The following is a 144,179-nucleotide window of genomic DNA, read 5'->3' as shown; positions in this document are numbered from 1 at the left end:
GGAAAAGATTGTCAAATTCTTTTTGCAAGTTTATGTAACTTAAGTAAAACCTTTAATAAATAAGCTAGCTTGGTAAAGTGATGTTAGAAATGTCTTAAGAATTTCAAGTGTACATTTAGTTGGCATATATTAATCAAGAAACTTTATACTTATCCTTACCAAATACTATAAGGTGTCAAAATTTGGCATAGAGATTACAAAACTATAAACCCAGCCCAAGACAGAATGATCTTTGCTTATGTAATTTTTAATAAATAAGACATTGATATTGGTTTAATGAAAATAGTAACATCTTGAATTTAGTAAGATTATGAAAACTTCTAATTTTGTGGCTTAGGTGGTCTAGTCCACAGACAGTAACGTTTGTTTTGGAAAAATACTGTTACAGTCTTTGTTTCAAAGCTAAACTATAAACTGAGTTTTTCCCCAAATTAGTTCAGCCTATGCCTAGGAATGAACAAGGACAGCTTGGAAGTTAGAAGCAAGATGGAGACAGTTCAGTCTTAGTTATAATTTTGCAATGGCAGTTCCATAACTTTAAATGATAACTATTGCAGTTTTCATGAGTAATCTAGGTAAACAATTAAAATAATTAGGTAAATGTAATGGGATAAATACTTGTAGACAAACTCATCCAAATTTTGAATCTAATGTTAAATTAAATTAAATAATGAATATTTCATTATTTGGGAATTTTCCAGTAAAATTCTGTTGTAGGAAAATCTTCTTTCTTAAAAAAAAAGTATGTCCTTTTTAAAAATATGAACAATTTTTTTTCTAATTCAAAGTTTATTTAAAGACCATGTACAAAGCAAGGTAAAAGGAACCAGAAAATAAGACAGATGTAAAGAAAGTCTTATAAATAAAGAGTTTTTTTTTTTTAATAAGAAAGCTTAAAGAGAAATAAGTTTATATGAGAAAAAGTATTGTATGGTACATTTAGTCCTAGAATAAAATGACTGGTTGTTTCTGATAGAGGGATGTTCCAGACAAACAAGAAAGTCCAAGCATGTCATGAACAGTTGGTGTAAGTCACAATAAGAGGATTTCTAAAAGGAAAAATGCTTTTGTATGATCAAGTTGTCTATAATGAAAGAAAAATTATAATGTTTTTCTAGAGATTGGGATCAATGTAAAAAACACTTATACATTGGTTTTCTAAGGTATTAATTTACTCTTAATAAATTATAAGAGGTTTTAATTATTTTAACCCAAAGTTCAACTTTTATTGCATCTCACTGTTTCTGGGTTTCTCCTCCCTCTTAAAGAGTGCTAAATAGTAATGCTCTCCTTCAACTCATTTTCAGCTCATATAAGTTTTTTTCCTCAAATTCTGTTTGTTGTAGCCTGAGGCCAAAATTGTTTTGTAAAAGGTCTAAAGGAAATGTTTTCTTCCAACATAATATTCTGTGCAGTGCAGACAGTCTTTTCTTTTTCCTTTTGTTAACTAGCCTAACAGATTTTATGGTTTATAAAAACAATTGCTATGCCATTAATATTAAGTTTTGACCCACTTAGGAGAAAAGCTGAGATGATTTTTTTAACTTAAGGTTATTACATCCATGTATCATTCTGTGTGTTCTTTTAAAGTACTTGTGACATTGAGTTACAGGGCTTTGACTCCTGGGTCTAAAAATGACACCAAGTCCTGCTAAGTCTTAAACACTGACAGCAACTAAAACCTCTTCTTCAGGCCGAGTAGAAGATGCCAATCAAAATAAACTGCATTCCTGAAATATAGGGCCACAAATTAAAGTTATTCAACTCCTCAAGGCCCAGGGATTATTGCAAAAGAGGTGGGCATGTGAGATTGTAAGGGTCGATTTAGTTTCTCTATAAATTAATCATTATCACCAAAGGCACACTGATGCAAGATCAGCATATGGGTCCCTGTGTCAGATTAACAAAGTTTTCTTGAGGCAGTAAGCAACTTCTTAATAAAGGATATAAAGTTTATAAAAGGCTTATAGAAGTTATATTGTAACTGCCCAATGGGTTCACCTTGCCCACTGCCTAGACAGAGCCGAATTGCAACAGAGGAAGAGTATTTCATGCAGAGCCAGCTGTGTGGGAGACTGAAGTTTTATAATTACTTAAGTCAGTCTCTCCAAGCATTTGGAGAGCAGAATTTTTAAGGGTAATTTGGTGAATAGGGGGGAGGCCAATAAGTTAAAAATGCTAATTGGTTGGGTTGGAAATAAAATCATGGAAAGTTGAAGCTGTCCTCTTGCACTGAGTCAGTTACTGGGTGGGGGCCCTAAGACCAGATTCACTAGTTTATCAATCTGTGTGATGCCAACTGATCCATCAAGTGCAGAGTCTGCAAAATATCTCAAGCTCTGCTCTTAGGAGGAGTTTAGGAAGGGTCAGAATCTTGTAGCCTCCAGCTCCATGGCTCCTAAACCATAATTTCTAATCTTGTGGCTAATTTGTTAGTCCCACAAAGGCAGTCTATTCTCTAGGCCAAAAGGAGGTTCATTTTGGGAAAGGACTGTTATCATCTTTCTTTTAAACTAGAAAGTATGAACTAAGTTCTTCCCAAAGTTATCTCAGCCTATGCCCAGGAAGGAACAAAGACAGTTTAAAGGTTAGAAGCAAGATGGAGTCAGTTAGGTTAGATCTCTTTCACTGTGTCAGTCATAATTTTGCAAAGGTAGTTTCAATATCTTATGATCAAGATTAAAATTTTATAGATTGTTTATAAAATTTTGAAAGACAAATTTAATTGGCTTTACACTGTCTTTATTGGAGTTTATTGTATGGAAAATTAAGTCTTCTCTCAAAGAATGAAGGTTTTTGCCCTTTTTAAAAAAATTCTTGAGTTATGACTTTGGTCAAATGAATAACTTATTTTATAATGACCTGTGATATCAAGTATTTTAAACCTTTGATATTTGATAAACTTTCAAAAATCAAATTAGAAATTATGTCTTTTTCTGATCTAGTGAATCCTTTAAGATATTAGTTTCCCTAAATTCAAAAAATGACATAATTTGGCATAAAATTATACAGTAAGCATTGTCAAATATGAAATGGTGTTTGCTTTTCTTTGGGTTGTATTTGTATAAAGATATTATTGATATGTGTTCCAAAATCATGGGAAACACCTATAATCCTGATATGACTTAGTGTACATCATCAGTAATAATTATAACTGTTATGTTAAATTATTGTGTACCACAGAGGTAACAAATTTTCTGATTAGTTTTGTCTTTGACTATGGCTGCCCCAAAATATTTTGTCGTCCATGGACAATTCATGCCTTGTTTGGTCCTCCTTAGAAGGTAGTTTCATAATCAGTTATAAAACTCTAATAGGTGCTTTAAAATACAGATTTCTGATAACTTTGAGAGGGAAAACTTTCAGGCTCATGGGGAGCTGAAATGTTCATGAATATTAAGCAGAACAGGAATTTACTATAGAGACTGAACTAACAGAAAACTGAAGTATCTTTTTATATTTTTGCTTCAAATGTTACTGACTCTGGTTTTTTTTTGTTTATTTGTTTGTTTGTTTTTCAGAGTCAAGGAAACTTTTATTTTGAGCTATTGAAAGGTTTCAACAATTTAGTATACTCCTATGAAGAAAATTTGGAGCATATTTATGTCTCTTTACCTGATTTCTCCAGAATTTGAATTTGGAAACTATTTGAGAGTATTCTTAACTTACAGCAATATGGTTATTTGCATAAGTGCGATAAAAATCTGTTATAATTTGTAACAAGACACAATGGGAGAAACTGGTTATTTTACCAAGGCTTTCACTGGAATGCTGTGCTTTCCTTTAAGAAATGAAACTTAACTTATGGAGCCAATAAAAGCCCATTGGGAAAACTGGCCTTATACCTTGTCTACACAGCCCACGTACAGGGTTCCTGACCTGGGGTAAGTAAAGAATATCACTTTCCGAGAGGCTCAGGAGCCCCAAGTTTATATTGGGATCTTAAGGGGAGAGGATCACCCAACTCATGGGTATTTGATGATACAAATCCATGGCTGGGTTCAGCTTTAAAAGAGGCTTATCTGAGATTCCTTCTATGGGACAAAGTTTCATCAAAGCCAATTTAAAAGCCTATGTAAAAAATAATTATTCTTGCTTCACTGTATATAAATAATCAGGACAAGTATAATAAAGCAAACCAGTCCTACCATAACTTGTCTTTAGTAAAAATGCAAAACTGGAGAGAGAAAAAATATGTTTCAAAAACTATAGTACACCTGTTGTTAGATTCTAGTCTTGTCTAATGTTTTTCAATTTTTATTATTTTTCAGTTTGGATCAAATTCTAATTTTTGTTGAGTACAATTCTTAAAAATTATGTTTTCAATTATTTTCCTCATTTTCTTCCCCCATTTTTCCTTATTGAGAACTTATTCCTAACTGAGAACTTAGCTGTGCTTTCATAAAGCCTTGAAAACTGATGCTAGACAAATTAAACTTCAGAAGAAAATAACAGCAACCTACTTACATACATAAGCCACTTTCATACCTGCCTACTGACATATGAACTTCAGAATAATGTGGGCTATATCAGTTTTCCAGTATTGTTCTCTTTTGTTTTTGTTGTTTTTCTCCATTCCTTCCCCTATTTTCTCTTCATAGGATGTGAGACTTCACAACCTGTTAAAAATTAGCTTTCCTAATAACTCTGGACATATCCATCTAGGAATGAACCTTCTTAGCTATGAGAGATTAGATGAAGCCTGAGGCCAGAGACTCATTTTCTTCTAAAATGCTTTCTCCAAAATATTTTTTAAAAGAAAAGGAGAAAAATGTGAAAGAAAATAAATATTGGGGCCCCAAAATCACTAAGCTAGAGGGCGAAGTCAAGCTGGGAACTGCTTAAGACAAACTTGCTTCCCATTCCCTTCAAAGTCACCCCTCCTCTCACTGAGATAAATGCATACCTATTTGCCTCCTTTGGAGAGGCTAATCAGACACTCAAAAGAATGCAACTACTTGTCTCTTATCTACCTATCACCTGGAAGCACCCTCCCCACTTTGAGTCGTTCCACCTTTGCTTTGAGTTGTCTCGCCTTTCCAGACTGAACCAATGTTCATCTTACATATGTTGATTGATGTCTCATGTCGTCCTCAAATGTATAAGACAAAACTGTGCTTTGACCACCTTGGACACATGTTATCAGGATATCCTGAGGCTGTGTCACAGGGGTGTATCTTTGACATTGTCAAAATAAACTTTCTAAATTAACTGAGACCTGTCTCAGATATTTGGGGTTTATACTAACTAAATGGAGGTGTTTACCCATGGTGATGAATCATCTGTTTTTTTTTTTTTTTTAAATTTATTTATTATTATTATACTTTAAGTTGTAGGGTACATGTGCACAACGTGCAGGTTTGTTACATATGTATACTTGTGCCATGTTGGTGTGCTGCACCCATCAACTGGTCATTTACATCAGGCATAACTCCCAATGCAATCCCTCCCCCCTCCCCCCTCCCCATGATAGGCCCCGGTGTGTGATGTTCCCCTTCCCGAGTCCAAGTGATCTCATTGTTCAGTTCCCACCTATGAGTGAGAACATGCGGTGTTTGGTTTTCTGTTCTTGTGATAGTTTGCTAAGAATGATGGTTTCCAGCTGCATCCATGTCCCTACAAAGGACACAAACTCATCCTTTTTGATGGCTGCATAGTATTCCATGGTGTATATGTGCCACATTTTCTTAATCCAATCTGTCACTGATGGACATTTGGGTTGATTCCAAGTTTTTGCTATTGTGAATAGTGCTGCAATAAACATACGTGTGCATGTGTCTTTATAGCAGCATAATTTATAATCCTTTGGGTATATACCCAGTAATGGGATGGCTGGGTCATATGGTACATCTAGTTCTAGATCCTTGAGGAATCGCCATACTGTTTTCCATAATGGTTGAACTAGTTTACAATCCCACCAACAGTGTAAAAGTGTTCCTATTTCTCCACATCCTCTCCAGCACCTGTTGTTTCCTGACTTTTTAATGATCGCCATTCTAACTGGTGTGAGATGGTATCTCATTGTGGTTTTGATTTGCATTTCTCTGATGGCCAGTGATGATGAGCATTTTTTCATGTGTCTGTTGGCTGTATGAATGTCTTCTTTTGAGAAATGTCTGTTCATATCCTTTGCCCACTTTTTGATGGGGTTGTTTGTTTTTTTCTTGTAAATTTATTTGAGTTCTTTGTAGATTCTTATACACCAGTAACAGACAAACAGAGAGCCAAATCAGGAATGAACTTCCATTCACAATTGCTTCAAAGAGAATAAAATACCTAGGAATCCAACTTACAAGGGATGTAAAGGACCTCTTCAAGGAGAACTACAAACCACTGCTCAGTGAAATAAAAGGGGACACAAACAAATGGAAGAACATACCATGCTCATGGATAGGAAGAATCAATATCGTGAAAATGGCCATACTGCACAAGGTAATTTATAGATTCAATGCCATCCCCATCAAGCTACCAATGAGCTTCTTCACAGAATTGGAAAAAACTGCTTTAAAGTTCATATGGAACCAAAAAAGAGCCCGCATCTCCAAGACAATCCTAAGTCAAAAGAACAAAGCTGGAGGCATCACGCTACCTGACTTCAAACTATACTACAAGGCTACAGTAACCAAAACAGCATGGTACTGGTACCAAAACAGAGATATAGACCAATGGAACAGAACAGAGTCCTCAGAAATAATACCACACATCTACAGCCATCTCATCTTTGACAAACCTGAGAGAAACAAGAAATGGGGGAAGGATTCCCTATTTAATAAATGGTGCTGGGAAAATTGGCTAGCCATAAGTAGAAAGCTGAAACTGGATCCTTTCCTTACTCCTTATACGAAAATTAATTCAAGATGGATTAGAGACTTAAATGTTAGACCTAATACCATAAAAATCCTAGAGGAAAACCTAGGTAGTACCATTCAGGACATAGGCATGGGCAAAGACTTCATGTCTAAAACACAAAAAGCAACGGCAGCAAAAGCCAAAATTGACAAATGGGATCTCATTAAACTAAAGAGCTTCTGCACAGCAAAAGAAACTACCATCAGAGTGAACAGGCAACCTACAGAATGGGAGAAAATTTTTGCAATCTACTCATCTGACAAGGGGCTAATAATCATCTGTTTTTGTTTTGTTTTGTTTTGTTTTGTTTTGTTTCTGGGACTGTGGAGTTTCTTGAATGTCAGGCTTTAGGTGCTAAAACTGAGAAATTCCTGGGGAAATTGGCATGGTTTTGTCCCTAGGTCCACAAGCTAGGAACTATCTTTGGCAGAAGTGTGAAACTAACATGGCCAGTTCTCTGGTCTCCTGCTAGCACATCTCATTGACCAAACCAAACTGGGAACTGAGAGCAAGTGTTTTCTAATATGTAAGACATACAGATTAGCCTTCATGAACAGAGAATAGGTGGAGAATGGATTAGGAGGGGTAAAGTAATATATATCAGCATTGTATTCACCTAATATTGGTTACTATTCAAAGAGTGACTGTCTAAAAGAGTATCTATTTGAATTTCTTTTCTTAAATTTGAATCTATCACATCATATTGGGTTTAATTAATGTCTTTTACATTTTTAACCCCAAACATGCTCCCCTTCTTTGATTTTTATTTTATTCTTTATGGTAATCACTTGTTAAACAATCAAGCTCAATTCTATTGTAAGACATCTCATAATCTATATTCATTTGCTTCTCCATAATTTTGTTACACTTGATCTTCCACTCCTTTATTTTTCTATAATTAAGTAATTACCTATTAAGGCTTGATTCAATCTAGGTTAAATTTTATGGGCAAAAATACATCATAGGTGGTGGTTTACATTTCATATTGTTTCATATCAAGAGACAAATAATGCCTGGTTTTAACTTACTGATCTCAAGAATGTTCAGTGGATTGAGATAATATCATTATGATTCCTCTGTTACAATTTTTTAAAATAAATTGTTAATCTATTGGTTTCGTTCATTTATGAATGTTAACTGAATCAATTATTTTATTAGGGATTGCAAAACTTTTTAAAAAAAATCTGGCATTTATTTTACATGTGTTAGCTCTATGTCTACCGAAAGAAAGTATTTTAGTCATAAACTAGGGCTTTTTTGATAAACTGAAAGGCAGTCCATACAGTTAAGTCAGGATGAATTCTTAATGTTTAAAATTGTCTATCTAGAGAATAAGATATTGGATCCCTACCTCTAATGGCAACTGATTCTATTTTTTTCATTTTTCTTTTTTGAGCATTGTTATAATTATGGTTTTAAATACATTCAATAGATTTTTTTTACTATAAATAGTTTTAAAACATACTAAGGTACACACTTTAACTTCAGTGAGTTTAGCTGACTTAGATATTATAGAGGGTCCATCATGTTCTATATCATAAGGGAAAAACATACATCCTGGTTTGTCCTGAAATTCCAGTTCATTTTTGTTTTCCTTTCCTAATTATCAGTACCACCCTCTTTCTTTCTTGTGTCCTGATTTGTGTAATAAATTATGTGCTTGCTTTATATTATGGATGTCACTACATTAACTCTATATCTTAAGGTTCTCCAATAGGACTCCAGATATAGTTTACATGAACTAAACAAACCTTGAAAGATATTAGCTGAAGAGATGGAGGTAGAAAGACCATAACTATGTTCCCAGATAGGTTCTTTGTGACCCTTTCAGCCTCTAAGCTCTTAAACTTTTTGGGGACTACAAAGATGATAGATTCATCCATCAGACATGGAAGAGATGTGTTGATCTTATTTCTATGATACTTTCTGTTAGAAGTGTTGTATTTCTCACATTCCCAGTTACTCATTAAATTCAGTTCATTTTTTTTTTTCTCTAATGTTAGCCTAATGGTCAGTGTGTGCCTGTAGAAAGTAAATTCAATAGCCTCAGTGCCTAACAAGGGTAAAAATAGGCAGTGTTCCTTCCTATAAATTACAGGGCAATTTAATACTTCATCTCCAGAAAGGAAGAAAGTTTAGAACTGGTAAATTGCAACCTATATAATGTTTAAGTTAAGGAGTATGTAACTTCAATGTTGGTTACTAAGAACTGATTTTTTAAAAAATACATTGTTTAGAATTTTTAAAATTATCTAGGGATCTTGAATTACATTTATAAAGGTTTACAACATATAATGATTGCAATAGATACAGGGAGAGGTTGTTTTAAGGGCTATACAAGACAGTATCTCAGTTTTCTCTCACTTTTGCTCTCCTTTAATAAAAATTTCTTTAACTCCAATGTCCATCCTCATAAATTGAACATCATGGAAGGCCCACTTTCCAGTGTCATGAGAAGGGACCCACAATCATGAAATGAGCAAAGAAGGCCAGCTGATCTTTAGAGGTCCTACAATTCGTATTCCCATAATTGGCATCTTTTTTGAAGAAAGTCAAGGAAAGAAAAGTACATATTAATTATTTAATGCATTTAACACTTAACTATTGAGAATTCACTCTTCACTAAGCATTGTTATTTGTACTAGATATTCAGTGGTGAATATGACAGCATGCATAGACCTTCTACTTTAATAAAAGGAGACAGAGAGTAAGTAAAAAAAAAATAAATGAAAAAGAAAATGAGACTTCTGTTGCTGACTAAAATGGGGCAAGTTACTGTAGTCTATTTCCTTAATTGATTACAACCAAAAATTATGGACAGAATACAAAAAGAAAATTCCTGGAAATATCAAAATGTAAACACTAGCAGGTAAAAATATTTTACTTAAGTTTTCCCCCTTGTTTATCTCCTGGGTTTGACCAAATTGTGAACCCTATCCAAGAACTTCACTTTGAGTGCAGAAACCAAAACCTCTGATAGAAACCATTTCCTTCTAGTCAGTGGACTGATAAAAGAAAACCCTGTAAGGCAGAGATTGTATGAAGAATACATGCATTGTTTCATTTTTATTTTTATTTTTTTCTATGTATTCTCCCTTGGTCTTTCCCTGAGGAAAGTGCCAGAGAAGAGGCTGCACAGGTTAAGTGGTATTAGAAAGACTAGACACCTAAAATCCTGAGAGAGAACCTGTGCCTTTATCTAATGCAACCTGGGAAAAAAAATAAAAAAAATAAAAAAATAAAAAAAATAAAAAAAAAAGCCCCTCTGATCTGAAGAGTGTTGGGAGTATCTTGAAGGAGACAGAAATAAATGTTTTCCAAATTCTGTATATGAATCAACACATATTGAGGCTCATCCGCAAGCAATACATATATAAAAGAGAACAAACAAAAATTATAATGATAAAAACTCCAAGAATTAAACTGCAATACACAATGTCATGCAAAATACAAACTAATCACTGAGAAGCTCATGTGAAGGATGGACCTGATGAGGGTTGCAAAACTTTGAAAACTGAAGAGACATTGGTTCCATTGCCCATATAAAATGTGAAGCAACATACAGTCTGAACAGTACCAGGTTTATTGCTTCCTAAAACAAACAAAAATAGAAAACCCCACAATACTCTCTAGACAATTTTAACAAGGCAAGGAATCTCACAACAAGGTCCAGAATACAGTCCCACACTATGTAACATATAAATAACTAAGAAAATATGTCCCATTCTCAATGGAAAAGAAAATAAAAAATGTAAATGCTAAGCTGATCCAGATGATGGTATTATAAAATAAAGCATTTAAAGCAGCTATTACGCCGAGCGTAGTGGCTCACGCCTATAATCCCAGCACTTTGGGAGGTCGAGGTGGGCGGATGACCTGTCAAGAGTTCCAAACCAGCCTGGCCAACATGGTGAAACCCCATCTCTACTAAAAATACAAAAATTAGCCGGGTGTGGTGGCACATGCCTGTAATCCCAGCTACTAGAGAGGCTGAGGCAGGAGAATTGCTTCAACCCGGGAGATGGAGGTTACACTTAGCCGAGATTGCAACGCTGCACTCCAGCCTGGGTAACAGAGCGAGACTCCGTTTAAAAAAATAATAATAATAAGTAAAAATAAAAGCAGCCACTATAACCATGCCCAATGAAGTAAAGGTGAACATTCCTGTAATGAATGGAAAACAGTTCTTGGCAGAGGATATAAACTGAAAAAACAAAAATTTCACAGCTGAAAACAGAACTGTGACATAACTAAAAATGTATTACTTGTCAGTGTGCTGATAAAATTATTTTATGATAAATTCCATTTTCAAAACACTTAGTGTTTGTGGAAGAACACTATATTAATATAGCCAGCAACTCATTGAAGATAAGCAGTGAGGAGAAAATACAAATGAAATACAATGCTGAATTAAGAGAATTGCTGCAGATTAGACTTCAGTTTGGGACAGATAAACTTGCAATGACATTTTAGGCATTGACTAGAGATGTCAAACCTGAAGCTTTGTGTAGACGTATTGTATTCTTGGTTTCTTGGATGACAATATAAAAGCAAGGGTCATTGGTATATAGTGATATTTAGAGTCCTTGGATTTTAGGAAATCACATAGCATGAAAATACAGATAGGTTTTGGTACATTAACAAGATGGCAGAATAGATCTTTCCAGCACTTGTTTCCCCACAGAAACATCAATTTAAACAACTATCCATGTGTAAAAATATCTTCATAAGAGCCAAGGAAAACAGGTGAGAGATTATAATAACTGGGTGTAGCACAGAAATAAGAAAAGACACATAGAAAATAGTAGGAAGGAAAGTGTTACATTACTCACCTTACTTCTCTGAATCATCACATCATAAAGAGAGATATTCCCTTCCTGGGGTAAGGGAAAGAAAAGGAGCATGAGACGTTGCCTTGGATCTCAACATCAGCTCCATTCCAGTAAAATCTAGTACTGAGAAGGCCCCAATGGCCCCAAGTTTCAGGCAAGTACCTATGGACTGAGGCTTCATCAGTAGGCTGGATTCCATAACTTCAGGCTCCAGGCTTGCCTGACAGACATGGTCTCTGGGCCTGCTCCACTGCCAGGCTGTACCCAGTGGTGCTGGGTCACTCCCAGGAACAGTCCAGAATGCACAGATTCTGACTCTATGCTCATCTTTATACTGCCTCCAGGACCAGGGCAGCCTTTTTGGCTCTGGACTATAGATCACCTCCAGCACCAGGATGGCTCACATGGCCCCAGGCTTCAGACTCACGTAATTATTTAGGCCAGCTTCTCTAACTGTAGTCATCAGGCCAGCACACTTTGACTTAGCCTCCAGGCTGGCCCCTGTACATAGACTCCAGACCCACCCAGTACCAGGTCACCCCTGTGACCTCAGACTCCACGCCCAACACAGGTTTCAGACAAGATCAGAGACAGACGGGTCCACACAGCCCTGGGCTTCAGGACTGCACAAGTGCCAAGTCAGTGTCTCTGGACTAATGCAACAGACTGGAATCCATGAACACCGTCTCCAGACCTCCCCAATACCAGGCCTATCCTTGCAGTCCCATAATCGAGGCTAGCCCCTGCAGCCCCATACTTAAGCAGACCTAAGGTTTAGGCCTGGTTAAGCAGACCCAAGGTTCAAGGTCATCTTCATAGACCCCAGCACTGGGCCACTCCTCAGACACCTAGGCTCCACAATTGCCCCTGTGGAACCAGGTTTCAGGTCAACCTTTACAGAGCTAGTTTTCAGGATAGCACAACACACCCAGCTTCTGGGCTTGCTTCTGTGGGCCTAAGCTCTAGGCTAATTCACAAAGCACCAAGCTCCAGGCTAGCCCACATGGTACCAGGTGCGAAGCTAGCACTATTGATATCAGGCTTCAGACTCGCTCTTACAGACATGGGTCCAACACCTGCCCCAGTGCCAGAGTAGCCTCAGGCTCCAGTTAAGTTCCAAGAGATCCAGACACCAATGGACCAAAGTTCCAACAGGTCCAGACAAGGTCCAGCAGACCCAGGGTTCAGGCCTACTGCAGTAGACCCAAGTCCCAGGCTGGCTCTCAAAAACTGAGGCTCTAGGTCCACCCCTGTAGACTCAGGCTTCAGGCCACCCCTTTGGACCCAGGACACAGGCCCACTCTCATAAAGAGACTCTATGCCAACCCCCAGTGCTATGCTAGTTCCCGTGAACACAGGCTCCTGGTCCACCCCAGCAACTGGCCAGCCACTGCAGACTGAAAGGCAAAGCCCATTCCCATGGACCAAATAAAAATGTCTACCCAAGTGAATCCAGGCTCCAGGCTGAATCCCATAGACTCAAGCATCAGGCTGCCTACCTGCTAACCAAGGCACCATGCCAGCCTGCCCAAAATCCAAAGTAGCAAGCCCACCTGTAAACCATGCCAGATAGGCTTCTCAGATCTCTGGATTGGCTGACTGGTAAAGGGCTTTCCCAAACAAAGCCAATCTGCAAATACTGGAATAAATCCCTACATCTTTCAGTGTGCAAATACCCTTATATTGCCATAAGGATCAAGGACAATTAGGGAAGCACAACATCACAAAAGGAACAAAATAAAGTACCAGTAACTGACCCTAAAGAAATGCAGATGTATTAAATGCCTGACAAAATGTTGAAAATATTTGTTTTACAGAAACTCAAAAAACTTTAAGAAAATATATAGAAAAAATAATACAATCAAGAAAACAATAATATAACACAATAAGAAACTTTTAACAGATAAATTAAAATTGTAGTCAGACCTTCATATTCATGGGTTCCACATCCATGACTTTAACCAACTGTGGAACAAAATATTTAAAAAAAGAGATGGTTGCATCTGTACCGAACATTTACAGACTTTTTCCTTGTCAATATTTCATAAATAATACAGTATAATAACTTTTTACCTATCATTTACATTTTATTAACTATTATATGTAATCTAGAGATGATTTAAAGTATATGGGAAGATGTGCATAGATTATATGCAAATACTATGCCCTTTCATGTAAGAGATTTGAACATCCACAGAATTTGCTGCACTCCAAAAGAACTGCTTGAGTTTAGTTCTAATTTATATAAGCAGAAATCTGGAGAACAAGCATGGGAATGAATATTGAGTTTGTGGGATAGTGGTGGAGGGAACATAAAGTTGGCTCAGGCTGAATTTAATGATTTTGGCCCACTAAGCAGAAGTTCTCCATTTAATGTCACAGTATGGGGAGATAAGATAAAAAAGGTTCTAATAGTTTATTTGCGTAGTTAGCTGCAATATGGATCAAAAGATGGCCCACTATGAGTGAGCTGGAAATGCCTGATATCTCTTGGTTTAAGATAGAGGAAGGAATCCAAAGGCTTAGGGAGATTGATATGGTGTAATGGATTAGTCACTTTAGACCTACTCATCTCAGCTAGGAATGTCCAGAAGACACATCCTTTACCAATGTTTTGCAAAATAAATATGTGAGGGCAGAACCTGCATCCTTGAAGAGCTCTGTGATTGATCCTCTCTGTATGCCAGATTTTACAGTGGGAACCACAATCACTCAACTACAAAATTTAAATGTGATGGGAATAATTGGATCCCAAGGTGGCAGAGGACAAGTGGTGGCACTCAACTGTCAAATGCAAGGTGGGCATAATTACCTTAATGGACAACAGTGGCAAAGCAACAATCAGAATAATCTGAGTCCTGTAGAGTTCTGGCATTGGCTAATTAATCATGGTGTTCCTGGAAATGAAATTGATAGGAAGCCTACTTCATTCTTACTTAATTTATATAAGCAGAAAACTTCCAGGTCAAGTGGAAACAAAACGAATTTGAATTACAAAAACAGAGAATCATGGCCCCTCAATCAATGTTCAGTCTTGAATGAGTTTACAGACCCAAAACCCCTTGAATGAAGGGGAGGCCAGGTCCCTTTGAGGAAGGACCCACTATACTACCAACAATTTGTGCTGTTAATCTTTCTCTCATCCTTCCTGAAAGAGACCTCTGGCCTTTTACCAGGGTAACTATACATTGAGGAATGGGAAATGATCAGACATTTTCGGGACTACTGAACATTGGCTTTTGGCTAATATTGATTTCATGGGACCCAAAATGTCACTGTGGTCCTCCAGTTGAAGTAAGGTCTTATGGAGTTCAGGTAATTAATAAAATTTTAGCTCAAGTCTGACTTATAGTGGGTCCAGTATGTCCCCAGACTTATCCTATGATCATTTCTCCAGTGCCACAATGCATAGTTGGCAAAGACATACTTAGCTACTGGCAGAATCCCGGTATTGGCTCCCTGACTGGTAGGGTGAGGTCTATTATGGTGGGAAAGACCAAATGGAAGTCATTAGAGCTGCCTCTATGTAGAAAAAAATAGTATTTCAAAAAAATCCCAAGCATTAAAAAATTAAAAATAAATTACTTAGCCATTTATTTAACCAAGGAAGTGAAAGACGCATATACAGAAAACTAAAAAACTGAGATTAATGCCACCATTAAGGACTTGAAGATGCAGGGATGGTGATTCCCACCACATCCTCATTCAACTTTCCCTTTGACCTGTGGAGAAGACAGATGGTGATTGGAGTATGACAGTGGATTATTGTAAACTTGACCAAGTGGTGACTCCAATTACAACTGCTGTACTAGATGTGGTTTCGCTGCTTGAGCAAATTAACACATTTCTTGGTACCTGATATGCAGTCATTGATTTGGCAAATGTCTTTCTCCATTTTTGTCCATAAGGCGCACCAGAAGCAATTTGCCTTCAGCTGGCAAGGTCAGTAATACACCTTTACTGCTGTACCTCAGAGGTATATCAACTCTCTCTGGCTTTGGGTCATGATCTTGTTCGGAGAGACCTTGATCAATTTTCCCTTCCATAATATATTACACTGTTCCATTACATTGACGAATTATCCTGATTGGATCCAGTGAGCAACAAGTAGCAAACACACTGGACTTACTGGTAAGACATTTGCGTGCCAGAGAATGGAAAATAAATCCGACTAAAATTCAAGGACCCTGTACCTCAGTAAAATTTCCAGGGGACTGGTGGTACAGAGCCTGATGAGATATTCCATCTAAGGTGAAGATAAGTTGCTGCGTTTTGCCCCTCATACAACCAAGAAAGGGACACAAGGCCTAGTGGGCCTATTTGAATTTTGGAGGCAACACATTCCTCATTTGGGTATGTTACTCGAGCCCATTTAATGAGTGACATAAGGCTCTCAGTTTTGAGTGGGGTCCAGAACAGGAGAAGGCTCTGCAACAGGTCCAGGCTGCTGTGCAAGTTGCTCTGCAACTTGCACCATATGACTCAGCAGATCCAATGGTGTTTGAGGTGTCAATGGCAGATAGAGATGCTGTCTGGAGCCTCTGGCAGGTCCCCATAGGTGAATCACAGCAGAGCCCTCTAGGATTTTGGAGCAAAGCCCTGCCATCTTCTGCAGATAACTACTCTTCTTTTGAAAGACAACTCTTGGGCTGTTACTGGGCTTTGGTAGGAAATGAATGTTTGACTATGGGTCATCAAGTCACTATGCAACCTAAACTGCCAATCATGAACTGGGTGCTTTCTGACCCATACAGCCATAAAGTGGGTCATGCACAGCAGCATGCCATCATCAAATGGAAGTGGTATATAGGTGATTGGGCTCCAGCAGGTCCTGAAGGCACAAGTTACATGAGAAAGTGGCTCAAATGCCCATGGTCTCCACTCCTGTTACCCTGCCTTTTCTCCCCTAGCCTATCCTGCACCGATGGACTCATTGGGAGTTCCCTATGATCAATTACCAGAGGAAGAGAAGACTAGGGCCTGGTTTACAGATGGCTCTCCACGATACGCAGGCACCACTTAAAAGTGGACTACTGTAGCACTACAGCCACTTTCCAGGACATCCCTGAAGGACAGTGGCAGAGGGAAATCTCCCCAGTGGGCAGAACTTCAAGCAGTGAGCCTCCTGTGCATTTTGCTTGGAAGGAGAAAAGGTCAGATGTGCGACAATATACCGATCACACATCTGTAGCTTATAGTTTGGCTGTAAAGTCAGGGACTTGGAAGAAGCATCACTGGAAAATTGGTGACAAAGGAATTTGGGGAAGAGGTATGCAGATGGACCTCTCTGAGTGGTAAAAAAACTGTGAACTGCTTGAGTGAGTGCTCACCAAAGGTTGAACTCAACAGAGGAGGATTTTAATAATCAAGTGGAAAGGATGACTCATTCTGTGGACACAGCTCAGGCTCTTCCTCCATTCACTCTTGTCGTTGCCCAATGGACTCATGAACAAAGTGGCCATAGTTGAAGGGATGGATGTTACACATGGGCTCTGCAACATGGACTTCCACTCGCTAAGGCTGACCTGGCTACGGCCACTGTTGGATGCCCAATTTGCCAGCAGCAGAGACCAACACTGAGACCTCGATATGGCACCATTCCTTAGGGTGATCAGCCAGCTGCTTGGTGGCAGATTGATTATATTGGACCTTTTCCATCATGGAAAGGGAAGGGGGTTGTCCTAACTGGAATAGATACTTACTCCAGATATGGGTTTGCCTATCCTGCATGCAGTGCTTCTTCCAAGACTACCATCCATGGATTCACAGAATTACTTATCCACTGTCATGGTATTCCACATAGCATTGTTTCTGACCAAGTCACTCACTTTATGGCTAAATAAATGAAGCAGTAAGCTCATGCTCATGCTCATGGATTTCACAGGTTTTACCATGTTCCCCATCATCCTAAAGCAGCTGGATTGATAGAATGGTGGAATGGATTTTTAAGTCACTATTACAATGCCAAGAAATTGACAATACTTTGCAGGACTGGTGAAAAGTTCTCCAGAAGGCTGTGTATGCTCTGAATCAGCTTCCAATATATGGTACTGTTCCTCCCATAGACAGGATTTACAGGTCCAGGAATCAAGGAGTGGAAGTGGAAGTGACATGACTCACCATATCCTCTAGTGACCTACTAACTAAAATTTTGCTTCCTGTTCTCATGACATTACGTTCTGCTGGCCGAGAGGTGTTAGTTTCAGAAGGAGTAACACTGCTAGCAGGATACATGACAACGATTCCATTAAACTAGAAGTTAAGATTGCCACCTGGACACTTTGGGTTCCTCCTAAGTCAATAGGCTAAGAAGGGAGTTACAGTATTGGCTGGGGTGATTGACCCAGAAGATTAAGATAAAGTCATTCTACTACTTCACAATGGAGGTAACAGAAGAATATGCATGGAATACAGGAGATTCCTTAGGTCATCTGTTAGTATTATTATGCCATGTGATTAAGGTCAATGGGAAACTATAAAAGCCCAATCCAGGCAGGACTACAAGTGGCCCAGAAACTTCGGAAATGAAGGTTTGGGTCAACCTACCAGGTAAAAAAGAATGATCTGCTGAGGTGCTTGCTGAAGGCAAAGAGAATACAGAATGGGTAGTAGAAGGTATCATCAAACTATCTTTGACCATGAGACCAGTTGAAGAAGTGAGAAATATAATTGTCATGAGTATTTCCTCTTTATTTTGTTAGTAACAAGTTTGCACATGTATACACTTGTACTAAGAAAATATCTTCATTTTATTCTTTAAAAAAAAAGAATTCAAGAAAACAATTCCATTTCCAAAGACTAAAAAAAATTAATAATAAATTACTTATCAATATATTTAACCAAGGAAGTGAAAGACCCATATACTGAAAACTATGAAACACTGATGAAAGAAAATGAAGAACACACAACTAAATTGAGAGAAATCCTATGTTAATGGATTGAAAGAATTAATATTGTCAAAATGCCATTACTACCCACAGAAATCTATGGATTCAATGCAATTCCTATCAAAATTCTAATGACATTTTTTTCCCCAAATAGAAAAGAATTTTAAAATTTGTATGGAACCACAAAAAACCTTGTATAGTCAATACAACCTTGAGCAAAAATAGTAAAGCTGAAGATATTACACTACCTGACTTCAAAATATACTATACAATGATAGGAATTGAACCAGCATCATATTGGCACTAAAACAGACACATAGATCAATGGAACAAAATCGAAAATCCAAAAATAAATCCATATAATTAAGGTTTATTGATTTTCAACTAAAGTTGCAAGAACATGGGATAGGGAAATGTTAGTCTCTTAAATAAATGGTATTGGGAAAGCTGGATATTTACATAAAGAAGAATAAACTTACGGTCTTATATCAAACTATATACAAAAATCAAATATAATAGATTAAAGACTTAAATATAAGACCTGAAAATGTAAAGCTACTAGAAGAAAACTTAGAGAAGAAGGCTCATGCATTGGTCTGGACAATAATTTCTTTGACCTCACTCCAACAGCACAGGTGACAAAAGCAAAAGTAGACAAATATGATTACAACAAACTAAAAAGACTTCTGAGTATCAAAGGAAACAGAGTAAAGAGACAGCCTATAAAATGAGAAAAAATATTTATAAACTATACATCTGATAAAGGGTTAGTACCTAAGAATTTATGAGAAACTCAACTCGATAGCAAGAAAACAAATTACCCAATTAAAAAAATGAGCAAAGGGCCTGAATAGACATTTCTCAAAATAGGCATACAAGTGGCCAACAGTTGTATTTTTAAAAATGCTCAAACTCTAATTATTGTGTAAATGCAAATTAAAACCACAGTGTGATATCACCTCCCACCTTTTGGAATAGCTATAATGAAAAAGATGAAAAATGCGTGTTGGTGAGAATGTGGAGAAAAGAGAGCCTTTGCTCACTGTTGATGGGAATGTAAATTAGTAGAGCTATTAGGGAAAACAGTACAGAAATTTCTCAAAATTTGAAAATAGAACTACTGTATGGTCCCATAATTCCACTATGGGGTATACTTTCAAAACAAATGAAATCAATATCTTGAAGACATATCTGCCCTACCATGTTCATTGCAGCATTATTCACAATAGTCAAGATATGGAATAAACCTAAGTGCCCATCAACAGATGAACGGATAAAGAAAATATATATACACGATGGAATACTATTTAGTCTTTAAAATGAGGAAACCTTGTCATTTGCAACAACATGGATGAATCTGTAGGACTTAAAATTTATGTTAAAAGAAAGAAGCTATGCACACTTCACAATGTTACTTATATGTGGAATCTAAAAAAGTTAGTCACAGAAGCAGAAAGTATTAGGGTGGTTTTCAGGTGTTGGTGAGTAGAGACTTGGGAAGATATTTGTCAAATAAAACAAAATTTAAGTTAGACAGGAGGAATAAATTCTAAAGATCTACAATACAACATTGTGACTATAGTATATATATATTTTCATATGTGTATATATATTTTCATATGTGTATATATTAATTGTGTATATATATTTTCTGTATCCATTAATCTGTTAATGGACACTTGGGTTTATTCCATATCTTGACTATTGTGAATAATGCTGCAATGAACTTGGGAGTGTAATGAACATGAGAGTGCAACTATAGTTAATAACAACTTATTAGTTTTCCTGAAAATCACTAAAAGAATAGATTTTATATGTTCTTATCACAAAAATAATAGCATGTGAGGTAATCTATATGCTAATTAGCTCTATTTAGCCACTCCACAATGTATGCATAATTCATAACAACAGGTTTTACATGATAAGCATATACAATTTTTATTGGTCAATTTAAAAAATTAACTATATTGTAAAAGTGCAGATGTAAAATTAGTAGACTTTCCAAGAATATGTGTGAGTCACTCAGTCAGAAGAAGCAAGACAAAAAAGAGAAATCTGAAGAGTAGAATCCAGAGAACTAGAAGGAAAACCAAAAGAGCGTGGTGTCATGGAGACCAAATGAATACCGAATTTAAAGAATAATACAGTGATCAACAATTTATTGGATGCTGCTTAGAGATTTAGAAGTTGAGAACAGACAGGTATCCATTTGATTTAATAAAATGGAGGTCATTGTTAACATTTGCAATAACAGATTAAGTAGAGTGGTGATAAGAAAACTCAACTGAAGTGGGATGATGAGACTGGGAGGTGTGGCATATTATTTACTATGTTAAGAAAGTATTGAATGTTATCCAGAGTTTAAGAAAATTTTCTAAGCAAGGAAATGAAGAAGTACTTTGTGGAGAAAATATAGTCAAGGGAGGAATCATACAATACTAGAACTTGATGGACCCAACTGGAAAAACTGAGGTCTAGACAGAGAAAGTAACTAGCTAAATATTGATTGGTGGCAATTAATTTTTTTTTTAAATTTTTTCCCTACTTATATCTTAAAAAGTATTTCAAAAGGTAATGATATGGTTTGGCTGTGTCCCCACTCAAATGTCATCTTGAATTGTACTCCCATAATTCCCACCTGTTGTGGGAGGGGCCTGGTGGGAGATAATTGAATCACAGGGACAGTTTCCCCCATACTGTTCTCATGGTAGTGAATAAGTTTCATGAGATCTGTTTGTTTTATAAGGAGAAACCCCTTTCACTTGGTCCTCATTCTCTCTTGTCTGCTGCCATGTAAGACGTGCCTTTCACCTTCCGCCATGATTTTGAGGCCTCCCCAGCTACACTGTGAGTTCATTAAACCTCTTTTTCTTTATAAATTACCCAGTCTTGGGTATGTCGTTATCAGCAGCATGACAACAGACTAATACAGGTAATGTACTTACTTGTTTATTTTTATGCACATTTAAATAAACACACTTAGAATGTTTAATCCACAGATAGTAGCATTACTATGGATCTGTTTCAAGCACACACTATTAGAGTATGGTGTACAATTCAATGTATATTTACCAACCGCCAGCTATACAAAAGGCACTGTTGGAAATAAAAAATATAATACTCATCTTCTGTCCTCAAAGTGTATAGACTCTAGTATGATATAGATGAATAAGATATACATAAATAACTTTACTAAAAAAGGCAAGTTAATCCAATATCATGTTTCTTGCTATCTTTTATGACATTTATTTCATATGTGTGTGCTTTCTGCCATAGTGAGTTGACTGTCTCTTTTAACAAACTGTAAGTTCCTGGAGGGCAAGAGCTGTCTTGCTATCTCTGTGCCTTTCCTTTCACTCACCCTCAGTACTCAGGACATATCTGTACATAATGATAACACATTCTTATTTATTGAGTTTTATTGATGAATTAATATTATAATGAACAATGAAAGTGTGTTGATGGTCAGAATATTATAGTGTTCTTCCAGAAACACTTTTCTGGATGAAAATAAAATTTACAGTTAAATACTTTCTTAGAATACTAAAATGTAATACATTTTATTCAAGTAAGTAGCAGATCTGTAACTATAATTTAACACTTTTGACTTCAGTATGAATGAGATGTAAAATACAGTTTGAGAATTTCCATCATTTATACATCTACCCGTTACAATTAGTAGACATGTTTAAAAGTCTTTGCATTGATTTACATACCCACTCCATCCTTGTGATGTAGGTGGACAATGTGTTCGCAGTTCCCCTCATTCACTATACGTTTCTCCAATTAAAAATTATGGACATAGGAATGGGCAAAAATTTCATGACAAAGAAACCAAAAGCAATTACAAAAAAGCAAAAATTGAAAAGTTTGCTCTAATTAAACTTAAGAGCCACTGCACAACAAAAAGAAACTATCAACAGAGTAATCAGGAAACCTAAAGAAAATGTGGCACATATACACCATGGAATACTATGCAGCCATAAAAAAAGGATGAGTTTGTGTCCTTTGTAGGGACATGGATGCAGCTGGAAACCATCATTCTTAGCAAACTATCACAAGAACAGAAAACCAAACACCGCATGTTCTCACTCATAGGTGGGAACTGAACAATGAGATCACTTGGACTCGGGAAGGGGAACATCACACACCGGGGCCTATCATGGGGAGGGGGGAGGGGGGAGGGATTGCATTGGGAGTTATACCTTATGTAAATGACGGGTTGATGGGTGCAGCACACCAACATGGCACAAGTATACATATGTAGCAAACCTGCACATTGTGCACATGTACCCTACAACTTGAAGTTTAATAATAATAAATAAATTAAAAAAAAAAAAAAAAGAAAAGAATAGGAGAAAATATCTCAAAGTCTGCAATTGACAGACGTCTAATATCCAGCATCTATAAGGAACTTAAACAAATTTACAAAGAAAAAAACAAAAAATCACATTAAAAAGTGGGCAAAGGACATGAACAGACACTTCTCAAAAGAAGACATACATGTGGCCAACAAACATATGAAAAAAACATCAATATCACTGATCATTACAGAAATGCTAATCAAAACCATAATGAGATGCCATTTCACACCAGTCAGAATGGTTATTATGAAAAAGTCAAGAAATGACAGATGCTGGCAAGGTTGCAGAGAAAAGGAGACACATATACACTGTGGGTGGGAGTGTAAATAAGTTCAATCCTTGTAGAAAGCAGTATGGTGATTCCTTAAAGAGCTAAAAGAACTACAATTTGACCCAGCAATCCCATTACTGGGTATATACCCAGAGAAACAGAAATCATTGTAGCATAAAGACACATGCATGTGAATGTTCATTGCAGCACTATTCATGATGGCAAATACATGGAATCAACCTAAATGCCCATCAATGACAGATTGAATAAAGAAAATGTGATTCACTTACACCATGAAATACTATGCAACTGTAACAAAAAGATCACATCTTTTGCGGGAACATGGATGCAGCTGGAGGCTATTATCTGTAGCAAACTAACACGGTAACAGAAAACCAAATACCACATGTTCTCACTTATAAGTAAGAGCTAAATTATAAGAATGTATGAACACAAAGAAGGAAACAACAGACACTGGGGCCTACTTGAGAGGGGAGGGTGGAAGGAGGGAGAGGAGCAGAAAAGGTAACTATTGAGTACTGGCCTTAATACCTGGGTGATGAAATAATCTGTATAACAAACCCCCATGACACATGTTTACCTATGTAACAAACCCTCACAGGTACCCCCAAACCTAAAATAAAGTTTAAAAATGAATCTCTGTTACTAAGCAGACAGGTTTGAAAGTAGATATATCTGTTGCTTTTCTTAAACAATTTATTGAAAATTTTCACCTGCTTCCAATTAGTAACCTTACTTTTCTCTCATATCTGTTTCCTAAAATACAAGTAGATACATGTCACTTATATTTTCTATTAAGTTGACTGGTTGACATTGTGTATACAAAACCGTCAGTGAATGTACTAATTTTTCCCCTATTTCTTGCCAGTTGAAGTGGTATCATATGAAAATAGCCCACAATTGATCTCTTAATTTAGTGAAAGTCTTTGGTTCAGGAAGAGGTTGGAAATGTATAATCAGGCTCTGTCTTAATCTATGAGACAGAATTTAATCAATTTCCTATATTCTGAGCTAGATATTAAGGAAATTATGAGTATAGAAACAGTTAAAATAAATATCAATAAAATAAATACCATTTAACCATTGTTGAAATAAATTAGTAAAAGGGCAGAAAGAGTGAAGTTATTTGAAAATTTGAGGAAAGTCTTCTCTGTGACTTATAACTGCTCTAAGACAAAATATAATTTTCTAATCCTCTTACACAAGTTTATCTGCAAAACAGCATGCTTACTCATGGTGCTCTCAGATAAGTGAAATTAAAGACATATGTTAGGAAGTGGGCAGGGAAATGGATTTGGAATCATAACAATTCTGTCTCAAGATGGAATTTGATGAAGAGCTATTTACATAAGTGCTTCCTGGTGCTTATAAGAGTTGTTAGTTGAGGAGGAGTGGGAAGGTAAGGACAAACTCCTAGGGCTTCTTAGCTAGAAAATTGCCTGGAGGAGGCCCACTAAGGGACTGGGACTGGAGGCAAAGGTAGTTTCTAGATGAGATCACTCAATATGAATAGGCCTACTGCTTGTATCAAGCCAGGATACAAATTCTGCATGTCCTTCTGAGGAATTAGCAAATAGAGATGACTAGGAAGAGTCTAGACTTCTTTTTATTTTTTTCTGTGGATAGATAATATGTGTATATATTTATGTGTTACATAAAATATTTTGATACCGACATGCAATACATAATAATCAGGTCAGAGTAAATTGGGTATCCATCACCTCAAGCATTTATCCTTTGTGCTTCAAACAATCCAATTATATTCGTATAGTTATTTAAATATGTACAATTAAATTAGTTTTGACTATAGTCACTCTGTTGTGTTAGCAAATATGAAGTCTTATTCATTCTTTCTAACTATTTTTTGGTACTGATTAACCATCTCAACTTCCTCCCTCCACTCCCACATTACCCTTCCCAGTGTCTGGTAGCCATCTTTCTTTTCTTCATCTCCATGAATTCAATTATTATAACTTGTAGCTTCCACAAATAAATGAGAGTATGCAAAGTCTGTCTTTCTGTGCCTGGATTATTACTTAACGTAATAACCCCAGTTTATTAGTGTTGTTGCAAATGACAGAATCTCATTCTCTTTAATGACTGAATAGTACTCCATTTTGTATAAATACATTTTCTTTATCCATTCATCTGTTGATGGATACTTAGGTTGCTTCCAAATCTTGGCTGCTGTGAACAGTGCTGCAATAAACATGGGAGTGCAGAAAACCTTTTGCTATATAGACTTCCTTTCTTTTGGGTATATACCTAGGAGTGGGATTGCTTACTAATATGGTAGATCTATTTTTTTTTTTTTTAAAGAACATGCAAACTGTTCTCCATAGTGGTTGTACTGATTTACATTCCCACTAACAGTGTACAGACAATTCATTCTCTCCACTTCCTAGCCAGTATTTGTTATTGTCTGATAAAATGGGTTTTGAATAAAAGCCATTTTAACTGGGGTGAGAAGATATCTTACTGTCATTTCTATTTGCATTTATGTGATGATTAATGGTGCTGATCATCTTTTCATTTAGCTGTTTTCCATTTGTAGGTCTTCTTTTGAGAAATATCTACTCAGGTCTTTTGTCCGTGTTTAATTGAATTAACAGATTTTTTTCTTAGTTGTTTGAGCTCCTTTTATGTATATTCTGGTTATTTATCCCTTGTCATATGGGTAATTTGCAATTTTTTTCCCATTCTGTGAGCTGTCTCTTTACTTTCTGCATAGATTCCATTGCTGTGCAGAAGTTTGTTAATTTTATGTGATCACATTTGTCCATTTTTGCTTTCATTGCCTGTGCTTGTGGGGCACTATTCAATAAATCTTTGCCCAGTCCAATATCCTGGAGAGTTTCCCCAAAGTTTTCTTTCAGTAGTTTCATATTTTGAGGTTTCAGATTTAAGTTTTGAATCCACTTTGATTTGATTTAGTTTTTCTATCTGGTAAGTGATAGGATTCTAGTATTGTTCTTCTGCATATGAATATCCAGTGTTTCCAAATATAAGAGCATATTTACTAACAAGGATAATTTGACATCTTCCTTTCCAACTTATACACCCTTAATTTCTTTCTCTTGTATGCTTGCTCTAGCTAGGACTTCTAGTACTATGTTGAATAACAGTGGTAACCGTGGGCATCCTTGTCCTGTTCCTGATCTTAGGGGAACAGCTTTCAGTATTTTCCCATTCAGCATTATATTAGCTATTGAGTCTGTTGTACATGGCTTTCATTATGTTGAAGTATGTTCCTTGTATATCCAATTTTTTGAGGATTTTTATCATGAAGGAATGTTTAAATTGATCAAATGCTTTTTCAGCATCAATTGAAATGGTCGTAAGGTTCTTGTCCTTCACTCTGTGGTATCACGTTAATTTATTTGTGTATGTTGAACCATCCTTGCATCACTGGGATAAATTTCACTTGGTCAAAATAAATAACCTTTTCAATGTGTTGTTAAATTCAGCTTGCAAGTATTTTGTTGAGGTTTTTTGCATCAATATGCGTCCGTGATATTTGCCTATAGCTTTCTATTTTTGATATATCTTTGCCTGGTTTTGGTAGCAGGCAAAAGAATATTTCCCTCATAGAAAGAGTTTGGAAGTATTCCCTCCTCCTCTATTTTTTGGAATATTTTCAGTAGGATAGACATTAGTTCTTCTTTAAACGTTTAGCAAATTTCAGTAGAGAAGTTATTGGTTCCCGGGCCTTTCTTTGCTGGAAGAATTTTTCTTACAGTTTCAATTTCATTACATGCTACTGGTCTGTTCAAGTTTTGGATTTCTTCATGATTTAAACTTGGTATGGTTCATGTGTCTAGGACTTAATCCACTTCTTCTGGTTTTCCAATTTGTGGCATACAGTGGCCACCAATTACGCTATGAATTTTGCAGTGTCAGTCGTAATGTTTCCTTTTTAATCTCTGATTTTATTTATTTAGGCTTTCACTCTTTTTTCCTTAGTGTAGCTAAAGTTTTGTCAATATAGTTTATCTTTTAAAAAGCCAACTTTGGGTTCATTGATCTTTTGTATTGTTTGGTTCATTTTGAATTCATCTATTTCTGTTCTGCATGCAGGACACAAAAAGTGTCTAGATTAGAATGATGGTAGAATTTATGAAATGAGAGACATAATGACATCACTATAAACTATAGGAGATCAGGGCTTTTGTATCTTGCTCACTGCAAAAAGGATAGCAAATCGTCTATGCAAAAACGATCTTGGGAACTAACTAGATTTGAGACTGGACAAATGAAGAGGTGAAGAACAGAGTAGCAAAGTGAAATTCCAGCGTTCTAAGTTAGGATAACTTGGATTCAGTTGGCAGGTCTCATTTATGAGGATACCTCTACTGGAAAATATAGAACAATATGACTGTGGCCCTCAGTTGAGAGATATACCCACACCTTACTCCCACGAAAAAAATTAGATGGATTGGTTGAGCTGCTATTTGTAGAACCTGACATTCTCTGTTCACTACTCATGAAGTTCTCATCTGGTGACATAATGCATTTTAGTTTCTGTGAATTAAATATAAGATAATAAAGCAGTTTAGAATTGTGTCTCTATGATAAAATCTAAGGAACCCCAAAATATCTAGTCATTTTAGTAAATTGCATATATAACTCAATAATGCTGAATATATGGAATGGCACACAAAAAAATTAAAGCAAATAACAAAAATTTACTGAAAAATTAACTCGTATTTCAGCACCAAACATGATGCAGATTATCTCCATATGGAATTATAAATATAAATAAAAGTCTTGGAAAGTTTAGTATTCTTTACATGCTATAATGGAAAAGGAAACAAGGCTCAGAAACTCAAATAGAAATTTATCATTTTGTGAGTTATGTGGAAAAGCCTCTCTTTTCAATAAATGGTGCTTGGATAACTGGCTAGGCATATGCAGGACTGCTTCTTTACATCATATACAAAAATCAATGTAAGATCAATTAATGATTTAAATGTAAAACTTAAAACTGTAAAAAACCCTGAAAGGTAACCTAGGAAATAGGTTATCTGGACATAGGACCTGGCAAAGATTTCATGATAAAGATGCCAAAAGCAATTGCAACAAAAACAAATTTGACAAATGGGACTTAATTAAACTAAAGAGCTTCTGTACAACAAAAGAAACTATCAACAGAATAAACAGACAGCCTACAGAATGGGAGAAAATATTTGCATTTATGCATCCAGCAAAGGGAAATAATAGGTCTATAAGAAACTTAAATTTATAAGATAAAAAACAAACAACCCTATTAAAAAGTAGGCAAAGGGCATGAACAGACACTTTTCAAAGAAGACATACATATAGCCCACAAACATGAAAAAATGCTCAACATCACTAATCATTAGAGAAATGCAAATCAAAACCACATGAGATACCATCTCATACCAGTCAGAATGGCTATTATGTAAAAGTTAAAAAATAACAGATGCTGGCGAGGTTGTGGAGAGAAAAGAAAGCTTATACACTACCAGTGGGAATGTAAATTAGTTCACTTATTGTGAAAAGCAATGTGAAAATTCCTCAAAGAACTTAAAACAGAATTACAGCCAGGAATAGTAGCTCATACCTGTAATCCCAACACTTTGGAAGGCCGAGACGGGTGGATTGATTAGGTCCAGGAGTCCTAGACCAGTCTGGGCAACATGGTAAAACTCTGACTCTACAAGAAATACAAAAATTGGCCTGGTGTGGTGGCGCATGTTTGTAGTCCCAGCTCTTTTGGAGGTTAAGGTTGGAGGATTGCTTGAGCCTGGGAGGCAGAGGTTGTAGTGAGCCAAGATCACACCAATGCACTACAGCCTGGGTGACAGAGTGAGACCCTGTCTCTAAAACAAACAAACAAAAAAACCCCAGAATTACCATTCAATCCAGCAATGCCATTATTGTGTATATACCCAAAGGAATATAAATTTTATGTAATTAAATATTCTACCACAAAGACATATGCACATGTATGCTTATTGCAGCAGTATTTGCAATAGCAAATACATGGAGTCAACCTAAATGTTCATCAATGGTAGACCAGATAAAGCAAATGTGGTACATATACACCATGGAATATGATACAGCCATAAAAAAATAATGAGATTATGTCCTTTGAAGTAACAGGGATGGAGCTGGAGGTCATTGTCCTAATGCATAATGCAGAAACAGAAAACCAAATACCATGTGTTCTCACTTGTAAGTGGGAGCTAAACAATGAGAACACATGAACACAAAGAGCAGAACAGCAGCCGCTGGGGCCTACTTGAGGGTGGAGATTGGGAGAAGGGAGAAGATCAGAAAACTATCAGCTGGTATGTTTACTACCTGGGTGACAAAGTAATCTATACACCAAATCTATGACACAGTTTACCCATATAACAAACCTTCACATATACCTTTGACCTGAAAATAAGTTAAAATAGAAATTTATAATTTTGAGGGAAGAATCTACAATATATTAAGTTTGCTTCTTTGACATTTTTCCTTTTATGCAATTAAATATTTTTATCAGGACATTTGTAGCTGTGATTACAAAAAATAGCATAAATAGAAAAAAATAACAAGGACATTTTAACATCTTAATATAAAACTATGAAATGTCAAGGGACATGAGCACCTAAGCCAAAGAAAAGTTAGACCTCTTTAAATATCTTGAGAGAAAATGTCCAACTTAATGAATATTATGCTGCTATTAAATATTGATGAAAGATGAAATGGAATGTTTTATGTGACTTAACCTTACCCATGTCTGTCCATTACAGTGGACATTTGTTTTGATTGTTCTTTTTGATTGCTAGGGTTGAATCAATTTACTAGTAGGGTTACAATTAGTCTGTATTTTCTTTTCTAGTGTAAATGAAGTCAGTGTGATGATAAAATTTGTAAACATGAGTGGTGGATTTTGCATTGGTAAAGAGCATGGTACCTGCACAAGCAACTAAAAATAAAAATACAGAAATGGAAGAAAACTGTATCACTGTTTATTCTTTTATTCTTTCTTGTTCTCATGACCACCAAATCTTTTTATAAATAATTCAGTATTTATCTAGCAGTATTGTAACCACTTAATACTGACCTTTTTCTTTTTTTTTTTTTTTTTTTTGAAACGGAGTCTCGCTCTGCCGCCCAGGCTGGAGTGCGGTGGCGCGATCACGGCTCACTGCAAGCTCCGCCTCCCGGATTCACGCCATTCTCCTGCCTCAGCCTCCCGAGGAGCTGGGACTACAGGCGCCCGCCACTACGCCCGGCTAATTTTTTTGTACTTTTAGTAGAAACGGGGTTTCACTGTGTTAGCCAGGATGGTCTCGATCTCCTGACCTCGTGATCCGCTCGCCTCGGCCTCCCAAAGTGCTGGGATTACAGGCGTGAGCCACCGCGCCCGGCCTAATACTGACTTAATGCTAAACATATGGGCCAGTGAAAGAATAATGTGAAATTTTCCTTAGACTAGCTCCAGAAAATTAACTCAGCCTCCATTCAGGATGCCCTTACTTAGAATAGCAGAAATTGTCATGTAAATTTGACCATTATACATGCCTATATTCCTCAAAATACCTGTCTCACAGGCCTTCTATGGCATTACTCTTCTCTCTTCCTTTGTCTTAATTTTTTCCATCTAGATAATTATTTATTCAGGAATCCATTGTATTTTGTTCCCTCAGAAGGTAAGAAAAAATGCTTCAAAAATTAGAACAGAAGGAAGAAGTAAAAAACGAACGGAGATTGAAAATATTCAAGCCAGAGGAAATGAAAACATAATCCTAGAGTCATACAGTAAAAGAACTAGTAGGAATCCTGTAGTTTAATCCAAATCTTTTAGTTTAAAGATAAGGTGGGCATAGTAGGAGGAGCCATATGACTTGTAAGTCTCACACATCTAATTTCTAAAAATCTGATACAATAACTCAGGTCTGCTTGACGTTTTAGCATTTGCTTCACCTCCTTCATTGTTTTATCAAGAACTTTCCGAGTAGCGTTTATAGAGGCAGCCCCACTGCATAACAGAGCAACAGCTGCAGGAATCTAACACAAAAACGCACTGCAGTAACCGAGCCCAGAAGGATTCCTTTCTCCAGCAAAATTCCTTGACAGGCTACAGAATTAGTTGGTAGGAATGTATTATCAATTGACATTAGTGAATAAAGTAATTCCCACCAATAGATTCCCCCCTTTTTTGTTTCTTTTAGCATATTCACTCATTATCTTTTCATACCCATAAAGGAGCAATAACAGTAATATCTGCCTTAATAATGTCTTTTTTGCACCTGAACTGTCAAGATCATCACAAATAGTTTTCTATTAATCCCAGAAAAGATTTAGTAAAAATAGACAGCAAAGATTGCAAATGAAAGTTTCAATGACATGAAGATTTTATGCTTTCTTTTTATTAAACAACATTGTTATGGTTGTTATAGTATAAATGACAATATCCATGTACTTAAAACTGTCAGATGCAGAAGAAAAAAATCTTACATATGTTTTAAAGCAACAATAATAAAAGTCTCAATTTTTTTTCTGTATGATTTGTCATTAACATTTTTTCTTTCTAATTTATTTATTTAGAATTATAAACAAAACCTTACATTGTTAACTAGTTTTTAGCTCTAAACTTCAGCTTGATTTTACCCATTGCCTAGTGTCATTTGCCAGGTCAAAAAAGCTGGCCATTTTTAAAATGAGTTTGCATGATCCTTAGAGTTTTAATAACCATTAACAACATCAGCCCCTGAAGTTTCTATGGAGATGATGCTTATTTGTAGATCTAAGATTTGCAGCGTAAATTCTCACATCCGGAACAACCAAAGCTCATATTATGAAGATTGTCTGATAATAACATATTTTATAACCTTTATCTGATATCTGAAAATGTTCAAGGTAGTTTTAGTGGGATAGCCAATATTTTAGGAACTAAGCATTCATTATTAAAACAAGGTTTCTGAGAAGCCATGTTGTTTAGAGAAAAAAAGAAAAAGAATATGGGTAACTAAAGGCAAGGCAAGAAAATGTTTGATAAACAGCTGAATTTTTTAGATACACATTGTTGGAACTGTTTTTTTACTTGAAACATGTTGGCAATATATCTATCTCACAAGAAATTTACAAAACAGCAGATGCATTAAAAGTTATTATATAAAAAAAAAGTCTATCCTTGAAAACTAAGTAATTTCAGGAAAAACAAGTAGGCATAAGACTATGGGTTGAGACCAGGCGAGTTGGTTCATGACTGTAATCCTAGCACTTTGGGAGGCCGAGGAGGGCAAATTACCCAAGGTCAGGACTTTGAGACCAGCCTGGCCAACACGATGAAACTCTGTCTCTACTAAAAATACAAAAATTATTTGGGTGTGGTGGCATGCGCCTGTAATTCCAGCTACTAAGGGGGCTGAGGCAGGAGAATTGCTTGAACTTGGGAGGTGGAGGTTGCAGTGAACTGAGATCATGCCACTGCACTCCAGCCTGGGCAACAGAGCAAGAGTCTGTCTCAAAAAAAAAAAAAAAAAAAAAAAAAAATTAAAAAAATTTTAAAAAGACAAAAAGACACTATGAGTTGAAACTTAGTTAACACATGTCTCAAGAACTGGCACTTGCTGAAAACCCACATTGTCTATTTTCAAAATATTCCTAAACTTTGAGATATATGTTGTTGGTAAAGACTATGAACTACTTCACCACTTCTTTTGGAACCACTGTATATAAAAAGTGAATAAGTAAATCTGGGTTGAAAAAAACATTACTCAGACCTAATATTATAAGCAAGATCTTGATTTTATATATAGTCATTCTCTGCCCTAAAGAACTGGATGGATTCTGCTCTAATTTAAAGTATAATTCACTGTCACTCAAATGCTACTTTACCACAATGTTCAACACAGAAAAATAAACAAGACAATAAACTCATCAAAAGGATAGTAAATTTTACAGAGTGGATTTTGAAACATAAGGAAACTGGTTTTCATTTGAATGTGGGTTTCTTTATACTGCTTAGCTTGAGCCTGAGGTTAATTGTTAATCCCATTACTGTTAGCTCTCTTTCATAATGTCTTGGATACTCTGGTTCATTTTGAATGGATCTAAATTATATCCATAGTTGCACTAACTCTTTGTGGTAATTTGTAGATAGAAGCGTCTATTTGCAAGAGCCAGGTGGTTGCAGATGGGTCACAAAGTATAACTTTTCAATTCATAGTGAAAAACATAGAGACACAAATTAAATGATAAGCTCTTGTATGGGAGAAAACATTCACAAACAACAACTAGAAGGATCAGCATTTTTTAATGGGTTCCTTTTCTTTGGCTCCATGGAGAGAGAGTATCTCAGTAAGATATTACCAGCGTTAAAATCATTACCCAGTATATGGGCAGATGGCCGGCTGATAATTGTTTATAGGGACAGATGGCAGTTCCTTGTACCCTCTTTTTAGTTTCTGTGTTTTTAAAGCTCAGCAGTTGCAATGTGAAGCCTTCATAGGACCGTAAAATACAAACCACTTTAAATAACTCTGAACCAGGGTTTTGACTGATGTGCTTAAAAGAAACAGTCACAGTTTGAAACTCCATCTGCAAAGAGATACTAGGTGTATGACCCTGCAGGTTATAATTTATAGAAATAGCAGGCTAATTTGGGCTATGTCTACACATAGACATACAAACTGGCATCAATAAAATAAAGAATTGAATCCAGTCAAGTATTTTACCCTCTACCAGGAAGGCAAATTTTTAGTATATACTTAATAATCAAACACCAGCACGTGTTGAGCATTTGGCTAGGGTTCATGAGAGGTACAAGAGAAGTTCCATATCTTGTGCTGACTTTAGAAGATAATCTATATGAGGAGTGAAAGGATAAATAGAGAGAGATCATTGCAATACAAGGCAGAAGGTGTTAAATGCCAAGTGACAGAGACAATAGAGCTAGAGAAGATCAAACAGAGAGTGATCACAGTGGATATGAGCATTTACTGAATATGGGTAGCCACAGGCTGGGCAACAAAAAGGTCAGTGAAAGTTTTGCTGGTGGAGAAAATATCATAAGCAAAGACACAGAGAAGGAGGTTCAAACCAAGCCTGAAAAATGTGTTCTTGTTTATCGCACACTATTTGTATTTATTTCTCCTATTTTAGTCTCCTTTTATGATATGGTAAGAGATGGTAAACAATATACCTTTTTAAATTAATGTAACATAATAATTTAAAAGATTAATAGCTGAGCCAGAATATGTGGGAACTTGAATTCTAGATTCCTGATTTCAGACATTGTCCCTAAAATAATTGGGAGGGCTACTAAACGTTTTTAAGCAAATATTAAGTTTGAAAATGCTATTTTTGGAAGATATATCTGGTAGATACGTGGAATAGATTGGGGAGGGAGAGCCTGGATGGAGCTCATTTAGGAAATTGTCGCTATATTTAAGACTAAGTATCTAAAATAAGGTAGAACCCATGAGGAAGAGAAGACGTTAGCCATTGTAAAAGAAGGCTCAATATAATGTGTGACTGCATGTGAACAGCCAACAATAAAGGAAGAGTCAGAGCACATGTTTATGGCTTAAATGATTAGAAAAATGATTTTGCTTTCTGGCAATAGAAGTTAGAAAGGCTAGGAAGGAGGGGGGGATCATACATTTGGATTATTGTTTGTAATGCTATTGAGACATCAAAGTGGAAATGTGTAGAAGTCAGGTGATGATTTGGAGAAAAGACAGATTTTGAGGTAAAGATTATGGAGTCAGTTAATAAGAGCATTGGTGAAATGATAAAGGTGGATGAGATCTAAGGGAGAAATGAATTAAGGAAATAGCAGTGTAATAAAGACTAAAGCTTGTGAGCAATACCAACTTTTAAAAACTAGCTGTTAGTTTTGTTTTCAGAACTAAATGTAGCTCTCTTTTTCTCTCCTTAAATACATGTATTTGTGACTGTGTTTGTGTACTCATGTATGTTTGTGTTGTCTGCAAGTCAAACTTATATTAGTGCATTCTTAGTGAATGCAGAATATTGATTTCTTCTTTCTTATTTTATTTTCCTTTTGGAAATAATGGCATAAAGTTTGCTGGCAGTACAATCCCTTAGCTGAACATTGCATTAAAATGAGGCCATTGAAAATAAATAACAAAAGATCACTGCAAATAAAAAACATGGGTGTTTGCTTGTATCAGCAGAAAAAAAAAATGTAGTTTTGATTCAACTGAAATTTTTTCTGCAATTTAAATAACACAAACACATTAGTAGCAATGTTATAATAATAAGTTTATTTTTGATGAGTGGTTCTTATCTGAGACTGAAACAATAAATTCTACAGCAATTTTGCTGTTTTAAAAAAATTTTTGCATTAATCACATGTGGTGATTTTCTTTTTTCTTTTTTCTTTTTCTTTTTTCTTTATTTCTTCTAAAAAAAGAACCAGGATACCCGTGTAGAACATTCAGGTTTGTTACATAGGTATGTATATGTGTGCCATGGTGGTTTGCTAAACCTATTGACCCATCCTCTAAGTTCCTTCCCCTCACGCCTACCACCCAACAGGCCCTAGTGTGTGATGTTCCACTCTCTGTGTCCATGTGTTCTCATTGTTCAATTCCCACTTTTGAGTGAGAACATGTGGTGTTTGGTCTTTTGTTCCTGTGTTAGTTTGCTGAGGATGATGGCTTCCAGCTTCATCCATGTCTCTGCAAAGGACATGATCTCATCCCTTTTTATGGCTGCATAGTATTCCATGGTGTATATACACCACATATTCTTTATTCAGTCTATCATTGATGGGCATTTTGGTTGATTCCATGTCTTTGCTCTTGTAGACAGTGCTGCAATAAATATACGTATGTGTGTGTCCTTGTAGTAGAATGATTTATATGCCTTTGAGTATACACCCAGTAATGGGATTGTTGGGTCAAATGGTGTTTCTGTTTCTAGATCCTTGAGGACTCATCATACTGTCTTCCACAATGGGTGGAACTAATTTACATTCCTACCTATAGCATAAAAGCGGTCATATTTCACCACAGCCTCACCAGCATCTGTTGTTTCCTGACTTTTTAATAATCGCCATTCTGACTGGCATAAGATGATATCACGTTGTGGTTTTGATTTGCATTTATCTGATGATCTGTGATGTTGAGCTTTTTTTCATATGTTAATTGGACACATAAATGTCTTCTTTTGAGAAGTGTCTGCTCATATCCTTTGCTCACTTTTTGATGGGGTTGGTGTTTTTTTCTTGTAAATACGTTTAAGTTCCTTGTAGATTCTGGATATTACAACTTAGTCAGATGGGTAGATTGCAAAAATTTTCTACCATTCTGTAGGTTGCCTGTTCCCTCTGATGACAGTTTCTTTTGCCGTGCAGAAGCTCTTTTGCTTAATTAGATTCCATTTGTCAATTTTGGCTTTTGTTGCATTTGCTTTTGCTGTTTTTGTCATGAAGTCTTTGCTCATGCCTATGTCCTGAATAGTATTGCCTAGGTTTTCTTCTGGGTTTTTATTGTTTTGAGTTTTACATTTAAGTATTTAATCCACCTTGAGTTATTTTTTTATGAGGTGTAAGGAAGAGGTCCAATTTCAGTTTTCTCTATATGGCTGGCTAGCCAGTTTTCTCAACACCATTTATTAAATAGGGAATCTTTTCCCCATTGCTTGTGTGTGTCAGGTTTGTCAAAGATCAGATGGTTGTAGATGTATGGTGTTATTTCTGAGGACTCTGTTCTGTTCCATTGGTCTATATATCTGTTTTGGGACCAGCACCACGCTGTTTTGGTTACTGTAGCCTTGTAGTATAGTTTGTAGTCAGGTAGCATGACATCTCCAACTTTGTTCTTTTTGCTTAGAAATGTCTTGGCTATTCAACATAGTGTTGGAAGTTCTGGCTAGGGCAATCAGGCAAGAGAAAGAAATCAAGGGGATTCAGTTAGGAAAAGAAGAAGTCAAATTGTCCCTGTTTGCAGATGACATGATTGTATATTTAGAAAACCCCATTGTCTCAGCCCAAAATCTCCTTAAGCTGATAAGCAACTTCAGCAAAGTCTCAGCATACAAAATTAATGTGCAAAAATCACAAGCATTCTTATACACCAGTAACAGACAAACAGAGAGCCAAATCATGAATGAACTTCCATTCACAATTGCTTCAAAGAGAATAAAATACCTAGGAATCCAACTTACAAGGGATGTAAAGGACCTCTTCAAGGAGAACTACAAACCACTGCTCCGTGAAATAAAAGAGGACATAAAAAAATGGAAGAACATACCATGCTCATGGATAGGAAGAATCAATATCGTGAAAATGGCCATACTGCCGAAGGTAATTTATAGATTCAATGCCATCCCCATCAAGCTACCAATGAGTTTCTTCACAGAATTGGAAAAAACTGCTTTAAAGTTCATATGGAACCAAAAAAGAGCCCGCATCTCCAAGACAATCCTAAGTCAAAAGAACAAAGCTGGAGGCATCACGCTACCTGACTTCAAACTATACTACAAGGCTACAGTAACCAAAACAGCATGGTACTGGTACCAAAACAGAGATATAGACCAATGGAACAGAACAGAGTCCTCAGAAATAATACCACACATCTACAGCCATCTCATCTTTGACAAACCTGAGAGAAACAAGAAATGGGGAAAGGATTCCCTATTTTATAAATGGTGCTGGGAAAATTGGCTAGCCATAAGTAGAAAGCTGAAACTGGATCCTTTGCTTACTCCTTATACGAAAATTAATTCAAGATGGATTAGAGACTTAAATGTTAGACCTAATACCATAAAAACCCTAGAGGAAAACCTAGGTAGTACCATTCAGGACATAGGCATGGGCAAAGACTTCATGTCTAAAACACCAAAAGCAACGGCAGCAAAAGCCAAAATTGACAAATGGGATCTCATTAAACTAAAGAGCTTCTGCACAGCAAAAGAAACTACCATCAGAGTGAACAGGCAACCTACAGAATGGGAGAAAATTTTTGTAATGTACTCATCTGACAAAGGGTTAATATCCAGAACCTACAAAGAACTCAAACAAATTTACAAGAAAAAAACAAACAACCCCATCAAAAAGTGGGCAAAGGATATGAACAGACATTTCTCAAAAGAAGACATTCATACAGCCAACAGACACATGAAAAAATGCTCATCATCACTGGCCATCAGAGAAATGCAAATCAAAACCACAATGAGATACCATCTCACACCAGTTAGAATGGCGATCATTCAAAAGTCAGGAAACAACAGGTGCTGGAGAGGATGTGGAGAAATAGGAACACTTTTACACTGTTGGTGGGATTGTAAACTAGTTCAACCATTATGGAAAACAGTATGGCGATTCCTCAAGGATCTAGAACTAGATGTACCATATGACCCAGCCATCCCACTACTGGGGATATACCCAAAGGATTATAAATTATGCTGCTATAAAGACACATGCACATGTATGTTTATTGCGGTGCTATTCACAATAGCAAAGACTTGGAATCAACCCAAATGTCCATCAGTGACAGACTGGATTAAGAAAATGTGGCACATATACACCATGGAATACTATGCAGCCATCAAGAAGGATGAGTTTGTGTCCTTTGTAGGGACATGGATGCAGCTGGAAACCATCATTCTTAGCAAACTATCACAAGAACAGAAAACCAAACACCGCATGTTCTCACTCATAGGTGGGAACTGAACAATGAGATCACTTGGACTCGGGAAGGGGAACATCACACACCGGGGCCTATCATGGGGAGGGGGGAGGGGGGAGGGATTGCATTGGGAGTTATGCCTGATGTAAATGACGAGTTGATGGGTGCTGACGAGTTGATGGGTGCAGCACAGCAACATGGCACAAGTATACATATGTAACAAACCTGCACGTTATGCACATGTACCCTAGAACCTAAAGTGTAATTAAAAAAAAAAAAAAAGAAATGTCTTGGCTATACAGGGTCTTCATTTATTCCATATGAAATTTAAAATAGATTTTTTTTCTAATTCCTTGAGGAATGTCAATGGTAGTTGGAAGGGAATAGTATTGAATCTACAAATTACTTTGGGCAGTATGGCCATTTTCACAATATTGATTCTTCCTATCCATGAGGATGGGATGTTTTTCCATTTGTTTGGGTCCTCTCTTATTTCCTTGAGCAGTGGTTTGTAGTTCTTCTTGAAGAGGTCCTTCACATCCCTTGTTATCTGTATTCCTAGGTATTTTATTCTCTTTTTAGCAATTTTAAATGGAAGTTCATTTATGATTTGGCTCTCTGCTTGTCTATTGTTGATGTAAAGGAATGCTTGTTATTTTTGCACATTCATTTTGTATCCTGAGACTTTGCTGAAGTTGCTTATCAGTTTAAGGAGTTTTGGGGCTGAGATGATGGGGTTTTCTAAATATAAAATCATGTCATCTGCAAAGAGAGACAACTTGACCCTCTCTCTTCCTATTTGAATACCTTTATTTCTTTCTCTTGTCTGATTTCCCTGGCTAGAACTTCTGAAACTATGTTGAACAGGAGTGGTGAGAGAGGGCATCCTTGTTGCATGCCAATTTCAAAGGAAATGCTTCCAGCTTTTGCCTATTCAATATGATATTGGCTGTGGGTTTGCCATAAATAGTTCTTATTATTTTGAGATATGTTCCATCAGTACCTAGTTTATTGAGAGTCTTTAACATGAAGGGATGTTGAATTTTATCAAAGGCCTTTTCTGTATCTATTGAAATAATCATGTGGTTTTTGTCTTTGGTTCTGTTTATGCAATGTATTACATTTATTGATTTGCATATGTTGAACCAGCCTTACATCCCAGGGATGAAGCCAACTTATTCATTGTGGACAAGTTTTTTGATGTGCTGCTGGATTCAGTATGCCAGTATTTTATTGAGGATTTTTGCATCGATGTTCATCAGGGATATTGGCCTGAAATTTTCTTTTTTTGTTGTATCTCTTCCCATTTTTGGTATCAGGATGATGCTGTCTTCATAAAATGAGTTAGGGAGGAGTCCCTCCTTTACAGTTGTTTGGAATAGTTTCTGAAGGAATGGTACCAGCTCCTCTTTGTATTTCTCGTAGAATTCAACTGTGAATCCATCTGGCCCTGGACTTTGTTTCTTGTTGTTGGTAGCCTATTGATTACTGCCTGAATTTCAGAGCTGGTTATTGGTCTATTCAGGGATTCAACTTCTTCCTGGTTTAGCCTTGGTAGGGTGTATGCATCCAGGAATGTATCCATTTCTTCTAGATTTTCTAGTTTATTTGTGTAGAGGTGTTTATAGTATTCTCTGACGGTAGTTTGTATTTCAGTGGGGTCAGTGGTGATATTCCCTTTATCAATTTTTTTTTTTTTTTTTTTTTTTTGAGACAGAGTCTTGCTCTGTCACCCAGGCTGGAGTGCAGTGGCATGATCTCGGCTCACTGACAAGCATCTCCCAGGTTCGAGCGATTCTCCTGCCTCAGCCTCCCGAGTAGCTGGGACTAGAGGTGCGTGCCACCATGCCCGGCTAATTTTTTGTATTTTCAGTAGAGACAGGGTTTCACCGTGTTAGCCAGGATGGTCTCGATCTCCTGACCTCCTGATCCACCCGCCTCAGCCTCCCAAAATGCTGGGATTACAGGCATGAGTCACTGCACTTGGCCCCCTTTATCATTTTTTATTGTGTCTATTTGGTTGTTCTCTCTATTTCTTTTTGATTAGTCTAGCTAGCGGTTTATCTATTTTGCAAATTTTTTCAAAAAAAAAAAAAAAAAAAGCACAGCTCCTGGATTCGTTGAGTTTTTGGAGGGTTTTTCGTGTCTCTATCTCCTCTATTTCTTCTCTGATCTTAGTTATTTCTCGTCTTCTGTCAACTTTTGGATTAGTTTGCTCTTGCATCTCTAGTTCTTTTAATTGTGATATTAGAGTGTTGATTTGAGACCTTTCTTGCTTTCTGATGTGGGCATTCAGTGTTGTAATTTTCCCTGTTAATAATGCTTTAGCTGTCTCCCAGAGATTCTATTACGTTGTCTCTTTTTTCTCATTGGTTTCAAGGAACTTTTTGATTTCTGCCTTAATTTTTTTGTTTTCCCAGACATCATTCAGGGCAGGTTGTTCAATTTCCATGTAGTTGTGTGGTTTTGAGTGAGTTTCTTAATCCTGAGTTCTGACTTCGTTGCACTGTGGTCGGAGAGACTGTTACAATTTCAGTTCTATTGAATTTGCTGAGGAGTGTTTTACTTCCATTTATGTTGTTGATTTTAGAATAAGTGTCATGTGGCACTGAGAAGAATGTATATTCTATTGATTTGGGGTAGAGAGTTCTGTATATGTCTACCAGGTCCACTTGATCCAGAGCTGAGTTCAAGTCCTGAATATCCTTGTTAATTTTCTGTCTCATTGATAGGTCTAACACTGACGGTGGGGTGTTAAAGTCTCCTACTATTATTGTGTGGGAATTTAAGTCTTTTTGTAGATCTCTAAGAACTTGTTTTAGGAATCCGAGTGCTCCTGTATTGGGTGCATATATATTCAGAATAATTAGTTTTTTTGTTGAATTGTTTCCTTACCATTATGTAATGACCTTTGTATTTTTTTTAAATCTTATTTGGATTAAAGTCTGTTTTGTCAGAGACTAGGATTGCAGTCTCTGAGTGTTTTTTTTTTGTTTGTTTGTTTTTTTTTTTCTTTCCATTTGCTTGGTAAATTTTCCTCCCTTTATTTTGAGCCTGTGTGTGCCTTTGCATGTAAGTTGGGTTTCCTGAATACAGCACACCACTGGACCTTGACTCCTTATCCAATTTGCCAGTCTGTGTCTTTTACTTGGGGCATTTAGCCCATTTACATTTAAGGTAAGTATTGTTTTGTGTGAATTTAATCCTGTCATCATGATGCTATTTGGTTATTTTGCACACTAGTTGATGTAGTTGTTTCATAGTGTCATTGGTCCTTATGTTTTTGTGTGTTTTTGCAGTGGCTGGTACCAGTTTTTTTTTTTTTTTTTTCCCATGTTTAGTGCTTCTTTCAGGAGTTCTTGAAGGGCAGGCCTGGTGATAACAAAATCCTTCAGCATTTGCTTGTCTAGAAGGGATTTTATTTCTCCTTCACTTATAAAGCTTAGTTTGGCTGGATATGAAATTCTGGGCTGGAAATACTTTTCTTAAAGAATATTGAATATTGTTCTCCAATCTCTTCTGGCTTGTAGAGTTTCTGCTGAGAGATCTCCTGTTAGTCTAATGGGCTTCCCTTTGTAGGTAACCTGATCTTTTTCTCTGGCTGCCCTTAACAGTTTTTCCTTCATTTTGACCTTGGAGAATCTGATGATTATGTGTCTTGGGGTTGATATTCTTGTGGAGTATCTATGCGGTGTTCTCTGTATTTCCTGAATTTACATGTTGGCCTGTCTTGCTAGGTTGGGGAAGTTTTCCTGGATAGTATCCTGAGGTGTGTTTTCTAGCTTGTTTCCATTCTCCCCGTCTTCTCCTGGTACTCCAATCTATTGTAGGTTCTGTCCCATATTTTTTGAAGGCTTTTTCATTCTTTTTTTTTTTCCATTTTTGTCAGCATGTCTTATTTTAGTAATTTGGTCTTCAAACTCTGATATCTTTTCTTTCACTTGGTCGATTCGGATTTTGATACTTGTGTATGCTCCACGAAGTTCTTGTGGTGTGTTTTTCAGCTCCATTAGTCATTTAGGTTCATCTCTTAACTGGTTATTCTAGTTAGCAGTTCCTCTAACCTTTTGTGAAGGCTCTTAGCTTCTTTGCAGTGGATTAGAACATGCTTTAGCTCATTGTAGTTTTTTATTACCCATCTTGTAAAGCCTACTTCTGTCAATTTGTCCATCTGATCCTCTGTCCAGTTCTGTATCCTTGATGGAGAGATATTGTGAACCTTTGGAGGAGAAGAGGCACGCTGGCCTTTTGGGTTTTCATCATTTTTTCATTGATTCTTTCTTACCTTTGCGAGTTTGTCTAGTTTTGGTCTTTGAGGCTGCTGACCCTTGGATGGGGTTTTTGTGGGGGCCTTTTTGTTGTTGTTTTTGTTGATGTTGTTGCTGTTGCTTTTTGCTTGTTTTTCTTTCAATAGTTAGGTCCCTCTTCTACAGGTCTGCTGCAGTTTGCTGGGGGTTCACTTCAGGCCTTATTCATCTGATTTTCTCCCATGCCTTGAGACGTCACTCAAGGAGGCTGGACAGCAGCAGAGATGGGTGCCTGCTCCTTCTTCTGGGACCTCTGACCTCAAGGGGCACTAACCTGATGCCGGTAGGATCACCCCCATATGTTGTATCTGACAACCACTGTTGAAGGGTCCCACCCAGTTGGATAGCACAGGAATCAGGACCCGTTTAATGAAGCACTTTGTCCCTTGGTGGAGAGGGTGTGTTTTGCTGGGGGGAAACCCAGACATCTGGGCTGCCCGGATTCCTCACAGTTACCAAGAGGAGAGGCTAAGTCTGCTGGTCTTAAGAGACTCTGGCCACCCCTCCCTCTAGGGGCTCAGGCCCAGGGAGAACCAAATTCTGCCCCTGAGCCTCTGGCTGGAGTTATTGGACATCCTGCAGGGAAGCCCTGCCCACTGGGGAAGGATGGGTCAGGGTTAGACCTGAAGAGGCACTTTGGCTGCAGACTGCCACAGCTGGTGTGTTGGGCTGTGGGGACAAGTCTTAGGACAAAGCCTTCCATCCTCCCAGGCTCCAGCAAAGACAAAGTGCAGTCTGGAGCTATAAAAATGGATGCTGCCCTTCCCCTGCCCAGGGAGCTTAGCTTGTTAGGCAGTCGTGAGTCCCAGGGATGGCTGATTATACAAAGTGCTTGATTATACAAAGTGATAGAGAATCACAGCCATACAAGTTAGTTCATTCTATTTTCAGAAAACTGTGCAGGAGAAAGTCCTTAACTATATTAAGCTTAAATCAGTACCTCAACTATGAGTGATGGCTTAACTTTACAGAGAGACAAAAAAGATCAAATTGTTTTTTGACTTTTCAGTTATATTTTTAATTTGGACTAAGTGTTACTTCTCTGCACCCTTTTACCAACCTGTGTTTGATGCTATAATAAAATTTCCCAACAATCAGTTAACATCTGTAGTGAGGAGGTGCATGGATGTAGACTGTGAGCTCTTTGAGTACAAGGAATATACTTTTCATAGTAACCCCTATAAGTAGCAGTTAGCGCAGTGCCTGTTACACAGAAAGTGGTGTGTAAATGTTTGATTAAAGGAGTATGGGAGGAAGACTGGGGGGAGGAAAATGGAAGAAATATATAGAAGGATAATGAGTTACATTATCTTTGCTGATTTTGATATTTAATAGAGCAGACTCATTGATTGAGTGCAGTGTGTCTTGGTTAGCACATTTTATATATTTATACAAATATGACACATATAAATATGGTATACTTGTTTATATATATTTAGATATATAAATATTTATGTATTATGTATGTATATAAATATGAATGCTAAAACTATACATGGTGTCTCTAGTCTAGGCTAATCTTGACATTTTGCACACAAGGATGTATTTTTCTTTGAATGACAGGACTTTATGTTAATGAAACAATAACTCGAGATGCCTAAAACTCACTTTTGGCATTTTATCACTAAACTTTACTACTGTTATCCACCTAGATGTATCCAATCCTAAGTGGTATTACTTGAGGGAGCGGTAAGAAACTCTAACAGTTCATCATGGTCCCATGAATCTTGAAGGGCTTAGGAACAAATAAAACAAGCAAAAACATTGAAGCCCTCTGTTACAATGTAGCTACATTATTTAGAAAAAACAAAACATACAGATTAAATAAGTCAGTAACGGCCAAGGTAAAAAGAAAATTTCTATCCTTGTTTTAAGTCACTTAAAATAATCTGATGTTTCCTTGGGTTGGCGGAACTTTGAAATGTTATCTTTGTACTAATGGGGTCAGGGGAAACTATCTTACATGTAATTATCATGGATGCCCCAATTTTCATTTGGACTTAGAGTTTCATTGTCATGTATAAATTCCAAGACAGTGGAAATGCTTATTAGATTTCTGTCTGGACCCCACTTGACATCCTGATAAACAGAGAAAGTATCTTCAAGTCTGATGAATAACTACATTAGCAGGCAGGAGGAGGTATTAAAAGTCTGTATTTTCTATGCATCTGTCCAGCACAGTAGAAAGACATTGTGCTGGTGAGAATAATCAACCAGGAAGCCAGCTACTTTCAGAAGTTTATAAAATTTAGTACATGGAAAATAGGACAGGCAGTCTCTTTTATGGCAAATGCTTTAGTGTTATACAAAATGATAAGAATATTAGCATATTGGGAAGAGCATTAGGAAGAGGAGTGGAAGTGGTCAAATAGATGGCATCTGGATATATAGGAAAAGAGACTGAAAAAAATTTTAATGAATAAGGAAAATTAAAACTATGCAACACAACATTTAATCATTTCCAAGTACAACGTAATGCTGGTACTGAGTACACATATATTCCCTCCCACAAATGCATATATACGTTAAGCCCACCCATGTACACTCAAGTGCATCTATACTCTCAATTCAACCATACTGTAAAGTCTGCACAGGTAAATGCATATGCAAATGTGTGTGACAAATATTGTCAGACTAAAACCATGAAAAGAGTAGTCTACTTCAGTTTGTAACTGGTGGCATTCTTTTCTTTTTCTGCACAAATAAGTATATTGCTATTGTATCCAATAACACTTTCACATATTAACTCATTTTATCCTCATAGCAATCCTATGAAATAGGTACCATTATTCTGATTCTCCATTTAAGAGATGAGCAAACATCATCATCATCAACATCCTCATATTTCAGTTACTGTGATATCAGCTCCTGAGATATTTAGGATATGGTTGGGATCTTCCCTGGGAAAGAGGCCTACTCAACAGAGAGAGAATGGATGGACCCAGCCATTAGCTGACATTGTGTCTTCTTGTCTTTCACAATTACTAGTTGATTTTTTTATCAAGTATTCCCAAACCTCAACCTTCGCTTTCTCCTTTAGTAACATAAAACCTGCTCACTTTTAGCCTCTTCTTTTACTCCTTTCAGAGTTCAGAGTATATGGGAAAATGTTCTCTCTTCTATTTTCCTGTTGAGGTTGCTGTAGCATGCTTTTATTTTCTTTTGCATATTGAAGCACCTAAATTAAGGAATTTCACAGCAGGTTAACCTATTCTTCTACTCGGCACATCACTAACTGTCACCTTAGCAAGCAGTCCTTGTTTGTAAAGTCCCATAGGTTTTAAGAAGGTAGTGAACCACCTTAACTACAATGACCTTATTAAGACAAAAGATGGCCTTTTAGATTTTGGACTGAAATAAGCCATTCATCCTATGTTTCAGCTGAAACACTGTAGAGAAGGAAAGGTGCCTATAGCAGCCCAAATTTGAAAAAAGGCTGTATCTGATGCCTTTACCTTGACATTTCAGAACTGACAGATCATTGGGAAAAATAAGAAAACCCTTCCAAACTTGTGCAACCTGAAAATACTCAGTTTGAAATGCATAATAATGAAATATATATGAATCATAGGGCTTGGTTGAACCAAAGCTTTTCTGGATTGAGAAGGAATTTGGAAATCATGTAGTCCAATGGCTTCCATTTCCTTACTTGTGTAATAGAAGAAAGAAATGGAACATGTCTAGTTTATCTTTGTCACTTTAACAACACCTGACATAATGTCTGGCACAGTTGGTGTTCAATACATGTCTGTGGAATTGTTTTATACTGAGAATTATGAGTGACCTGTTCAAGAGTACACAGCTAGTAATGGAGGAGAAGACTGTATTAGAACCCTCCTCTGATATCTTCTACCTGTGCTTCTTGCAGTTTACAACAGGAAAGGGCCAATTATTATTATTTTGTTGTTGTTGTTGAGATGGGGTCTCAGTGTGTTTCCCAGGCTGGTCTTGAACTCCTAAGTTTGAGTAATCCTCCCACCTCAGCCTTCCGGGTAGTTGGGATTACAGGCACATGTCACCATGCCCGGCTAGGACAGGGACTATTTTGAAAGTCACATTTTGAACCCTTGGAACGTTAGCCTATACAAAAGCCTCCTCAACCCTAGATAGATGTTAAGGTGAACCTTAGTCGTACCGTTCGAAACCGCATGGTAATAGAATTTGGAGTATTTACTTCTTGGCACTCCTTTTAACCTTTGTTTGTTTTCAAAATGGAAAAGCCACGTGACTCTCCAATTCATAGCTGTGAAACTCAATTTATTTTTTTCAGGGATACACAGCTTAAAATTTTTTAAATATAAGCAAATTCATCCAGAGAGGGCAATGTCCTCATATTTCCATTTTCCAGTAGTTTAGGCTACAAAAATACAATTCTTCATTTTACCCATAATTAATTACTTTGAGAGTATTAACTATTTCACCTACGGAACCACAAAGAAAGCAAAGAAAGCAGGCCAAGTTATAACAAAGCATCCTTCCCAGCATATTGCAAGCAGCAAGTGACATTTAAGGGAATAGCCACACAGCTTCAGTCAAACAGTGCATTCTCACAGGTTCATATTATTGGAATTATTAACCTCTGAATTGCTTCTAGGAGGATCTACTTTGCACATGACAGGACTCCTGTGGTTAATTGAAAAAAAAAAAAACAGTAAATTACTTAGCAGCACACATAATTAAGGAGTAGAGCAGGAAAGGAAAAGGGTTGAGGTGTTTTTGAATGTGCAGTCACCACAGAGAAAAATTAAGCAATATAATAAGGTAACCAAAATCCAGGTGTGCCAGTCTTTGTCTGCCCCAATCCCAGTCAGCTGCAGTTCTGAGAATTTTCCACCAATAACAGTATTAGAAGTGCCCAGTCCTTGAGCCAATTCTCACAAAAGCAGCCAGAAGGTCATTAATAACAGTGAGAGCCTTAGGTGCCAGGCATTGCTCAATACTCTTGAACAGATTACTTTAATTTTTAAAATAGCCCTATGAGGTAAAGATTATTAACCATTTTATAGGAGTAAACTGACGCACAAAGATGTTAAATAACTTGCTCACATGTCTTAGTTAAGACGATTCTGCTATATGTCCCCCAAATTTCAGTGGTTTAACAGAATAGTTATTTCTTGCACACAAAATTTTACACGGCTTGTAAATGGCAAAGTACCTTGCTCAGTGTCACTTGCTTCATAATTAAAATTGAATTAATTTTCCAAGTCACCATTATTTATTTATTTTTACACAATGAATTACTTTTATTTCTGTACTCGTCCATATTTCAGCATTTAGTAGTCCTAAACAGCAAGTGGAGAAATACAACAATTTGCCAGGAAGTCAAACCCACCAACAGTGACCTGCTGTGCACACCAAGTTATTTGTTAAACCCCTGCTGAGGATCTCGTGAAGCAGCAGCACCAAAACCAAAGAAGTATGTACCAAATTTAAAGTTCTTTTTGTTCAAGTTGTCAGATTCCAGACTAGGCCACAATGGACTGCAAGGATGACCAAAAGAAAGCCCTGTTTAATACTTATTCAATTTTTAGAAGCAAAAACAATTACAGAAAAAGAAAATAATTCAGAGGGATCATGTGTGCTTACACATATCTTCATGTGGTCTTTTTCCAAGTTTAACCACCAAGGACTCTGACAGCTGAGAGTTCTGAATAAACTTGGTGACTGTTATTTTCACCTTATCAAAACCTGAGCTAAAAAACCCATCAGCTGATGATGACAGCAGAGGGTGGTAGAGCTGAGGACCCAATATTCATTTCTTAGGCTGATGGAGAGTGAATAAATACAGTTCCAAAACTTAACCAGAAGAGTTAAAGAGTCTTTCCATCATTTTCTGATGGCTTCTGGTCAAAGCAAGGAAGTGTCATAGAGAGCAGTGGGTTGTGATGGTACAGAAAGGAACTTGAGGAAGTGGGAGAAAAAAGCAGCAACCCTCCATAAAGGTGGGGAAGAGAAAATATGGGGAAAGCACTAAATTACTCACTGAAGGCCAATCTCAGAGGGGATCAGAGGGGTTACAATCTATGCTTTGGCCGAGAGTGGAAGTGAAGGAATGTAGGGACAGGACATGGAGGGGGCATTATTTAAGCCTTAAAGGAAGAAACCAGGGATACATCTAAAGCACCCCACATACCCACCATTAGTCCCACAGGCTGTGACCTGAAACCTTCACATCTAATCTAACAAGGCCGCAGGCTAGAGGGCTGTTGCAGGGACGGTGAGGGTTAGCAAGAAAAGGCAGAGATCTCAGGTCATGTAATTAACAACAAAATGATTGTGTAATATGTCTTTTCACAGTTAAGTTAGATGTGTCCCGCTAGTTATGGTGGGAACAATTCAAATATATTGTATTCATTCCAGAAGTTCAACTATGTGGACAGTAGTTACACTTGACGAGATGATTTGTTATAGCACAACTTACGTATTTTAAATGGACAAAAATTTAGTGTCAGTTATAGTATCTTTAAGTAAATTTCCTTTGAATAGGAATTCCTTTTCCTGAACTTTGAAGTCTACCAGACATATCTAGAAAATTTACTACTGTGGAAAATGAAGACTTCCTTAATTGAATGGTGGGGTGAAGGAGGAAGGCCTGTGTTCTTTTATTTTTGATTAATTGCTGTAACACTGACCTTCAGTCGGCTGAGGGAGTTTCATAATTTTTTTAGACATCATTAGGTGCCAAGGCTCTTGCAGGAAAACTTTAATACGACATGAATTTTGCCATTTTGATAGCATTGATATGGCTCTTGGGTTCACTACTCCATTAGAACAATTGATTGTGATCTATCTATCTATCTATCTATCTATCTATCTATCTATATCTATCTCAGTCATGAAAAGAACAAAATAATAGCATTTGCAGCAACCTCGATGGAATTGGAGACCATTATTCTAAGTGAAGTGACTCAGGAATGGAAAATCAAACTTCGTATGTTGTCACTCATAAGTGGGAGCTAAGCTATGAGGATCAAAGGCAAAAGAATAATACAATGGATTTTGGGATCTTCGAGGAAAGGGTGGGAGCGAGGTGAGGTATAAAAGATTACATATTGGGTACAGTGTACACTGCTCAGGTGATGGGTGCACCAAAATCTCAGAAATCACCACTAAAGAACTTATTCATGTAACCAAACACCACTGGTTTGCAAATACCTATTGCAATTTAAAAAAAAGAACTATTGACTCCATTTATATTAAATTTTGTTACAAATTTTACAAAAGGGAATGATTTAGGTCCATATTTTATTTTAAGGCTGTATATTCGGTTTTCATAAATAGTCTGAGCCCGTGGTGGCTGCCATCTTGCATTGCTGTCCTAATTCACCATTATTATCGCAAAACAGATACAGACATATGCTGCATAACGAGGCGTCAATGACAGATGGCATATACCACAGTGATCCCATTAGGATTATGATGGGGCTTAAAAATTCTTATTGCCTAGTGATGTCAGTCATAGTTGTCTTAAAGTTGTAGCACAACGCATTACTCACAAGTGGTGATGATGGTGTAAACAAACCTACCATGCTGCCAGTTGTATGAAAATAGAGCACATATTATATAAGTATGTATAGTACATAATATTAATACTTGATAATGATAATAAATAATTATGTTACTGGTTTATGTATTTACTATATTTTGGTTTTTTTTTTTTGAGACAGAGTCTTGCTCTATCACCCAGGCTGGAGTGCAGTGGTTCAATCTCTGCTCACTGAAAAGTTTGAACCTGTTCACCTCCCAGGTTCAAATGATTCTTCTGCCTCAGCCTCCCAAGTAGCTGGGACTACAGGTATTAGCTACCACGCCCAGCTAATTTTTGCACTTTTAGTAGAGATGGGGTTTTTCTTTTTTTTTTTCTTTTTTTTATTATTTTATTTATTATTATTATTATACTTTAAGTTCTAGGGTACATGTGCATAACGTGCAGGTTTGTTACATAAGATGGGGTTTTTCCATGTTGCCTAGGCTAGTCTCGAACTCCTGACCTCAAGTGATCCGCCTGCCTTGGCGTCCCAAAGTGCTGGGATTACAGGCGTCAGCCACAGTGCCCAGCCTGCAATTACTATAATTTTAAACATTATTTTAGAGTGTACTCCTTCTACTCATTTAAAAAAAAAAAAAAGAGTTAACTGTAAAACAGCCTCAGGCAGGTCCTTCAGGAGTTATTCCAGAAGAAAGCACTGCTGTCATAGGAGATGACAGCTCCATGTGTGTTATGGCCCTTGAAGACCTTCCAGTGGGACAAGATGTGGAGGTGGAAGACAATAATACTGATGATCCTGACTCTGTATAGGCCTTGGCTAATGTGTGTTTATGTCTTACTTTTTAACAAAAATTTTAGAAAATTAAAAAAAAACTAAAAGTAGAAAAAGCTTATAAAATAAGATTAATGAAAGAAAATACTTTGTACAGGTGTATAATGTGTTTGTATTTTGGTTAATTGTTAATATAAAAGAGTTAAAAAGTTTATAGGCTGGGCACAGTGGCTCATACCTCTTATCCCAGCATTTTGGGAGGCTGAGGCAGGCGAATGGCTTGAGTTCAGGAGTTCGAGACCAGCCTGGGAAACATAGTGAAACCTTGTCTCCACAAAAAAGTTAAAAATTAGCTGATCATGGTGGTTTGGGACTGTAGTTCCAGCTACTCCTGTGGGTGAGTTGGGAGGATCACTTGAATCTGGGAAGTGGAGGCTGCTGTAAGCCACGATCACACTACTGCACTCCAGCCTGGATGACAGGGTAAACCTTGTCTCAAAAATAAGTTTATAAGGGGAAAAAGTTACAATTAACCTAAGATTGAAGGAAGAAAAATATTCTTTTATAGATTTAGTGTAGCCTAAGTGTACAGTGTAGGCCTTCACAAATTCACTAACCACTCAACGACTCACCTAGAGCAGCTACCAATCCTGCAAGCTCTATTATACAGTAAGTGCTCTATACAGGTGTACTTTTTAAACCTTTTATTGCATATTTTTCTGTACTTTTCTATGTTTAGATGTTTTTAAATACACAAACACTCACTATTGCTTTATAATTGCCTACCATATTCAGAACAGCAATATGTTGTACTCTTTTTTAGCCTAGGAGCAATTGGCTATATTATATAGCCTAGGTATGGAGTAGGCTATACCATCTAGGTTGTAAAATTTATTCTGATATTTGCACAACAACCAAATTGCCTAAGGAAAGATATCTCAGAACATATCCCCATCATTAAGTGGTATATGACTGTACTTTAACAGTACATATTTTGCCCATATTTGGGCAAAAGCTAGTCATGTCCCTATATAAGGATGAACGTATTACCTCTATGGTTGTGCTAATTATGAGGTAGCAAATGTGTTTAAATTGGTAATATAACTATGTATCGACTTAAGTATTAGTTTTGGAATAATAAATAAGATGTGCCATAATAGTAGAATTTAAAAATAGAATTTTAAACATGCCAGTCATATCAAAGTGCTTTATATATACTCTCACTTAATTCTTACAGCTTCCTCCCTTAAGGTAGTACCATTAATATTGCCACTTCAAAAATGTTGTGAATACATTTCTTTCTGTAAATAAGTTATTCATAATATGTTATTGCAAAATGAAATGAATTATGAAAATGCACTGAAGGTATATATAGCATAGTGACTTATTATAAGTCAAACTCCTGTGTACTCAACCCAAGTTAGGAAACAGAATCATACCACCAACCCCATAAGTCCTTCCAATTTTGCTGTCCATTCAAAAACTTCTCCCCTCTCTCTCTAGAATAACACCTATCTTACTTTTATAGTAGCAGCTTCCTTTTATTTATTTAGTTACGAATTTTTATGAAACAATTTTATAAATTTTGTTTAATCAGTATGTTTTTCCTCTAAACGTTGGCTTTTATTAAAACTTATTTTGTGCAGAATCCAAAGAATATATTGTATACTCATGATGTAATTAAGCACATTTTTCTGTCTTCAGTCTTTTCTGCAAATTGGAGGCTGGACTTGAAGTGTAGCTCAGGTTAGACTCAGTTTTGATCTTTTTAGCAAAACCATAGGTGGTGTTGTGTTTTTTAATCATAAAGAACATGATATTTGGTTATCTATTTGTGATGTTAACAACTACTAATGCAGACTGTCTAGACTGAGTAATTCACTACGATTGAAAATGGCAAAAGTTCTAATTCTACTGTCACTTGTTTACTTATAAATAGATGCATCAGTTCATCTCCTAATTGATTATGGAGGGGTAAAATTCATATAGAAGTGGCAGGATAAATGCTTCATCTTTCCCTTTATTTACCTATTTCAACATAAAATAAGGGTGAAGCTCCAAAGTTGAACAATTCACTTATCTTTGAATATAAATATGTACTCATGGATATAATGCATGTAGTCATTTTAATTCATTGTAATATTTGTTTTAAATTTTCAGTTGTGATATCTTAAGTTATGTAATTTTAATCATTTTATGTGTACAATTCAATTCAGTGGCACTAATTATATTCACATTGCTGCATAACCATCATCACTACCCACATCCTAGTTTATGTGTGCTTTTGTCTTGATAGTATATTGGATTGCGTCAAATGCCTTTTGTGCACCAAAGAGAAGATCATTTTTTTTTAAATCTTTTGTTCTATTAATGTAGCATATTACATTGATTGATTTACTTATGTTGAACCACCCTTGTATTCCTGTGTTAAATCCCATTTGGTAATGGTGTATAATCCTTTAAATATGATGTTGGAATCCGTTTGTTAGTATTTTCTTGATAATATTTGCATTTAACTTCATAAGAAATATTTGTCTGTAAATTTATTTTGTTCTGATATCTTTTTCTGGCTTTGGAATCAAGGCAAGCCTAGTCTCATATAATGAGTTAGGACATGATTTCTGCTCTATATTTTGCAAGAGTTTGAGAAGAATTTGTGTTATTTGTTTTTTAAATTTTTCACAGATGTTTTATTACTGATTCAATATACATATTGTTAAAGACCTGTTGAGTTTTTCTGCTTTTTATTGAGCCAGTTTAGGTAAGCTCTGCATTTCTAAGTTTTCTATTTCATCTAGTCTACTTAATTTTTGGTGTACAATTGTTCATATTATTCTCTAATAATTATTTTATTTTGTATAGTTGGTAATATATCTAATTTTAGTTATGTGTGTTATTGCTGATATATTAAAAATGATTCTAAAGACCCAATAAATGAGGAGATATACTTTATTCATTAACTCAAAGACTCATTGTGATGAAGATGTAAACTCTCCTCTAAATAAATCTATAGAGTCAAGTTAACGTCAATCAAACTCCCTACAGGATCTCTGCTCAAAAAATTTAAAAAATACGAACTCTACAATTCATATGAAAAGGCAAAGGTACTAGAATAGCCAAAAAATTTTGAACAATAAGTAATTTCAAAACTTTTTCTAAAGCTGAAGTAATCAAAACAGTGTGGCATTGTTTTTTAAAAAAAATGATCAATGGAACAGAACAGAGAGATTAGAATTAGACCCACAGAGATATGACCATTTGATTTCTGACAAGGGTACAAAGGCAGTTAAATGGAGAAACAATAATATTTTAAAGAGAATAGGCCGAAACAATTAAACATTTCCATTCAAAAAAAGAAAAAAAGGAACCTTAACATAAATCTCATGTCTTATGCAAAATTAAAATTGGACTATAGCCCTAATAGTAAAATAGAATACAATAAATCTTATGGAAGAAAATACAGGAACGAATGTATTTGAAGTTTGGGTTTGGCTGCATATTTTTTTAATAGGGCACCACAATGATAAGTACAGAAAAGCTGCTGAATAAAATGTAGAATATTCTGTTAAATTTGAACTTCAGATAAATTATTTAAAATAGTATAAGTATTCTCAAAAACATGTATTTTTATTTGTTAAATTTGGTAACACTCAGGATAGAAAACAGACCAATGATTGCTAGGGTCTGAGAGTGGGGGATGGGGATAGAATACAAATGGGTATGGGGGAATTTAAAGGATAAAATAAAGATCTATTTCTTGATTGTGGTGGGTATGATACAACTGAAAGTGTGTGACAAAGCTGGCATAACTAATGCCAAAAAGGATACATTTTACTATATTTAAAATATACCTTAGGTTTGAAAATAAAAGAAGTAATAGTAAAATGGTGATTGTATAATTTAGGCAGATATACAATTGTGCACTGCAAAATTCTTTAATCTTTTCTGATTACTTGAATTCTCTCATAATACAATAGTGAGGATAAAGTTAAAGAAGATCATAAAGCAAACAAACAAAATGGGAAATAAAAACAGTTCTACAGGTTAGGGAAGTTATCTACTATGTTAAGAAACAGCTATTCTAGGGAGATACCAAATGATTTATATTTGTTGTGGCCATATTTGTCCTTAAAGTTCTTGGTGTAGCTGTTTCTAATAAGGTTGTGTAAGGCTAAAAAGGTCCCAGCAACATGTCCTCCATCTTATAAAATACCAAAACTCACATCTTCTTATTATTGGAGTTATTAGTGGTTTTTGCAAGATCAGAATAATGCTTGTGATCCCACGCTGTTTTTTCAGGGCAAAGGTTTGAGTAGATGAAACCTCAATTTTTATTTCAAAGATAAATTTCTTGTTATTTGTGCCATCTATGAAGCATACTTGCCCAATTTTCACAGCAGATTTGTGTGTACTTTAGTTAATGTGTTCTGTTTTGGTGCAACAACATAGAACGGTGAAAGGTAATGGTTTGAAAATACACTTTTTTGTTAAAATGTGTATCTTCTTATGCCATTATTTTAAGAAGGGAGTAAAAATCAGGTTAGTATATCTGGAAGAGCAACCCAATTTTATTTGCTTGAATATATTAGGATGTTTTATGCATATTCATATCCAAAATTTTACTAGTTCGTGTCTACATACAGGCCTAATTTTCTATTAATTCATCCAGAACAAAAGTTGACATTTTTCTTCCTATTCTTAAGCATTGTTTCCTTAGATCCAGATAATTTTATTTCTGATATTTAGTTATTCATTTCAAATGGTTTTGTTCCCTCTTTAGGACACCTAAACTTTATAGTTTCAATTTCCATTTTCCATGCTTATTTACTAATTTATACTTTGTTTTGTTTTATATTCATTCTTGATTTTGAAGAATGCAGGGTAAAGACACAATATTAGATTTTCTTCATATCACATATTTATGTCAGTTTTTGTTTGTTTGGATTTCTGTTCTTTTTAACCATTGGTGCATTTGCATCTCCTTGTATTGTTTTTGTTATCTATATCTTTCTGTTTCTCTGTTTTTAAATTATACTGAAACATTTTTTTTTTAAGAGACAGGGTCTCAGTGTGTCATCCAGGCTGGAGTGCAGTGGCTATTCACAAGCACAGTCATAGGAGACTACAGCCTCAAACTCCTGGGCTCAGGTGATGCTTCTACCTCAGTTTCCTAAGTAGCCAGCACTACAGGTACATGCCACCATGCCTGGCTCATTAAATGTTTTTTTTCTGTGAGGCCATAAGCTTGAGCCTAAAAGACTGTTTCTTCTTAAAATTGTATTGAAGAATCAAAGCAGAGAATTTTTAGCACTTTTCCATGGGCTTCTTGTAAATGTTTTCTCTTTTCTCTCCTTGGACCTACTTACTGGCCACTGGGAGAAGACTGCCAGATAGTCTGAATCATAAATACCAATAAACAAAACTGAAACTCTCTTCTAAAAGAGCCAATACCTGGCTCAGAAGCAGTTACTACAATTGAGAGATAGGTATACCACTTCATAGAACCATTTCACAATATTTTCTCATTTTTATAGTAGTTAAAATAAACAAACTAATGCACACGAAAGAAAAAAGCATGGCATCCCTATCCTTGGACTTTAAACCAGGAGAAAGATTTGTGTGGTTGTTTCCTAACTCAACTTCTGAAGTAACAGATATATTTACACTGTGCAGCTCTGCAACTTTCTACTACTTATCTTCTGACACTGGGATAGGAAAAACACAAACATAAAAATGAAAAATTGTATCTACAAGTCTTCACTACTACCTGTGCTCTTCACATTTCTGATTTGATGCACATCATTGTAGTTTTGAAAACCATACTGCCAAGGGAGGTACTAGGTGTGTGGCCTGTGTATCATATTTTGCCTTACTCAAGATTGGTACTTGAGTAGTAGAGGACTACATATAAATATCCCAACAGACCTTGGATATTTGTTTCAGTGCCTATAGTGTAACTCAAAGCACCTTATCAATTTTAAGCCCAAGTTTGCTGTTTTAAGTAGAAACCCATGTTTCAGCCACTGTTTGTTAACTTTAGTTCAATTCCTTGGATCTTTTATTTAGTAGACCTTCCTTCCAAATTCTGATATTCATTTTCAGTGTTTTTTCATTATTATGAATTTTTTTACTTTTTCTATATATTCATAGAAAATTGAATAAGAAAGTAGGAAAGAATAGGGTATAAACTTGGTTACACAAACATCATTTTGAAGTGCTTTCCTGAATGTTCTCAAATGTGGACTTGAACTTTCTGACCCTTGGCTTACTTGTCATTTCTATCATACACTCTTATTTATCTTCTACTGTCTATTGTCTGTCTATCTATCTATCTATCTATCTATCTATCTATCTATCTATCTATGTGTCTATCTATTATATATCAATCTATCTGTCTATGTATCTTTAAATTTTTATTTTGGTAGAATACATATAACATAAAATCTACCATTTTAACTGTTTTCAAGTGTACAATTTGGTGATATTAAGAACATTTACATTGTTGTGTGACTGTCACCACTATCCATCTCCAGAATCGTCATTACCCCAAACTGAAAATCTGTACCCATTAAATAATTCCCTATTCCCCACTATCAACAATTGCTGGTAACCACTATTCTCCTTTGTGTCTCTGTGAATTGAATATTCTAGGAAACTCATATTGTAGAAGGACGAGCCACAGACAAAACCCCTCAGACACCGAGACAGTGAAGGCAGTGGCTTTCATCAGCTGGGAGCATCGGCAGGATAGCGTCTTAAAATCTGAGCTCTTCAGGTGCTCAACTTCTGTCCCTTTTAAGGGCTCACAACTCTAAGGGGATCCACGTGACTGGGTCGTGATCGATTGAGCAAGCCAGGGGGTACGTGACAGGGGCTGTGAGCACTGGTGGTCAGAGTGAAACAGAACAGAATGAGAGGTTTCACAATGTCCTTCCATACAATGTATGGAATCTATAGATAACATCAGTTGTTAGGTCAGGGGTCGAATTTTAACTACCAGGCTTAGGTCAGGCAGGCCCAGGCCTGGTTTCGGGTCTGGTTCCTAGGAACCGGGCTACCTGCCTTTAGTTTCACTTCTCTTTCCTTTTCTGAATATAAAACAATATAAGAGGGTCTCTCTCTTCCCTTGGTATAAGTGGAATTATACAATATTTGTCTTTTTGTGCCTGCCTAATTTCATTTAACATAATGTGTTGAAGGTTTACCCATATTGTAGTGTATATTATAATTTATTTTTTAGACAAAATAATATTATATTGTGTGTATATGCCACATTTAAAAAAATATATTCATCCATCAATAGATACTCAGGCTATTTCCAGATTTTGGCTACTGTGAATAATGCTGCTATGAACATGAACATTGGTGTATAAATATTTGTCCAAGTCCCTGCTTTTAAATCTTTTGTATATAAACCTAAATGTAGAGTCACTGGATCATAAGATAATTCTATGCTTAATTTTTTGAGGAACCATCATAATGTTTCCCACAGTAGCTGCACAATTGCACATTCCCATCAACAATGCACAAGAGTTTCAGTTTTTTGACATCCTGCCAATATTTGACATTTTTTGTTTTGTTTTGGGTAATAACCACTCTAATGGGTATGAACTTGTATTACATTTTGGTTTTGATTTGCATTTTAATAATGATTAGTGTTCTTGGGCATCTTTTCATGTCCTTATTGGCCAGTCATATATCTTCTTTGGAGAAATGTCTACTCAAATAATTTGCCCATTTTTGAATAGAGAATTGTTGTTGTTGTTGTGTTGTTGTTGAGTTGTAGTGTATTCTGCTGGAGGAATCCCTTTGGTATTTCTTTTAGAGTTTTTCTAATGGTATGAAGTTACTTCAAGCTTTTAAAATCAGGGAAAGTCTTCATTTCTCTTTTGTTTTTGAAGGATAGTTTTGACAGTTATAGAATTCTTGGTTGACAGTTGTTTTTTGGGGCTTCCACAGTTTTACATGAGAAATATGGTGCTTATCATGTTGGTAATCCCTCGTATGTGATGTTTCACTTCTCTCCTGCTGTATTTATGATTCTCTCTTTATCTCTGCCTTTCACCAGTTTGATTATAATATGGCAATGTGGGTCTCTTTGAGCTCACACTACTTGAAGTTTATTTACCTTAACTTTATAGATTCATATCTTTATGAAATTTGGGAAATTTTTAGCTGTTATTTATGCATAATATTATTTATTCCTGTCTTTCTCTCTTCTCCTTCTGGAACTTCTAAAATGTATGTGTTGCCCCACTTGATGGTGTTCCACAGGAGTCTTTAAGCTTGGTTCACATTACTTTGTTCTTTTATCTTTCTCATTGGAGTCAATAATTTTAATTGTCCTATCATCAAGTTCACTTATTCTTTCTTCTGTCTGCTCCAGTTTGCTGTTGAACCATTCTCATGAAATTTAGTTTTTACAATTTTTGGCTCCAGATTTTTTTTTCATAATTTCTATCCTTTTATTATATTTTCACTTTGTTTATATATTGTTTCCCCTATTTTCTTTAGTTTTTTGCCCATGTTTCCTTTAGCTCTTTGACTATATTTAAGACAGCTATTTTAAAGCAATTTTCTAGTAAGTTCAATGTCTAGACTTCCTCAGGTATAGTTTCTTTATTTTATTTCTTTAAATAGGCCATACTTTGCTGTCTGTTTGTATACCTTTGGTTTTATTGGGGGAGGTTGGGGGTTAAACACTGAACATTTGAATATTATAATGTGGTAAGTCTGGAAATCAGATTATCCCCCGTCACCCAGGGTTTACTGTTTTGTTTTGTTGTTGTTGTGGAAGGCTAGCAGTTCTTTTGTTTAGTGACTTTCCCAAACTATTTTGTAAATTCTATATTCATTGCTATGTGTAAGTTACTTCCTTATGTATGTGTTTCCTTAATATTTGACAGATAGTTCCTTGAATGCCAAGAGCTAAAAAGATCCAAAGAACAAGAAACAGACTAAAAAGACTCACTTATATTAGTCTTTGTAGATTTGCTTTGTACAAAAGCACTCCTTCCATATTTAACCATAATAGAACTGACCTTAAGGATCAGTCTTAGTTGATAGCACAGCATCATCTCAGGTCTTTTCTCAGCATGCATGTGGCTTTCTAAATTTCCCTGTATATGTGGGTTATTTATATATATGTTTTTTAATTTTGAATTTTTCTTTATAGATTTAGTGGCGATAAGAGTGGTTTCGTTACATGGATATATTCCCTAATGGCGAAGTCTGGGCTTTTACTACATCCATTATCCAAATAGTGTACATTGTATCCATTAAGTAACTTCTCAACCCTCATTTTCTTAACATCCTCCCACTCTTCCAAGTTTCCATGTCTATTATTCCACTTTCTATACATGTTTATATACATTATTTAGCTTCTACTCATAAATGAGAACATGCGGTATTTTCCTTTGTGTTCCTGAGTTATTTCACTTAAAATAATGACCTTTGGTTCCATCCATGTTGCTGCAAAAGACATATTACTCTTTTTTATGGTTGAGTAGTATTTCATTATATATATATCACATTTTCTTTATCCAACCATTAATTAATGATCAATTAGATCGGTTCTATATTTTTACTATCATGAATAGTGCTGCAACATTAAACAGTCCATATATTTAATATATAATGAGTTTTTTTCTTTTGAGTGGATATCCAGTAGTGGGATTATTGTTTGGAAGGAGTGCTTCTGCACAAAGCAAATCTACAAAAATGAAGAGAAGTGGGTCTTTTTAGTAGTGAGATCAAATGGTAGTTCAATTCTTAGGTCTTTGAGAAATTTCCATGCTGTTTTCCATAGAGTTTGTACTAATTTACATTCCCAACAATAGAATATAAAGGTTCCCTTTCCTCTGTATCCTCACCAACGTCTGTTATTTTTTGGCTTTTCAATAACAGTCATACTGAATAGTAGAAGGTGGTATTTCATTGTGGTTTTAATTTACACTTCTCTGATGAATAGTGATGTTGAGCACTATTTCATATGCTTCTTGGCCATTTGTATTTCTTCTTATGAAAAATGTCTGTGCATGTCCTTTGCCGTCTTTTTAATCGGGTTCCTTGGGTGTTTTTGTTGTTGTTGTTGAGATATTTTGAGTTCCCTGTAGATTCTGGGTATTAGTGCTTTGATGGGTGCATGGTTTACAAATATTTTCTGTAATTCTGCAACTTGTCTGTTCACTCTGTGGATGATTTCCTTTGCTGTGCAGAAGCTTTTTAGTTTAATTAAATTACATTTGCCTATTTTTGTTTTGTTTCATTTGCTTTTGAGGTCTTAATCATGAATTATTTGCCAAGCTTAATGTCCAGAAGAGTGTTACTTAGGTTTTCTTCTAATATTTTTATAGTTCCAGGTATTATATTTAAGTTTTTAATCCACCTTGAGTTCATTTTTGTATATGGTAAAAAGATGGGGGGGGCAGTTTCATTTTTCTGAATGTGTCAATACAATTTTCCTGGCATCATTTTTTGAATGGGGTGTCTTTTCCTCAGTGTATGTTTTTGTAGACTTTGTCAAATATCAGTTGGCTGTAGGTATGTGGCTTTATTTCTGGGTTGTCTACTTTGTTTCATAGATTTATGTGTCCATTTTTATATCAGTGCCACATCATTTTGGTGACTATAGCCTTATAGTATAATTTGAAGTCAGGTAATGTGATGCCTTCAGCTTTGTTCTTTGTGCTTAGGATTGTTTGGGCTATTCGAGCTCTCTTTTTTGATTCCCTATAAATTTCAGAATTGTTTTCCTAATTCTTTGAAAAATGTTGTTATTTTGATAGCAATCACAGTGAATCTATAGATTTTTGGGTGGCAGTATGGTCTTTCTAATGATGTTGATTCTTCTGATTATACAGGTCCTTTTAAATGTACTGATTCCCCAAAAGTCTCTCCTCTTTTGAGTGGAATATACTTAGGTGGACTATTTTATGTTTTTTCCATAATATTTTGTTCCAGATTTCTCCTGGATATTTCAGCTTGCAGAATGTTTCTGCAAAGCCTGCCACTTTTTCAGACTGACCTCTAAGTTGAGGGAATCAGGGATGATTATCTTGTGTCTCTCTTTCAAGTATTCTCCAGGAAGGTTAGAACAGGCGTATACAATAACTTGTGAATGAAGTCTGTTGTGCCCCCTTTATATCCTGAAATCAGTCTCCCATACTGGGAATGCAGGCTTCCTTCTTCGAGATTATTACCATACTAGAGAGAGCATGCCAAGGGCTACTAAAATATTCCTCAAAGTTTTGTGTTATTAAATTGCCCTTTTCTTGATTCACTGTTTTCTTAGTTGTTCTAAATCTTTGACTGTTTTCCAGAGTTCTGACAAGGTTAGATCTGATAAATTCCACTTTTTAAATTTTTAAAAAATATTTTTCTGTGGGGGAACGAGAGCTTGGAACTGCCAATAATGACATTTTGCTATCATAATGCCCCTACTATAATCCTTTCTAAGGCTCACTTTCCCATACTTGTTTAATAAATTTGGCTTCAAATTAGTCTGTGAGTTCTTTTAACGCGATCCTAATAGTTTTTGGTAGCATACTCACTATTTTATATGATAATATGTGCCTGACCTGGAATCAGCCAATTCTTTAAAATGCTTTTCTTTTGATGGAACATGGTATTTCAAGTCCACGATGTGAATGTTAGAGTGCTTATTGCTTCTTGTTTAATGTTTCTAGTGATTTCCATGGATACAGCTGGAGGAGATAGTTAGATATGTAGCTAGACGGAGATAATACCTCATGAGTTAATATGTATACTTTTAATTCCAATTCAGGGCTACATCGTTTTTACTTAACATCATCTATATCATATCTTTATCTACTTTCTTCTATTCCCAACCAGTTTCAGCTGCTATTCTCAGTTCAAGTCAGCTGTATTTCCAGCAAACTTTTTTTTTTCCTATGTGTTCTTAGGTTAATCAAATGCCCTGTTGTTTATTCTGAACAATTCTTGACATCATACTGTTCTTAACATGTTGATATTAATCATGCTTATCTGCTTGTATTTTGGGATTGTGGTAATATCTTGTTACCTACTTTGTTGCAAGTGTTAGGCATGAGTTTTAAATTTGATATCTAGCTGTTATGTTTACTTCTGAGAATTTAGAGATTCAAAACCTGTGCTGCTGTTGTCATCATGTTTCCAAATCCTTTCCTGTAATTATCATTTTGTGTTTAAGCAAATTGACACACAGAGAGATTAAATGACTTGCTCAGTGTTACAGTGACTTGCTCAGTGTTACAGAGTAATTATCAAGGCCAGGATTCAAGCCCTAACAATTTAACTAGAGATATAAGTTTGACTTCTATTCTGCTGCCTCATCAACAAAGTACATCTTTATAATTACCTGGGAGCAGGACTGTTTTTCATCTTTCTTGTGCCTGACTTCATATAAAGGGGATTTTGTTTCTCTTTGATTGAGGAAGGGAGCTACAGAGAGGAGTCTAGGGGAGAATATTTCCAGTTTATCTCTCCATTCCTACACTCTACTTCTCAAGGATTGTGTTTTAACTAAAACAAACAAACAAACAAACAAAATAAATGTGTAGAAAAAACAAGGTAAGCTTATCTAAAGCTCTTTGATCTCTCTCTCTTCTTTTTTCTGTCTTGGACTGTCAGTCCTGGTGGCTTCCTTCTGCAAGCCCAGCTAATATTTTGTCATTTTTCTAATTTATTCACCTGAACAAATAAAATATGTCTACCTTTTACTAGAAGCCAGTTATCTCAAAAATTGGTTTGTAGTGAGGGAGTAGGAGGCCAAATTTTAGCTTTAGAAACAAATCTAGTTTTTAAATCTAGACTTATCACAGATAAAGCTGATTATTTATAACCCCATTTAGCTTCTTGTGCCCTTACTCAATCCAGCAAAGGGATAAATATTTGTCATGTGAAACATCACCATTACCAAATACAGCATCATAGAATCTTAGTTGTTGAGAGGAAGTTTTACTCTTGTCTTTAACCAATTGTTTGATAATCCACAGCCAGTACACCATGTACAGAAGGCCAAGTGTTCAAAATTGCCTCTTTTGAACACTTGTAATTACATGATTCTCTTAAGTAAAAATGGCTGGTTTTACCTTTCCAAGTATTTCTTCATTTTCCTATTTTTAATAAGTGCAGAAACAGTACAATGTAATGGTTAAGAGATGGAACATTGTATCAGACACATTTATAGCCTTGGGACCTTGGACGAGCTACCTCTAGATTCTGTTAACCTCATCTCTTTATCATTAAAATGGGGCTAATTGTAGCTTTCTAATAATGTTCTCATGAGATTTAAATTAGATCATATATGGAAATCCTATAGTAGTTCCCAAAGTAAGGTATGAAAAATAATTTTTTCCCTCTATTTTCTTACTAGACAGTTTCACTTGGTTGGCTTATTTCATATATAAAACCCCATATGTTAGGCATTTATCTTACTATGGACCAGCATCATTACCTAGGAGTATGTGGCTATGATATGCTGCCTTACTCTTTAAGGAGACACTAATCTTCAATAGAAGAAACTGTATCTGTGGAACAGTAAAAAGGCCAGATACTGTTCAAGATATGTAACACAAAAGGGAAGCTGGTAGGGAAGAAACAAGCTGGAATAAGGCCAAAATTTAGAAGCATGTTCAGACAAAAGAGTAATGTAGACTTCATTGCCAAAAAGGTGATGGAAGTACCATGGACCTAGAGGAGGAATCAGCAGCAGCTCCAGGTTCAGGCTAGATCAGAACACAAATAGAGCAAGAACAGAGAGATATCAAGTTACCCAGAGCAACTGGGGACCCTGCTGCATTAAGAGGCACCTGGATATCTCACCTGGAAATTGAGTACCTCAACTGTAAATTCCTCAGAAGCTCCAGGAAAATGCAGTGGCTGTTTTGTGCTTGTATACTCATTTTCCTTCTCATTGTGGCCATGGGACTTACCATCAAGCATCAAAGCAGAGAAGAGGAAAGACATCTTGTAAAGTAAGAAACTGCAGGACAGAATTGTGGAGGGCCTAGACCTAACAGAATGCTCACTGTCACCCTACTCCTTGGTTCCCAGGTGGAAGGAAAATAAAGTTTTATAGATGTATATTTCTTGAAACAAGTAGGGAGGGCATCACTAAAGTCTTGGAAATCTTCGTTAAATGGAAATTTACATCACAACCATTGAAGCTATGGTTACTTCGACACAAGAGCTAGGCTGCACTTTTGGTGAAGGGCAGCAATAACATATGGGGCCTACAGACTACTTTAATAAAATCATAGTAGGCTGTGGTGTTTCAGTCTGCAATTGTAAACGTTTGCACAGGTCAGGCTTTCATATAGTCCAAGTAGGTAGTTCCATACATAGCGAACTTGGAAGTACCCTGGTACCAAACAGATTCCTCTTCTATCTGCATGCTGAAAACAAAATTATTTAGCTAGTGATAAAGCATCTTGTTCCTTAAAAAGAGAAATGCTATGAAACAAACAACAAATAAGAAAGGGAGAAAAGGAGAATAGGAGAGGATAAAGTCAGAAAGCCCATGGTGTGGGTATTAATTGATAGACAAGAGATTGAGTGTTATAATTCAGTTGAAAGAAGGAGGAGGCCTAAGGGGTGTACACACACACACACACACACACCACTCTCTGTCTCTCTCTCTCTCTCTCTCTCTCTCTCTCTCTCTCTCTCTCTCTCTCTTATCTTTTGTCCTTGAGTTGAACCTATCTGTTATTTTTCCATTTGTATGGCAAGGCAGAGTCCACTGCCTATCAATAACCTAGTATTGGGCACCTGCTTAGCCAAGACCTGTAGTACAAATGTTCTCTAACCTTCAAATGGAAGGTATTTACTCTTGCAGACAAACAGCCTGGCATACAACTTATGTTTCAACAGTTTAAGTGGTATTTAGCTTTCCAGGCCAGTCTTCCAGAGCCCATTTGGTTGCTAAGCAGTAAAATGAATAGCATAAGCTTTAGAGCTGAAATCCAAAGCCAGTGGACAATTTAGAGAGAAAGAGAGGAAATCCAGGAAGAAGAAAAAGTAGGCAAAAGAGTACAGAATATGGAGAAGAAAAGGTGATTGAAAGGGCAGAGTCAGAAGTCATTTTCAGAGCCCGTAAGTCTCCTGCCTATATAAACTCTGGCCTCTCATTCTTTTCAGGCCATTCTCTTCCTTCTTTCTGGAGTGTTAGAAGAAAGCTATAAATAAAACCATCATGCTCTACGGCTTACAAGTTGTATCATTGGAATAAAAATCTAGAGCTTGCAAAATCCAATGTGATTTGGATTCTATGTACATACTTAATGTAATGATTCTTTCACTCTTCCTGAGAAATCTTGTTTTCGTTCAGATCCTTGAAGATGCCAAGTTCCTACCTACAGTAGTCTTACTCTAATCAAACAAGAATAGGGATTGGAGAAAGTGATATTCATATAAACTGCTATCCACCCTTCAGGTCTTAGCTTAAATGTTTTTAATCAATATTGTTTTTATTGATAACCCACCCTTAAGCTCCCAGTCTTGATCAGTATTCCTTATTATATACTTTTAGAACATCCTTTATTTTCCTGTGTGGTGCTAATCAGAATTATATAGCTTTGTGACGATTCTTCTATTTCCTGTTTTTCCTACTAATCTGTAGCCAGCATTAAAACAGTAACAGCACTGATTATTCACTGTTGTATTCTCAGCACCTAACCTAGTGACTGGTTCAAAACTATATTGAAAAAATGAATGCATGCATGAAGAAATACATGGTCCAAATAAGAGGTTTTTTTAACTTCATATATGCTGTGTATGAATCATGAAGTTTCTAGTAAAACTTTAAAATAGGCACTAGAAGCCTATCATGCTCCAGACAATCCTCTCTCCCAATATCCCAAGTGCCCTTATGCTGCTTGAAACCCTAAGTTTTTCCTTCTTTCAATTCAACCCTAATAACTAAATGCTCAATATTCTGAAGTTTTTCCAGCATTTCATTCTTTGTTCCACTTATTGAGATCACATGTCCCCTTAAAAAACCCCACATTACAATTTTTAAAATTATAGTTTAAGTTCTGGGTTACATGTGCAGAATGTACAGGTTTGTTACACAGGTATAGACGTGCCATGGTGGCTTGCTGCACCCATTAACCCGTCACCTACATTAGGTATTTCTCCTACTGCTATCTCTCCGCTAGCCCCCGACTCCCAAACAGGCCCAGGTGTGTGATATTCCCCTCCCTGTGTCCATGCGCTCTCATTGTTCAACTCCTTACTTATGAGTGAGAACATGTGGTGCTTGGTTTTCTGTTCTTGTATTAGTTTGTTGAGAATGATGGTTTCCAGCTTCATCCATGACCCTGCAAAGAACATGAACTCATCCTTTTTTTACAGCTGCATAGTATATTCCATGGTGTATATGTGCCATATTTTCTTTATCCAGTCTATCATTCGTGGGCATTTGGGTTGGTTCCAAGTCTTTGCTATTGTGAATAGTGCCGCAATAAATATACGTGTGCATGTATCTTTATAGTAGAATGATTTATAATCCTTTGAGTATATACCCAGTAATGGGATTGCTGGGTCAAATGATAGTTCTGGTTCTAGATCCTTGAAGAATCACCACACTGTCTTCCACAATTGTTGAGCTAATTTACGCTCCCACCAACAGTGTAAAAGCATTCCTATTTCTCTACATCCTCTCCAGCATCTGTTGTTCCCTGACTTTTTAATGATTGCCATTCTAACTGGCATGAGATGGCATCTCATTGTGGTTCTTTAATGACAAGTGATGATGAGCTTTTTTTCATGTGTTTGTTGGCTGCGTAAATGTCTTCTTTTGAGAAGTGTCTGTTTATATCCTTCACCCACTTTTTGATGGGGTTGTTTTTTTTTTTCTTGTAAATTTGTTTAGGTTCTTTGTAGATTCTAAATATTAGCCCTTTGTCAGATGGATAGATTGCAAAAAATTTCTGCCATTCTGTAGGTTGTTCACTCAGATGATAGTTTCTTCTACTGTGCAGAAGCTCTTTAGTTTAATGAGATCCAATTTGTCAATTTTGGCTTTTGTTGCCTTTGCTTTTGGTGTTTTGGTCATGAAGTCTTTGCCCATGCTTATGTCCTGAATGGTATCGCCTAGGTTTTCTTCTAGGGTTTTTATGGTTTTAGGTCTTACATTTAAGTCTTTAATCCATCTTGAGTTAATTTTTGCATAAGGTACAAGGGAGGGGTCTAGTTTCAGTTTTCTGCATATATCTAGCCAGTTTTCCCAACACCATTTATTAAATAGAGAATCATTTCCGCATTGCTTGTTTTTGTCAGGTTTATAAAAAAATCAGACGGTTGTAGATTAAAAACTCCACATTACATTTTATGGGACGTCTTCTTTTTGGGTTCTTCAGTGAAGATGGAGAGCGAGCAACAGAAGGGTGGAGAGCAGAAGGCATCTGATGAACATTTGTTTATATTGGTTAATGTTGTGTTCATTTGTAGACTCCAAGACAGTTATTGCTGTAGACCAGGTATTGACTTTTTTTTTTTTTTGTAAATAGCCAGATAGTAAGCATGTTCAATTTTTTCAGGATATGCATTCTTATTTAAGCTACTAAATTTTGCTGTTGCAATGGAAAAGCAGCTACAGTTAATATATAGAGTGATAGGTGTGGCTGTGCTGCAATAAAATGTTATTTACAAAAATAAACGGCAGGTTGGTTTTGTCCCAAAAGCCATAATATATCCACTCCTGCATGTAGAGAGCTATTGACCAGAGCAGGTGCTTTGCCTCATCACCTTGTACCTGATTTAGACATGCCTCAGATGCAGGGGTATCCCCTGAGGAATAATTCCTTAACGGCAAGGTCAGATGGAACATAGGACACTGAGAACACAGCTATCAGGCCTTTATTTCTCTCTGACACAAACCTAATAAATGAGTAGTGTATGAGTGGATGATTGGTCAATCTATTGTACCATTTCAAACCCTGACCTTTCTACAGCAAGCATAATTACAGGTCAAACTATTCGATTAATATATCAAGGGATCTGATCTTTTGTATCTTATTTTTATGTATGTGAATTGGATTTCTAGAGAACTGAACAGTACTTGAAGTCCTCCAGGTATATCACAAGCTTGGGAACAAATACATGCAACTTACTGCTGTGGTTTTTTTCCCTTGAAGAATCAAAGAAGAGAGGAAAGAATATGGAATTGATTAGTTATGTAGGAGTTCTGTGAGACAACAAAGGCCATGCTAGGGAAGATTACAGAAAATGAACCAGTTCAGATGATGTTGGTGAGTTAATCTAGGGCCGTGTGGCATAAATTTATATAATTGAGTCCAGAATATTACCTTGGGCTCTGAGCCAGATGTTGCTCCTTCAAGACAGGCACCAGATGCTGCAGGAGATACCCCTCTGCCAAATGGCATTATCCATGAACAAAATCCTCTCTACCCCCTTTGATGGGCATTGGAGTATCTTCTCATGGAGTGTAAGGAAAAAAACCAATACAATAAATTTAAAGTATGAACACAACTTCCTAATTGGGCATTTACATCCTAGTTGAATGAACGTCTAGGAGCATCCTGCCTTTGAATACGAAAATCGAGCTAATATATTTACAATACTCTTCTGTTTGAATATGTCAAAAAGCTTTAAAAAGTAGACCCTGGAATCACACAGCCTAAGTTCAAATCCTGGTTACTCACTTACTATGGGACCTTAAACATATTACTTAAGCCCTCTGGATCTTGGTTTCTAAAACTTTAAAATTAGTTAAGTTGAAATAATGCATGGTAAGTGCTTAGTTCACACCTGGCACACAGCTTTCAAGATGTTAGCTATTCATATTATTGTTTTACTTTTTACCTTCCTGAGTTATTGTGAAGGTGAGAGTGTGTGGAATAGTATGAAGAAAGTGGTTTTGAAATCAGACAAATCTAAATTTAAATACTCTTTCAAAAATTCATTAGCTATGTGACTATGGGCAGGTTACATACATTAGCTTATTTCTCAATACATCATTCTGTTTTCTCTTTTATAAAACAGGAATAATTTTATGAACATATTATAAATAGAAATAATAATAAATAGGAGGATCCAATCTAACTAAATGTTAATTCTTGCCTTAAATCTGGCTGGACTTTGAAATAACTTATTTTTAAAATTTTAAAATATTTGTATTTTAATAGCTTTTGGGGTACAAGTGTTTTTTTGTTGTTGCATGAATGAATTATGGAGTGGTGAATTCTGGGATTTTAGTGCACCCATCAACCGAGAAGTGTACATTGTACCTAACTGGTAGTATTTTTCCAGAGTCCCCCTCTTACCCTCCTCCTTCTGGGTCTCTAAAGTTCATTATATCATTATTATGTCTTTGTGTTCGATAGCTTAACTCCCATTTAAAAGTGAGAACATATGGTTTTAGATTTTCACTCCTGTTACTTCATTTAGAATAATAGCTTTCAAGTCCATCCAAGTTGCTGCAAGATACATGATTTTGTTCCTTTTTATGGCTGAGTAGTATTCCACATTTTCTTTATCTACTTATTAGTTTATGGGCATTTAGTTTGGTTCCACATTGTTAAAATGATGAACTGTGCTGCTATAGACATACATGTACAAATTTCTTCTTCGTATAATGACTTATTTTCCTTTGGGTAGATATCCAGTAGTGGGATTTCTTTTTTTTTTTTTCTTGTATTACTAAATATTTTATTATTATTATTATTTTTCCTTTTTTTATTATTATTATACTTTAAGTTCTAGGGTACATGTGCATAACGTGCAGGTTTGTTACATATGTATACTTGTGCCATGTTGCTGTGCTGCACCCATCAACTCGTCAGCACCCATCAACTCGTCATTTACATCAGGTATAACTCCCAATGCAATCCCTCCCCCCTCCCCCCTCCCCATGATAGGCCCCGGTGTGTGATGTTCCCCTTCCCGAGTCCAAGTGATCTCATTGTTCAGTTCCCACCTATGAGTGAGAACATGCAGTGTTTGGTTTTCTGTTCTTGTGATAGTTTGCTAAGAATGATGGTTTCCAGCTGCATCCATGTCCCTACAAAGGACACAAACTCATCCTTTTTGATGGCTGCATAGTATTCCATGGTGTATATGTGCCACATTTTCTTAATCCAGTCTGTCACTGATGGACATTTGGGTGGATTCCAAGTCTTTGCTATTGTGAATAGTGCCGCAATAAACATACGTGTGCATGTGTCTTTATAGCAGCATGATTTATAATCCTTTGGGTATATACCCAGTAATGGGATGGCTGGGTCATATGGTACATCTAGTTCTAGATCCTTGAGGAATCGCCATACTGTTTTCCATAATGGTTGAACTAGTTTACAATCCCACCAACAGTGTAAAAATGTTCCTATTTCTCCACATCCTCTCCAGCACCTGTTGTTTCCTGACTTTTTAATGATCACCATTCTAACTGGTGTGAGATGGTATCTCATTGTGGTTTTGATTTGCATTTCTCTGATGGCCAGTGATGATGAGCATTTTTTCATGTGTCTGTTGGTTGTATGAATGTCTTCTTTTGAGAAATGTCTGTTCATATCCTTTGCCCACTTTTTGATGGGGTTGTTTGTTTTTTTCTTGTAAATTTGTTTGAGTTCTTTGTAGGTTCTGGATATTAGCCCTTTGTCAGATGAGTAGATTGCAAAAATTTTCTCCCATTCTGTAGGTTGCCTGTTCACTCTGATGGTAGTTTCTTTTGCTGTGCAGAAACTTTTTAGTTTAATGAGATCCCATTTGTCAATTTTGGCTTTTGCTGCCATTGCTTTTGGTGTTTTAGACATGAAGTCTTTGCCCATGCCTATGTCCTGAATGGTACTACCTAGGTTTTCCTCTAGGATTTTTATGGTATTAGGTCTAACATTTAAGCCTCTAATCCATCTTGAATTAATTTTCGTATAAGGAGTAAGGAAAGGATCCAGTTTCAGCTTTCTACTTATGGCTAGCCAATTTTCCCAGCACCATTTATTAAATAAGGAATCCTTTCCCCATTTCTTGTTTCTCTCAGGTTTGTCAAAGATGAGATGGCTGTAGATGTGTGGTATTATTTCTGAGGACTCTGTTCTGTTCCATTGGTCTATATCTCTGTTTTGGTACCAGTACCATGCTGTTTTGGTTACTGTAGCCTTGTAGTATAGTTTGAAGTCAGGTAGCGTGATGCCTCCAGCTTTGTTCTTTTGACTTAGGATTGTCTTGGAGATGCGGGCTCTTTTTTGGTTCCATATGCACTTTAAAGCAGTTTTTTCCAATTCTGTGAAGAAACTCATTGGTAGCTTGAGGGGATGGCATTGAATCTATAAATAACCTTGGGCAGTATGGCCATTTTCATGATATTGATTCTCCCTATCCATGAGCATGCTATGTTCTTCCATTTTTTTGTGTCCTCTTTTTTTTCACTGAGCAGTAGTTTGTAGTTCTCCTTGAAGAGGTCCTTTACATCCATTGTAAGTTGGATTCCTAGGTATTTTATTCTCTTTGAAGCAATTGTGAATGGAAGTTCATTCCTGATATGACTCTCTGTTTGTCTGTTACTGGTGTATAAGAATGCTTGTGATTTTTGCACATTAATTTTGTATGCTGAGACTTTGCTGAAGTTGCTTATCAGCTTAAGGAGATATTAGGCTGAGACAATGGGGTTTTCTAAATATACAATCATGTCATCTGCAAAGAGGGACAATTTGACTTCTTCTTTTCCTAACTGAATCCCCTTGATTTCTTTCTCTTGCCTGATTGCCCTAGCCAGAACTTCCAACACTATGTTGAATAGGAGTGGTGAGAGAGGGCATCCCTGTCTTGTGCCAGTTTTCAAAAGGAATTTTTCCAGTTTTTGCCCATTCAGTATGATATTGGCTGTGGGTTTGTCATAAGTAGCTCTTATTATTTTGAGGTATGTTCTATCAATACCAAATTTATTGAGCATTTTTAGCATGAAGGGCTGTTGAATTTTGTCAAAAGCCTTTTCTGCATCTATTGAGATAATCATGTGGTTCTTGTCTTTGGTTCTGTTGATGTGCTGGATTATGTTTATTGATTTGCGAATGTTGAACCAGCCTTGCATCCCAGGGATGAAGCCCACTTGATCATGGTGGATAAGCTTTTTGATGTGCTGCTGAATCCCGTTTGCCAGTATTTTATTGAGGATTTTTGCATCAATGTTCATCAGGGATATTGGTCTAAAATTCTCTTTTTTTGTTGTGTCTCTGCCAGGCTTTGGTATCAGGATGATGCTGGTCTCATAAAATGAGTTAGGGAGGATTCCCTCTTTTTCTATTGATTGGAATAGTTTCAGAAGGAATGGTACCAGCTCCTCCTTGTACCTCTGGTAGAATTCAGCTGTGAATACATCTGGTCCTGGACTTTTTTTGTTGGTAGGCTATTAATTATTGCGTCAATTTCAGAGCCTGCTATTGGTCTATTCAGGGATTCAACTTCTTCCTGGTTTAGTCTTGGAAGAGTGTAAGTGTCCAGGAAATTATCCATTTCTTCTAGATTTTCTAGTTTATTTGCGTAGAGGTGTTTATATTATTCTCTGATGGTAGTTTGTATTTCTGTGGGGTCAGTGGTGATGTCCCCTTTATCATTTTTTATTGCATCTATTTGATTCTTCTCTCTTTTCTTCTTTGTTAGTCTTGCTAGCGGTCTGTCAATTTTGTTGATCTTTTCAAAAAACCAGCTCCTGGATTCATTGATTTTTTGGAGGGTTTTTTGTGTCTCTGTCTCCTTCAGTTATGCTCTGATCTTAGTTATTTCTTGCCTTCTGCTAGCTTTTGACTGTGTTTGCTCTTGCTTCTCTAGTTATTTTAATTGTGATGTTAGAGTGTCAATTTTAGATCTTTCCTGCTTTCTCTTGTGGGATTTAGTGCTATAAATTTCCCTCTACACACTGCTTTAAATGTGTCCCAGAGATTCTGGTATGTTGTATCTTTGTTCTCATTGCTTTCAAAGAACATCTTTATTTCTGCCTTCATTTCGTTATGTACCCAGTAGTCATTCAGGAGCAGGTTGTTCAGTTTCCATGTAGTTGAGCGGTTTTGATTGAGTTTCTTAGTCCTGAGTTCTAGTTTGATTGCACTGTAGTCTGAGAGACAGTTTGTTATAATTTCTGTTCTTGTACATTTGCTGAGGAGTGCTTTACTTCCAATTATGTGGTCAATTTTGGAATAAGTGCGATGCGGTGCTGAGAAGAATGCATATTCTGTTGATTTGGGATGGAGAGTTCTATAGATGTCTATTAGGTCTGCTTGCTGTAGAGATGAGTTCAATTCCTGGATATCCTTGTTAACTTTCTGTCTCGTTGATCTGTCTAATGTTGACAGTGGAGTGTTGAAGTCTCCCATTATTATTGTATGGGAGTCTAAGTCTCTTTGTAAGTCTCTAAGGACTTGCTTTATGAATCTGGGTGCTCCTGTATTGGGTGCATATATATTTAGGATAGTTAGATCTTCCTGTTGAATTGATCCCTTTACCATTATGTAATGGCCTTCTTTGTCTCTTTTGATCTTTGATGGTTTAAAGACTGTTTTATCAGAGACTAGTATTGCAACCCCTGCTTTTTTTTGTTCTCCATTTGCTTGGTAGATCTTCCTCCATCCCTTTATTTTGAACCTATGTATGTCTCTGCATGTGAGATGGGTCTCCTGAATACAGCAGACTGATAGGTCTTGACTCTTTATCCAGTTTGCCAGTCTGTGTCTTTTAATTGGAGCATTTAGTCCATTTACATTTAAGGTTAAGATTGTTATGTGTGAACTTGATCCTGCCATTATGATATTAACTGGTTATTTTGCTCATTAGTCGATGCAGTTTCTTCCTAGCCTCAAAGGTCTTTACATTTTGGCATGTTTTTGCAATGGCTGGTACCGGTTGTTCCTTTCCATGTTTAGTACTTCCTTCTGGGTCTCTTGTAAGGCAGGCCTGGTGGTGACAAAATCTCTAAGCATTTGCTTATCTGTAAAGGATTTTATTTCTCCTTCACTTATGAAACTTAGTTTGGCTGGATATGAAATTCTGGGTTGAAAATTCTTTTCTTTAAGAATGTTGAATATTGGCCCCCACTCTCTTCTGGCTTGTAGAGTTTCTGCCGAGAGATCTGCTGTTAGTCTGATGGGCTTCCCTTTGTGGGTAACCTGACCTTTCTCTCTGGCTGCCCTTAAGATTTTTTCCTTCATTTCAACTTTGGTGAATCTGGCAATTATGTGTCTTGGAGTTGCTCTTCTCGAGGAGTATCTTTGTGGCATTCTCTGTATTTCCTGGATTTGAATGTTGGCCTGCCCTACTAGGTTGGGGAAGTTCTCCTGGATGATATCCTGAAGAGTGTTTTCCAACTTGGTTCCATTTTCCCCCTCACTTTCAGGCACCCCAATCAGAGGTAGATTTGGTCTTTTTACATAATCCCATACTTCTTGCAGGCTTTGTTCATTTCTTTTTCTTCTTTTTTCTTTTGGTTTCTCTTCTCGCTTTATTTCGTTCATTTGATCCTCAATCGCTGATACTCTTTCTTCCAGTTGATCGAGTCGGTTACTGAAGCTTGTGCATTTGTCATGTATTTCTCGTGTCATGGTTTTCATCTCTTTCATTTCGTTTATGACCTTCTCTGCATTAATTACTCTAGCCATCAATTCTTCCACTTTTTTTTCAAGATTTTTAGTTTCTTTGCGCTGGGTATGTAATTGCTCCTTTAGCTCTGAGAAGTTTGATGGACTGAAGCCTTCTTTTCTCATCTTGTGAAAGTCATTCTCCGTCCAGCTTTGATCCGTTGCTGGCGATGAGCTGTGCTCCTTTGCCGGGGGAGATGCACTCTTATTTTTTTAATTTCCAGCTTTTCTGCCCTGCTTTTTCCCCATCTTTGTGGTTTTATCTGCCTCTGGTCTTTGATGATGATGGTGACGTACTGATGGGGTTTTGGTGTAGGTGTCCTTCCTGTTTGATAGTTTTCCTTCTAACAGTCAGGACCCTCAGCTGTAGGTCTGTTGGAGATTGCTTGAGGTCCACTCCAGACCCTGTTTGCCTGGGTGTCAGCAGCAGAGGCTGCAGAAGATAGAATATTGCTGAACAGCGAGTGTACCTGTCTGATTCTTGCTTTGGAGGCTTCTTCTCAGGGGTGTACTCTACCCTGTGAGGTGTGGGGTGTCAGACTGCCCCTAGTGGGGGATGTCTCCCAGTTAGGCTACTCAGGGGTCAGGGACCCACTTGAGCAGGCAGTCTGTCCCTTCTCAGATCTCAACCTCCGTGTTGGGAGATCCACTGCTCTCTTCAAAGCTGTCAGACAGAGTTCTTTGCGTCTGCAGAGGTTTCTGCTGGTTTTGTTGTTGTTTATCTGTGCCCTGTCCCCAGAGGTGGAGTCTACAGAGACAGGCAGGTTTCCTTCAGCTGCTGTGAGCTCCACCCAGTTCGAGCTTCCCAGCGGCTTTGTTTACCTACTTAAGCCTCAGCAATGGCGGGCACCCCTCCCCCAGCCTTGCTGCTGCCTTGCGGTTAGATCGCAGACTGCTGTGCTAGCTATGAGGGAGGCTCCGTGTGTGTGGGACCCTCCCGGCCAGATGTGAGATATAATCTCCTGGTGTGCCTGTTTGCTTAAAGCGCAGTATTGGGGTGGGAGTTACCTGATTTTCCAGGTGTTGTGTGTCTCAGTTCCCCTGGCTAGGAAAAGGGATTCCCTTTCCCCTTGCGCTTCCCAGGTCAGGCGATGCATCGCCCTGCTTCAGCTCTTGCTGGTCGGGCTGCAGCAGCTGACCAGCACCGATTGTCCGGCACTCCCTAGTGAGATGAACCCAGTACCTCAGTTGAAAATGCAGAAATCACCAGTCTTCTGTGTCGCTGGCACTGGGAGTTGGAGACTGGAGCTGTTTCTATTTGGCCATCTTGCTCTGCCCTCGGGATTTCTAGATTGAATAATAGATCTACTTTTACCTCTTTGAGAAATATCCATACTGTTTTTTGTAGAAGTTGTACTATTTACATCCTATCCAGCAGTGTAAAACATTCCCTTTCCACCACATTCCCAACAACATCTACTATATTTCTATTTATTGGTTATGGGCATTCTTGCAGGAGTAAGGTGGTATCCCATTGTGGTTTTGATTTGCATTTCCCCAGTCATTACTAATGATAAGCATTTTATTCTTATGTTTGTTGGCCATTTGCATATCTTCTTTTGAGAATTGTCTATTCATGGCTTTTGTCCACTTTCTTCTTAATTGCTTTTTTAAATTTTTATTTTTTATTTCAATAGGTTTTTATGGGACAAGTGGTGTTTGATTACATGGATAAGTTCTTTAGTGGTGATTTCTGAGATTTTGATGCATCCATCACATGAGCAGAGTGCATTGTACCCAATACATAGTCTTTTATCCTTCACGCCCCTCCCACCCTTCCCCCGAATCCCCAAAGTTTATTGTAACATTCTTATGCTTTTGCATCCTCATAGTTTAGCTCCTACTTATGAGTGAGAACATTCAGTGCTTGGTTTTCCATTCCATACTTCACTTAGAATAATGGTCTACAATTCCATCCATGTTGCTGCTACTGCCATTATTTCATTCCATTTTATGGCTGAATAGTATTTCATGGTATACCATGTGATATATATGTGTGATATAGATATCTCACATATATATCACATGGTATACCATGAAATATATCTATATCTATATCTATCTATATCTATATCTATATCTATATATCACATTATATTTATCCACTCATTGATTGATTGGAATCTGAACTGGTTTCATATGGTTGCAATTGTGAATTGTGCTGCCACAAACATGCATGCGCAAGTGTCTTTTTCATATAAAGACTTCTTTTCCTCTGGGTAGGTACCCAGTATTGGAATTGCTGAATCAAATGATATATCTACTTTTAGTTCTTTAAGGAATTTCCACACCATTCTCCATTGTGGGTGTACTAGTTTACATTTTCACCAACAGTGTAAAAGTGTTTCTTTTTCAACATATCCATGTCAACATTATTATTTTTTGATTTTTTTTTTATTATGGCCATTCTTGCAGGAGTAAGGTGGTATCTCACTGAGGTTTTGATTTCTATTTCACTGATCATTAGTGATGTCGAGCCTTGTTTTAATATGTTTGTTGGCCATCTGTATATCTTCTTTTGAGAATTGTCTATTCATGTCCTTAGCCCACTTTTTGATGGGATTGTTTATTTTTTTTCTTGCTGATTTTAGTTCCTTATAGATCCTGGATATTAGTTATTTGTAGGTTGCATAGTTTGCAAAGATTTTCTCCTACTCTGTGGGTTGTCTGTTAACTCTGCTGACTGTTTCTTTTGCTGTGCAGAAGCTTTTTAGTTTAATTAAATTCTATCTATTTATCTTTGTTTTTGTTGCAATTGCTTTTGGGTTCTTGGTCATGAAGTATTTGCCTAAGACAGTGTCTACAGGGTTTTTCTGATGTTATATTCTAGAATTTTTATGGTTTCAGATCCTGGATTTAAGTCTTTGACCCATCTTGAGTTGATTTTTGTGTAAGGTGAGAGATGAGGATTCAGTTTCATTCTTGTATATGTGGTTTGCCAATTAACCCAGTGCCATTTGTTGAGTAGAGTGTCCTTTCCCCAGTCTATGTTTTTGTTTGCTTTGTTGAAGATCACTTGACTGTAAGTATTTGGCTTTATTTCTGTATCCTGTATTCTGTTCCATTGGTCTGTGTGCCTATTTTTATACCACTACCATGCTTTGCCCAAGTTTTGATGGGATTATTACTGTTATTATTATTTGCTAATAAGTCTGAGTTCTTTGTAGATTCTAGATACTAGCCCGTTGTTAGATGAATAGTTTGCAAATATTTCCTTCCACATTGTAGGTTGTCTGTTTACTGATTGTTATTGCTATTATTTTTGCTGTGAAGAAACTTTTTAGTTTAATTAGGTCCCATTTATTTATTTTTGTTCTTGTTGCATTTGCTTTTGGGGTTTTAGTCATGAATTCTTTGCCTAGGCCAATGTCGAGAAGTTTTTCCAACGTTGTCTTCTAAAATTTTTATAGTTTCATGTCCTATATATAAGTCTTCATCCATCTCAAGTTGATTTTTGTTTAAAGTGGGAGACAGGGATCCAGTTTTATTTTTCTACAAGTGGCTTGCCAGTTTTCCCAGCATAATTTATTAAATAAGTTAATATTTTTGTATGCTTTGTTGAAAATCAGTTGGGTGTATGCACCTGGCTTTATTTCTGGGTTCTTTATTCTGTTCCATTGGTCTATGTGTCTACTTTTATACTACTACCATGCTGTTTTGATAGCTACAGTCTTGTAATGGAATTTGAGGTTAGGTAATGTGATGCCTTTTGATTTGTCACTTTGCTGAGGATTGCTTTGGTTATTCAGGCTCTTTTTTAATTACATATGAATATAAGGATTTTTTTTTTCTAATTCTGTGAAATATGATGTTGATATTTTGATGGGAATTGCGTTAAATCTGTAGATTATTTTGGGCAGTATGGTCATGTTTGCATATTGATTCTTTCAATCCATAAGCATGGAATGTGTTTCCATTTGTTTGTGTCATGTATGATTTCTCTCTGCAGTTTATTGGAGTTTTCCTTGTAGAGATCTTTCACCTCCTTAGTGAGATTCCTAGGTATATTCCTAGATATTTTCCCTTTTTTGCATTTCTTGTAAAAGGAAATGAGTTCTTGATTTGATTCTCAGTTTGGTTGTTGTTGGTGTATACCAGTGCTGCTGATTTGTGTACACTGATTTGGTAACCTGAGACTTTACTGAATTTGTTTATAAAGTTCAGGAGTCTTTTGGAGGAGTCTTAGGATTTTCAAGGAATATGATCATAGCATCTGCAAACAGCAATAATTTGACTTTCTCTTTTCAATTTGGATGCCCTTTATTTCTTTCTCTTGCTTAATTTCTCCGGCTAGGACTTCCAGAGTTAAGTTGAATAGGAGTGGTGAAAGCAGGCACCCTTGTCTTTTTTCTGTTTTCAGGGGAAATGCTTTCAACTTTTCCCCGTTCAGTATGATATTGGCTATGGCTTTGTTATATACAGTTTTTGAAGCTATTGTGAATGGGAGTTCATTCATGATTTGGATCTCTGTTGTCTGTTACTGGTGTATAAGAGTGCTTGTGATTTTTGCACATTGATTTTGTATCCTGAGACTTTGCTGAAGTTGCTTATCAGCTTAAGGAGATTTTGGACTGAGACAATGGGGTTTTCTAAATATGCAATCATGTCATCTGCAAACAGGGACAATTTGACTTCTTCTTTTCCTAACTGAATACCCTTTACTTCTTTCTCTTGCCTGATTGCCCTAGCCAGAACTTCCAACACTATGTTGAATAGGAGTGGTGAGAGAGGGCATCCCTGTCTTGTGCCAGTTTTCAAAGGGAATGCTTCCAGTTTTTGCCCATTCAGCATGATATTGGCTGTGGGTTTGTCATAAATAGCTCTTATTATTTTGAGATACGTTCCATCAATACCAAATTTATTGAGAGTAAAGCGCAGTATTAGGGTGGGAGTTACCCGATTTTCCAGGTGTTGTGTGTCTCAGTTTCCCTTGGCTATGAAAAGGAATTCCCTTCCCCCTTGTGCTTCCCAGGTGAGGCAATGCCTCGCTCTTTTTCAGCTCTCGCTGGTCGGGCTGCACCCGTGGACCAGCATCAACTGTCTGACACACCGCAGTGAGATGAACCCAGTACCTCAATTGAAAATGCAGAAATCACCCGTCTTCTGTGTCACTCACACTGTGAACTTGAGGCTGGAGCTGTTCCTATTCGGCCATCTTGGGTGCCCTGATTTGTATTTTTCTAATGATCAGTGATATTGAGCTTTCTTCAAAAAGTCTGTCAGCTGCATAAATGTCTTCTTTTGAGCAGTGTCTGTTCATATCCTTTGCCCACTTTTCGATAGGGTCTTTTTTTTTTTTTTTTTTTTTTTTTGTAAATTTGTTTAAGTTTCTTGCAAATTCTGGATATTAGACCTTTGTCAGATAAATAGATTGCAAAAATTTTCTCCCATTCTATAGGTTGCCTTTCACTCTGATGATAGTTTCTTTTGCTGTGCAGAAGCTCTTTAGCATAATTAGATCCCATTTGCCAATTTTAGCTTCTGTTGCAATTGCTTTTGGCATTTTCGTCATGAAATCTTTGCCTAAGCCTATGTCCTCAAAGGCATTGCCTAAGTTTTATTCTAGGGTTTTTATGGTCTTGAGTTTTATATTTTAGTCTTTAGTCCACCTTGAATTAATTTTTGTTTAAGGTGTAAGGAAGGGGTCCAGGTTCAGTTTTCTGCATATGGCTAGCCAATTTTTCCAGAACCATTTATTAAAGAGAGACTCCTTTCCCCATTGCTTGTTTTTGTCAGGTTTGTTGAAGATCAGGTGGTTGTAGATGTGTGGTATTATTTCTGACATCTGTGTTCTGTTCTATTGGTCTGTATGTCTGTTTTGGGACCAGTACCATGCTGTTTTCATTACTGTAGATTTGTAGTATAGTTTGAAGTCAGGTAGCATAATGCCTCCAGCTTATTTTTTTTTTTTTTCCTTAAGATTGTCTTGATTATATGTGCTCTTTTTTTTCATTCCATATGAAATTTAAAGTAGTTTTTTTTTCTCTAATTCTATGAAGAATGTCAATGGTAGTTTGATGGGAATCGCATTGAATCTACAAATTACTTTGGGCAGTATGGCCATTTTCACAATACTAATTCTTCCTTTCCATGAGAATGGGATTTTTTTTTTTTCCATTTATTTGTGTCCTCTTTTATTTTCTTGAGCAGTGGATTATAGTTCTCTTTGAAGAGGTTCTTCACATCCTTTGTTATCTGTGTTTCTGGGTATTGTATTCTTTTTGTAGCAATTGTGAATTAAAGTTCATTTATGATTTTGCTTTCTGCTTGCCTATTGTTGGTGTGTAAGAATGCTTGTGATTTTTGTACAGTGATTTCATATCCTGAGACTTTGCTGAAGTTGCTTATCAGCTTAAAGAGTTTGAGGCTGAGATGAGGGGGTTTTCTAGATATAGAATCACGTCATCTGCAAGCAGAGACAATTTGACTTTCTCTCTTAGTATTTGAGTACTCTTTATTTTTTTTGTCTTGCCTGATTGCCTTGGCCAGAACTTCCAATACTAAGTTGAATAGGAGTGGTGAGAGAGGGCATCCTTGTCTTGTGCTGGTTTTCAAAGCGAATGCTTCCAGCTTTTGTCCATTCAGTATGACATTCACTATCAGTTAGTCATAAATAGCTCTTATTATTTTGAGGTATGTTTCATCAATATCTAGTTTATTGAGAGATTTTAACATGAAGGGATGTTGAATTTTATCAAAGGCTTTTTCTGTATCTGCTGAGATAATCATGTGGTTTTTGTCATTTGTTCTGTTTATGTAATGTATTAAAATTACTGATTTGCGTATGTTGAACCAGCCTTGAATCCCAAAGAAGAAGCTGACATGATTGTGGTGGATCAACATTTTGATGTGCTGCTGGATTCAGTTTACCAGTATTTGATTGAGGATTTTCACATCCATGTTCATCAGGGATATTGGTGTGAAGTTTTCTTTCTTTGTTGTGTATCTGCAGGATTTGATATAAAGATGATACTGGCCTCATAAAATGAGTTAAGGAGAAGTCCTTCCTTTTTAATTTTCAGAATAGCTTTAGAAGGAATGGTACCAGCTCCTCTTTGTACCTCTGGTAGAATTCAGCTGTAAATCCATCTGGTACTGGGCTTTTTCGGTTGGTAGGCTATTAATTACTGCCTCAATTTCAGAACTTGATATTAATCCATTCAGGGATTTGACTTCTTCCTGGTTTAGTCTTGGGAGGGTGTTTGTCTCCAGGAATTTATCCATGTCTTCTAGATTTTTCAGTTTATTTGTGTAGAGGTGTTTATAGTATTCTCTGATGGTAGTTTGTATTTCTGTGAGGTCAGTGGTGATGTCCCTTTTATCATTTTTTGTTTTGTCTATTTGATTTTGTTCTCTTTTATTCTTTAGTAGTCTAGCTAGCAGTCTCTTTTGTTATTTTTTCCTCAAAAAACAAACAAACAAACCCAACTCATGTATTCATTGATTTTTGAAGGTTTTTTTCATGTCTCTATCTCCTTTAGTTCTGCTCTGATCCTAGTTATGTCTTGTCTTTGCTAGCTTTTGGATTTGTTTGCTCCTGCTTCTCCAGTTATTTTAATTGTGATGTTAGGGTGTTGATTTGAGATCTTTCTAGCTTTCTGATATAAGCATTTAATGTTATAAATTTCCCTCTTAATCCTGCTTTAGTTGTGTCCTAGAGATTTTGGTACATTGTCTCTTTGCTTTCGTTGGTTTCAAATAACTTCTTGATATCTTCCATAATTTCATTATTTACTCAGACATCATTCAGAAGCAGGTTGTTCAATTTCCATGTAGTTGTGTGGCTTTGAGTGGGTTTCTTAATCCTGAGTTTTAGTGTGATTGCACTGTGGTCTCAGAGACTATTATGATTTCAGTTCTTTTGCATTTGCTGAGTAGCTTTTCACTTTCAATTATGTGGTCAATTTTAGAATAAGTGCCATGTGGTGCCAAGAAGAATGTATGTTCTGTTGATTTGGGGTGGAGTGTTCTGTAGATGCTTATTATGTCTACTTGATCCAGAATTCAGTTCAAGTCCTGAATATCCTTCTTAATTTTCTGTCTGTTAATCTGTTTAATATTGACAGTAGTGTGTTAAAGTCTCCCGCTATTATTGTGTGGGAGTCTAAGTCTCTTTGTAGGTCTCTGAGAACTTGTATTATGAATCTGGGTGCTCCTGTATTGGGTGCATAGGTATTTAGGATAGTTAGCTCTTCTTGTTGAATTGATCCCTTTACCATTATGTAATACCTTTCTTTGTCTTTTTTGATCTTTGTTGGTTTAAAGTATGTTTTGTCAGAAATTAGGATTGCAACCCTTGTTTTTTTTTTTTTTTTTTTTTTTTCTGCTTTCCAATTGCTTGGTAAATTTGCCTCCATCCCTTTATTTTGACCATATGTGTGTGCTTGCACATGAGATGGGTCTCCTGAGTACAGCACAGCACTGGGTCTTGACTCTTCATCCAATTTGTCATTCTGTGTCTTTTAATTGGGGCATTTAGTGCATTTGCATTTAAGGTTAATACTGTTATGTGTGAATTCGATTGTGTCATCATGATGTTATCTGGTTATTTTGCCCACTAGTTGATGCAGTTTCTTCAAAGTGTCTTTGGTCTTTATATTTTAGTGTATTTTTGCAGTGGTTGGTACCAGTTTTTCCTTTCCATATTTCATGCTTACTCCAGGAACTCTTGCAAAGCAGGCCTAGCAGTGATGAAATCCCTTGACATTTGCTTGTCTGCAAAGGATTTCATTTCTTCTTCTCTTATGAAGCTTAGTTTGGTTGGATATGAAATTTTGGGTTGAAAATACTTTTCTTAAGAATGTCAAATATTGGCTCCCACTCTCTTCTGGCTTGTATTTTTTCTGCTGAGAGATCTGTGTTTAGTCTGATGGTCTTTCCTTTGTAGGTGACCTGGACTTTCTCTCTGACTGCCCTTAATATTTTTCCCTTTATTTCAACCTTTGATAATCTGGTGATTATACGTCCTGCAGTTGATCTTCTCATGGGTTAGCTTACTGATATTCTCTTTATTTCCTGAATTTGAATGTTGGCCTATCTTTCTAGGTTGGGAAAATTCTCCAGGATAATATCCCGAAGTGTGTTTTCCAACTTGATTCTGTTCTGTCTGTCTCTTTCAGATATTACAATCAATTGTAGGTTCAGTCTTTTTACATAGTCCCATATTTCTCTTAGGCTTTGTTTGTTACTTTTCGTTTGTTTTTCTCTAATCTTGTCTGCCTGCCTTATTTCAGCAAGATGGTCTTCAAACTCTGATATTCTTTCTTCTCCTTGATCAGTTTAGTTATTGATACTTGTGTGTGCTTCGAGAAGTTCTAGTGCTGTGTTTTTCAGCTCCATCAAGTCATTTATGTTCTTCTCTACACTGGTTATTCTAGTTAGCAGCTCCTGTAACCTTTTATCAAGGTTCTTACCATCTTTGCATTGGGTTAGAACATGATTTTTAGCTCAGCAGAGTTTGTTATTACCCACCTTCTGAAGCTTACTTATTCCAATTTGTCCATCTTATCCTCCTTCCAGTTTTGCACCCTTGCTGGAGAGGTGTTGTGATCATTTGGATGAGAAGAGGCACTCTGGCCTTTTGGGTTTTCAGTGGTTTTTCTTCGTTGTTGTTGATTCTTTCTCATCTTCATGAGTTTGTCCATTTTTGATCATTGAGGCTGCTAACCCTTGGATGAGGTTTTTATGGGAACTTTTTTAGTTGATGCTGTTGTTGTTGCTTTCTGTTTTTTGTTTGTTTGTTTGTTTGTTTGTTTGTTTGTTTTTAATGGTAAGGTCCCTCTTCTGTAGGGCTGCTGTCGTTTGCTGGGGTTTCCCTCCAGGCCTTATTCGTCTGGTTCACTCCTGTGCCTGGAGATGTCACTTGAGGAGATTGGAGAACAGCAAAGATGGGTGTCTGTTTCTTCTTCTGGGATCTCTGACCTCTAAGGGAACCAACCTGATGCCAGTAGGAATGTTCCTTTATAGGATGTCTGACAACCCTTGTTGGAGAGTCTCACCCATTTGGGTAGCACAGGGAACAGGACCCATTTAATGAAGCACTTTGGATCCCCCTTGGTGGAGGGGACGTGCTGCCAAAATTTCTCAGAACTAGAGGGAGAAACGACTAAGTCTGCTTGTCTGTGGAGACTATGGCCATCCCTCCTCCTAGGGGCTCAGGCCTAGGGAGATCAGAGTTCTGTCCCTGAGCCCCTGTCTGGAGTTGGCATTCCTGCATGGAAGCACTCCCCAGTGAGGAGGGATGGGTCAGGGTCAGGCCTAAAGAGGCACTGTGGCCACACCTGCCATAGCTGATATGTTGGGCTATGGGGAATACCCCTTGGGACCAAGCCGTCCAACCTCCTTGGCTCTAGCAGGGGAAAAGCATGGCCTGGAGCTATGGAGATGGTTGCTATCCTCCTCCCACCCCGGGAGCTTAATAAGTTATGCAGCTAGCAGTCCCAGTGTTGGCTGCTGTCCCTCTCCCGAGGAGCTTAGGTGGCTTAGACAGCAGGCAGTTGCCTCTTTTCTGGGCAACTCAGCAGGCTTAAGCAGATTCTAGCTGAGTGGCTATTGAGTATCTGCACAGCTCTGTGGTTGAAACCCTAGGCCCCCATGGCATAGGCTCATGAGTGGGATCTTCTGATCCATGGGTTGCACAGTTCTGAGGAAAAAGCATAGTTTCCCAGGTTGGGTAAGCATCCTTACTCACTGCCTCCCTTGGCTGGGGGTTGGGGGCTCCTCTGCCCTGTATGGCTCTCAGGTGGGCTGCTGCACCACACTGCTCTTCCTTCCTCTCCATGGACCACATCAGCTGCCTAGTCAGTCCTGATGACAGAACCTGGATACCTTGGATGCCTGTGCTGGATTTGCACACTCTTTTTGTTCTTTTTGATGGGAACCTCTGATCGCTGTTCCTTCTAGTTGGCCATCTTGGCCAAGCCTCTTCAACATTGATTCTTTTATTGTTATATAGTGACCATCATTGTCTTTTTTTACTGTTGTTGCTTTGAGGTCTGTTTTTGTCTGACATATGAAAAGTTACTACTGTTCAATTTTGGTTTCCATTTGTGTGGAATATCTCCCCCCTCCCAAGTTTTACCTTGAGTTTATAGGAATCTTTCCAATTTGGAGAGTCTCTTGAAGACATCAGATATTTGGCTGGCAGTTTTTTTTTTTTATCTATTCTGTGATTCTACATCTTTAAAGTGAAGTATTTCAGCCATTTAGGTTCAATGTTAATGTTGAGATGTGAAGTACTGTTCTCTTTATCATGTTAATTGTTACTCAGATGTTTTTTAAATTGTATTTTTGTTTTATATGCCTTGCGAGTTTTAATTTCAAGAGGTTCTATTTTGGTGCATATCAGGCTTTTGTTTCAAGATCTAGAACTCTTCTTACCATATCTTGTAGTGCTGATCTAGTAGTGACAAATTCCCTCAGCATTTGTCTGAAAATAAATTTATTTCTCTTTCATTTATGAAACTTAATTTTTGGTGGATACAAAATTCTTGGCTGACAGTTGTTCAGTTTAAAAAGGTTGAAAATAGAACACAATCCCTTCTGACTTGTAAAGTTTCTGCTGAGAAGACTTTTGTTATTCTCATAGGTTTTACTTTGTAGGTTACCTGATGATTTTGGCTTACTTCTTTTAGAATTATTTTCTTCATGTTGACTTTAGGTAGCCTGATGAATATATGCCTTGGTTAAAATCTTTTTGCAATAAATTTCTCAGGAGTTATTTGAGCTTCTTAAATTTGGATATCTAGGTCTCTATCCAGACCAGGAAATCTTTCCTCAATTATTTCCTCAAATAAATTTTTCAGACTTTTGTTTCCCTTCTCCCTCAGGAGCACCAATTATTCTTAGATTTGACTGTTTTACATAATTCCATGTTTATTGGAGACTTTGCTCATTGATTTTGATTTTTTTAAAATTTTTGTCTGATTGGGTTAATTCAATAGCCTTGTCTTTGAGCTCTGAAATTATTTTTTCTACTTGTTCTAGTCTATTGTTAAAACTTTCCACTGCATTTTGTAATTCCATAAGTGTGTGTTTTATTTCCAGAAATTCTGACTGTTTTTTCTTTATTATATCTATCACTCTGGGAAGATTTTATTCATATCTTGAACTGCTTTTTAAATTTTCTTATCATGATTTTCATCTTCCTCTTATATCTCATTGAGTAGCTTAATAATCAACCTTCTGAATTCCTAATCTGATATTTCAAATATTTCATCTTGTTTTGAATTCATTGCTGGATAGCTACTGTGATCTTTTGAGAGCATTGTAGAACCCTGTTTTGTCCCATTAACAGAGTTACTTTTCTGGTTCCTTCTTAGTTGGGTAAGCTATTACTTCTAAATATTCTGGAATTTATGTTTGATTGGATTGTTTCTTTTTTGTTTATTTTTTAATTTATTTTTTTCCCCTTAAGAGTGTGGCTTTAATGCTTATAGTTAATTATAGCTTAATTCAGTTCTTGGTACTTTCAAGGGTGAAGACTCTGTAAGAGTTCCTTGGTTATAGAGAGTCTTTTTATGGTGGTGATATAGTTTGAATCTGTGTTCCTACCTGAATCTCATGTTCAGTTGTAAAACTCAAGGTTGGAGATGGAGCCTGGTGGGAGGTGACTGGATCATGGGGGCAGTTTCTCATGATTTAATACCATCTTCCTTTGTGCTGCCATTGTGATAGTGAGTTCTCATGGGATCTGATTGTTCAAAAGTGTGTGGCATCTCCCCCCTCCCTCTTCCTCCTTCTCCAGCCATGTGACACATCATGCTCCTCATTTGCTTTCTGCCATGATTGGAGGCTTCTTGAGACCTCCCCAGAAGTAGAAGCCACTATGTGTTCTGTACAGCCGGCAGCACTGTGAGCCAATTAAACCTTTTTTCTTTATAAATTACCAGTCTCAGGTGTTTATAGGAGTGCAAGAATACACTAATACAGGTGGTTTTCTCATATTCTGGTTGTTGTAGCAATGTGCTCATTACGTGAACAAGTTTACTGCTTCATGTGGGGTTGAGATGGTAAAGGGCTCTTGAAGAATGTCTCATTCCTCTGTGGTGTGCACTATTAATTAATTAATTAATTTATTTATTTATTTATATTTCCCTAGTATTTCATTTAATGATTTGATGGTTCAGGCTTCAGGCCAGTAGGGTAGGTGTCCCTGGTTAGAAATTGGGTGTGGCTAAAGCTAGTGGGTAAGTGCAATACCCAATTGTGGGCAGAGGTCCTAGCCTTGACAGAAGTGGCTGGAAAAGCTCTCAGTGAGTCACAGTGAGGTCTTATTAGGGGCAAAGGTTGGAGTCACCTCAGTTCCCCTGCCAGGTAAACAGGAAAGTCACCCACTAGTCAGACACACTCTGGTCCTAGTGCTCCAGCTATTCAGATCAGACAGTTACCTCTTTTCATCTGCATGAATGTTGATGTTTCAAGTAGAGATGAGTTGTGACTCTGTCTCTCATTCAAGCCTGAACTTGGAGGATGTTCCTCGTGAAGGGATGCAGTCACCCTGATGTGTTCCAGAAAAGCTGTCTATAGTTGTACCCATGCCAAGCTTTCATGGGAGAAGCCCCAAATGTGCTTGCAGTGTTGGACAAGGTGGAAAGCATGTCTCCTCCAAGACCCTTCATGTGCACCAGAGTTGTCTGACTATTGAGTTAGACCTGAAATCTTTCCTTGCTGAGCCCAGCACTGCAATTATTATGACTCTATGGAAAGATACTTCCCACCAGCGGAAAGATCTAGTGCTCAAGGCCTGCCATTCAGATTCTTTTGTCCCACGGGGTGTTCTTTGGATGTGGCACACTCCCACTTTTCCTAGGAGTGGGAGTCCCTGGGAGCAAGACTATTGTGAATGTTATTGCTCCTTTGGGTCTAGCTGCCCAGTGAAGTTTCCATACTTCAGGGTGGTGCTGGGAAATGTCTGCAGTGGATCCAGTGATGTGATCTGTCCTCACATCTTCCAGTAATGGGTAGCAGCATCAGCTCTAATGAGAGTGGCAGAGGAGTAATGTAGACTCTGAGATTACTTAGCTATTGAAACCCTTAGTGTGTTGGCTTTCATGATGGCCAGTTATAGTAGTAATAAACTGGTCATGTGGACAGACTTGGGAGCTTCTGATTAGCCAGTGATGCAGGAAGTGGTGATAGCTGAGACTGTGCAGCCGTTTTCTCCTTCCTGGGAGCAGTATTATTCTACCAGGAGATGTTGTAATGGACTGTGTTGGTTGGCCTCTAGCCAGGAGGTGGTACTTGCAAAAGAGCATTGGCTGCAGTAGTAGTAGTGGGAGTTTTGCTTGCCTTCTGTTGCCCAGGGTGGACACTCTGGTTTCTTGGACAATGAGCAGGGCCTTATATAGTTCTCTCATATAGCTTCTAAGAGTTTCTGTCCTTCGTGTTAAGCTACCAGGGCAGATGACAGGGCAAAATTAGGTAAGGGCTTAGTCAGGTATGTCTGTGCTCTGAGTCTCCATGTGCAGGGCAAGCAGTAGCCCTTGTGGATGTCAGGTGGTGGAAGCAGTTCTCAGGTCACTCAGTTGATGTTCCAGAAGGGAGTGTTGCTGCCTCTGCTGTGCAGAAGAGTTCACACAGGGAATAGGGAGTAGCAGGCGGTGGTAAGCTACACCCAAATTCCACACACTTGGAAAATTACATCCACTCCTGCAGTGTTCCACTGGTAGCAGTGGGCTAAGTTCCAGACATGTTGCACCTAGAACTCACAACTGCTCTGAGTCATAACCTTCTCCACAGCATAGCAACCACAGCCTTCAGGCTATGCCTTTCCCTGTTCACTACAAAGCCAGGTGCCTGACTCCTGCACCTGTGGCTCCTGTATTCACAGAGGCAGCCTGCTTTTCACTCTCTCTCACCCTGGCCCTGGCCAAAGGAGTTTACCATCCCCACCCAAGATTATATCGTAAAACCCACTTGGGAGCTTCTTTCAACCCGTGACCACTGCCTAAACTATTTGGCTGTCCTCCACAGGGTTCCCTATGAGAAACAGTAAGGAATGGTTTCCCTCAGTCCATGCTGGAAACTGGGAGTGCATGCAAGGGTCTTCCTGCCACTGTTTCTACTTATATTCCAAGATAGTTCACAAGTCTATTACTGTGCTGGAGAGCATTAAGGCCTTTCCTGTGGCTTGGACTTTTAAGATCCTCAGTAGGAGCATGTGTCTCAGAGGCAGTGCCTCTCCCCTCATACTCTGAGGACTCACAGACTTTTGCCTAACTCACTGTGTAGGTTGCAGCCTCCTACTTCCTTCAAAGGATCTGTAGATTCCTTTGGTTTTCCTGTTCAGTTCCTGTGTCACTTTTTGAAAAAAGTTCACAGTGTGAATCTCTAGACACTGTTTTGTCCTTCTAAGTGGGAGAGATATGTTAGCAATGCCTGTAATCTACTATCTTGGAAACAAAAAACAAATGAAATAGTTTTAAAAGTAGAATATATTTTGTCTCTGTTTTCTGAGTTTTTCAGAACACCCTGCATATTGCAATGTCTCCCTTTCCCTTTGAATTCGTACTAATGGTTTCCTAACTTAATTTCTCCATTCACAAAATTCTGGGTTTCGTAACTCTTGAGACTGGGACCCTAAGGAAACAGAATCCAAGGAAGATGAAGTACTCTAATCTTGGAGTATGCAGCTAGGATAAGGAAACTGAAGGAAATCAAGGTAATAAATAGAGCTAGAGAATGTATCCACTCTGACTTAGGGCTGAACCACTATCTTCTTTGGGGATTCTAAGGAGAACACACAGTTCTATATCCCTCATGTCCAACACAAGAAACACTCTCCTTTTTCAAAGCTGTACGCCTGTTGGCACGTTCTTCTTCAAGTTTTTCCAATACCCTATCACCGTTTTCTCCATAATGTTCTAGAGTATCAGCTTATACGAAATTATATTATTTAGCCACCTCGGATTCAAGGCTGCTAGTATTACTATGTGTGGACTCACAATCTGGTAAGGATTAGTGTTTCTATAAATGACCCTGAGACTACCTGTAAGACCTTGAAACCCCTCTGAACTGCCAAAGATATACTGGAATTAACTGAAAGAGAATTTAAGTACATGATTGTTGAATCTTAAACTGTATTAAGTGATTTGAATTGTGCTCAAATTTTTTAAATGCTGCTAAACCCTCTATGTTTCCATGGTAAATGTGTAGAATACTCAACCAAAACATTCGTTCTGGTGCCTGCTGAAAGACCAAGGATGGGCGGTATTAGATTTGTCTACTGCAACAATCTGTCACCAAATAATATTGGGCTTGATAGCAATTTGCTGTTACAGTATATACTAAACAGAGGAATGCCTTCCTTGGAACAGAAGGTGGGCCACTACTACATGTACTATTACAAAGGTACATTTACTCAGTGACTTTTAATATCTCTGTGGGTAAACTTAGGTTTTCAAATAATGTTCTACTGAAGCTGCCCTTAGAAAAGAAGTCTGCTACATAAGTATATGCACAAGCACCTCTTGTGTATTGGGCCATAGCTAATCTTTGCCCTCCACACAATTATCTTCTTATCCCATCCTGATTATCCAGCTTAATTTCCCACAGCTACCCAACAAAAAGTTTTGATTTAATTCAGGTTTACTATTGCCAATATTTTTGTGTCCATACCTATTTTTCACTCATATTGTTCTTTCTGCCTGTGATGCCCTTGCTTTTTCTTCTCTCTATCCAGCCAAATCATAGTCATTTTTCACAGTCCTTTCAAGATGTCTCTTACAGGAAGTCCTCCCTAACTTCTATTGCCTTCACATATATTATTCCCTCTCAATGAAACATGCTTTTTTTTTTTAATCCTTATTCTCTGATTTGCATGTTTCAGCATACATTTTTCACCTCAAGGAGATCCTCTCTGCCATATTAGAAATCAGTTTTTCTTAAAAGTGGAGCGATGGGTTATTTTGGAGTAAAGTATTTAATATACAGACATGTGTGGACTTCTACAGCTATTATTTTATTATTAAATTATAGTTTAATGTCACTGTCAGTGAACATGTTCAGTAGGATTTTAATCATTTAAAATTTGTTGAGACTTGCTTTATGGCCCATCATGTAGTCTACTTTGGAGGTGTTCCATTTGCACTTGGAAATAATGTGTATGCTATAGTTTTTCAATTTGGTGTTCTAGAAATGTCAATTAGGTCATTTTTGTTAATTGTTACAGCAGATGCTGCTACTACCTCATCCATATTCTTGACACTATCACATGCTCTGCTTTATTGGTAATTTGAAGTAACTCTGTGCCTGAGGGCTTTTAATAGAAAGATGGAAGTTTATGCTATCCGTGTTCACATGGCAGATCAGAAGTGCTGGAGAATTTATACCTTTAGGGAACAGCCCTTAACTGATTTATACACCTCTTGGAAGCAGGTGTATAAATATTCTATGTCTATTAGCCTTTGTCCCTCCCTTGGTTGGTATAATACTGAGAAAGTTGTGGAGTGTGTGGTTTTTGGTTTTTTGTTTTCCATTTTTAGGAGGTCATTCACAAAATAAGCTCTTTTGCCCACAGCAGCAAACAGCAGTAACTGACTTCTCTTTTCTTTAAAAATTTCTCAGTCACCTACTGATATTCCCTGGATCTCCCAAATCAATTACTACTATTTAAATTCTTGCCTCCAGATCTGCTTCTGAAAAAGCAGGAAAGCCCAAACTAAAAACAATTTCTTTATAACTTTCGCATTCTCATGAGTCTTTCTGTCTGCTTGTTTTGTCACTTACTGAGAGAGGTGTGTTAAAATGTCCCCCAATCTGATTATGAGTTTGTATATTTCTCCTTTTCTGCCAATGTGTGCATTATATATTTTTAAACTATATTATTAAGTGCGTGCAGATTTAGAATTATTTCTTCCTGTTGAGCTATCCTTTTATCATTAAATTTGCCTCTTTGTCTCCTTCCAGCTCTATTTGCTTACCTTAAATTCTCCGATATTTAGTATGGTTAGATTAGCTTCCTTTGGGTTTGTCGTACGCATGATGTATTTTGTCCACCCTGTTAATGTCAAGTTTTATATTTCCCTATATTTAAGTATGTCACTGGTACACAGCATATATTTGGCTTTTATTTTCATATTTAGCTGACAATATTTGTCTTTTATTTGGAGTCTTTAGTCATTTTTATTTAATGTAATTACTGATATTTGTCGGTTTATATCTACTTTCTTTTGGACTAGGTTGTTTATATTCTCTTTTTCTTTGCATTCTTTTGGATTAATCAAGTGTTTTTGATTCTATTATTTATTTTGTTGCCTCGTTGGTAATAAGTCATTTTCATGTTGTTTCATGATTACCCTGAAGATTACAACATGCATTTTTTCTCATTAAAATGTAATATACATTAGTGTCTTTACTACTCTCCAAATAATGCATGAATTTCCAATACTTTACTTCACCTTCCTCTTATGTTTTGTGCTATTGTTGCCAAGAATTTTGATTCTACACATATTTAAAGTCATGCAATTCAACATTATTATTGCTTTAAATGGTTACTATCCACTTAAATTTACCCTTTCAAGAGTTATTCATTATTTTTTCATTACTGTAGTTCTACTTTGAATTATTTTACTCTCATAAATATCTTTTTGTGGTATGCCTTTTATTGTAGATTAGATAGTAATTAAATAGTTCAGCTTTTATTTATCTAAAGATGTTTTATTTTGTTTGCATGTATGAAGGATATTTTCACTGTAAATTGAATGATGAGTTTACATTAATTTGCTTTCAGTCCTTTAAGTCACATTTTATTCTTTCTTCAGTCCTTCCTATGGAAAAAATCAGCTGTTAGCCTTATCAGTGTTCTTTTAAAGTTTATGGGTCATTTATTATTCATTCGACTGATTTTAATGTTTTCTTTGGTTTTCAGAAGATTTACCATGATGTACTTTGTGTGTGTGCGCATACATGTATGTGTGCATGCATGTGCTCACACACATAGATGGTTTCTTATCTACGGTCGATGGAATTAATCAATTTTGGAAAATTATTGGCTGATATTATTCCAAATAGTCTTCTGATATATTCCCTTATCTTTTTCATGGACTCCAGTTACAAATATAATAGGCCGTTTATATTTTTCATCCTTTTCTTCTCTAAGCTTAACTCTCTACATTTTCTACTGACTTATCCTCCACTTGACTATTGATCTATTCTACGCTGTCTGCTCTGTTGCTAAACCAATCAAATCCTTAATTTGACTTATTTTATTTTTTAATTTTAGGATTTTCATTTAATTATTTTGATCATCGATTACATTATCCATATTTTAGTCTATATTCTTGAAGATATTCCATATAGTTATTTATGTGTCTGTGTCTGATAACTTTAATATCTTGACCACCAATAGGTCTGTTTCTATTGGCTGAGCTTTCTCTTAGGTTTCAGTCAATTTGTCTCATTTCATACCATTCCTGTCAGTTATTTATTATTTATTGATATGGACATCATGCACAAACAATTGTAAAGTCTCTTATTTTTATTTGGATCCTATTATTTTTATTTGGAGAGGAGTTACTTTTCTTCTTGCAGGAGGATAAAATATGGTCAAATCACTTGGATCCTATTGAAGTTGGTCTGTTTACATTTTGTCCTTTCTCTTAGATGTGTCCCTTTCAGGGTCTTACCAGCAGGCCTTTGTCATTTACCAGGGTATTTCTTCCTTTGTAGGTTCTGAACTCTAATTTTTGTCTTCTCCACACCATGGCACTGATGAAGCCTTTTATCTATTACAGGTACATTTAGTTTGGTTCCCCAAAATAATCCTCCATACCAGTGCAGCTTGGAACTAATAAAAATGCTTCAGCAGAAAATTGTGTGCAGAATGTTGGCCTTGCTTCTCTTTGGTTCCCTTGTCTCTGGAGTTTTGGCCCTTAAATAATAACGTTTTTGGTAGCCCTAAACTCTAATATTTGTATTTTAAGCCCAGTGAGACTACTGCAAGCTCAAGAAATCTGCAATCTGTTAGTTTTCATGTTCCTTGCCAGAATTGACAAATGTTTTAAGAGGGAAAATATCCATGATTTAAGGGTTGCTCTAATGTGTCATTCTCTCTTTGAGAATAACGCGTGAGGTACTGGATGACTTAAGTATTCTCTGACGTCTTTAGCCAGGTCTCTTTGTGTTTTATACAGTCCAAAATTCCTCCATGTTCTCTTTGAACTTGACCCCTGAAGTCTTGGCTCCCTTGGGGGTTTTCTTACTTTATATCATTATAATTGTTTTGGTAGAAAGTGTTGTCTAATACCTGCTACTTAACTTAAATGAGAAATAGACTTTTGATGCTTTTATTATGAAGGCTCTTCTTATTGCTTATAGAAGTATAGGTTAACAACTATTTTTTAGAACTTCAAACATATCATTACATTTTTCTATTGTTAAGTTATTAATAGTCATATTGTTGCTTCTTTGATGCTAATGTTTTTTTCTCTGCTGAATTTAATATTTTCCTGTTTTTCAATAGTTCCCTTATGATGTGCCTTGATGTTGTTTTATTTGTATTCATATTCTTGGGGTTTACAGTTCTTGAATCTGTGGTTCAATGTCTTTTATCAGTTTTGGAAAATTTCAGCAACTATATCTTTAATACTATTTCTGCCCAATTTTCTTTCACTTCTCCAATCAAATTTAATATTTGGTTATGTTATTTTTTTGTATTTACATTTCTAATACCACTATTGTGGATACAAGTGCAAAGGCAAGAAATTCAGCAGATATGGCACCTTCATCCTATCAGGAGGCCCAACAAATGCCCAAGAATATACAGATTCTATTTGTCTTTCATTCAAATAGAGCACCTACAGCTGCCAGATGAGAGTCAGGATCACTTTGAAACAAAGATATCTTAGCTTTAGTTTTTCATCATTGAATATTATTCTGTTCATGTAGGCCCAAGCCCTAGTTGCCAACTCACAACTTCTCCAACCCAAGTGCAGTCTCACAGAGCAAACAAGGCATATACAGACACATTTACACAAATCTCTAATTTCCAAGGTTAGGCTCAGTGTTAAGCCTTTATTCACATTAATCTATTTTTGTTTCTCTATGCTTCAAGATGAATAGTATTTTCTGATTAATCTCTAATTAACTAATTCTTTTTTTCATTTGCATCCACTTTGCTGTTGAACCTATATTTTTGAGTATTTACTTTTCATTAGCTTATTTCCAAATTCTGGAATTTAACATATGATTCTTAATTTTTAGTCTGTAGTCCTCTACCTATGTTTTTCTTTAATTTCTTTACTGCAATAGTTACAGCTATTCTACAGTACTTGTTTGATAATTCCAGTATATGAATCTATTTTTAGTGTATTTTTTCTTTATTTTGTTAACTCTTTTTTTGTATATAGTTGGTTATATTTTATTAAAAACTAAAGAGTTACATATAAAATGTAGATAAGTTTGAGGTTCTAGATGATGTTATCTTTCTTCAGAGATGATTTAACTTTGAATCCAGTAAACAGCTAGATGAGGGCACTCACAATTCCAGATTTCCTTAATTGAGTGAGAGTTTGAGTGTCCTTACAAGCATTCATCTACTGAAGTTTGTTGTTAATCTGGAGTGTAGTCCTTTAGCCTCTCAAATGAAAGTCTGAGGTGTTTAAGAAGAATCTTCATTTTTTATGAACTCTGAACTCTAATTTGTAGTTTTGCAGTGTGCGTGTGTGTGTGTGTGTGTGTGTGTGTGTGTGTGTAGAAAGAGAGACATATATGTGTGTAGTGTATATTACATTGCATTTGTAGCGTTACAATGTTATTTTTATATTTTATCTATATATTCTAGGTGTCTTCAATAGATGGATTGTTCTGAAAGTAACTAGTCATTTCTACCAAAGACCGATACAGTGAAACTACATAGAAGTTTCAGACAAATCTGAACTGCAAATTGAATTCAGGATGAATAAAAAATATATTTCACAAAACCTACTTATATCACGGAGTTATCATAAAATAGTCAAATACTTATAAATATGTTATTATGTGAAGGTGTTTATATTTTGAAAATATTGGTTGATGAATGATATGTCCTACTTAAAACACTATTTTAATGTTTCCATTTGACTATTTTCACATAATTATCCTTTTTTAAGTGCATGTGTGAGTGAGAAAATATGCTTATCCATTAGTCAATTATGGGGCAACTTTTATATGCAAAACGCATTGCTAGATATGCCTCTAAATTTACTATTGCTATAGGACATCCAGCCATTTGGAGTATGATCCTAAAGGATAGGAACAATTAAAATAAGTGGCTAAGTATCTAGAAGAAAATAAAGAGATTTACAAGTACTAATTTTATAAAATTCAATTCAAAAAGTAATAGCAAGTGACATAGCTGATCAAAGATTAGGGTATCATTTTATTTTCATGTAGTAGTTCAAAGCTGGCCCACCTGAGGATTTTCCTCTTTACTACAGCCTTATTAGACCAGTGCTATGCCAGCTAGCACATTCAAATACGCTACTTGTAACTCCATTGAGAATTGGAAGCAGAAAATTCAATGAAGAGGAGACAGTCTCCCTGACATCATTACTTTATTTGTTCAACATATGCATATTGAGTACCTATTATGACCCAGGATTTCTTTGATGTGCTATGGGTAGAAACACATGACCGTGCTTCCATGTTATCAAAATACAACAAAATAGTAAAAAATATAAGAATACACAAGATTTTCATAGGGTACAGACTGGGTAAAAAAGAAGGTGAAGCTAAGAGTAGTTTGATTATCTGGCAGAAACATGGGTGTCAACAAACAGAAAGCAATTATGAGACTAAAGAAAATTGGTTAGATGGAAATGATGGTATAAAAGTTAGAACAAAAGGAATTTTTGGTGTATGAGTGATACTAGAGTTTTTGTTTTGAAGAAGTAGAATAGTTTCTGATAAATCATTTGGTAGCCAAGAAATAGCCATGGGAATGAATGTCTTAATGTATTGATTGTGATTTTATGGGGTCAAGAAAGTTTCAGGCCAAAGTGTTGAATGCTTCAACAAATTCAAATATTGGGGTTCTATGATCTTCAGCTGAAACATGTGGTAGTGATTGTGATACGGATAGGAGAGGACAGATGTAGATTACAGAGCAGATAGTCACAAAGGGACAAGAGTGTTAACACAAAGTTGAATAAGTAATTATCTGGAAATGGCAATACTAACAATGGACTTTCAGAAGATAGCAGCTGATTTCTGTCATATTTCCACTATATAATATCCACTTTAATATCATGTCTAATAGAGCAGAAGAAATCAAAAGATCACAATTTTAATCTCACGTCTGCCATCTATTACTGTGACAATTGGAGTGACCATAAAATTTGTAATCAAAACTGGGTAACATTGGAGAATGAAACAGGATGCTGTTGAAAATTATACTAAGAAAGCAGATGTAACTTGGGACTGGCCAGGGCAAAAAAGAAAATATATGGTTACCATATGGGCAATTCATATTTTTTCATTTTTTCATCTGTAAAGTGTGGAGAATATTCACTTTAAGACAACTATGTGAAAGTACCTAAGCCATTAGTTAGTGTTGAATTAATGTACACCAATTGGAGTACTTTTTATATTGTCTTAGTCCAGAAGCTATAATCTCATTGAACTCAAGGAACACATCAATTTTTCTTTGTAGTCTTGCAATAATTAATACAAAAATGATTCCAGTCGAAATCCAGTAGATGTAACTTTTGTTCTGCCTTTGCAGTTTTCTTTGTAGCAGATGCAGTTTCATCTTATACCTTGATTATTTTGAAATGAAACTTATCCTTAATACAGATAGGGAAATAGAGAAAATTAGCAAACCCAAGTAAACTGGGTTACATGAGCAATAATTTTGGAAATGAAATCCAGGTTTGCATTAGTGCCTCAGGATGAGAAATGCAGCCAATTCTTTTCCATTCAATTTTGTGAAGGGCTGTTCTGCCCTGTGGGCACTAAAACTGGTTGGTCTCAAACAAATGGAAATGCTATGGATATGACTATGGCTTCCATTTTTGCCAGCTCCTGGTGCTACTTAACCCAGATGCAAAGGGTCAAAGATAAGACTTAAGATTTCTGTATTGGATAATACAGAAACAGGCAAGAGGACTAATTTAGGGTTAAAACATGGCACTAATCTTATTTGGATACTTGGCATTTCAATCACCCTTGTGACTTAAAAAAAATTTTCTTGAAACACAGAAGAGTAGGCATATTGTTCATCATTCATTTGGTAAACACGTAAGAATGAATTTAATGCTTGAATTATGTCACCATCCTCAGTGACTGTTTCTCATTCAGTTCTAAAATGGTCTTGCTTCATCCATGGCTGATCTCTTATTCAAGGCTGCTTCAAAAGTGACTTGGCAGCTTACATCACTTGTGACATTAACCTCAGATTAATTTTGGTTTCTCTTCTGCCCTATGGCTCTCATTTTGTTCTTTCAAACTTTCTTCTATTACTTTTTTGATAGTGAATATAAGATTTTCAAGCATATGTTGGTTGTCTGACTTAAAACATTCTATGCTCCTAATAGAATCATATGTATTAAAAACAGAATTGGAAAAGACTCTGAAGTCCACATAATTGAAATCTCTTCTCCTCCATCAAAAATTTGAATCCTTTCTGCAACATTCCTAATACATCATATACTGACTGTTTCCCATTACTTGGAGGATTTTTACCAAAATCTACTTCTTGATCTATCTTATTTCACCTTCAGGCAAGTATGACTGTAAGTTGTTTTTTTTTTCTTCTTGTATTGAAGCAAAATCTATCTACCTATGACTTTATTTGTTGATCCTTGTAAGCACTTGGGCTTATCCTGAAGAAAATAACAGCAGTCTTCAAATGTACACAAAAAATGTATCATACCTTCTCCAAAATCTTCCATAAATTTCATGTTTATACTTGGGTTCCACCCTGTGGTATCTCATTATGTACATGCTAATATTCCAAAATCTGAATGATTAAAAAATCTGAAACACTTTGGTCTGAAACATTTTAAATATGGGATATGCAATTTGCACTAGCTTTCTGATCTCTGTAGGCACTGGATATAGAAAAGCCTTATCTAAGTCTTTATCTGTTTGAACTATTGCTGTTTTCCATATCTTCTATTTCAAAAATATGTGTTTTAAAATTATTCTTAGCAAACCCAAAAAGGCATTGCATAGTTCTACTTTGTGTAACTATAAAAAAATACCTAAAGCTGGGAGATTTATAAAGAAAATAGGTTTAATTGGTTCTGTAAGGTGTATAGGATGCATAGTGCTGGTATCTTCTTGGCTTCTGTTGAAACCTCAGGTAACTCAACTCATGGAAAATGATGAAGTGGGAGCAACACATCGCATGGTGAGAGCAGGAGCAAGATAGAGCATGGAGGTTCCACTGTCTATTAAACAACTATATCTCATATGAACTCAGTGAGAGTTCACTCATTATCATGAGGACAGCACCAAGCTATTTATGAGAGATCTGCCCCCATGAACCAAACACCTCCCACCTGCAACACTGTGGATTACATTTCAACATGAGATTTAGAGGGGACACACATCCAAACCATATAAGGCACAGCAATTCCTTTTCCTGGAGATTTCTATCATCTTTTTGATAAGAAAAGAAGTTATCAGAATTGAGAGAGTTATATAATAAGTGTTTTAGATTGATTGCATTAATAACCCCAATTTTTCATGTCTGCCTGTATCAATATTCTTTGTAAGTATCTTTTTATATTAACTCTATGCCTTACCACAAAACTCGCTTTGGCAAACAAATTTTCTTTTTAAAAGATGCAATCAGAGGCTTTAAAAAATATTTGGTGTTTTTACTTCTTTTCTTGTTTTTCTGGCTTTGCCATGAAAAAAAATGCCCAGGCTAGCCTGCTAGGTGGGGTAAGATAAATGGCCCAGTCATGGCTATTATCCTGATTGACAGCCAGACAACCACTAGATGTGTGTGTGAGACCAATTAAAACCAGAAGAATGGCCCAGATAAGTCTATTCTAAATTATTAGCTCACAGGCTTATGAGCTAAATGAATACCTAATGTTCTACATCACTTAGTTGGATTTGTTGTGTTATGTAGCATTATTGTAGTAATAGATAACAAATATACAAAAGTTTAATTTTGAAAGCTGAATGCCACTCTAGTAGAAACCTAAAGCTTGTGTTATTGACTTTTATAAAGGCAGTGCGTAAAGAGTGGTAAAAGAGATTGGAAACAGTAGAGACTGGAAAAGTGGTGAGGAAACTGTTATAGCAGCCTGAATAAATGGCAAGCAGTGTTATCTAGTGTTGAAACATTTGGCAAAACATGTGGTAACATTGAATATGGAAAATATATCAAATTAACATTTATACTGGAACAAAGATAACTCCAGGCAAAATATTGAAAATGTCAACTGGATCTTACTGGCAGTGTATGATAAGATACAACAGAAAAGAAATGAGCTAAGTAAATAACTAGCCAGTTTGTGAGTAACATTTAGAGAGTCCCATAATTCACTGGATTGGAAAATTACTTTTTCTCCTCTTTATCTTCTCAAGCTAGTGAAAAATCAAATCCAGAGAGCTGCCAGAAACATGTTCTTAGTACTAAAGACCAAGATAATTTTGTAAGATTCTTTGTTTAGATCTTTGAAGTAATTAAGGAGATGTTATATAGATGCTCTCAACTACAGAAAAGTGTTTCTAAGAATATTAAGAGCATTGTCTTATAGCAACCTAAGAGACCTAAAGAAACACTATGAAGTCTAGAGACAGAAGGCCATCTCAAAAAGAATTATGTCTGTGGCTTTTTTGCAATGGAGTGAGTTTGAACTGCATTTATGTGAAGCCCAAAAAGTTTTAAAGATGTTGCATGGGAAATAGTGCTACCAGCCTTGATTAAAAGAGAATGAGGCTATGGATTCTGAAAAGCACTGGGATTTCAATATTCTATGCACAGGAAGCAGGCTAAGAAGTTGCTCAAAAATCGTATTTTTAAATGCCTTCTTCAAAAGTGACTGAGCAGAATGTCAAAAGAATTATATTTCAGATAACAAAGGTAAAGACCATGAAGAACAATGGACAGGTAAGCGAATCCAAGGAAGTGTAACGATGTAATTAAGGAGCATTCTTCAATCCTGTGTGGAGTCTTAGCCACACTTGCCCAGCAATAATTACTATACAACAGTGCTATGTGCTTCCTTTTTATTTTTATTTTTATTTTTTGTTTCTGAACAAGAGTGTTTATATAGTCATCCAATTCCTGTATCATCACTGAATGTTGAGTGGCCAATAAATTGTTATTGGTCTTTTGATTAGGATAATTGTTATCTGAACCATAGCAGCACCTGATAATAGATTTTGAGATCCTAGATTTGGGGCCTGATGACCTGACTGAATAAGACTGTTGAGATCCTAGTTTGGGGGTAAGCATATTTTCCATGTGTGAAGGATGTGAATTATTGTGACAAGAGTGGAATATGATTTATGGAGTGTGTTAATGGCACTCTGTATCAATCCTTCCTATATCATTACTCATTGTAGACTCTGGGCTTGACCTTGTGACTTGCTTTGGCTAATTGGGTATTTAAAAACTCGATGCAAGCAAAGGATTTAAAAAGTACTTATGTATTTCTGTTTCTTTTCTTGCTACTCTGTCTTCAACATGAGAGCATTCCTAATTTAAACTGCTGCATGATAAAATACATGTGGCTCCTATAACCAGACTATCAACCACCAACTACCAAACATACGAGTGAGCCCATCTAAGACCAGAAGAACCCATATGAGTGCAGCATAAACTGCCAACCCACAGACTCCTGACTTAAAGGCTTATTGTTTTAAAGCTCTTTCATTCTCTAGTATTTTGTTACACAGTGTTGTATCAGTAAGTAACTTCTTTAAAAAAAAAAGTTGGTGCATATTCAAGGGAGGAAGGTAGGGAGAAATCTATCATTTGGCAATTGAATCCCATACACCCCTTTCTCTGAGCTACTCTATCTCATTTGAATATACTTCAATAACCTGACAATGGGAAAATAAAGCAAACTATGGCTTAGATTTTATTAAAATAAATGTCTAATTCAGTTTATTTGACAAAAATAGATAAATTGGCACACCAATATTAGCCCTGAGTTATAAATTAGAATTTCATAAATCTGCCTACTCTAATATTTCTGAAGAGGGTTTTAGAAAATAATATTTTTACTAGTTAAATAAAATTTAAACTTAATTTATGCCAATGTGTACTTCATAAGATGAGATGGTTGAAGAAGGCATCAGCACCAAAACGCTTCAAGTTGCTAAGACACTTAAGTATGCACTAAGTCTTAGGAATATAGGAACTCAGGTCCTCTCTCTATGACTATCTTTCTGAGCTTTAGATTTCTCATCTAGTAAAAAGTAATGATGCTATGTAACTAGAAGGGCTGTCCTAAAAATAAGAAGTAAGGTATATAAAGTACATAACATGTAATAGGCAAAAATAAATTATTAATGTCTTCTCAGTACGTTTTTTTCTTAAAACCCTGAAAGCGGGGACAATATGGCTGAACAGGAACAGCTTCAGTCTGCAGCTTCTAGTGAGACCAATGCAGAAGGTGGATGATTTCTGCATTTCCAACTGAGGTACCTGATTCACCTCGTTGGGACTGGTTAGACAGTGGGTGCAGCCCATGGAGGGCCAGAAGAAGCAGGGTGGAGCATTGCCTCACTCAGGAAGTACAAGGGGTCAGGGAACTCCCTCTCCTAGTCAAGGGAAATCCTGAGGGACCATGCTTTGAAGGATGGTGCTATCCGACCCAGATAACTATGCTTTTCCCATGGTCTTTGCAACCCACAGACTAGGAGATACCCTCGGGTGCCTATACCACAAGGGCCCTGGGTTTTGAGCACAAAACTGGGCGGCCATTTGGGCAGACACTGAGCTAGCTGAAGGAGTTTTTTTTCATACCCCAGTGGAGCCTGGAATGCTAGCGAGACAGAACCATTCACTCCCCTAGAAAGGGGGCTGAAGCCAGGGAGTCAAGTGGTCTTGCTCAGCGGATCCCACCTCCATGGAGCCCAGCAAGCTAAGATCCACTGGCTTGAAATTCTCACTGCCAGCACAGCAGTCTGAAGTGGACCTGGGACACTCTATCTTGGTGGGGGGAGGGGCGTCCACGATTACTGAGGTTTGAGTAGGTGGTTTTCCCCTCACAGTGTAAACAAAGCTGCCAGGAAGTTCAAACTGGGCGGCGGAGCCCACCTCAGTTTTGCAAAGCCTCTGTAGCCAGACTGGCTTTCTAGATTTCTCCTCTCTGGGCAGGGCATCTCTGAAAGACTGGCAGCAGCCCCAGTCAGGGGCTTATAGATAAAACTCCCATCTTCCTGGGACAGAGCACCTGGGGGAAGGGGTGGCTGTGGGCGCAGCTTCAGCAGACTTAAACGTTCCTGCCTGCCAGCTCTGAAAAGAGCAGTGGATCTCCCAGCACAGTGCTCAAGCTCTGCTAAGGAACAGACTGCCTCCTCAAGTGGGTCCCTGACCCCCGAGCCTCCTGACAAAGAGATACTTCTCAGCAGGGTTGACAGACACCTCATGCAGGAGAGCTTCAGCTGGCATCTGGCAGGTGCACCTCTGGGACAAAGCTTCCAGAGGAAGGAGCAGGAAGCAATCTTTGCTGTCCTGCAGCCTACACTGGTGATACCCAGGCAAACAGGGTCTGGAGTAAACCCCAAATAAACTCCAGCAGACCTGCAGAAGAGGGACCTGACCATTAGAAGGAAAACTAACAAACAGAAAGCAATAGCATCAACATCAAAAAAAAAAAAAAAAAAAAAAAGAGCTAACTATCCTAAATGTATATGCACCTAATACAGGAGCACCCAGATTCATAAAGCAAGTTCTTAGAGACCTACAAAGAGAGTGGGGGCCAATATTCAATATTCTTAAAAGAATTTTTGACCCACAATATTATATCCAGCCAAAATAAGCTTCGTAAATGAAGGAGAAATAAAATCCTTTACAGACGAGCAAATGTTAAGAGATTTTGTCACCACCAGGCCTGCTTTACAAGAGCTCCTGAAGGAAGCACTAAATATGGAAAGGAAAAACAAGTACCAGCCACTGCAAAAATAAAGCAAAAGGTAAAGACCATCGACACTATGAAGAAACTGCATCAACTAATGGGCAAAATAACCAGCTAGCATCATAATGACAGGATTAAATTTATACATAACAGTACTAACCTTAAATGTAAATGGGCTAAATGCCCCAATTAAAAGGTACAGACTGGCAAACTGGATAACAATTCAAGACCCATCAGTATGCTGTATTCAGGAGACCCATCGTACATACAAAGACACACATAGGCTCAAAATAAAGGAATGGAGGAATATTTACCAAGCAAATGGAAAGAAAGAAAAAAAAAAAGCAGCGGTTGCAATCCTAGTCTCTGATAAAACAGATTTTAAAACAACAAACATCAAAAAACACAAAGAATGGCAACACATAATGGTAAAGGAATCAATGCAACAAGAAGAGCTAACTATCCTAAATATATATGCACCCAATAAGGGAGCACCCAGATTCATAAAGGAAGTTCTTAGACACCTACAAAGAGACTTAGACTCCCACACAATAACAGTGGGAGACTTTAATACCCCACTCTCATTATTAGACAGATTAACAAGACAGAAAATTAACAAGGATATTCAGGACTTGAACTCAGCTCTGGATCAAGTGGACCTAATAGACATCTACAGAACTCTCCACCACAGATCAACAGAATATACATTCTTCTCAGCTCCACGTCACACTTATTCTAAAATTGACCACATAATTGGAAATAAAACACTCCTCAGCAAATGCAAAAGAATGGAAATCATAACAAAAGTCTCTCAGACCACAGTGTAATCAAATTAGAATTCAGGAATAAGAAACTCACTCAAAACCACACAACTACATGGAAACTGAACAACCTTCTCCTGAATGACTACAGTGTGAATAATGAAATTAACGCAGAAATAAATAAGTTCTTGGAAACCAATGAGTACAAAGACACAATGTACCGGAATCTCTGGGACACAGCTAAAGCAGTGTGTAGAAGGAAATTTATAGCACTAAATGCCCACAGGAGAAAGCAGGAAAGATCTAAAATCAATACTTCTGACATAACGATTAAAAGAACTAGAGAAGCAAGAGCAAACAAATGCAAAAGCTAGCAGAAGAGAAGAAATAACTAAGATCAGAGCAGAACTGAAGGAGATAGAGACATGAAAGACCCTTCAAAAAATCAATGAATCCAGGAGCTTGTTTTTGAAAAGATTAACAGAACAGATAGACTGATAGCTAGTCTAATAAAGAAGAAAAGAGAGAAGAATCAAATAGACACAGTAAAAAAAATGATAAAGGGGAGATCACCACTTATCTCACAAAAATACAAACTACCATCAGAGAATACTATAAACACCTCTATGGAAATAAACTAGAAAATCTAGAACAAATGGATAAATTCCTGGACACATACACCCCCCTCCAAGACTAAACCAGGAAGAAGTTGAATTCCTGAATAGACCAATAACAAGTTCTGAAATTGAGGCAGTAATTAATAGCCTATGAACCAAAAAAAAAAAACCCAAGACTAGTCAGATTCACAGCCTAATTGTTTGGAATTCTAAAGCTATTCCAAACAATTAAAAAGGAGAGACTCCTCCCTAACTCATTTTATGAGGCCAGTATCATCTTTATATCAAATCCTGCAGATACACAACAAAGAAAGAAAACTTTACACCAATATCCCTGATGAACATTGATGCGAAAATCCTCAATAAAATACTGGTAAATCGAATCCAGCAGCACATCAAAAAGCTTATCCACCACAATCAAGTCAGCTTCATCTTTGGGATTCAAGACTGGTTCAGTATATGCAAATCAATAAATGTAATACATTACATAAACAGAACAAATGACAAAAACCACATGATTATCTCAATAGATGCGGAAAAGGCCTTTGATAAAATTTAACATCCCTTCATGTTAAAATCTCTCAATAAACTAGATATTGATGAAACATGCCTCAAAATAATAAGAGCTATTTATGACTAACTTAACAGTGAATGTCATACCGAATGGACAAAAGCTGGAAGCATTCCCTTTGAAAACCAGCACAAGACAAGGATGCCTTCTCTCACAACTCCTATTAAACATAGTAGGGAAAGTTCTGGCTAGGGCAACCAGGAAACACAAAAAATAAAGGGTACTTGAATACTAACAGAGAAAGTCAAATTGTCTCTGTTTGCAGATGACATGATTCTATATTTAGAAATCCCCATCGTCTCAGCCTCAAACTCCTTAAGCTGATAAGCAAATTCATCAGTCTCAGGATACAAAATCAATGTGCAAAAACCACAACCATTCCTATACACCAATAATAGATAAACAGAGAGCCAAATCATGAGCAAACTGCCATTCACAATTGCTACAAAGAGAATAAAATACCTAGAAATACAACTTAAAGGGATGTGAAGGACCTCTTCAAGGAGAACAAGCCACTGCTCCAGGAAATAAGAGAGGCACACAAAAAAATGAAAAAACATTCCATGGTCATGGATAGAAAGAATCAATGCTATTCCCATCAAGGTACCATTGACTTTCTTCACAGAATTATTAAAAACTACTTTAAATTTCATATGGAACCGAAAAAGAGGCCATATAGCCAAGACATTCCTAAGCAAAAAGAACAAAGCTGGAGGCACCATGCTACCTGACTTCAAACTATACTACAAGGCTACCAAGGCTACAGTAAAAAACACAGTATGGTACTGGTACCTTAACAGAGATATAGACCAATGGAACAGAACAGCAGCCTCAGAAATAATACCACACATCTACAACCTTCTGATCCTTGACAAACCTGACAAAAACAAGCAGTAGGGAAAGCATTCCCTATTTAATAAATGGTGTTCCAAAAACTGGCTAGCCATATACAGAAAACTGAAACTGGACCCCTTCGTTACACCTTATACAAAAATTAACTCAAGATGGATTAAAGACTTAAACATAAAACCTAAAACCATCAAAACCCTGGAAGAAAACCTAGGAAATACCATTCAGGACATAGGCATGGACAAAGACTTCATGATCAAAACACCAAAAGCAATGGCAACAAAAGCCAAAATTGACAAATGGGATCTAATTAAACTAAGGAGCTTCTGCACAGCAAAAGAAACTATCATCAGAGTAAACAGGCAACCTACAGGATGGGAGAAAATTTTGGCAATCTATTCATCTGACAAAGGGCTGATGTCCTGAATCTACAAGGAACTTAAACAAATTTACAAGAAAAAAAATCACCCCATCAAAAAGTGGGTGAAGTATATAAACAAACACTTCTAAAAAGAAGACATTTATGCTGCCAACAAACATATGAATAAAAGCTCATTGTCACTGGTCATTAGAGAAATGCAAATCAAAACCACAATGAGATACCATCTCATGCCAGTTAGAATGGTGATCATTAAAAAGTCAGGAAACAACAGATGCTGGAGAGGATGTGGAGAAACAGGAACACTTTTACACTGTTGGTGGGAGTGTAAATTAGTTCAACCATTGGTGAAGGCAGTGTGGTGATTCCTGAAGGATCTAGAACTAGAAATACCAGTTGACCCAGCAATCCCATTTCTAGTTATATACTCAAAGGATTATAAATCATTCTACTATAAAGACACATGCATACATATGTTTATTGCAGCACTAGTCACAATAGCAAAGACTTGGAACCAACCCAAATGCCCATTAATGATAGACTGGATAAAGAAAGTGTGGCACATGTACACCATGGAATACTATGCAGCCATAAAAAAGGATGAGTTCACATCCTTTGTAGGGACATGAATGAAGCTGGAAGCCATCATCTTCATCAAACTAACACAGGAACAGAAAACCAAACACTGCATGTTCTCATTCATAAGTAGGAGTTCAACAATGAGAACATATGGACACAGGAAGGGGAACATCACACACTGGGCCCTGTTGCAGGATCATGGGCAAGGGGAGGGATGGCATTACAAGAAATACCTAATGTAGGTGATGAGTTGATGGGTGCAGCAAACCACCATTGCACATGTATACCTAAATAACAAACCTGCACATTCTGCACATGTATCCCAGAACTTAAATTATAATAAGAAAACACCAGAAAGCAAATGATATCTGTAGATAAAATATTTCATATGCAAAATATCAGGAGAAACTTATTTCCTTATCAAAATTGCAGAGTTCAGCTTACTCACTTCAAGGGTCTACCACATTTTTACCTATTTTAAGGGTTAGGCTCCATCCCTGGATGGGAATCAAACAGTTTGGGGTTATGGAAAGAACAGACACTTTGGGTTAAAATTCCATTTTGTATAACTTATCGATTCGGTAACCATGGACAAATTACTTAACCTCTCTGAACTTCACTTTCTATTTTTATATAGAGAGTTTTGAAGACTGAGATATTCAATGTAAAGCTCTTAATGCAAAATTGAAAGCAATGCATGGTAGCTAATACTGATAATATCATTTGTCAATGCAATAAGAATATTTTATTATCATATGCTTTGTATGATATTTTCATCTTTGTTGGTGTTGTATTAGCTGTGATGCAGTCTGTTTTCTTTTTTGGCTTTTTGAGAATTGGAGCTCCTACTGAGAAGTTTTCAAGCTTTCACAAATCTTTTCACTTTCTGAATCCTAGTTCCTGTGAGTGTTTCCAAAGGCAAAATGGCATTTCAGTAGCAATGATAAGTTTATTTCTAAAATAGAACACATGGTACGCAGTTTCTTAGGACAGAACAATATCCTGGTGAGAGCAGCTGGGCTGGTTAGGGAAACAAATGGTCAAATGCAATTCTCAAGGATGCTCTGTAAGGCTGAGGGCAATAAAAACCCCATGAGCTTTGCTCCTTGATATTTTCTTTTAGTTTCCCAAAGTGCTTTGCCCCTTTTTCCTGAAAGTGTAGCCTTTGTACTTAAGAGTGAGGTGAAGACAACTTGCCAGGATTATGAGCAATACTTTAATGATTAGTTAGCAGCACTAACTTACTCCTACTGTTTGGGGAGGATCTAAGAGCATCTTGAAGAGGTCCCAGAGAGGAGACATTCTCTCTCAGCGCTAACTCCTTCGTTCTTTTGTGGACTCACTATGCTTTATTTCTCTGTCAGCTTTAAATGCACGTGTTGCTCAGCAAAAGGATACACATTACAAAGATAATTTTCTGTTATTGGCCTATGTGTACCATTCAGGTCATCTTCCTGGAGTCTCTCTGCTTCTTAGTAGTTGGGGCAAGTAGCCAATAATTGAGAAAAATATTTCACTTTCAATTGGCTCCACTCTGGAACTGGGTACACAGCAAGTCCTGGGAATATGAAATGCTGAGTTTGGAACCTAGAGTGGGTGCTTTATATATGTATGCAGTAGTGGCAGGAGGTCTTGCTTCAGGTGTTTATCTTCTCTCTCCAATTGTAACATAGGTCTCTTATGGGTAGAAACCATGAGTATGTTTTATTGTTTTATAACCACTGCTACCAGCCTAGTGCCAGAAACATATCAATGCATATTCATTTATTGATAGCTTATAAATATTCAAGTATTTAATATTAAAAATGCATTTTTCTCTTATATTAAAATCGAGTCATGTGTCTATCTTGCCTTTCAAAACTATACATCTCCAATTTGTCAACACTTTTCTTATATATAGTCATAACTAAATGTACTTGTTATGTTCCAGGTGCTATTGTGACATACTTTATTATCTCATTTAATTATTCAAACAACCTCACAAACTAGTTATTTTTATTTTACCAATGTGGAAACTGAAACTCAAAGTCAAGTGACAGAATAGATGTTTTAGTCTAGCTTTTTCTAACTCCAGACCAGTGGTTAGAGCTGAAATATCATTGTGCTCAGAGATAAGCCAGTGCTCCCATGAAGCTTAAGTCTGCCTAAATTGTCCTTCAATTCAAGTGCAAAGATTTAGTCAGTGGTGAATTCAGTAAATCTTGTACTTTTTCCCAGCTTTCTTAGTGTTGCTGTTGTGGAGTGAGAAGTCGCAAGTGACTCCTCAGTGGAAATAGGGTTTGCTGAGTTATGAGGAGTTAGAGAATATAGTGAGCCTCTACCATTGTAGCTCTAGCTCAAAGTAACTACAGTACTTCTCCCAATCTTTCTGTCTGAATACACAACTCTGAAGTGTGTAGTTATGACCATGAGTACACAGATAGAGAGCATAGGGCGTATATAGTGAGGAGAGATGTGGCTGACCATGTAGACAGGCAGCATATCATGAAGGGCTTTCTTTTCCAATCTAATGACTTTAAAAATTGTTCTGTAGATAATGGGAAGCCAATGCATGATTATAAGTAAAGAAGTAACTTGACTAGATACATGTATTAGAAATATCACCGTCTCTGTAGGCAGTGGCAGGCATAGATTCGAAACTGAACTGCTTATTGCAATATAATTGAGAGGAAGACTTGTAATAGTTGAGTAGAATAAATGGGGGGTTGTCAGGGTAGAACACATGGGGTCAATTACTAAGGTTCTTATGATGTTGAAATAACTGGAGTTAGTGTTCAGCATTATAGTAAATACAGAAGAAGTGGAGAGTGGAGGAAATAATTAGGAATTTAGTTGTAGACGTTTTGAGTTTGAGTTGTATATAGGGCATGATGAAAATGTTGTCAAATACTAGCCTGCAAAAATCTAGTTTTAGGAAGTGGTTTGAATTGGAAATGAAACTTTCGGAATCATCAGTGTATAATAATAATATAATTCTTAGGAATGGAAGAGATGGCTGAGGGAGAGAGGGCAAAGTAAGATGGGAAAAAAGTCAAGGAGAGAACTCTGGGAAGAGCAATGGCTTAAATGGTGGGTGTTTTTAGTCAGTCAATGGACTTTTCATGAGCAAACAGCATGTTTATACAGCATTAGTCATGCTAAGGATGGAGGAGGGATAATAAAGTAGTAGGAGATGTATCTGTAATCATGAAGCATCTGGCATGTACTTTCTTATGTTAGATATCCTGTATACTACAAGAAATTAAGTTTTATCACAGAAGCCAAGAGAACAATATTAAGAGTGTTCAACACTATGCAATGCCAAAGAGAGAGATGAAGATAGAAAAGTGTCCATTGTAATAGACCTTTATTGTTTTGTGGAAAAATTTGGTTCAAGTTCATTTAAGAGGATGTGCACAATGTTTGGTAAGAGATTAAAGCATGATTGGTTTATTGCTTAACTATGGTCCTAGAAATTACAGTGAAATGATGCAGATGTCAAATAGTAAGAAAATATGTAGTATGAGGAAAAGCGTATCAAACGGGTAAAATCTCATTTTACCTAAGATGATACTACTCTTATACATGCAAAGACCCCTGTTTCCAGTAACGTAATGGAATAGTAAAATTTAGGCATTGGTGAGACAACTGGTCTGGTTTAGAAACATAGCATAGCATAGGAAGAGGAATAAGTTTTATCTGGGTGAAGTCAACTGAACCACATGAAGCTTAAATTTGTCATGTTGTTGATCCAAAATTACCTAAATGTTAGCTAGCTCAAAATATTATTTATTTATTTGTATAACTTATTTTAATTTTTAATTTTTGTGTACATAGTAAGTATATATATCAATGGGTTACATGAGATATTTTGATACAGGCATGCAATGTGTGATAATCAAATTGGGGTCAATTAGGTATTCTTCACCTCAAGCATTTATCCTTTGTGTTACAAAAAATTCAATTCTACACTTTTAGTTATTTTAAAATGTACGATTAAATTATTTTTGACTATAGTTACCCTGTTGTGCTAGCAAATACCAGGTCTCATTCATTCTTTCTAACTACATTTTTGTATTCACTAACCATCTGCATTCCCAACCCCCTACGACCACCAATCTCAGCCTCAGGTAACCATTCTTCTACTCTCTATCCCATGAGTTCAATTATTTTAATTTGAACTCCTCCAAATAAGTGAGAACATACCAACTTTGTGTCTCTGTGCCTAGCTAATTATATTAATGACCTCCAGTTTCATCTGTGTTGTTGCAAATGACAAGAACTCATTTAAAGAAATATCTGAATAGTACTCCATTGTGCATAGGTACCATATTTTCTTTATACATTTGATAGATGCTTAGGATGCTTCCAAATCTGTGCTTCTGGAATAGTGCTGCAGTAAACCTGGGAGTGCAGATATGTCTTCAATATACTGATTTTCTTTCTTCTGGGTATATACTTAGGAGTGGGGTTGTTGGATTGTAAGGTAGCTCTATTTATACTTTTTTGAGGAACCTACAAACTGTTCTCCATAGTGGTTGTACTAATTTACATTCCCACCAACAGTGCACAAGGATTCCCTTTTCTCCACATCCTCACCAGCACTTTCCATTGCCTGACTTTTAGAAAGAAGCCATTTTAACTAGGATGATATCTTTTTAACAATGATATCTCATTGTAGTTTAATTTGAATTTATTTGATGGTCAGTGGTGCTGAGAACCTTTTCATATACCTGTTTGCCATTTGTCTGTCTTATTTTGAGAAATGTGTATTCAGATTTTTAGCTCATTTTTAAATCAGATTATTATATGCTTCCAGATTTATTAGATTGTTTGAGCTCATTATGTACACTGGTTACTAATCCTCTGTCAGATTTATAGTTTGAAGATATATTCTCTTATCCTGTGGGTTGTCTGTTCACTTTGTTGATTTCTTCTTTGCTGTGCAGGTTTTTAACTTGATGTGATCCAATTTGTCCATTTTTGCTTTGATTGTGTGTGCTCGTGAGTTATTATTACTGAATAAATCTTTACCCATTCCAATGTCATGGAGGTTTTTCCCCAATGTTTTCTTTTACAAGTTTCATAGGCTAAAATCTCAGATTTAAGCCTCTAATACATTGTTATTTGATTTTTGTACATGGTGAGGTATAGGGGTCTAGTTTCTTTCTTTTGTATATGGATATTCAGTTTTCCCGGCACCATTTATTGAAGAAATTGTCCTTACCCCCATCAGTTTTCCCAGCACCATTTATTGAAGAAATTGTCCTTACTCCAATGTATGTTCTTGTCACTTTTGTCATAAATGAGTTTCCTGTAGATGTATGGGTGTATCTCTGGATTCTTTGTTCCACTGGTCTGTGTGTCTAATTTTATATCAGTAGTATGCCGTTTTGGTTGCTATAGCTCTGTAGTATAATTTAAAGTCAGGTAATGTGATTCCTCTTATTTTGTTCCTTTTGCTTAGGGTAGTTTTGCTTCTTTGGGTCTTTCATGGGTTCCATATAAATTTTAACATGCTTTTTTCTATTTCTGCAAATAATGTCATAGGATTTAGGTAGGGATTTTATCAAATCTCTAGACATCTTTGGGTAGTAGTGGTATTTTGACAATATTAATAGTTCCAATCCATGAACATAAAATGTCTTTCCAATTTTTTGTGTATTCTTCAATTTCATGCATCAATATTTAATAGTTTTAATTGTGGAGATCTTTGACTTCATTGGTTAATTTGAAGGTGTTTAAATTTATTTGACCATAACTAAGATTACTTTATTTCTTTTTTTAGATTGTTCGTTGTTGTTATATAGAAATGCTACCATTTTTTGTATGTTGATTTTGTATCCTAAAACTTTACTGAATTTGTTTATTGGTTCTAATGGTTTTTTAACGGAGTCTTTTAAGTTTTTCCAAATATAAAATCATATCATGAGCAAACAAGGATAATTTCTCTTCTTCTTTTCCAATATGAGCACATTTTCTTTCTTTCTCTTGCACTATGTAGGACTGTCAGTACTATTTTGAAGAGCAGTGGTGAATTGTGGGCACCCATGTCATGTTCTAGATATTCAAGGAAAGACCTTTAGTTTTTCCCCATTTAGTATAATACTAGCTGTGGGTCTGTCATAAAATTCCTTTTTAGTATCAATTGTAATGATCATAGGGTTTTTGGTCATTCATTCTGTTGATATGATCTATCACAATGATTGGTTTGAGTATATTGAAACATCCTTTTTTATGGGATAAATCCCACCCAGTCATGAAGAGTGATATTTTAATGTATTGTTGAATTCAACCTGCTAGTGTTTGGTGGAGCATTTTTACATCAATATTCTTCAGTGGTATTGGGCTACAGTTTTTTGCATGGGCACTGTATCTCCTTTGTTTTGGCCAATTTATCCCATTTGGAACAGCTGTATTTACCCAATACCTGTCCCTCATTTTATCTAAGAAGTAACTAGCTTGCTTTCGAATTTACAGGCTCATAGTTGGAAGGAACTTGTCTTGTCTCAGATGAGACTTTGAACTGGATTTTTGGGTTAATGCTGAAATGAGTTAAGATTTTGGGAGACTATTGGGAAGGCATGAATGGTTTTGAAATGTGAGGACATGAGATTTGGAGGGGCCAGGGGTGGAATGGTATGGTTTGGCTGTGTCCCCATCTAAATCTCAACTTGAATTGTATCTCCTAGAATTTCCACGTGTTGTGGGAGGGACCCAGGGGGAGATAATTGAATAATGGGGGCGGATCTTTCCTGTTCTAATCTCGTGATAGTGACTAAGTCACACAAGATCTGATGGGTTTATCCAGTGGTTTCCATTTTTGCTTCTTCCTCATTCTCTTTTGCTGCTGCCATGTAAGAAGTGGTGCCCGCCTCAGCCCTTCACCGTGATTATGAAACCTCCCCAGCCATGTGGAACTGTAAGTCAAATTAAACTTCCTTTCCTCCCCCCCCCACCCCACCCAGTCTTAGGTGTGTCTTTATCAGCAGGGTAAAAATGGACTAATACAGAGTGTATCTCCCTCTCTAATAATATTCACTTTAGGTATCTGTGTACTCAAGTGTTGTGTGCATATATATTTATAATTGTGATATAATTGTCCTTTATCGACCCCCTTTTCATTATACAGCGCCCTTCTATGCCTCTTCTTACAATTATTCTCTTGAAATCTATTTTGCCTGATATAAGTATAGCTATTCCTGCTCATTTGTGGTTTCCAATGGCATGAAATATCTTTCGTCATCCCTTTATTTTCACTCTATGTGTGTTTTTACAGATTAACTGTGTTTATTGAAGGCAATAGATCATTGGATCTTGATTTTTTATATACATTCAGCCCCATTATAAATTTTTATAGAGAGTTTACTCCATTTACAATCAACATTATTATTGATAAGTAAGGTCTTTTTCCTCCCATTTTGTAACGTACGTGTGTGTGTTTGTGTGTGTGTGTGTGTGTGTGTGTGTGGTCTTCTCTTTATTTTTTTCAACCTGTCTTCCTTTTAGTGAAGGTGATTTTCTCTGCTTTTATGATTTAATTTATGGTTCAATTTCCTGCTTTTTACTTCTTGTGCATTCATTGTGTTTTTTGATTTGAGTTTACCATGAGGCTTTCAAATAGTACCTTACAACCCATTATTTTAAGCTAATAACAACTTAACACTTTTTTATGAACACACAGATAAGAAAAAGAAAACTAATAAAAACTCATCCCCTGATTTTCAACTGTTTGTTGTTTCTATTTATATGTTTTTGTACTCTGTATATTTTCAAACTTTGTTGAGTTACTGTTCTTTATTTGTTCATCATTTAGTCCTTCTACTAACGTTAACAGTAGTTTACCCACCATGGTTACAGTGTTATAAATTCCATGTGTTTCTGTGTACTTACTATTACCATTGAGTTTTTATCTTCAATTGATATCTTATTGCTCATTAATATCCTTTCCTTTCTGATTGAAGTACTCCCTTTAGCATTTTATGTAGGACAGGTCTGGTGTTGATGAAACCCCTCATCATTTGTCCAGGAATGTACTTTTTTCTCCTTCGTGTTTGAAGGATATTTTTGCTGGATATACTATTCTGAGGTAAAAGGGTTTGTTGTTGTTGTTGTTGTTGTTTTGTTTATTTGTTTGTTTGTTTTTTCTCCAGCACTCTAAATATGTCATGCCACTCTCTCCTAGACTGTAAGATTTTCAATGAAAAGTCTGCTGTCAGAACTATTGGTTCACCATTGTATGTTATTTATTTCTTTTCTCTTGCTTTTAGGATCCTTTCTTTATTCTTGACCTTCGGGAGTTTGATTCTTAAATGCCTCGATGTAGCCTTCTTTGGGATAAATCTTCTTTATGTTCTATACACATCCTGTTCTGCCAGAGAGAAGTAAGGAAAAAGAATTTAAAATCTTATTTAGTTTTATTAGTTCATTTGATGACATCATCATGTTTTCCTGGATGGTCTTGATGCTTGTAGATGTTTGCCTGTGCCTGGGCTCTGAAAAGTTAGGTATTTATTGTTGTCTTCACAGTCTTGGCTTGTTTGTATCTGTAGTTGTAGGGAAGGCTTTCCAGGTACTCAAATAGACTTGAGTGTTGTGATCTAAGCTGTGTATTCATTAGGTGGAACCCCAAGCCCTGTGTCACTGTGCTTCTTTTAGACTTGTGGAGGTACTATCTTTGTAGTCTTGGATAAGTTCTGGTAGAATTCTCTGGATTACCAGACAAGGTCTATTGTTCACTTATTTTACTTCCTTCCAAACAATTGGAGTCTCTATCTCTTTTCTGAGCCACCTAGATCTGGGGGTGGAGTGGCATGGCACTAGAGCCTCTGTGGCCACCACAAGTAGTGCTGCACTGAGTCAGACCTGAAGCCAGCACATCACTGGGTATCACTCAAGGCCCTCAGTAACTACTACCTGGCTACTTTCTGTGTTCACTGAAGGCCCTGGGGCTCTACAATCAGCAAGTGATGATCCCAGCCAGGTTTGTGTCCTTTCCTTCAGGGTGATGAGTTCCTCCGGTCCTTGGGAAGATTCTGAGGTGCTGTCCAGGAGCCAGTACCTGGAATAAAAAAACCTTAGAAGTCTACATGGTGTTCTATTGTACTGCAGCTGTGCTGCACTAGAAGGATAAGACAAAGTTCTTCCCACTCTTTATTCCTCTTTCTATAGGCAGAGGAGTCTAACTTCATGGCTACCACCACTATCAGCTTATGTGCAGTACTGCCACACTACTGCTGATGTTCCCTTAAGGGCCAAGGGCCATTCATTCCACTTTTAATGAATGCTGCCAGACCTAAGACTCACCCTCCAGGGCAGTGGGCTCCACTCTGGTGCATGCTACATCCAGAAATGCTGTCCAAGTGCTAAGTCCTAGAATCGGAGACCCCAATGGATACTTGGTGCTCTACTTTCCTGTGGCCAAGCTGGTATGTAAGTTGCAAGGCAAAGACCTCCACCCCACATTTACTGTATCCAATCCACTATTGATGGGCACCTAGATTGCTTCCATATCTTTGCTATTGTGAATAGCCCCAAGATGAACATAGTGTTACAATCTTGCACATCTATCCCCATATTTAAATAAAAGCTGAAATAAAAAAAAATCAATGTCATTTTTATTCTTGGAATTTTTTAAAAATCTCACAGTGTGCTAGTATAATAAAATCATATGGTATATCATATTTATATTATGTTTTAATTAATATAGAAAATATATATATGAAATTATTAAAAAGAATGCTTTTGGCACATTGCTGGTGGCTAAGTTGATGAACATATTATATGCAAAAGTTAGATGGTTACATGTTTACACTACCTGATAGAAATGGATTTTTAATCTACTCTCTGGTTTCTTTTAGTTCCAGAAAATGTTGCTTAATAGTATTTTGCAACATTTAGATATGATGTTTAAATATATCCAAAGAAATGTCATTGATTTCTTTCTCTGATAAGTAAAGAATATTACCAAGAGTTCCAAAAGAATAAAACTCTTGAAAAATCAAGCTGTTTGTACCGCAATAGAGTCTTCTTAAGCGACACTGCTGTCTTATCTTCATTATAAAAAGTAACCAAGATATCTCATCCCTGAAGTGATAGGTCATATATAAGAAATTCCTGATAATGAGTCACTTCTTAAGTATGTCATTTGAGCAAATTGTTTAAAATAATAGAAATGACTCTGCTCCTCATCACTTTAGTCTGTTTTCTTAAAATCATCACACTTGGCTGAGTGCAGTAGCTCACGCCTGTAATCCCAGCACTTTGGGAGACTGAAGCAGGAGGATCACAAGGTCAGGAGTTTGAGACCAGCCTGGTCAATATGGTGAAACCCCATCTCCACTAAAAATACAAAAATTAGCTGGGCGTGGTGGCAAGCACCTGTAATCTCAGCTACTCAGGAGGCTGAGGTCAGGAGTTTGAGACCAGCCTGGCCAATATGGTGAAACCCCGTCTCTACTAAAAATACAAAAATTAGCTGGGCATGGTGGCAAGCACCTGTAATTCCAGCTACTCAGGAGGCTGAGGCAGGAGAATTGCTTGAACCCGGGAGGCAGAGGTTGCAGTGAGCTGAGATCGTGTCACTCATTCCAGCCTGGGTGACAGAACAAGACTTTGTCTCAAAAAATAAAAAAATAAAAAAATAAAAATCACACTTACAAAGTCACATGTCCCAGGACATACATGGTCTCATTTTATATATGAATAGAATCATGTTTTGCATTGATCACTTTATTCTGAGCTGTAGTATGTATACCACTATCTTTACCATTACTTTTATGCTTTAATGTACAAATTTTTCACCATTGACCCACCTTTTTATTTAGGGACTTAGCAAATTATTAGAATTCAAATGGAAAATAGAATAAAGTTTAACGCCAGTAAACTATTTGAATATATACTAGTCTATATAAATGGAATCATATTAAATAAATGTTAGCCAAAAATATTAATCTGTATGTATTTCTAACATGTGCCTAAGCTTTAGAAATGCAAGAACTACTAAGACTATAGTAGTATTTATTGGGTAAATAGCTTATATTTTATATTTGTAAAATGAATATTTATCAAACTATTAATTTTCTCATTTATATAAATTTGCTATACTCAAATAGCTTATGCTATGCTAGTAAAAAAGATAATGGAGGAAAGAAATTACCACAGTAACTGCCCTCAGGAACATGCAGTCCTATGAATAAGATGTATAGTTCCATACAAAACAAATTACATTCACTAATTGGGTCTTTTATAATCCCCCTTTGTCATCTTTGCAACATGTTGAACTTGAACTGGATGACTTGTTCTAAGAAAAATATAACCGGACATACAAGCATCAGCAAGGGAAGAAATGATTCCTCTTTACCCTTTCTATACCTATCAGTAAGGAAATGAAAATATTGTGGTATAGTGGAAAGAACACTAAACTATAAATATTTTTTTTTTACATTTTGGCCTGACTTTACAAGTTACAGGCTGTTCAACAAGCCCCTTCAACTGTTTGGGGATAATTGTTTTTTATATGTTGTATAGTAGCTGGGTTCTGCCACATACGCTATCTATAATTATGCTATCTATAGTTCTGTGGTCCCTGGATCCCTTGACTTTTCTATATGGAAGTTCTTTGTGAAAATATTCATCTGTAGTAGCTGTTCTGCAATGAGAATTATTGGAAAAAAAATGATTCTACTCTTTCTCTTAGTATGTAAACAGATATTGGTTCCCATCCTTTGAACTAGGGGGTGTGAAATTTTAACACCTCTTTCTACCAGTTTCAGGAGATAGTTTTCCTTTATTTTAAGAAGCAACCTCATTACTTCACTGCTAGCTGTGGAGGCTTTCCTGTTCTCCAACCTTACATTTTGTTTGACATGTGTCAGCTTGGTTTTCTATGACACAGGATTGTTAATAACTGTTTCTTCCTTTGCAATTGAAATGCCTCCCCATTTATTTCATTAGAGAATTTACCTAATTTGTAATGGGTCTCTACTGAGGCTAGCAACAATGTCAATTAATTAAAATGAACAATCAGGCAATAACAGATAAACGGATGTCAACTCATAAACCTGTGTAATGGGTCAGACTCCAAATTATCACCTTGCACTGGGGTATATGCCCTTGGCTCAATATTTGCTTACTATGAAATTCCCCACATCTCATTTTCAGTAATGTAACTTAAGAAGGATTTCTCTGCAGTAAGAAATGAAGAAAAAAAAATACTCAGGTGTATGCCATTGGTCAGTTCATCAACATGCAGAAATGGTTGAGTTTTATGTCACCTCACTACCACCTCCTCCCTTGTCATACCCAGAAACAGCTGAAAGGAAAATGTGAAAAAACAACAAGCTGTTTCTTAAAAAGGATAATAATGGGAGCAGGAGGCTAAGATATAATCTTTCTAATGTCTCTTATGCTTATGTGATTGACAAATAGAAAATGTTAGAAAAAAACCATCTAGTCTATTTTTGTGGTTTTTTTCAGGGTAATATCTCTTTAGAGATTTAAAACGTGTAGAAGCTGAATTTCGAGCAAGGTGAAGTGACTTGCTCAATGCACACACTATAAAAGTGACAAAATTAAGGTTTATAACTCAAACTTCCTGAATTCTACTCCGGGGCTTTTCAGCAGACATCACTCATGTATTGATAATGTTGTATTTCCTATGTGCTAAAGCCCAGGAAGTCTTACTTTGATTGTAACACTGAACTGCTATCATCTGCCTACAAGCCACCATAACTTGCCTAAAGCCCAGGTAGACAGAGTTGCTAAAGAAGATATTTTAAGCATGTATAAGAACCTACTCTCAAAATATGTAGTTTGCCTATGAAGAGAAAAAAAATTATCTGATCCCCATCTTCAGTGAAGCAGGAAAATTATTTAAACAAACCTTAGTTTCATGTATAAAAATTCAACTTCACTGTTACAAAGATTAAGATCAGAAGTCTAACTCTGCCACTTGCTGTCAAATTTTGAACAGATCACTTTGTCTTTATGAACATCAATTTCTTTATCTGTAAAACAGGAATGACTAACGTGCCCTTCAGAGAGTTATTATCAGGACTGAATAAATTAAATAATGGATGTTAAGCATTTAACAAATGTATGGCATATAATGTTTAAGATATGCTAACCACTATTTCTATCAACACCCTTCACCCTTCATTAAAGTCTCTTCTAAAATATGTATGTGAACATATATACACACACAAAAACACACATACATGTGCACAAATACATGTTTGTGTATATAAATATGTCTGTTTATATATATGCATGTATCCATATATACATGCACACATATGTTTCTTTTGTATCTCCATTGTTATAACGTAGGCTTCATAAGAACAGGAATTGTGGCTATATTGTTCATTGTTGTATTTCTAGCATGTACATCAGTGTATTCTCACAGGATAACCACACAGCACATATTTATTTAAAGAATGAGTGAGTCAAGTAGTCGTTATATGTAGAGACCCTTTGTGCTAGAAGAAGCAGTAACATCCTTTCCTTACTCCTTATACGAAAATTAATTCAAGATGGATTAGAGACTTAAATGTTAGACCTAATACCATAAAAACCCTAGAGGAAAACCTAGGTAGTACCATTCAGGACATAGGCATGGGCAAAGACTTCATGTCTAAAACACCAAAAGCAATGGCAGCAAAAGTCAAAATTGACAAATGGGATCTCATTAAACTAAAGAGCTTCTGCACAGCAAAAGAAACTACCATCAGAGTGAACAGGCAACATACAGAATGGGAAAAAATTTTTGCAATCTACTCATCTGACAAACGGCTAATATCCAGAACCTACAAAGAACTCAAACAAATTTACAAGAAAAAAACAAACAGCCCCATCAAAAAGTGGGCAAAGGATATGAACAGACATTTCTCAAAAGAAGACATTCATACAGCCAACAGACACATGAAAAAATGCTCATCATCACTGGCCATCAGAGAAATGCAAATCAAAACCACAATGAGATACCATCTCACACCAGTTAGAATGGCGATCATTAAAAAGTCAGGAAACAACAGGTACTGGAGAGGATGTGGAGAAATAGGAACACTTTTACACTGTTGGTGGGATTGTAAACTAGTTCAACCATTATGGAAAACAGTATGGCGATTCCTCAAGGATCTAGAACTAGATGTACCATATGACCCAGCCATCCCATTACTGGGTATATACCCAAAGGATTATAAATCATGCTGCTCTAAAGACACATGCACACGTATGTTTATTGTGGCACTATTCACAATAGCAAAGACTTGGAATCCACCCAAATGTCCATCAGTGACAGAGTGGATTAAGAAAATGTGGCACATATACACCATGGAATACTATGCAGCCATCAAAAAGGATGAGTTTGTGTCCTTTGTAGGGACATGGATGCAGCTGGAAACCATCATTCTTAGCAAACTATCACAAGAACAGAAAACCAAACACCGCATGTTCTCACTCGTAGGTGGGAACTGAACAATGAGATCACTTGGACTCGGGAAGGGGAACATCACACACCAGGGCCTATCATGGGGAGGGGGGAGGGGGGAGGGGGGAGGGATTGCATTGGGAGTGATACCTGATATAAATGACGAGTTGATGGGTGCTGACGAGTTGATGGGTGCAGCACAGCAACATGGCACAAGTATACACATGTAACAAACCTGCACGTTATGCACGTGTACCCTAGAACTTAAAGTATAATAATAAAAAATAAATAAATAAATAAATAAAAGAAAAAAAAAAGCTAATTATATTGAAATTCACTCTGGACTGTGGATATTTCATAATATTGCTACTCTCCTCTAATATTTGACATCCCCTATTCTATAAAAACCGTCTTCAGTAATAGAAGGCAATTTATCCTGCTCTGCAATGCTTTCAAAGATTTCACTCTCTTCTTGATTAATACATTCTCCTCATGAAATTTCTTTTTTTGCCTTATGTTAAAATGTTTTTAAATTAAACTGAACAATGCTATCCAGCTTGAGTATGATGAGTAGTTGTTATTCACCTTTTTAATTGTACTATTATTAATAGTGATGATAGTGATGATGATGATGATGATGAAACTAATAATGTGGGATAATAACTAATCTGTATTTAAAGGATTGTAAGCAAAGGATTAATAGGGACAATATACGATACTCAGGTCAAATTTCTGTTTTTTTTTGTTTTTGTTTTTGTTTGTTTGTTTTGTTTTTTTTACTGTCAGTCTAGGTAAACGACGTTTGTCTGATGCCTAGCTGTCTACCCACCTGCACCGCTCATAAGCACACACACATATAAACACATGATACATTCTACCTCCACAGTATTTCCTGCTATGTTAGGTTCCCATGCCTCTGGAAAGACAGTGAACAAGAGATGTAAAAAGGGCACATACTCTTAAGGAAAATTTTCACTACATCATACAGTTAAGCAAATACTAACACACTCTACAAGGGAAGCCTGTTATTAAAACCTCTTTTCCACAGTTAGACATATTGGAGTTGTTTCCTTGATCTTCTGATTTCTTTATGGTTGTCCTTATTTTATTTAAATGGCTCTGTTTCACAATGGTCACACATAGGGCACTTTTAAAAAATCTTACTTATGACTAGTTTTTTGGGGGGTTTAGGGGTGCGTAGAAATCAGAAACCAGAGGTCTCCACTCCACTGTAGGAAGTTTGCATAAACTAAAACATATTAAAAAGTTAAATCTACTACTTACCCATAAAATCAAGTAATACATTCCCAAAATGATATAATAGTATAAGATTTAGCTCTTATTTTGGACCCATAACCCTACTAAATTTTTTTGAATATGCAAATGCTATTAATAACATCAATTTCCCCACTCTTTAAAGTTTTACTGTATACTAATATCAGTGTTCACCTCTCCCAGCTCAACAACTTAAAACAGCAGTTCCCTAATTCTGAGTTAGCCCGTAGCTTTGACTACCATACAATGAGAAATTGTGTGATAGACCAACATAAGCAGATAGCTGGATATCAAGCAACCTAGGTTCTAGCCCTATTTCCACCACTAACTTGTGCCACCTTAGACCATATTTTCCTTCCTATGTGTAGGTTGCATAATTTGTGAATGTTGATAATAACTTTTAGTACCTAATTTATCATCAATATTCTAAGATTATCTGAGAGTCTGTGGTAACTTAGAAAAGAGTGCCAGTTTGTTTTGCTTTGCCTAATTCTATTCTATAACAACCTCATTACAAAACTCATATAGTAGTTTAATATGAACCCTTTAGGTTCAAGGGTTTAAAGCAATGTTTTACTAACTTGACAATCATTCAATATCTTAATTTTTTAAGGAAATGTGTGCAGAATTATTACTTAAGTTAATCTTATTGACTAAATTAAATGGGGGCACACATACACACTGAAGTTCCAAGAGTTTAGGCCATTGATTATTTTAAAAGATAATGGAAAAATTAACATGATATTTACCATTCATTTCACACAACATTTCCCATATAATAAGTGAAGAAAGAGAAGGTTTAAAATAATAGTTTTTCCTTATCCAGGAAGAAGTGGTCTCAGATGCTTGGTATTGAAGACATGTATGCTCTTAGTCCAATTCTCTTCTTAAAAGGACATAGAAGACAGTTGACTCTTTCCTTTACATACACTCACCTGAATCTGAAGAATGAGCAAGAAACTGCCAAAAAGAACTCTGAGTAACCATATGCCTTTCCTTCTGCTTGTCTACTATGCAAGACTATTCCATAGTGTATTAAGATGTTTCCTCCAAACTAGCAAGTAGGATCTATCTAGATTTAATCTTCACCTATTCAATACCGATTCTACAAAAGCATGAAGGTGAACAGAGTGCTGGGACTTACCATGTCATTTCTTCCACCTATTACCTTAATGAAGGTATCCTGTTTGCTTACATTACTTCTGCTCTTGGATATTGACAACTGGCTGTCTTCTTCTTCAGGTGGTCAGGTGCTAGTTGTTACCCAGTAAATCCCCAGTTTTCTAGGCTTCTCTGAGAGATAACTGAGGCTCGTTTTCAGTCACCAATGCCTTTAATTAAACTTCCTTAAATAGCAACCCAGTTTTTACCACATGCCAAAGTCTATCACTGGCAGAAATCGTACTGTTTCAGCTAACCCACATCTCCCTCAAAACTTTGCTAAAATGCCATTTTTTTCTGAGATTACTTCCTATTTATTTTTCTCCATAGCTTTCTTCACCTTATGATCTATAATATAATGTACTAATTATGTTTGTTTTCTCTTTTCCTACACTAGTACATGAACTCTAGTAGGGCAGAGGTTTTTGCCTGTATACTTCACTGATATATTCCTGGAACATAGAAGACTACCAGGTATATAGAAAGTGCTCATAAAAATTCGTTGAATTAATTAATCTAGCACAATTGATATTATATCACACCTTTTTTATGTTGACAGTTATCTGAATTAAATAAAGCTTGATCCATACCTCCTTGCATTTCTGATACTGAGTTTTAATGACTGGTCCTGCCTCTTACAGATGAAGCCATCTCCCTTCATGTTCATGGTCTTCATGCTTTAGTAGCAGAGATTTATCTTGATTCTCCTTTTCTTTCCTCAGAAGTGTCCTGAATACTTCACGTATCACTCTAGTGGAGAAGAATCCAGGAATGGCCACGTTAGCAATACACATATTTTATGTCTCACAAAGCCTGTCAATAAACTCACCATTTTTGTAAAGCTTTTTGAAATTTGTTTAACTCAATTGTTTTGGCTTTTCTCTGTACCATATTTTATCTTTCTATCTTTATTTGCACACACACACTGGTACCCACATGTGCATGTGGCCTCTTTTTTTTAAGTTTATACATACACTTTCTCTTCTTGAGAACAGATAGCAAGTTTCCTTGAGGAGATTGCTCACTTATTATAGGGGACTCTCCCACCCCTGTCTTATGTTCCCAAATGGATTTGGCTCTCCTTAAACTATACAAAGTCACCTAATTAAATCAAAGCCATTGTATTTCTAAGAAATATTATCTACCATGTGTTTCCAAAAGAGAAATGATCTGGAAAGCTATGAAATTTGGCATTTAAAGATCAGGATCAGAAGAGAGATTCTTCAGGATGTTAGAAGAATGTGAACACAAGTGTCATTTCTCCTTGTGCTTTTATTGGAAGCTTGATGGGGATTTTGGCTACATCTGTGCTGACTGTGTAAGCACATACAAGAACAATGTGTACTTTCTCAGCTGAGTGGCTTTTTAATGTGCAGTTTCCTGCAGTGATTCTGCTTAAGCAAAGCCTTAGAAAAGATGAGGAACAGCGAAAGAACAAAACACACAGCATGTTACTCTGTGGCCTCATCAAAGGTATCTCAATTTAGAAGGTAAATTATAAGCTAAAAATATCTGTGATTTGTATTCTTTCAAAGAAAGTAACAGAAAACTCAAGCAACTTTTTACATGCGTAATTTTTTCCTTAAACACTCAAGTAATACAAAAACTAAGAAGTTCTGGAAAAGGGCCCGTTTACTACTTTTAGCTTTCCTCCCTTCAGTGGTTTGTCAAAGAATGAAGGGGCCTATACCTCCTCACCTCCATGGTGTTATGTTTAGCCATTGCTACACAAGGTAAACTTGTTTTAGCGCCCAGGTGTTACAGTTTTAATAAATACTACCTGAAATTTCTGTATGGGGCAATCTATTTTTCTTAAAACTTTCCCAGGTCTTCAGCATTCATAATACCAGATCAAGTTTAGCATTCATTACATACTGTGCACAGAATCAGTGTGTCATGCCCTACTCAAATGATGCAGCCCTGGTGTGGAATATGGTGAATTTGACTGTATTACCCCCACTTTTTTGTCTTCTTTGGAGTTTTCTAATTCAAACATCAAGGCATCGGTAGCTTTGAATCTCTGAAAAGAGTGGCTAAAACTCTATCCCTTTTACTTCTGAGACTCCACGCTTCTATCCAAACATTCTTACACTTTTCCTACATCTTCCAAGGTCTGGGTTGAATGCATTCAAAATGTTTGGTAACATGCTATCCTGAAAACTGTGTGTGCCTAGGTGTTAGTATATCACTAGCAAATAGAGTGTAGATAGATGACAGAATTAAGAAATATCCCTCTCTCTTTTCCCTCTATATATGTGTATGTGTGTGCATTTGACAATAGATTTATATCATCATTATATAAAGAACTCTTACAAATAATAAAAACAAATTCAAATAAAAATGAGCAAAAGACTTGGATCGACACTTGAATAAGTAGAAATAGAAGTGGCCAATAAAAACAAGAAAGATTTAAAATTATCATTGATAATTATAAAAATTCAAGTTAAATACACAATGATATAGTGCCATATACACTGGAATGGCTAAAATTTAAAAGAATAACAACATTAAATTTAGAGAGTTGGAGAGCTGGTAGATTTCTTGTACATTCCTGGTGGGAGTGCAAAATGGCACAACTTCATGACTAAAGAAACATGAAAACATGTGCCTATACAAAAATTTACACAAAGATGTTTATAGCCACTCAGTCATAACAGAAATATGTTGAAAATTACCCATCTATTCATCAGCAAAAGAATAAATAAAAAACTGTAGAACCTCTACACATTAACTGCTCTTCAACAACCAAAAAAAGAGACTACTGAGAACTGCAATGACATGAATGAATCTAATAAACACTATACTCAGTTAAGGAAGCCAGACCCAAAATAGTCACCACCATATGATTCCACTTTTTCAAATTCTATCTATGAAAATATAAATCAGAAAAGTGATTGTCTCTATGAGGTGCAGGGGACACAAGAAAACTTTCTACAATGATGGCAATGTTCTACATCTTGATTGGGGTGTTTGGTGTTAGACATTTGTCAAAACTAATCAAAGGGTGCATTTAAAATCTGTGCATTTTACTGAATGTAATCATAACTCAAATAATTTTTTTAAAAAAGTGTTATAACCAAAGTTGATTAGATATTAGCCTGAACTAAGTTTAGATACTGATTTTCATTTCTAAAGTTATACACAGTGACCTTGCTAATTTCTATCTTAAATTAATTCCAAAATATAAGAGTCACACAGAAGAGTGAAGAGTCAATTGTAATATGAAAAGGTGAGCAAACTTCTTTTCATATAATACACTTGGAAAATTTTCATTTCTTTAAAATAAAAATAGAAAGTAGATCCTTAAGACAGTTTCATATCTGATAAATATTGAAAATAAAATGTTGACCTATTCATGTATCAGGAAAACATATTTTTTGGAAGTACAGTTAAAACCAAGGGGAGTTTTTTTTCAATGTCTTTTTCCAAAGAACATCTGCCCACAGGTGAATTGCCATTCTCTCCTCTGAAGACAAAACACTGCCGCCACTTTTGCAGCTATACTTTTCCAGTTAACTCCAGTATCTAAAGGCCCACTGAAAATTTTATATCACAAGACAGCATAATATATAAAATATGTAAAATCAGTGTTACTCAAGTTGAAGAGTATGTGAGAAATCTGAGGTTCAGCCTTAGGTGGTCCTTTTGTGCCACCCCTCCCCAACCTACAGTTGTACCTGAAGACACTGATTTCTTTGTCCAAGTCTGAGGCACAACTTTAAAAATCACTGACCAATTCAAAGATGGGTATTCATAGCAAAATGAGTATTCTTTTGGGCATAAAATTTATACACTTAAGCTTTGAAAGCCGTTTAGCAACAGGAATCATTAGCAGGGTTAAGAAATATGTGTGTGGGACTTATGAGTCATGTAGCAGTACATTAAAGAAGAGGAATAAAGACAGAAACATGAGATGGAAATAATGGGAAGAGAGAGATAAGCCAAAATAATGGGAAGCTTCTGGTGGTAGGCTTTAGATTGTTACTGCCTGTAACTGCTGATGAAGTACTAGTACATTAGATTTTTGACAGATGTGCAAAGAATTTTTCTTTTATTTTCTTCTGAGCATCAGTCTGGAGCATTTCATTCTTCAGGAGACTCTGGTGGCATGGCTATGTGGAGAACACCTGATTTGGATCAAGAGACAAGCCTATATACTAGCCCACAATTTCATGGAAAAAAAATCAATTAATAAAAAAATTAACTGGTGTTTGGCTTCCAGAATATTAATTATCTCAGAGGCTATGTAGGTCTGAGATAGATGATAAGATATACTACAAGTTGAAAGTAGATAAGAGGAGACTTCTGAATGATAAAAGTGACAATGGGTGAATGAGTAAAGAGTAAATTGTCCACCACACCAACATGGCACAAGTATACATATGTAACAAACCTGCACGTTATGCACATGTACCCTACAACTTAAAGTATAATAATAATAAATAAATAAATAATAAAAAAAAAAGGTGAGAAAAAAAAAAAAAAGAGTAAATTGTCACCTTTATAAAGAATGTCCTGGAAGCTCCAGAGGCTAACATGTCTCTCTGAGCTGACTCCCTTGAGGTCTCTGAAAGAAAACCCCACACAAGGTCAAGCTAAAGCCAGAATTTATTCTGTTAACTCATTCCCTTTAACCACCCCCTAAAAACCTCTTAATACTGATGTTCCAGCACCTGAGTCAGCTCTAGACTGAACTGAGAAGTCTGCAAAGTTTATTTTGCAGATCCTTTTCTGTAGACCTCTTTGAGTGTTCCCCATCTCCTTTCATGCCCATTTTATCTTCTATGTTCATGCTATTAATATGAAGAACACACTTCCATCAGCAGCATATCTTATTATAACAACTACTATTGTTCGTAATAAGTCTTAAATATAATGGTGGGATGCTTGTTTATAATTTCAAAATTCTCTCTCTCCTAAGAACGTAATCTCACAGATTATAATCAATACCTTACTCTAGTAAGTCCTTATTCAGCAATACTTGACTCCCTTAACTTTTCTCCACTTATCTTCCTCATTAAAATATAATGGCATTCTTTGTATTGAGCCAAACTCTCTGTAGAGTGAGTGTTGATGTTCATTTGGTAATGAGATGAACTAACATATCTCCTTTGGTAAACAGCAACAAATCAAAGTGCTGTTAAACATGCTGGTTATGTACCTAGACAAGCAGATGACAATTCAAGTTTCACTATGATTCATTTACTGTCTGACCTTGGGAATATATTAATGTATTAATCATCTCTGAGCCTAAGCTTCCTTGTGTATGAAGTGAGAATCATGAACAAATAATCCCCAAGCCAACTCGACTTAATAAAGTGAACACTAAGAGGATTAAATAGATAATGGATTTAAACCATTTATAGAATAGAACAGCTGCTATCATTTACTAAAATGTTATTATTATTATTATTATTATTATTATTTGAGAAGGAGTTTCACTCTTGTCACCCAGGCTGGAGTGCAATGGAGTGATCTCAGCTCACTGCAACCTCGGCCTCTTGGGTTCAAACGATTTTCCTGCCTCAGCTGGGATTACAGCTGGGATTGCAGGCGCCTGCCACCATTCCCAGCTAATTTTGTATTTTGGGTAGAGATGGGGTTTCACCATGTTGGCCAGGCTGATCTTGAACTCCTGACCTCAGGCAATCCCCTCACCTTGGCCTCCCAAAGTGCTGAGATTACAGGCATGAGCCACCGTGCCCAGCCAATCTTACTATTGAATGCACATTTTTAAAAATCTCGGCTATTAGGCTCTGGGAAAATATAAATTGAGTCCTTTCACGTTCTCATATCAAAACATGTAGGCAACTGTATCATGTACTCAGATAGAAGGTTGGTCTTCATGGAAACTAGAAGACAAAAATTAATTTGGAAAATGCTTAGGTTCCTCAGAGTGAATTTTTCTGAAGCATAATGGCCCCCGTAGCTAAAGTAGCAATCATGCACTCAGCAAACATTACTTAGGCATATTCTAACATAATGGATACTATTCTAGGAACTATGTACACAGTAGACTGTGTGGTGCCTCTGAAGAGCTCACAATTTTCATAGAGGATACATAGGGATATGTGTAAGTAGTGAGGAAACAAATTGAAATCAACTTGGGGAACAGTTAGAGGCTTTTTGGAGAAGCTGGCATTTGAATCGGTCCTAGAAGAATGAATAATAAAGAGTCCAACAGACAAATAAAAACAAGGTTATTGCTAATTTATGGGGGGTGGGGGGATTGAGGTGGTATCTATTTTCAAGTCTTTATTATAGCCCAAAGCAACATATAATCTTTTAAGTAATTCAACATCAAGATGGCATAAGCAATGGCGATTGTTTCTTTTGCATATGCATATAGATCTATCTGGCTGTGGGTGGGTTTCTTCCATGACATTTTGCATATATTTCCAGGGAACTATTAGATATTCTACATTGCCCATGCTTTTTTAGATGAGGATTTTCTTACCTTTTTAAATTCTCTTTTATAAATCATCACAGTTGGAATGTGAGGATGTGTTAACCATAATGGAGGGCCCAAGTGAGAATATGATACAAAATTTCTGGTGGACCATTAAACAAAGGAAGTTGCAGAATATTATTTTCTAGAAAGCTGGCCAATCCTGGTGGTGAACTGATGAATTAGACCAATCTAAATTTCAACTTAGGGTGGGGGAGGCAGAGTGAGATGGCCAAATATAAGGCTCCACTGATTGTCCTCCCCATAGAAATGCCAAATATAATAACTGTCTACTCAAAAAAGTACTTTCATAAGTACAAAAAATCAGGTGAGTGATCATAGTACCTGGTTTTAATTTCATATTGCTGAAAGGACAGTCTTGAATTTCCGACACCACTGCTCCCATTTCTGGTTACTGGCCATGTTGGATGGAGAGAGAATCTGTGTTTGGTGTGGAAGAACACAGTGATTGTGGGAGTTTGCATGGGACTGTGATGCCAACACTAGGCAGAACTCAATTGATACCCATAGAGGGAGCATTTAACAAGCCCTAGTCAGAGGGCAAACACCCATCCCAATGATCGAAACTTGAGTTTTAACAAACCTCATCAGTGTGGGCTAAAGTGCTCTGAGGTCCTAAAGAAACTTGAAAGGCAGTCTGAGCCACAAGGACTGCAACTCTTAGGCAAGTCCTATTGCTATTCTAGGCTTGGAGCCACTGGACAAGAGGCGTATGCTACCTATTCAGACACCAGCCAGGGCAACTAAAGGAGTACTTGTGCCATCCATCCCTCAACCCTAGGCAATGCAGCTTTCAACTCCAAAAGAGGCTCCTTCTTGCTGCTTGAGAAGAGGAGATGTGGGGGTGGGGGGGTGGGGGTGGTAAAGAGGTCTTTGTTTTTGTTTTGCAGCTTGGATACTAGCTCAGCCCCAGTAGGATAGGCACTGGACAGAGTTGTGAGACTGCCATTCCAGGCCCTAGCTCCCAGATGTCATTTTTAGACAAAACATGGGCCAGAAGGGAACATATTGACTTAAAGGGAAGGACCTAGTCCTGGCAGGACTCATAATTTTCTTATCAAAGAGCCCTTGGGCCATGAATATAATCAGCAGCAGTGACTAGATAGTACTCACCCTCGGCCCTGAAAGAGACTCTGACATGTGCTAGTTTCATGTGTAGCCCAACACATTCCCAGCTGCAGTGGCTACGAAGAGATACCTTCTGCTTAAGAAAACCGGAAGGAAGAGTAAGGGGGACTTTATCTTGCATTTGGGGTACCAGCTCATCCACAGTAAGGTAGAGCACCAAGTGGGCTCATGGGGTCCTGGATTCCAGACCTTGGCTCTTGGATAACATTTTTGAACTGGCCCTGGGGCAGAGCAGAACCCACTGACATGAAGGTTGAGGCCCAGGCCTGGCAACATTTAGCACAAGCCAACTGAAAAGCCCTTGGGCCTTCAGTAAGCATTGGCAGTAGCCTGATAGTACTCTCTGTGGGCCTGTATTGGCAGTTGAAACAGGGAGGGAAACCAATGCCTGGGGAAAGGGGAAGGAGAAATGGGAAGGAATTTGTCTTGTGGGTTGAGTGCCTGGTCAGTCTTAGTACAATGGAGCACTGGGAACATTTCTATGGTTTCTGACTCAAGGTCCTGGCTCCTGCATGGCATCTCTGAACCTGTCCAGGGCCCAGGGGTTCCTGCTGCCCTGAAGAGAAAAACATAATCCTGGCTGACTTCATCTACTGCTGCTTATAGAGCCTTAGGGCCTTAAGTGAACATAAGCATTAGCCATGTATTGGTTACAGGGAACCTTGGACAAGACCCAGTGATGTGCTGGTTTCAGGTCTGACTCATATCAGTCCAAATGGTGATGACAACAGGGGTGCTTGTGTCAACCCTTCCCCAACTACAGTTAGCTCAGCACAAAGAGAGACTTTATTTGCTTGAGAGAAAGTAAGGGAAGAGAAAAAGAGTCTCTGCTTGGTAATCCAAATAATTCTTCTGGATCTTATAATTCTATGCATCTACAATAAGCACAGCATTCCTAGGCTTGGGGTACCCCCCAGTGCAGATATGGCTGTAGTGACCAGAAACTTAGATAACAACACTCAAGTTACTTCCAATATATGAAAAGCTTTCCCAAGACAGCTGGGTAAAAACAAGCTTGAACTGTAAAGACTACAGTACCTAATTCTAGAATGTCCATATACCAATGAACATCCACAAGCTTCAAGATCATCCAGGAAAACATAATCTCACCAAATGAATGAAATAAACACAAGGGATCAATCCAGAAGAGACAGAGATATGAAAATTTCAGACAGATATTTTTAAAGAGCTGTTTTCAGGAAACTTAATAAAATTCAAGATAATGCAGAGAGGAAATTCAGAAGTCTACCAGAAAAATTTTAAAAAGATTGAAATAATTAAGATGAATCAAGGAGGAATTTAGAGTTTAATATTGCAATTGACATACTGAAGAATACATTCAGAGATCAATTCTTAATAAAATTGATCAAGGAGAAGAAAGAATTAGTGATCTTGAAGACCAGATATGTGAAAGTACACAGTCAGAAGAGACAAAAGAAAAAACAATAAAAACATGAAGCACTCCTGTAAGGTCTATAAAATGTTTCAAAAGTGAAAATCTAAGAGTTATTAGAATTAAAGAGGAGGTAGAGAGAGAGAAAAGCAGAAACTTTACTTGAATGAATAACAGAGAATTTCCTAAGCCTACAGAAATATGTCAATATCTACATACAAGAAGGTTAGAGCACACCAAGCAGATTTAACCCAAATAAGACTACCTCAAGGCATTTCATAATCAAACTCCCAAAGGTTAAGGATACAAAAAGGATCCTAAAAGAATCAAGGAAAAGAAACAAATAACATACAAAGGAACCTCAATATTTCTGGCAGCAGACTTTTCAGTAGAAACCTTACAGTCCAGGAGAGAATGGCATAATATATTTAAAGTGCTGATAAAAAAAAATTACACTAGAATAGTATACCTGGTGAAAATATACTTTGAATATGAGGCAAACAGAAGCTCGGGGGTTTAATTAACACCAGACCTGCCCTACAGGAAATACTAAAGACATTTCTTCAATCTGAAAGAGAAAAAATGTTAATGAACAATAAAAAATCTTCTAAATATACAAAACTCAATGGTAATATGAAGGGGTGGCCTGCCCCTCCACACCTGTGGGTGTTTCTCGTTAGGTAGAATGAGAGACTTGAGAAAAGAAATAAGACACAGAGACAAAGTATAGAGAAAGAAAAGCGGGGGCCCAGGGGACCGGCACTCAACTTACAGAGGACCCACGCCGGCACCGGTCTCTGAGTTCCCTTAGTATTTACAGATAATTATCTTTACCATCTTAAAGATAAGGGAGTGGCAGGACAATAGGATCGTTTTTAGGGAGGAAATCAGCAGTAAGACATAAGAACAAGGATCTCTGTGACAGGAATAAGTTTAAAGGAAAATCCTGTGCCTTGAGATAAACCTTTTAGTGGCATTGTTTCATCCTATCACATGGGGATAAACCTTGGACAATACCTAGCTTTTCTAGGAACAAAGACACACCCTGCACGCCCAAAATCCATTAAACCTTGAGTTACCACAGCACATGTCTCTTGCAAGGACAAGGTTGGGGGTAGGGTCACAGATTAACAACATCTCAAATACAGAACAAAATGGAGTCTCTTATGTCTACTTCTTTCTATATAGAAACAGTAACAGGCTGATCTCTTTCTTTTCCCCACAGTAATAGTAAGTTTACAGAAATATACAGAATATTATAACATTATAATTGTGGTTTGTATACTACTAATCTTAAGTAGAAAGACAAAAAGATGAACCAAAAACAAAAATAACAACATTTTAAGACACTGAGTGTATAATCAGATATAAATAGAAACAAACAAAATTAAAGAAAACAAGGGGATAAAGTTAAGTTATAGAGTAATTATTAGTTTTCTTTTGGGTGATTGTTTGTCTCTTTATTCTATTGGTATTAAGTTGTCATCAGTTTAAAATAACATGCTGTAAGATAGTGTTTGAAAGCCTTTTGGTAACCTCAAATAAAAAAACATACAAATACACAAAAAATAAAAAGCAATAAATTAATCATATTACCAGAGAAAATTACCTTCAGTGAAAGGAAAACAGGAAGGAAGAAAATAAGGAAAAGAAGACAACAAAACAACCAGAAAACAAATTTTGTTGTTTCAATTTTGTTTAGTTGTGCTCTGATATTTGATATTTCTTTTTATCCTTGGTTGAGGTTTGGATTGTTTTTGTTTCTCTAGTTCATTGAGGTGTGTCATTAGGTTGTCTATTTATGCTCTTTCAGACTTTTTTGTTGTAGGCTTTTAATGCTATGAACTTTCTTCTTAGCACTGCTTTTGCTGTATCCCAGAAGTTTTGGTAGGTTGTGTCGGTATTATCAATCAGTTCAAAGAATTTTTTATTTTTGATCTTGATTTCATAGTTCAACCAATGATCATTCATGAGCAGGTTCTTTAATTTCCATTTATTTGCATGGTTCTAAGGGTTCCTTTTTGAGGTGATTTCCAATTTTATTCCACTGTGGTCTGAGAGGGTACTTGGTATAGTTCAGCTGTGTCCCCACCCAAATCTCATCTTGAATTCCCATGTGTTGTGGGAGGGACCCAGTGGGAGGTAATTGAATCATGGAGGCAGGACTTTTCCATGCTGTTCACATAATAGTGAATAACAGTCACGAGACCAGATGGTTTTATAAACAGGAGTTCCCTTGCACACACTCTCTCTCTTTTCCTGCTGCCATCCATGTAAGTCATGACTTGTTCCTCCTTGTATTTTGCCATGATTGTGAGACTTCCCCAGCCATGTGGAACTGTAAGTTCATTAAATCCCTTTATTTTATAAATTGCCCAGCCTGAGGTATGTCTTTATCACCAGAATGAAGGCAAACTAATTCAGAAAATTGATACCAGTAGAGTGGGGCACTGTTGAAGAAAGTCCCCAAGATGTGGAAGTGACTTTGAAATTGGGTAACAAGCAGAGGTTGGAACACTTTGGAGGGCTCAGAAGTAGACAGAAAAATGTGGGACAGTTTGGAACTGCCTAGAGACTTGTTGAATGCCTTTGAACAAAATGATAATAATAATTTGAACAATGAAATCCAGGCTGAGGTGGTCTCAGATGGAGATGAGGAACTTGTTTGGAACTGGAGCAAAGGAGCCAAATGTTAGTCACCAAGACAATGGGGGAAATTTCTCCAGAGTATGCCTTTGCAGCATCCCCTCCCATCACAGGCCCAGGGATTTAGGAGAAAGAAATGGTTTTGTGGGCTGGGCCCAGGGTATCTCTGCTCTGTATAGCCTAGGGACTTGGTGCCCTGTGTCTCAGCTGCTCCAACAGTGGCTAAAAGAGTCCAAAGTACAGCTTGGGCTATTGCTTCAGAGAGTGGAAGCCCCAAGCCTCAGGGGCAGTTTCCATGTGGTGTTGAGCCTGTGGGTACACAGAAGTCAAGAATTGAAGTTTGGAAACCTCCACCTAGATTTCAGGGGATGTATGAAAATGCCTGGATATCCAGGCAGAAGTTTGCTGCAGAGGTGGTACCTTCATGGAGAACCTCTGCTAGGATAGTACAGAAAGAAAATGTGGGGTCAGAGGCCCAAAACAGAGTCCCTATTTGGGTACTGCCTAGTGGAGCTGTGAGAAGAGGGGCACCATCCTCTAGATCCCAGAATGGCAGATTCACCAACAGTTTGCACCATGCATGTGGAAAAGCCTCAGACACTCAATATCAGCCCATGTAAGCAGCCAGGAGGGAGGCTGTATTCTGCAAAGACACATAGGTGGAGTCAGCCAAGACCATGGGAACCCGCCTCTTGCATCAGTGTGACCTGGATGTGAGGCATGGAGTCCAAGGAGATCATTTTGGAGTGTTAAGATTTGACTGCCCCACTGAATTTCAGACTTGCATGGGACCTTGTAGTCCCATTGTTTTGGCCAATTTCTCCCATTTGGAATTGTTGTATGTACCCACTGCCTGTACTCCCATTGTATTTAGGATGTAACTACTTGATGTAACTTTTGATTTTACAGGCTCGTAGATGGAAGGGACTTGCCTTGTCTCAGATGAGACTTTGGACTGTGTACTTTTGAGTTAATGCTGAAATAAGTTAAAAGTTTGGGAGACAATTGGGAAGGCATGATTGGTTTTGAAATGTGAGAACATGAGATTTGGGAGGGACTAGTGGCAGAATGATATAGTTTGGTTGTGTTCCCACCAAAATCTCATCTTGAATTCCCACTTGTTGTGGAAGGGGCTCAGTAGGAGGTAATTGAATCATGGGGGCAGGTCTTTCCCGTGCTTTTTTCATAATAGTGAATGAGTCATGAGATCTGATGGTTTTTTAAAGAGGACTTCCCTTGAACAGCCTGTCTCACTTTGCCTGCTGCCATCCATATAAGATGTGACTTGTACCTCCTTGCCTTCAACTGTGATTGTGAGGCTTCTCTAGCTACATAAAAATGTAATTCTATTAAACCTCTTTCTTTTGTAAATTGCCAGTTTGGGTATCTCTTTATCAGTAGAATGAAAATGAACTAACATAGTACTTGATATAATTTTGATTTTCTTAAATTGATTGAGACTTTGTTGTGGCCTATCAAATTGTCTATCTTGGAGAATGTTTCATGTGCTAATGAATAGAATGCATATTCTGCAGTTGTTGGATAATACAGTCTGTAAATACCTGTTAACTCCATTTATTCTAGGATATATTTTAAGTCCATTGTTTCTTTGCTGACTTTCTGTCTTGATGACCTGTTTAGTGTTGTCAGTGGAGTATTGAAGTCCTCCATTCATGTTGTGTTTTTGTCCATCTAATTTTTTAGGTCTAGTAGTAATTGTTTTATAAATCAGGGATCTTCAGTGTTAGGTGCATATATACTTAGAATTGAAATATTTTCCTTTGGGGCCATTCCTTTGATCATTATATGATGTCTCTCTTCATATTTTAAAAATTTTGTTACTTTAAAATTTGTTTTGACTGATATAAGCATAGCTGCTTGTGCTTGCTTTTGATGTCCATTTGCATGAAAAATTTTTTCCACTCCTTTACCTTAAGTTTATGTGAGTCTTTATGTGTTAGGTGAGTGCCTTGAAGACAGCAGATACTTGGTTGGTGAATTCTTATTCATTCTGCAATTGTGTATTTTCTAAGTAAAGCGTTCAGGCCATTTACATTCAATAACATTGAGATGTGGGGTTCTAGTCTATTTGCTGTTCTAGTTGTTGCCTGAATATGTTTTTTTTCATTGTGTTATAGTTTTATATGTCCTATGAAATTTGTGCTTTAAGGAGGTTCTATTGTGGCATATTTTGAGGATTTGTTTCAAGATTTAGAGAACCTTTGAGCAGTTCTTGTAGTTCTGACTTGGTAGTGCCAAATTTTTTTCAGCATGTGTTTGTCTAAAAAAAAGACCATATCTTCTCTTCATTTATGAAGCTTAGTTTTGCTGTATACAAAATTATTGACTGATAATTGTGGTTTTTTTAATGAGACTAACGATAGGACACAAATTTCTTCTAGCTTTTAGGATTTCTGCTGATAAATCTGCTGGTAATCTGATAGGTTTTCCTTTATAGGTTACCTGAAGCTTTTGCCTCACAGCTCTTCAGATTCTTTTCTTCATCTTGACCTTAGATAGCCTCATGACTATGTCCCTAGGTGATAATCTTTTTGTCATGAATTTTTCAGGTATACTTTGGATTTCTTGTATTTGGATGTCTAGATCTTTGCAAGGCCAAAGAAGTTTTTCTTGATTATTCTCTCAAATATGCTTTCCAAACTTTTAGATTTCCCTTTTTTCTCAGGAACAACAATTATTTTTAGCAATACAGCAATGGCAGTGCTAAGAGGAAAGTTCATAGTCTTAAGTGCCTACATAAAAAAGTCTGGAACAGTACAAATAAACAATTTAGGGTCATACCACAATGAACTAGAGAAACAAGAACAAACCAAACCCAAACCCAGCAGAGGAAAAGAAATAACCAAGATCAGAGGAGAATACAGTTAAATTAAAACAAAACAAAAAAACCCACAAAAGATAAAGGAAACAAAAAGCTGTTTTTTTTCAAAAAGATAAATAAAATTGATAGATCATTAGCAAGATTAACCAAGAAAAAAAGAGAGAAAATCCCAATAAGCTCAACTAGAAACAAAATCGGAGATATTACATCTGACACCACAGAAATACAGAAGATCATTCAAAGCTACTATGAACACCTTTATGTGCATAAACTAGAAAACCTAGAGGAGATGGATACATTTCTGGATATATACTACCCTCCTAGCTCAAATAGAAGGAAGTAGAAACTCTGAACAGACCAATAGCAAGCATTGATAGTTTATTTATATGATAATTATTAAACAATCAACAGAAAAAAGTCCAGGACAAGATGGGTTAACAGCTGAATCCTATCAGACATTCAAATCCTATTGACACTATTCCAGAAGACAGAGAAAGGGGGAATCTTCTTAAAATTATTCTATGGAGCCAGTATCACCCTAATACTAAAACCAGGAAAGGACATAACAAAAAAATGAAAACTACTGACCAATATCCCTAATAAACATGGATACAAAATCTTTAACAAAATACTAGCTAATCGAATGCAACAGCATATCAAAAAGATAAGCCACCATGATCAAGTGGGTTTCATACCAGCGATGCAGGGATGATTTAACTTATGCAAGTCAATAAATATGATACACCACATAAACAGAATTTAGAACAAAAATCAGATGATCATCTCAATAGATGCAGAAAAAGCATTTGACAAAATCCAGCATCTCTGTATGATTAAAACTCTCAGCAAAATCGACACACAAGGGGCATACCTCAATGTAATAAAAGCCACCTATGACCAACTGACAGCCAACATAATACTGAACAGGGAAAAGTTGAAAGCATTCTCTCTGAGAGCTAAAACAAGACAAGGATGCCCACTCTCACCATTCCTATCCAACATAATACTGGAAGTCCTAGCCAGAGCAATCAGACAAGAGAAAGACATAAAGGGCATCTAAATCAGTAAAGAAGAAGTCAGACCGTTACTGTTTGCTTATGATATGATTGTAGAGCTAGAAAACCATAAAGACTCATCCAAAAAGCTCCTAGAACTGATAAATGAATTCAACAAAGTTTCAGGATACAAAATTAAGGCACACAAATCAGTAGCTCTGCTATACACCAACAGCAACCAAGCTGAGAATCAAATAAAAAACTCAACCCCATTTACAATAGCTGCAAAAGAAAAAAAAAAAAAACCTACAAAGCACTGCTGAAAAACATCATAGACGACACAAACAAATGTAAACACATCCCATGCTCATGGGTGGGTAGAATCAATATTGTGAAAATGACCACACTGCCAAAAGCAATCTACAAATTCAATGCAATTCCCATCAAAGTACCACCATCATTCTTCACAGAACTAGAAAAATCCATCTTAAAATTCATATGGAACCAAAAAAGAGCCTGCATAGCCAAAGTAATACTAAGCAAAAAGAACAAATCTGGAGGCATCACATTACTTGACTTCAAATTATAGTGTAAGACCATAGTCAATAAAACAGCATGGTACTGGTATAAAAATAGGCACATAGACCAGTGGAACATAATAGTTAACCCAGAAATAAACCCAAATACTTACAGCCAAGTGATCTTCGGCAAAGCAAACAAAAACATAAAGTGGGGAAAAGACACCCTATTCAACAAATAGTGCTGGGATAATTGGTAAGTCACATGTAGGAGAATGAAACTGGATCCTCATCTCTCACCTTATACAAAAACCAACTCAAGATGGATCAAAGACTTAAATCTAAGCTTGAAACTATAAAAGTTTTAGAAGATAACATCAGAAAAACCCTTCATATATATATATATATATATGAGGGAATACTATTCAGCCATAAAAAGGAACAAATTAATGGCATTTGCAGGAACCTGGATGGAACTGGAGACTGTTATTCTAAGTGAAGTAACTCAGGAATGGAAAAACCAAACATCCTATGTTCTCACTCATAAGTGGGAGCTAAGCTATGAGGATGCAAAGGTATAAGAATGATACAATGTACTTTGGAAACTCAGGGGAAAGGATGCGAAGGGAGTGAGGGATAAAAAATTACAAATTGGGTTCAATGTATACTGCTCAGGTGATGAGTGCACCAAAATTTCACAAATCAGCACTTAAGAGCTTACTCATGTAACCAAATACCACCTCTTCCCAGGAACCCATGGAAATAATTTTTAAGTCATTTTAAAAATTATTAATGACAATCTTGAGGCAGTATTGCAAAGTAAGATGTTTTTAATGTAAAATTTCTTAGTTAAATCATTACACTGCGAATGAGGATAAATTTAAAAATACATAAAACAAAGCATAAAGATTGGATGAGTCAGACATTGGCTCTCATAATAGCAAGTCTGTCCCCTGTGCTCTTTAGTCCCTTATGAATATAACTAAAGAGACTCAGGAAGAGACATATTCTGCAACCAGAAGCAGATTATTATGAATGTTTGGACATAATTGTCTCGTTTCTCGATGCAAGTGTTAGTGTAAAAAATTACAGGAATAGGTCTAGGGACAATTATTCAGACCATACTCTGTCCAATACAGTAGCCACTAGTCACATGTGGCTGTTTAAATTTATGTTTATTACAATTAAATTAAATTTAAAAATTCAATCGTTGGTGAGACTAGGCACTTTTCAAATGCTCAGTAGCCACATGTGGCTAAAAGCTACTATATTGAACAACACATATATGGAATATTTACATCCATTGAACATTTCTTCCATTGAAGAAAAATCTATTGAAAAGTGCTGAGAATGTTGTTTCATTTTTCTTTTGTCTTTGATGGATGGAAACAGTTACACAAGAACGATACATCAGCTGGCTGATTTAGCATCAGTCATGTGGTTGAATGGATATTTCATATTGTTATAAAAAGTGAAATTCTACAAGTTATACATTTAGTTTAATTTATTCACGTTCATGTCTAATCAAGCTAAACTTAAGATTGTTGCTGGCATCCTTTGT

At 36.7% G+C, this 144,179-nt stretch overlaps 1 protein-coding gene across 1 annotated transcript; it reads right to left on the bottom strand.

Annotated features, from left to right (window-relative positions):
• Window positions 1–49,763: 49,763 nt before the first annotated feature.
• Window positions 49,764–119,101, bottom strand: LOC119620855 (ubiquitin-conjugating enzyme E2 variant 1). The gene is made up of 4 exons (XM_073013099.1): window positions 119,070–119,101; window positions 118,680–118,824; window positions 50,338–50,469; window positions 49,764–49,937 (listed from the first exon to the last, which is right to left on the bottom strand). The coding sequence occupies exons 1-4, from the start codon at window positions 119,099–119,101 to the stop codon at window positions 49,764–49,766; spliced, it is 483 nt and encodes a 160-aa protein (XP_072869200.1).
• Between the last annotated feature and the right edge of the window lie 25,078 nt (window positions 119,102–144,179).

The sequence above is a fragment of the Chlorocebus sabaeus genome, chromosome X (genome assembly GCF_047675955.1).
Source record: "Chlorocebus sabaeus isolate Y175 chromosome X, mChlSab1.0.hap1, whole genome shotgun sequence".
Taxonomy (NCBI): domain Eukaryota; kingdom Metazoa; phylum Chordata; class Mammalia; order Primates; family Cercopithecidae; genus Chlorocebus; species Chlorocebus sabaeus.
Note: the sequence above shows the minus strand (reverse complement) of the source record. Positions and strands in the feature narration are given on the sequence as shown.

Bases quoted from the DNA above. Each gene is read 5' to 3' on its own strand.
- LOC119620855 (XM_073013099.1), bottom strand. From the start codon at position 119,101: ATGCACCAGAGTGGAGCCCACTGCCCTGGAGG. The intron at 118,825-119,069 runs GTGAGTCTTAGG...TTTTTATTCCAG, and splicing joins GGAGCCCACTGCCCTGGAGG to GTACTGGCTCCTGGACAGCA. The intron at 49,938-50,337 runs GTCAATAGTTCT...ATAGATAGATAG, and splicing joins CAAAATTTAATATAAATGGA to ATCACAATCAATTGTTCTAA.